At 38.8% G+C, this 144179-nt stretch overlaps 2 protein-coding genes and 1 long non-coding RNA gene across 3 annotated transcripts; all 3 read right to left on the reverse strand.

Annotated features, from left to right (window-relative positions):
- Positions 1-43039: 43039 nt before the first annotated feature.
- LOC311002234 lies at positions 43040-43775 on the reverse strand. The gene is made up of 3 exons (XR_014596231.1): positions 43663-43775; positions 43384-43419; positions 43040-43253 (listed from the first exon to the last, which is right to left on the reverse strand). It is a non-coding gene; the product is annotated as an uncharacterized lncRNA (long non-coding RNA).
- Positions 43776-46552: 2777 nt separating this feature from the next.
- On the reverse strand, positions 46553-106428 carry LOC311002227 (uncharacterized protein). The gene is made up of 11 exons (XM_083993515.1): positions 106314-106428; positions 105969-106082; positions 105820-105835; positions 105656-105732; positions 105261-105308; positions 105105-105167; positions 104937-104996; positions 104334-104390; positions 104116-104184; positions 103717-104018; positions 46553-46618 (listed from the first exon to the last, which is right to left on the reverse strand). Exons 3-10 carry the CDS (start codon positions 105822-105824, stop codon positions 104011-104013), a joined length of 387 nt encoding a protein of 128 aa, XP_083849641.1. The 5' UTR covers positions 105825-105835; positions 105969-106082; positions 106314-106428; the 3' UTR covers positions 46553-46618; positions 103717-104010.
- On the reverse strand, positions 46582-48864 carry LOC311002226 (uncharacterized protein). The gene is made up of 9 exons (XM_083993514.1): positions 48789-48864; positions 48640-48655; positions 48474-48550; positions 48058-48108; positions 47902-47964; positions 47726-47785; positions 47130-47186; positions 46830-46898; positions 46582-46732 (listed from the first exon to the last, which is right to left on the reverse strand). Exons 2-9 carry the CDS (start codon positions 48642-48644, stop codon positions 46725-46727), a joined length of 390 nt encoding a protein of 129 aa, XP_083849640.1. The 5' UTR covers positions 48645-48655; positions 48789-48864; the 3' UTR covers positions 46582-46724.
- Positions 106429-144179: the final 37751 nt, after the last annotated feature.

Here is a 144179-nt window from a genome sequence, read left to right on the forward strand (position 1 = left end):
ATGTTACAAATAATGAAAACCTTAAAGCAGATATCAGCTTCACGGCCGTTTCGGCTAATGCTGCGTTCAAGGCAGGCTTTTGAAACCGTAAGTTACAGCTTCAAGTCACAACTACGACTTGGTAGCGTTCCAGGTAACCCGTAGCTCGTGTTTTTACCATCCTGTTGTCTGTGAAAGTTCCCTATAACGGCCACTCGTAACTTCCGACCCGTGAACTCGTACCAGATCGAACTGGTATGACTTCACAGGAAGGAAAAACACAAAGTACGAGTTTCTTTGAACGCACCATGAGTTAGCAGCCCCCGCCCTTGTCAGGCATCAATTGGTCCTCGTGCTACGTCACCACATTCACGCGCATCCCTTGGCTGCACACACAGCCCTTCATGCCGTTCTCTCTCCTCATTGGATAACACTTGTATCCCACAAGGAAAATTTTCTCCTCGGGTTACAGCAGAGCAGAGTGACGGAGAGACTCGTGTTTAGGCTGAAATACTTCATGTAAGTGATTGCTGACGGAAAATAGGACTATTTAGGACTTATATTAACAAAAACATTCCACTGATATCTGCTTTAAATCATAACTGATAAAATAATTTCCTAAAAATGTAAGGCAGGTGGTAAAGAAAAAATATTCAGAAATGAATCAATATACTGTACAGCACAGGCATATAAAGGCACTGTACTATGTTGCCAGTCTTTCTTTATCAGTCAACAGCACAGTTCACAAAATAGAAAAATGTTAACACTACTCACCTCTGACTGACACCCAGCTCTGTGGAGACTTTTGTCCTGAGGACTCACACCTGTAGAAACCTTCATCAGACTTTGACACTGCAGAGATCTTCAGCTCCGTCCTGGTGTCACTTTGGATCAGTTTGTTATTCTGATAGAAAAACACACTGGAAGGATTTTCATTTGTCTTGAATTCACAGCTCAGAATAACAGACTCTCCCTCAGTCACAGGATGGACGGGGCTCGACAGGATCAAACCAGAACCTGTAAAACAGTCAGAACATGAAGCTTCAGTCAGAGATCAGCTGGTGCAGACCTTTAAAAACCAGCAGATAGACAAAACAGAATGTCCATGTCAAAATATGAGACCAAGATGATCATCAAAAAACACATGGATGCAGTGCTGCATGGTGAGAAAAGTCTCTTGGTCTCTACCTCTGGTGCTCTGCATTTGTAAAAGGTGGTTGCAGAAACTGAGGGACTCTCGAAGCGTAAACTGGCAGCACGATTGGCTGAACATGAACATGCTATTAGGACGGGGAATCGCCAATATCCCATGGCTCTGCATTATAAAGACACTAAACACTGCAGTTGCAATATAGGCATCAACCACATAGCAGGTTGTATAATGAGATGAGACAGGATAAAAAGCTCCTACAGAGAGAATCCTTCTGGATATATACAGTACCCAGGCCTGAACAGTTAATGTGACCTCTCCCCTTTTCTTTGGTCCCTCGGCCCAGGATATGTGTGATGATTTAGGCTATATGTATATTAAAGCGCTTGCATTGTTTGTTATGTTTGTATTGTGTGATATTTTGTATTGTTCTCCACTTACCCTGTGCTGAAATCTTGTTTATTGTAATTTACTGGCAAGCATTAATGTGTACTTTGGTTTAGCTGGTTTGAATGTGGCCCAGATCGATCATGTCATCTTTTCCTAGACGTGATGAACGCCTACTGTATGGCTGTAACGCAACGTCAAGTTTTAAAAATAAAAACCTAGGGACATGCTGAAATAAAGGTTTTTTATTTTTTCAACCTCGAGAGTGCCTTGGTTTCTGCAACCACCTTTTGAGACTGAGATGTTTGATGTTTATTTGCAGCCACAGATGACAGGGTTAGAGTTCATTAGCTCTAGAGAAGGGTGAAATATTTGATTTGTGTCCATCAATATAGAAGTTTGTTTTGTCTTTCTAATACAACTGCAAAGTGAAAACTGTAAAGAACAATCAAAACTAATGAGTCCAATTTGGTAAAGGTGCACAAGCTCTATATTCAGCTAACTAATTATTTACTTAACATGATTTCAGACAGAATGTTATACAGTATGATAATCTGAAAGAGAAACACTGACACTGACATTTTTTTAGCACTTTGTTAAAGAAAATAAATGTTGTGTTTTGTAAATTGAGACAAAGACTATTTTGATGTTCAGTTATGAAGAAGACAGACTGAACATTGACATTTAATCATCAGCTAAGAACCAATTCATGTAAAATCTACATATCACAGAGGAAGTGATTTAGTTTGTGTTGTGAAGCTAAAATTACTGAACAAACCATGAAGTCACAGACCAAACTCTCAGAAAGTCACTGTTGATGTAACAACTCAACTCCAAAATAAATTCAATCACATGAGACATTGAAAATTATTCAAATTCTACAAAAAGTGAAAAAGAGACAAAATATAATAAAATGTACCATGTGTAGTGATGTTGACTGTGTTGCTGAACTCTCCTGATCCAGACTCACACCAGTAAACTGCATCACTGGGCTGGTATGGGGACATTTTACATGAGGATCCGTTCCTTATTATCTGGTCAGAACAGGTCAAAGAGTAACTCTTAGGAAACCTCCTCAGTCTCCACTCAGTAGAGTTTCCCTCACATCTCAGTAAGATCTCCTGAGAGGTGAAGTGCTGCACTCTGTCAGGACTCACTGAGAGAGACGCTGATGGATCAACATCTGAACAACAACACACAAATATATTAACATTAAAATGTGTTCATTGTACATATTCCTTTGTTAATCTGTTGTTTGAAGAGTATCAGAAACATCAGCAGGAGCAAGATGAAGTGTTTGGAAGAAACAGAACAAACATGGAGCTGCAGTTCGGTGCCATCGTCATGTGTGTTTGTTGGCAACAGAACAGTTGTAGTGAGAGCATGAGGCTGAAGGAGAAAGATATTCTATATTCAGTACAATAATATTGTACTGAATATAGAATATATATATAGTATACATGTGCCACCTATACTTCATGTACAAATCAGGAATTTCTCTCCCTCTCTGCTGTTTTCTCTTCCCTGTCACTGACTGATAGTAGTACAAGCTTACAGGAGAGAAGGATCTTAGATCTTAACCTAAACCTGGTCAACAGTCAGTAATGTATGTTTCTTCCACAGGGACCATGAACTTAAAAATCTATTTGTTTGGCAGCATCAACATTGGTTTTGACCGAACATTTGATTCTTCACAGAAAACACACAAAGAAACAACCAACTGACCTCCAGACCAGACAAACGTTGGTTCACTAGTCTCAGTGTAAACCTCTGGGTCTCCTCTTCCAGCCCGACACACATATCCTGCTGTGTGTGTCTGACCATGGACCATGTAGGAATCCTGTTCAGTCCCACTGCTGCTACCAGGGAGCAGCTCAGAGTGGTAGGAGAGCTGTGATGGATCAGGAACAGCCTTAGACCAGAAGAACCTCCATCCTGCAGATTTAAGTCCAACCTCACACTTGAGAGTTACTGAGGCTCCAGGACTCAGCCATGATGGAGACACAGTGAGGACAGGCCTGGGTTTGACTGTTGGGAAGTTGGACACAATATGGACAAACTATATGATACAGTTTCAGTAGAAAGGAACAAAAACACTTTGTAATGACTTGTTGAGATTTTTAGTTGATACACAAATTGAACCAAAAATAACAATTACATGGCTGAATAGAAACCCAACAATTAAATGAGTGTATTAAAACATCTACTACCATCACATGAGAGTTACAAACAGCACATGATTCACTGGTTAATCATTAGGAAAGAAAGGGATCACCACATAACGAGAGACAGTTTAACTCACCTGATACTGTCAGTTTCTTGACTCCACTCCACTGTGTGAACAAATAGTCTCTTCTACCTCTACAGCTGTAGTCTCCACTGTCAGACTCAGTAACACTGTTGATAGTGAATTCTCTGAGTGATGGAGGTTTGTATGAGCTGGTTGTTCTCCACTCATACGTCCACTCAGTGTCTCCACCTCCCTGGATCTCACATCTGACAGTGATCTTCTCTCCTCTGTAGATCACAGACCAGCTGGGCAGCAGAGTCACAGTGACTCTACTGAAAACTGTTGACATCAGATGTTTACATTTCTGATTGTAATCAATTGTTTTTGTGAGAGTTTGGATTTTGGGTTAGGGTTAGGGATTTATTTGATTTTTAAAAAAAGCTTGATAAACAACACAAACATCATTCAACAAACAAAAACAGATAAATACATACAGTAAACATGAAAACATATCAAGTAATGACCTGAACAAACAAGTGTATGAATGTGTTATATATACAGTATAAAACATAATGATTATTATTACTTTTATGTTTACATATGAACAAACGTTGTTCACCATCATCAGCAGACAATGAGTATTTGTTCATTAAACTCACCAGTTTCCTGAATGAGGACCTCCTCACTGTTCTCTGTGTGAAACTCTGGCTCTCCTCTCCCTCCTCTGCAGTAGTACAGACCTCCCTCTGATACAACAGCTCTGTCTGATCTAACGTCTTTAACTTGATCAGCTCCAGAGTGTGAGACTCGTCTGAACCAGTCGTATTTCCAGTCATCAGGACCGTCCACAGAGCAGGTCAGTGTCACACTGCCTCCTGCTGGTATGATTGTTGTGTCTGCTCTCAGTCTGGCCTTGGGTTTATTAGCTGTTCAGATTGAACCACAAGCAAAAACAAATAAATGACTTTATTAAAACATCTACTACCATCACATGAGAGTTACAAACAGCACATGATTCACTGGTTAATCATTAGGAAAGAAAGGAGTCACCACATAACAAGACACAGTTTAATTCACCTGATACTGTCAGTTCCCTGACTCCACTCCACTGTGTTAACAAATAGTCTCCTCCACCTCTACACCAGTAGTCTCCACTGTCAGACTCAGTAACACTGTTGATAGTGAATTCTCTGAGTGATGGAGGTTTGTATGATCTGGTTGTTCTCCACTCATACGTCCACCCAGTGTCTCCACCTCCCTGGATCTCACATCTGACAGTGATCTTCTCTCCTCTGTAGATCACAGACCAGCTGGGCAGCAGAGTCACAGTGGCTCTATTGGAGACTGTTGATGTCAGAAACACACATTTACTCTAAGAGAAACAGATAGTCATACTGTAATGTCATGGCTGTTACATCTAATATGAATTGTCTGTAGTTAGGTTAACAAAAGAAGAACACATGAACAGCATCAGTTGAATTACATAAGAAAACATAAAATTACTGAACAACTTAAAGCAACAAAATGACGAGAAAGAAAAATAACACTTGTGCATCAGGAGCAAAACTTTCTCACTGGGACTTTGAGATCAAGTTTCTGTTTGTGACTGTTCACAAACTGACTCATCAACATCAATTAAACTAATATAAATACTCATTTGGGTTTTTCTGAGTTTTTTTTCTGAAAAACATTCATGTAACTCACCAATGTTATTGATACTGATTGAATCACTGTACTCTGAGTAGTAAACTGGGTTTCCTCTTCCTCCTCTGCACCTGTACAGTCCTCCCTGTGACACACTGATTCGTCCAGATGAGAGGAAAACAGCATCTTGTCTCATCAGAGTTGTATAAGACTGATCACCTCTGTACAAGTTGTAGGTCCAACCAGCTGATGGCTTCACAGAGCAGGTCAGTGTCATACTGCCCCCTGCTGGGATCTCTCGGCCACTAGCTGTCAGCTCAGCCTTTGGTTTAGCTGTCGAGTTTAGATAAAAGATCTTTAGTCATAAAATCTCAGTGCAAAGAATTTTTCATGTTAGCTCTAAGTTAATTCAGACTTTACAAGAAGCAAATGAGTGTCTTCCTAAATAAAATGATTTGTCAGAATCCAGAGGTGGGTAGTAACCAGAGACATGTATATAAAAACATTTACCCCGGTAAATTTACTTGAGTAACTGATTTGATAAATTGTTCTTGTACAGGTAGTTTTAATACAGTATACTTTTTACTTGAATATAATTGAGAAGAAAAAGCAGTATTTTCACTCCGTTACATTACTCTGTTACTTATTTTTACCAATCCAATCCGTGATCTCTTTGTTTTGACAAACAGAGGCTCTGCCACATGACTGCGTTTCACCAAATGAATGTAGCCACTAGTGACGTTTGACTTAGAGCACTGGAATAAGAGAGTAACGACATGCATTGGTCTAAAGTGCCCAAGAACTGACATCTCTGCATTGTTGGTGAAAGAGCAAGTGCGATATTTTCAATAATTTAAGGACATTTCTAGATCACCCACATTAATAGCATCATCGTGGACCCCTTACAGGTAAACCTTAACACTAGTTAACAGCTAGTTAAAAAATAAAAATAAAAAACTGGCTGTGAATATTCTACTCCTGTGAGGATGATGCCGACGAGGTGTTCACTGATCAGGGATTAATGGACGACATGGACCGTCCGGTACAAGCGACGCACACAGGCACAGTGTCACAGACAGTTTTTAATTATAGTTCATTTATGTATTTCATTTATTGTCTTAGTGGTAAGTGTTGTTCCTTGGCAATGTCTTTGTCCATTACTTTTTTGTGTGTTTTTTTTTGTATTTGATTACATTCATGCCCTCATTTTTAAATGGATAAGTAAAACCTACTCAGCATTTACTCAGTACTTGAGTAGATTTTTCGTCAAGTACTTTGTACTCTTACTCTGCAATAATGTGATTCAAGTAAAAGTAGAAAGTAGCCATCCAATTATTTACTTAAGTAAAATTAAAATAACAATTTGGCTACTCTACACTGTAAAAAGTAACCAGCCCATTAAGTTATCCTGACATGTTTTTATAATTTAAATCAACTCAACATAATGAATTGAGGAATTTAAACTTAATTTAATGAGTTATTGGTATCCCAACTTAAGAGCTTAAGCCAGTTTAATGAAATGGAAATTTCAATGAGTCAACCTAACTTGAGAACATGAGTTTTACCAACAGTAACTGAATCTCTCATGAACTGAGCGTGACCCTTGCTGAAGTAGCCATATTCATCCGCCGTAAAAAAAAAAAAAAAAAAAAAAAAAAAAAAAAAAAACAGTGCTTGAAATTTCGTCTTGATCTGATAACAGATTAATAATTATCATGTAAGATCTTTTTAAAATACTTCAGGAGCTCCACTCCGCTGCAGCTGACAATTAACAGAGGAAGAGGAACACTTGTTGTCAAGCAGATAGACGGTTAAAGAGAAGTGGCGGAGGACTACTTTTTATCAGCAAGATCAGGACGCCACCGGCTGCTCGGATCTCATTTCTCAACGGGCAGGAGAGGAGAGAAATCGGCGGGAGCAGCAGGCAAGCATTGACTGGATATGGTAAGTGGTTGCATTTATCTTTTATTTTAAAAAAAGAAATCAATATTAATGTAAATTGGCTGTGGATAGTATAATTTCAGCGTTCTAACATTTGCGGGAGACATGTTGGTTAAAACATTTTCATAGTCTTGTGACTAACACTTTTTAAACTTTAAGTAGTAGTTAGCAAGAGTTGTATGGCATTATTTAGAAGCATGTTCATGGTGCTCGGTAAAAGTTTTTTTGAAACTGGTGCTTTGTTTGCAACGTTTGTCGAGTTAACGGCTTCACAAGGCTAGCTGTGTCAGTAATTAGTCGTGGCCCGCAAGCGCGTGCGTCTGCCGTTAGCTTCTCTCTTTTTTTCTGCGCCATTAGCAGAGGTGTAGGCTGCTGTCACAAACGAGGGAAACCTGCTGATAACTGAATAGGTTGGGATTGGTGAATGTTTTTGAAGGCAGCAGTCACATTCAGTTAAGGTGGCGAAAACTCCCGAAAATAATACTTTTTAAATTTTCTGTAGTAGTTAGCAAAAGTTGTACGGCTTCCCAAGGCTAACGTTAGTTGTGTCAGTAATTAGTCGTGGCCTGTGAGCGCGTGCGTCTGCCATTAAAGTTTTTTTTTTTTTCTCTCTCTTGCCATAGAGCTCCCTGTGGTCTGTAATGTTGTTGAGGGGGGGGGTGTGAAGGTTTGTTACCGTGAGTATAAAAACTGTTAGCTTGTGTTGGATTAGTGATTGCAGTGCCTGTGGAAACGCCTTAACTCTTTCGCGACCACACTAATTCCTCAGCACATCCGCTCAGGACCACGTGTTTTTGGCTATTTGTTTACCTTTTTCTCACGTCGTACCGAACTCTGTACATCACCTAGAAACAAACGGTCTTCACGTGGTTGAAGAGTGACTTTACAACGTACTCCTCGAAAGAAACGGCGAGTTTTTCCGCCGTTTCGTTCGTGAGTAAGAAGTAGAAGAAGAGAGCTGGGTTTCTCCAAAAACGGAGCTCCCGCTCTAGTTTCAGAGAAAAACGCACTTTTGTGTCAAGTGGCAATCTGCTCATTTTACCGGTACTCTGCAGTGTGGCATGTCTCCCAAATCATTTATACGGCTAAACAAATATATTTGTAGGCAAATCTGGGGGGGGGGGTGGCAGCTTGGAGAGCAGCGGTGCAGCGGTGTGGGTCTCTGGCTGCAGCGCAGCAGCTCCGGGACACTGCTGTGTGACTGGCCGGCGGTGGGTGCTCTGTGGCGGGGGCGGCCGGTCACAGCCCCCGCTGCAGAGCGCCCGCTCCGCTGCACCGTGAAAACAGCTGTGATAACCGGCTTTCAGATCCGAGTCTCCAAACCAGAAACGTTTGTAACGGCGGCCGGAAATAGTCGCCACATTTGTCGTCAGTCGCTTTTGTCAAAAGAGGGTTTGGAAAGTCGCCAGATTCAGCGAGAAAGTGGCAACACTGTAGCCGACAGCCGCACAGCGCTGCACGCTGTCCCCAGAGCAGCATTCAAGGAGAACGATTACTCAAACAAAACCTAGATCACACAGTTTATTAAAAACATTATGTTTTGATTTTAGTTTAAAACAGTTTTACATATCAGAGGACTACCATATTCACACACAGGGTACCTCAGAGTGTCTATTATCGTAATCTGTAAAAAAACGGTTTTGACGAGTTTACTCGTCAATGGTCGTGAACGTTCGGCAGGCTGTGACGAGTTAACTCGTCAATGGTCGCGAAAGAGTTAACGGTCACGGTCATTACTGGTGAACGGTCCGTGGTGATGAAAAGGTTGGGATCCCTGGTCTAAAGTTGTGTGTGTGTGTGTTGTTTTGTGTTTTTTTTTTTAGGTGCTGCTATCCATAGAAGATAGGCAACAATTGGATGAAGTAGAGCTGTAAGTTTTGCAGTTTTGCCACACACAATCAAAAAAACTATCATAATTCATCACTCAACATGGATGTGGCCTGTCTGTGCCTGTCTCCTCAGATTAGGACAGAATTCCAGCGTACCAGAGGACCTCCTGGAGAAGCTTTTACAGGACTGGATGGACTTGTGCGGGCTATTGGCAGTTTACAGAGCAGCGACCAGGAGTGGCCTTGAAAAAAATGTAAGTTGAAGGGCAGATGACTAAAGAGACAATTTTTGTTAACATTTTCATCTTACTGCATGTTTATTTGTCTTGTAGGACACAAATGGGAGAAGGACGGCTGCTCTTCTTGGCCTGCCATACTTTATCTCGGGTGAAGATTCTTCCAATGTCATCAGGACGTGTAATGTAAGAATTTATGCATTTTTGTCTAACGCCTAATCTCCTTCTCTTCCTATCCTCATCTGCTTTCCTCTCTTCTTCCTCTTATTCTCTACCCTTTTCTCTCCCTCTTCTCCTTTTCCTCCTTTACTCACTGTCTCACTCTTTCCCCTCTCATCCTCTCATTCTCTACCTCCTCTCCCTTCTCTTCCTTTCTAATTCAGCTCTCTCTTTCTACATTTCCCCTTGTCTATCCCCCCTCCTAATCTCCTTTATTTCCTTTTACTATCCCTGCTTCCCACTTAATTTCCCCTCGTCTACTTCACCCTCCTTCTCTTCCTCCTTTACTTCCTGTCTCAGTCCTTCTCTCTTTTCTATATAGTGTGTTGAATTATGAAAATGGTCTTACTCTATTTCTTTTCTTTTCAAGGTGCATACTGACATGCTGGATGGCACGATGAAGGGTATACAGCTGAGCTGATCGCCTGTGAAGGGAGTGAACAAGGGCCCATTCCACACAACATTTTCGACATTGCCGTCGTGGTTGCAGAGACTGTTGTTCTCCACAGCCGGAAAGACATTGCACAAAGGAGAAATTAATCTCAGGCAAGATTTGTTTTTTTGATTGTTGTTCTATGGAACGGGACCCTGTACACACTGACTTTACACTCTCACACACTCTGTAACCTGCATTGATAAGATGAGTCTTTATTGTTTCTTGATTGTTGTATGCATTGGAGCCCCTCACTCACTTCAGTTGCCTCACACTCACTCTCCATCGCACACACATGCACACCACACTCACACTCTAATGTTTATTGATAAGATAACCCTTTATTGTGACTGGAGAAATTCATCAAGATTGTTGTTATTTCTGTTCAATAAATGTATTTGAACTGTAAGTCTATTCAGTGTGATCTTTAGTAAACTTGTTAACTTGCCATTGTGAGTCGAGACAAAATCAGTAATTTAAAGACATTAGTTTGTTCAATTTGCAACTTTAAGTTCAAAAGCTGCCTTAAAAACACGAGTTAAAGTCACTTAAAAACATTAGTTTGTTCAATTTGCGACTTTAAGTTCAAAAGCTGCCTTAAAAACACGAGTTAAAGTCACTTAAAATGCAATATAGTAAGTAGTTTGAACTAAAATCATCAAGTTTAAGTAGTACAAAATCATGAGTTAAATAACTAGTAGAACTGAACTTCATGAGTTGAAACAACATATAATCATAAGTTAAGTTAACAAGAGAAAGTAAGTTGTATTTAATGTACAATGTAACATTGTAAGTAATTTCAACTCAGAGTATCAAGTTCAAACAATAAATGGTCATTAATTAAGCAATTTATATAACTTACATTCCTTAGTTGAAATAAAGCTTTTGTCAAAGTTGAGTGAACTCATGTTTTTAAGGCAGCTTTTGAACTTAAATTTATAAGTTAAACCACCCTGAAATTTATTACAGTGTACCCACCTCTGTCAGAATCCTCTTTATATTTGTAGATGGCTATGTCTGAAAACGTAATTTATAGACTGTCTAAACATCAAAAGAAATTTTAACAACAAAACCCTGAAATCCCTTTAAAATAAATGATCCTGGCCAGTTGTAAAAATTCTCAATCAAAACCAAATTTGTTCTTTTAACTTCCCATAATTAACTTGATTGTTTTACCTCTGACCAACACAGAGCACTACAGTTAAAGATAAGTAGGACAAAACTTACTGATGATGGTATTATTGTTGAAATAAAATTTTAATAAACTTTCCTTAGAATATAATTTAATTTGGTACAGTATGACAGTGCAGTTGCATGTAAACTATTATGTTTCTATTCTTCCCTGCAGATACCAGTAGATAGAGAAGAGCTGAACAAATAAATGACTTACATGACACTGTCTTTGTGATGCCTTCACTCCACTGTGTTGAAGAGTACGAGTCTCTTCTGTTTCTACCTCGACACTTGTACTCCCCACTGCGAACAGCACTGGTTCTCCAGGAATTAACATCTGTCTCATGTGTGGTTGACCTGGGTGTTGTCCATTCATACGTCCACTCAGTGTCTCCACCTCCCTCGATATCACATGTGAGTGTGATCGTCTCACCACTGAACATCTGACTCCAGCTCGGTTGTGAAGTCAATGTGACTCTGTTGGAAACTGTTCACACCAGAAAAAGGAAAACATTAAAACTATCATCAAGAACACATTTCACTTTAGTCCAAACACAATCATCAAACTCACAAGTTATCTCAATGGTGACTTCATAACTTCCATCAGTGTAGACGACTGGATTTCCTCGACCTCCTCTGCACCAGTAGATTCCTCCTTGTGAGACACTGATCTCTCTGCTCTGATCACCATCTCTCCTGCTCAGATCTTCATCAGAGCCTGAGGTTCTTCTTCTGTACCAGTAATATCTCCATTCAGCAGGTTTGTCCACAGAGCAGGTCAGAGTGACGCTGCCACCTACTGGTATGGTTGTTTCACCTGGTAGCAGTGTGGCCATGGGTTTATCTACCATATAAGAAACAAAATCATGTTAATTATTAAATAAAAATGACAGCACATGACATCATCTGTCATTAAACCACTTCCACTTCAGCCCTGTCATCACGTCTCCATTTCTGTACTTCTCTCCTCTTTTTTATATTTTATTCACGATTATTTTACCCACTACAGTTGATATTTGGTAACAAATAAAGCAGTAATTCACTGGATGACACTGACTGCTGATCTTTAAAAAGCATATTCTCTATCATAAATGTGGTAGGAAAAAATACAGTAGCCCTGGTTGATGTTTCAAGTTTCATTGTACTCTAAAGGTGTTTACAGTATATGATTAAAAAAAAACTTCATTTATAATTTAAATGCTAATGATCATGGTAAACTGAGACAAGATAAAACAATATTGATGACTTACCTGATACAGTCAAAGAGACAATGTTACTCCTCTTTTCTTCACCTGTTTGCTTGTGGCGAGCAAAGCACTGGTATTCACCACTGTTGCCTGTCAGGAGAGGTTGTAATGTGTACTGTTTATAGGAATGAAACGGAAGAAATTGCCAATTATCCTTATTGATTTTGTATTCCCAGTCAGTTTCTTTTCCTTCCTTCATGTCACATATAAAGTTAACAGACTCTCCGGTGAAGAAGGTGGACCAGTTGGGCTCGAGGGTCAACACAACATCTAGAAAACAACACAAATATTCATAAAACAGCACACAGTTAGAAATACAACATATAGCACAGTTCTACTCACAATCTATTGATCCAGTGAGTGTGGATACATAGACTGAAACGATGAAGGGCAATAGAAAGTGCATAAATGATGCAGGTGAGAAATTACCTTCAGCATGTCCAGTGTAGGAGAGGGTCGTCAGCACTAAAATAATGGACATTTGTCAAAAAAAAAGCAGAAATAAGTTAACAATAACCAGAGCAAATAACTCAGATTTCATTCAGTTTGGAAATATTCAGTTTGAAATGTAGCAACTCGTGCTCAAAAACGTGATGATTTTGAAAGCCAGAGTACATTTCAGGAAACATACAGATCACGTGAAATAAAAAATGACTTTAACATTACATCAGAGACACAGAGCTACATTTTTGCTCTCCATGTAGCTCTGGTCAACTCTGCTACTGGAAACTCACATTAATCTGATTTTACCCAATTTAGTCTCTTTGTATCCACAGGTTTATCAAGTAAACACATAAAGCACAACACACTGACTCCAAACCACACATCTACTTAGACATTTTAATGGACTGAAATACTGTGAAATACTAAGTTAAAACACACATTTTCATACAGGATGTTAGGGCTGATTATCTATCACCATATCAATACCACATCAATGTGTATGTGAAGCATTTCTATTTTATTCTACTGATTTTGACAACTGAGCTCAAACCGACACTGTGTCAGTCAGCACAACAAGCCACACCTCATGGTGAGAAAATTCATGTGTAAAAATTAAACATAATAAATCTCCATGCAGGACTGTTTATCGTTATCCACTTGTTCATCAGGCTGCTCTGTTAATATAATCAAGTTCATGTATACAGCACCAGTAGAGCTGCACCCAAGTAAATCGCTTCTTGGTTCAGTCTGGTACAGTGGTCAGAGGAATTCATCTTGTACAAGCTCTGAGAATGTAGAAATTTAGATTGCAATCCAGACCCCCGGTCTGATTTATTTTTCTGTGTGCGAGTCCCTATTTGGTTCATGTGAATATAATCAAGTTAAAAATGGGCGGAATAACAGACTCTTTAGTAAATGCAGTTAGACTGCATTTGTTCTCCCTCCAGTAACATGTTTTCTGTACAAAACTGTTACGACTGTAAATTAGTTAATGTTCACCCATCTATACGGGGGACATTTGACAGTTTCTCACTTTGGCAAAGTGATAATAAAACAAGAGGCAGTAGTCTGTGGCAGCTAGGTGAGATCATCTGTGCTTCATGCAGGACTGCAGCATAACTATCTGTTGTTAAAGGGATAGTTCAACATTTTGGCAAATTGGCCCATTGCCATAATCGCTATAGTCATAGCAGGAGGTTCATTACCTTTAATTGTAGGTGTAAGCTATTTTCAGTACGGCGGAGCGCAGCAGCTGGCTGCTCAGAGCTACGCTATGGAGGCTAATGGAATTTCTTGGTTTCCCTCATTAAACTCATCAAATTCAACATCCCAAAACTCCACAGCGCTTTTGTAGACAAGTTGTGACCTGCACAACCACCACGCTATGAGATAATGACGGAACGATACGAAACGGAGCCGTTTTCGAGGTAAATACAGGGTAAATACGGAGACTGCTTGCTGAAAAACTGTCCCTGAACGCAACGCGCATCAGCGGTTTTGTATGAATTTACCTCGAAAACGGCTCCGTTTCGTATCGTTCCGTCATTATCTCATAGCGTGGTGGTTGTGCAGCTCACAACTTGTCTACAAAAGCGCTGTGGAGTTTTGGGATTTTGTATTTGATGAGTTTGATGAGGGAAACCAAGAAATTCCCTTAGCCTCCATAGCGTAGCTCTGAGCAGCCAGCTGCTGCGCTCCGCTGTACTAAAAATAGCTTACACCTACAATTAAAGGTAACGAACCTACTGCTATGACTATAGCAATTATGGCAATGGGCCAATTTGCCAAAATGTTGAACTATCCCTTTAACTCTCTCTCAGTGTCTCTGATGGGTCACTACCCGACCCTGTTAAGATGAGCAGACCAACACATGTAAAGAAAACTCATCAAGGTAACAGACTCTGCTCTGAGGGTCAGTACAACATCTGGTTTCCACACATAAACACAACACGGCCCAAAAACATGAAGACTAGCGGTGTAACGGTATATGTTTTCGTCCCATGCTGTCACCATACGGGGGTCACTGTTCGGTGCACCACACAGTCATATGACGAATACGTGAATTGAGTGAATATTTAAAAAAATAAAATAAAATAAAAAGTCGAGTCCTCACTCCAATCCAGGTGGCGGTAAGACTGATATGAATTCTTTTTAAAAAATGTATGATTTCACACTGATTTCCCTCATCATTTATTTGTATTGGTAGGTAAAAATAAATAGCATCCATGATCACATAGAAACACAAAGAGGAAGAGTGATGGTCGGTCATAGAATAGGAAATGAACATTAACTAGAAAAAGCATTTCCAAGAATGGAAATGGTGTGACTGCTGATAGCAACTGAACGCTGTTGCAGAATTAGCAAATAGTGCAAGCAGTAATCACCATACAAATGTTTGACCAAGGTCGGAATCGAACGCACAACCTCATTGTCATTAGACTTCCACTCTGCCTCTAGGCCACAGTGCACACACAGTTGCAGAGACTGTTGTCTGTTAATGATCTGCACACTGTCAACATCAAGAAAGCTTGAGAGTCAAGCTTGAATGACTTAGAATGAAAATTTCTGTGAATTTCAGGCTGAGAGCAGCAGTTTCAACATGAAGCAAGTTATCAGAAGTCAACAGATGACGACTGGGAAAATAATTCACTATAATTGTTGTTGAGGCAAGATTTGAACCAGCAACCTTCAGGTCTCCAGACCAGCAAGCTAACCACTAGGCTACAGACAGAGACAGTATGTGAGGGGTAAAGAAAACCTTTGATACAATGAGCTTTATACTATGAGGAATCAAAGACTGTCCAATGACAGCTGAATAATTGGAATCAAAAGTCAAGCAATGATGTGAAATGACTAAGGCAGGAATCGAACCCATGACCATACGATCACTAAACCTTTACTCTGCCACTCGGCTACAGAGAGCACACTGCTTTCAAGACTGTTGTCATTCATTGTAATGTGATGATGTGCTGCAAACTGGTATGAGTAATCAAGGAGATAACAAACACCTGTGACCAATTGAAGGCGGGGGAGGAGAGCAGAATTCAACATAACATAACAAGAGTTCTTCCCTTGGATTCGAACCAGTGACCTTAGGGTTGGGAAGCGGCCACCCTAACCCCTACACTACAGTGGAGTTGTCAAGAAGACTGTTGTCTGTTAATGATCTGCACACTGTCAACATCTAAAAAGTTAAATATTTGAAAAAGTATAAATAGTTAAAAAGAGAAAAGTAATGCCAATAAAGTCCAGAAAAAGCTGCACGTTTTGATATATGAATTGTTGAAATAGCACAAAGTATGAAGGACTAGAAGAAGACCGTAAAAAGGCGGAAGAAAATGGCCAAACAGAAGAACAATAGTGTGACTGCTCAGCAGTCACACTAATTATAATTATTATTATTATTGTTATTAGCATTAAAGAAACAACAACAAGTAAGATAACAGGAAAGAGAAAGAACTACAGTAGTTACCTTCTGTCTCTGCACACAACAGTGTATTCAGCACTAAAATAAAGATTGAAACCTGATCAGAAATGATCAGTCTGACAAACATCATCAAACTACAGCGTTTAAGAACCAGGTGGAGTTTCAGAGGCAGCTCTCACTTTTACAAAAATCTATGAAACAAGGGCTCACTGGGTTGAACAGTCACCCCATATGCAGAGGATACAGCCCTCGCTGCAGCTGGCCCCCATTCGATTCCCCCGGTGGCCCTTCGCTGCTTGTCATTCCCCCACTCTCTGCTTCCCCACTGCCTGTCTCTCTCAACTGTCCTATCGATTAAACGCATTAAAGCCCAAAAAATAAGAGACAATATTCTGTAAATTTCTGAAGAGGCAGGAAACATCCATTTCATATGAAATACAGCAAATAAATATATAGTTATTCACTAATGTATATTACACTAGTCTGCATGTCCTGAACAATGTGTCCAGGATAACCAATCTGGTTTTTCTTTTTAGTCCACCACTCTTAACAAAGAATAATCAGCAGCCATGGTCACGTCAACAAAACTACTAAGATGCTAAAATCATGAATCTGAAAGACACAGAATTGTAAAATGACTGATGTACTCACAGAGTGATGACAGCACACAGAGCAAAGTGTGGTCCATCTTCACATCCAGCACCGACACCCTCGCTCTGCTCTCTGCTTCTGGGAAACGTTTCCACTTTGTATAAATAATAAGGCAGCAAAAAGAGAAAGAGAGAAGGACGATAAAGAAGAAGTTACATTTCATACAAAATGAGATCAGAATACGTCTCAACTTCTCTTTCTGAGTTTAGCCTCTCTGTTCTTCCTTCCGTTTTACACACAGCTCAGACAACTTCATGGCTTTGACCACAGCACACGTTGTCATGTTTACACTTCCTGCCCATTGAAATACATATATCAACTTGTCTCTTGTGCAGAGGATTGTGTCTCTTGCATCCATAATGCCTTATATTGTCATCATCACATGTGTTGTGTGCAGTATGTGCAGTACTGTGCATACAGTAGTACTCTCCATAGTGCATAAAGTGTTGTCAAATCTTATTAACTGACACAACAAAACACATGGTGATGATATCAGTGGTTCAGTGACATTGAAATAGTAAACATGGCATACACAGTGTCATGTGGAGGTGAATCTACAGTAACTGAAACCAACTGCACAACTATCATGTGTTTATTGAACCAGCAAGTGATAATGAATTTCAACACACTCAAATCCAGTGGCCACAGAAAGATTTTTGAGGTACACTATTAGTCCAGCAGGAAATTACAAGGAGAGTCTGTAATTCAGAAATACCATCTGTGTGTCTCTGTACAGTGTGTGTGTAATGCTCAAATTAATTAGGGTTAGTTAATTTCATTCAAGAAGCGGTATTGTGTTAAAAAAGCCCATGAAATCACAGTGCAGTACTATGATGAAAATCAGCTCATAAGATCAGTTTAGTATCTGTGGATCTTCTCTGCCAAAGGTGGCAAGAAAATGACTGTAGGACTGAACTCATGAAAAACATATGTCTCAGAAAACAGAACTACATACAAGTCAAAAACAACTTTATAGTTTTTCTTTGCACTTCTTGGTGGTTTAGCATATACAGTAAAGATCAGTTAAATTCAACCCCATTTAGAAACTAGCTTGCTCTACAGTTAGTAGCTACTATAGTTTTTTCTGTACAGTGTAAAGCATCTGTTTAGAAGTGAAAGAATTTTACTGACATTCAACCACAGTTACCACGACCCCTGAATAGTCTGCTAAAACTCACAGGCCAACGCTTCCTGGTGGTCTTGTGGTTAAAAAAGTGTCCTGGGCTGCTTCATCTGGTGTGTCTGTGTGTAGGAGGAGGGCACAATAAAGATAGCAACAGACAGTTACTCCTTATATTAAGTATTTTTTGAGAGTTGCAGTGTGGATCCAGAACCAACTGACTGAATGCATCAAAATACTAATATTACCTAGAGCAAGATTATTCAATTCTGTCATATGGCCAATTAACATGTCCAGGTCTAATATTTGTGAAAACATCAATTAATCAATGTAGTTTTAATCAGTGCAGTGTGAAATATAATTGATTCTCTTCAAATAACTTTAAACCTTAGTAACTAGGGCCTGGGGAGAAACAAGCAGACTGACTGCTTCTTAGTGTGTGAGAAAGAATAAGTTCCTCTTCACACATTCAGATGTGTTGCTGTGATAGAGCTATGCAGTTTCATCACCATGTTCCCAGAGTTAAGAAGAAGTAGTCTCATTTACAAGTACAATAAAGGATGTATCATGTGGTAGAAGTGTAGTTGAATGCAAAATGATAATGTAGCAATTTGAATATTGTGTTTGAAATTGTTTAATGTTTTTAACAATGGATAGTAGTAGCTATAAAGAAGCTGGTGGTTCATATCTGAAATATCATGAAAAAACAACAGGCAAATATTGAGCATGAGAAAATTTGTCACAAACGTTTCCACTGTGTTCTTGAGCTCTACCCACTGCCCTCTGGTAAATGTGGTGGGCTAGGTGTGAAATATGTCACTTGATTGACATCTCACGCTGAACTTCTTCTTTGTTTGCCACCATTTTTTTCTTGGAGCTGCTGCACAACTTGTTTTCGGTAAAGAGATGGTACAGATAATCCTGTGGCTGAGTGAACAGTTCAGTTACTCTTGTATTATTGTTTATTTCTGCCCGTTGAGGATGAGAATGAGAGTTTGCACGAGGGTTAATTTAGTTAAAAGTCAATTAATTCATATCAGAATCTTTTTTTTTGGAATGTTAAATGGTCTGTATTTTATATAGCGCTTTTCCATCTGAAACGATACCCAAAGCGCTTTACAGTACACACACACACACTGAGGCAGAAGCTACCATGCAAGGCGCAAACCAAGACCGATCAGGAGCAAGGTGGGTAAGGTGTCTTGCCCAAGGACACTACGGCAGCAACCGGGAGACAGAGCAGGATTCAAACCGCCAACCCTCTGATCATCACTCTACCACCTGAGCCACTGCTGCTGTGAAAGAGTGACAGGAAGAGGGGGAGAGGCAGAGGGGCGGGGGTGTGATATTGACAGAGAATGCAGCAAAGGGCCATACCCACAGCCACTTAGATAAACACTGAGGTGATACATGATCTACCCAATGAGGCATTGATACCCCCCAGTTATTCAGAACAACTCATTTTTGAGATTGAGGAACTGAACTCCAAGAATAAAGCTAAATCTGAAAACGCAGATCTGAGCCTGAGATGAGGAAGTCATCTGCTTCATTTAGAATAGACTTTTTTTTTCTTTCCTCCTTTTAGCACAAGGCCAACATACAGTATTTAGCATATCTGTCATTTACACAAATCTACTGAGCCAGAATGATATTATCTGTCATCATAAGCCAGCGTCATTCTGCTTGATGGTGTTGGTCTGAATGGGCCTGATCAAACTGCTGTGCCTAAAAACAGTCTGAGGTGAACATTAGTCACAACATTGGACTATGAAAAAGACATATCTGTCATTACATGCAAACTGATAAACATCTTTTTAAAGATCAAAACTATGACAAAGTTTAAGGGTGAAGTCAGGTATAATTTAGAAGTGTTATCAATCTAAAATATTAACCATCAGACACCACTCCAGTGAACAAGGATATAGGACATAAGGAAGTTGACACTGTAACTCGGACACTAACATACCACCACCACATGCTTATCACATGCAAAGCTCTAGTTTAGTTTGGGGTAAAGGACTGTTCTGAAATCTGAGATCCCTGTTTTAATAAATATATTGTTATTACAACTATTATGAACTAGTTTTTGACATGGACTCGTTCGATTGTAATTCCACTATATAAAAATATAATCATATGGGATACAATATTCACAACATTGTGGGATAAAGCATTGTCCCCATTACGATCATCACCACCTGACAGCGGAGGAAGAGCCGAGACTTGGTCGACCTGAGGAGCAAACGCGAAGTATGAATCACAACACCATGTTTCAGTCACATCTAATAACTGCTTTATCCCTCAATTCTGTGAACATTGTGTCCCATATGTTTATATTTTTATATGGTGGAAAATAATCAAAGAGATCAACTTTAAAAAACCCAGAGCTGAATTTAGTTCCTAGTTCCGGTGGTCTTGCAAAGAACCAATCAGAAACTGAGAATTTACTTCCCTGGCAATCAAACTCTCTTGCACACTATACTCATACACACACTACTATACTCTCATGCACACTATTATACTCATACATACACACTATACTCCCTTACAAACACTATTATACTCATACACACTATATTCCCTTACAAACACTATTATACTCAGATACACACACATATTCATACACAGATACCACCACTATACACTCTCACATAGTGGTGTGTGTGTATGAATATAATAGTATGTGTAAGAGACTATAGTAGTGTGTGTCTGAGTAAATGTGAATTATTTCTTAAACGGCCTCATAAGTAATGACTCATTAAGGGTTAGGTTGTTGATGTTCACCTATTGTGACACCTGGTGGCAGTGCTGTGTATAACAACACCACATCAAGAGGAGGAGAGGACAAGAAGGAAGCAGCAACAGCACAATACGTCACTATACTACACTTCTCCCTCTGCTCCTGTCATCAATACTGCAGCCACTAGATGTGGCCTTGCAATTATAAAACACAACTATGGGTCGTAAACAAACGACCAATGGGCTTGATTTTTACTGGAGGACAGTCACCAACTTGCTCCATCTGTGGCCTCTCTCACCTGGACCCAGATGTGGACCAGTAAAGGTGCACTAGTCCAGTGGTTTTCAAAGTGGTGGCCAGGGCCCCTGGTGCTATAGGGGGTCCTCATCAAATTGGAGGGAACGTGAGGAAAAATTCAAACAACAGAATAAAATCTAATTATTATATTTTGAGCATTATTATTAAATAGAATTTACAATAACAATATAACATATTAAACCCTTATTTTCTATGCTAATCTTTCTAAAAAATTCATGACGTCATGACATCAAGCCTCAAAACTCGGTGGGTTTGCAAAGAAGCTAATGCTATTTGGAGGACCCTCGGCATGGAATAGTTTATGGGCCCCTGCAAGAGTCAATATTTTTAATCAAAAATCCAACTAAGGTTTCTGAATTTACTACAGTGTATTTATTCACAGATCCAAATGATTTAAGTTCAAACAATGAGAATACAATGCAAAATAAATATTTAAAATATACATATACAAATGAAAATTTACAGTAGGACAATTCCAGAAAAGGTTTTTCAAATGTTCCACATCTCTTATGTTTATCTTCCAAGATTTAAAAAAGTGCATCAATAATATTTACAAGCAAACCCAGACACAAATGTATAACAAGTATTTCCTCTATGTTATTTCAAGCAGCAGCACCATATGGTATGATGAACAAACTGAGCAACAGAGGAAAGACAAATTATGGTACAAACACTTCATGTATAAATATAATGTAATATATATATATATATATATATATATATATATATATATATATATATATATATATATATATATATATATATATATATATATATATATATATATATATATATATATATATATATGATGTGATATATTATATATATATAATGCATTCAATACTCTTTCATATGCAAAAGAAAAATAAACCCAATCAAACGTCTTGTTTCTCTTGTTTTGTTGACAATGTTCTTCTGTTCATGGACCTGGAATAAAATCACAATAAACTACTGTAAATGTAGTATTATATACATAAAATGATACATTTAGAAAATCACAATCTCTGTGTGGAGTCAGCAAAGTTCAATCAAAAATTATTACACCAATAAAGGTGTAATTTAGTGAAAGACATGTTGAACAGAAAATATAAACTCAAAATTCTCTTTAACGATATCTACCAAAGCACAAGGAGCATTAATATATCTCAAGGGGGTAAATTGAAGAAATAAAAAGTCACAATCAAGAGAAAAAAGTTTGTTTAATAAAAAAAAGGGTAAAAAAAAAAAAAAAAAAAAAAAAGCTAATTGAAGAGAATTGATTAAACAAGTTAAAGAGCTGATAATGTTTGTACCTGTGGCTGGATCTGAATTTACATAGTCAGAGCTCTGGTCTGCACCGTCACACTGACCTGTTGAGATGAACATTGCAGATATTTTATATCAGTTTCAACAGAAGAAGTGATAATAGTCTCATTGAGTTGAAAAAAATAATGTTTTTATTGTCTTAAACGTCTGTAAAGGTTTATATTGAACCTTGTCCAGTGTTTTCAGAGCCTCTGATTGATTCATAGACACAGGCGTCACCTATAGGCCAATCAAAATGAAACAAAGTTACATCAGTCACCTCATGTCTGTGATAGTGATTGGAACTTAACTTCTTCAGTAACGTGTTGGGTTTGCTTTCACTCCAGCAGCAGAGAGAATGAATCTGACAACTGGAAGCAAACTGATCAAAAATATTTCCAGGTGTCTCTTGTGAGTTACAAATAGATGTGAAAGTGTTGGAAGCGACATGAACAACTGACCGTGGAGGAGAGAGGAATAAACCTGCTGTTGATTTTCATCATGGTGGACTGAGTCCTGATTCTCTCTCTGAGTCTGAGTGAGTCTGAAACATCGAGTTTAAAAAACATCTATTAGCAGTGATGAGCAGGAACATTTCAAAGTAAAACATAATGAAGATGTGAAAAATAGAAGTGTTTTTAATTGGAGATGAGAGTTTGTTGTACAAACCTGTTGACACCTGTGAAAAGCAGAGTAGAATTCATATTAAAAACTGAGGCACTGCTCCATGATGTGACATCTGAAGTAATCTGTTATTAATCAATAGTCAATATCTCACCTGTCATTTTTCTGCAGACAAACAGCAGCAGGACAATAATCAATACTAGTCCAGAAAATAACCTAATGACTGGCCACACAGGAAGAGAAGAGTTCTCAGGTCTTGGGACAGCTGTAAACATTAATATAATAATGTTAATAAAAGTATCAAATGAAATTATTCATAATGAACTTTTATGAGCAGGTGAATTCAAGTTTGACAAAGCTAAAAATGTAATAGGCCTAAACCTTTTTCTACAGCTCATACGCATAAATGTACAAAATAGAAAAATAATCACACATTTTAACACTACTCACCTCTGACTGACACCCAGCTCTGTGGAGACTCTTGTCCTGAGGCCTCACACCTGTAGAAACCTTCATCAGACTTTGACACTGCAGAGATATTCAGCTCCGTCCTGGTGTCGTTTTGGATCAGTTTGTTATTCTGATAGAAAAACACACTGGAAGGTTTTTTGTTTGTCTTGAATTCACAGCTCAGAATAACAGACTCTCCCTCAGTCACAGGATGGACGGGGCTCAACAGGATCAAACCAGAACCTGTAAAACAGTCAGAACATGAAGCTTCAGTCAGAGATCAGCTGGTGCAGACCTTTAAAAACCAGCTGATAGACAATGATGGATATACATGACATGTATATGTTTTTATCCTCATTCAGTGACAATGTAGAATTTAAGACCTGATATTTTAATGTGTTTATTTACAACTAGCAACAATTCCACTTAAGACTGACTGGACAGTGACATTAAATTTTGATTGGATAAGAACTCGTCTATGTTACAGACCATGGATGACATGGTGCAATAAAACAAATGAATAATGTTCTAGAAGTCAAATGTAATAAAATGTACCGTGTGTAGTGATGTTGACTGTGTTGCTGAACTCTCCTGATCCAGACTCACACCAGTAAACTGCATCACTGGGCTGGGATGTGGAAATTATACATGAGGATCCGTTCTTTATTCTCTGGTCAGAACAGGTCCGGTAGTCACTCTTAGGAAACCTCCTCAGTCTCCACTCAGCAGAGTTTCCCTCACATCTCAGTGAGAACTCCTGATAGGTGAAGTGCTGCACTCTGTCAGGACTCACTGTGAGAGACGCTGATGGATCAACATCTGAACAACACACACAAAGATATTAAAACAAGCTCAGTACATATTCCTTTGTTAATCTGTTGTTTGTTGAGAAACATCAGCAGGAACAAGATGAAGAAACAGAACAATCAAGGAGCTGCTGTTCGGTTTGACAAGTTTTCATGGATGTGGAGACGAGGAGAGAAGGATCTTAGATCTTAATCTGGTCCACAGTCAGTACGTTTCTTCAACTGGGAACATGAACTTAAAAATCTTTGTTTTGCAGCATTAACATTGGTTTTAGGAAAAGTTCACCGACAAGAACATGGATGAATTCAGGTAATGACTGAACATTTGATTCTTCACAGAAAACACAAGAAACAACCAACTGACCTCCAGACCAGACAAACGTTGGTTCACTAGTCTCAGTGTAAACCACTGGGTCTCCTCTTCCAGCCCGACACACATATCCTGCTGTGTGTGTCTGACCATGGACCATGTAGGAATCCTGTTCAGTCCCACTGCTGCTACCAGGGAGCAGCTCAGAGCGGTAGGAGAGCTGTGATGGATCAGCAACAGCCTTAGACCAGAAGAACCTCCATCCTGCAGATTTAAGTCCAACCTCACACTTGAGAGTTACTGAGGCTCCAGGACTCAGCCATGATGGAGACACAGTGAGGACAGGCCTGGGTTTGTCTGTTGGGAAGTTGGACACAATATGGACAAACTATGTTACAGTTTCAGTAGAAAAGAACAAAAACACATTTAAATGACTTGTTGAGATTTTCAGTTTAAATGAAACATGATGTGATTTACCAACTAACACTGTCAGTCTGACTGAATCACTCCACTCTGTTGTATTATGTCGATCAATTTTCACTCTGCCCCTACAGCTGTAGTCTCCACTGTGGGATGATGAAGCAGGACTGATCCTGTATTCATGTTGATCTGGAGGTTTGAGTGAGGTTGGTGTTTTCCACTCATACGTCCACTCAGTGTCTCCTCCCTGGATCTCACATCTGACAGTGATCGTCTCTCCTCTGTAGATCTCAGGCCAGTTGGGTTGAAGAGTCACAACAGCTCTGTTTGGAGGTGTTCATGTTGAAAATGTAATAGAAAAAATAACAAAACGATTCAATAATCAGACATAATATTTGTCTGTCTCATTTCCATACCCACTAGCATTAACAATCCTGACTTCCTGACTGTCCTCTGTGTAGTAGACTGGGTCTCCTCTTCCTCCTCTGCATCTGTAGACTCCTTCCTGTGAGACTCTGATCTCTCCACTTGTCTTGAAAGCAGCATCATGTGGGTTCAGAGGTTCAGAGAGTTTATTGTCTCTGTACAAGTTGTATTTCCAACCAGATGATGGGTTCACAGAGCAGGTCAGTGTCACACTGCCCCCTGCTGGTAGGACTCTGTCACTGGCTGTCAGTGAGGCCCGGGGTTTGTTTACTGTTCAGTTCACAGAGAAAAATAAGACAAGTCAAAGGTTAAACAGGATTTGCTATTCTCTTTTGTGAAGTTGAATTTCATTTTACATATTTCAGCAAAAGCTCATTTTCAGTTTTAAACTAAACACAGTTTAGTGTCTGGAGCAACAATTAAGTAGAAAGTGCTTTTATTTTATTTATTATTTCATTGTTTTGTTCAGATAAAACTGATTTTTAAAGTCGTAAAACAACATTTTTATATGGATAAAAAACGTCACACTTACATGATACAGTCAATGTGTTTTATTAAGAAACAACATTTTCAGAATAAATGAGAGATAGTTCAACTCACCTGATACTGTCAGTTTCCTGACTCCACTCCACTGTGTTAACCAATAGTCCTTCTGACCCTGGCACCTGTAGTCTCCTCTGTCAGACTCAGTAACACTGTTGATAGTGAATTCTCTGAGTGATGGAGGTTTGTATGAGCTGGTTGTTCTCCACTCATACGTCCACTCAGTGTCTCCACCTCCCTGGATCTCACATCTGACAGTGATCTTCTCTCCTCTGTAGATCACAGACCAGCTGGGCAGCAGAGTCACAGTGGCTTTACTGGAGACTGTTGATGTAAAAAACACACATTTTACTCTAGGATAAACAGAAATACATCATATGATGTCATGGGTGTTTGAATTGTCTGTATAGGCAAATAAACACATGAACAACATCAATTGAAGTTAGAGACGAAAATTATTGAAACAACTTCAAGCAACAAAATCATGAGGAAAAAAAAAATTTGTGCATCAGGTCCCAAACTTCCTCTTTTGACTGTCAGAAACAAACAGCTGATACTCAGCACACGTAGGGCGACAGCAGTCACCAACACACTGGACTTAGTCTGACACTGAGGCATGCACCACCTGATCACAGGAAATACTGGAAAAGAGACTCAGTTAAAGATAAATAAGTGATGTTGTTTTTTGTTTTTTTCTTTGTTTTAGTTAACATCAGAATAACTGCAAAAAGGACACATGAATATTTACATATTTTAACTTTTTGCTTTTATTTTGAAAGCACCACCAGGAGCAGGTGTTGGGAAACAGCAGCTAATAAATTCCAGCTGTTTGTTCAGTGAACGTGATGTGTCACAGACCTGACACTGTTAGTTAGACTCAACATCAACATCCAAATTCTCAGCCTCATGTAAACAACTTATGTTTCTTAGAAACTTTGAAAATATTATTAATTATTTATATTCTACTGCATGAATCAATGTGATTATTTCAATATTTTCCTCACTTGGCTTTTCTTTCCTCACACCTCCATCATAACATTGTCAAGTTATTTTATTTCTTGTTTGCTGTTTATATCAAAATGTCTCTCTTACACTACTGATGAACAGAAGAACAGATTTACAGTGAATGTTTTCCAATGACTAAACTCACCAGTTTCCTTAATGGTGACTTTGTTGCTTCCGTGTGTGGTGAACTCTGGTTTTCCTCTCCTTCCTCTGCAGGTGTAGATGCCTCCCTGTGTTATGTCTCTGGTTGACCGGTCTGTTCCTCCTAAATACTGAGATGTAGAAGAGTCAGATGTTCGTCTGAACCAGTCGTATTTCCAGCTGTTGGACTGATCCACAGAGCAGTACAGAGTCACTCCGCCCCCTGCTGGTAAAACTGTGCTGTCTGCTGTCAGAGTGGCCGTGGGTTTATTTCCTGTTGAGTTGAAAGCAAAAAAAGAGAGTAAGAAAACTATTAGGATGTGATTCTGTTTTATTACATTCGAAAAAGTAAAGATTTGAAGTATTCCATAAAACCAGAGAATTTATCTGAACAATCAAACTGAACATCCACTTCTTATTTTAGCTTTTATTATAAAAATAAATAAATAAATAACTGTGTTCCAACAAAATGTAATAAGAGACAAATGCAGTTGTGCAAAAAGTATTTCTCAAACTCTAGGCTACTTTTTCACTTTGATAATTAATATTTCTAAAGTTACAAAGAACTGTCTCTTTTTTAATAATGATGTTACTTCACAAAAAATGGTTTATATTGATCTACTTGGACCATTGGTTGACAGATTAATATTTAAACGTCCTATTTAGATCGATAAAAAACATTAAGAAACCACATTTTCAGAATAAATGAGAGACAGTTTAACTCACCTGATACTGTCAGTTTCCTGACTCCACTCCACTGTGTTAACAAATAGTCTCCTCCACCTCTACAGCTGTAGTCTCCTCTGTGAGACTCAGTAACACTGTTGATAGTGAATTCTCTGAGTGATGGAGGTTTGTATGAGCTGGTTGTTCTCCACTCATACGTCCACCCAGTGTCTCCACCTCCCTGGATCTCACAGCTGACAGTGATCTTCTCTCCTCTGTAGATCACAGACCAGCTGGGCAGCAGAGTCACAGTGACTCTATTGACTGAAACTGAAAATTACACAGTTAGAAAACAAATAGAAGTTTAAAATCAGGGCAAAACTTTTCAGCACAAATTCAAATGAGTATCATTAATGTTCAGATCAGCTGATTTCTAAATAAACATAAAAACCAAAGATGTTGAATATCAAGTCCATAAATCCAGTATGAAGTCGTCACATTTTTATCCAATTGCAAATGTTTATAACCACGAGCAGTCAGTGTTAAAAAAGGACCCTCAACTTCTCTAATTAACCATTTATGTCCTGATTAATGGGTCTAAATCATTTATTAATCAGGACTCTAACTGACCTCCTCCACACTCCATGTATTGTTTTATGATTTAAAGAATCTATGTTGTTTTACTCAGAGAAAATCAGTTCACTCACCAGTTTCATAAATGGTGACTGGGTCACTGAGAGCTATGACATCATTTGTCACTGATCTCCATCCTCTGCAGCTGTAAACACCTCCCTGGGAAACACTGAACACTGGGTTTGATTCACCATTTCTATAGATCTGAGTGTTTCTGAGTATGTCATAGTTCCAACCATCAGGATCGTCCAGAGAACAGGTCAGTGTCACGCTGCCCCCTGCTGGTATCTCTGTCCTGTCTGCTGTCAGAGTGGCCTTCAGTTCACGCTCTGATCAAGTTAGAAAAACAAGAAGAGTTTTAATGAATGTTCCATCAAAATATATTTACATGTGTTTCATCACAGTTTGGAAACAAACATGTCTCATGTCATATTCTGCTTAAATTAATCTGATTTCATCCAATTTGGTCTCTTTGTATTCACAGGTTCATCAAGTAAACACATAAAGCACAACACACTGACTCCAAACCACACATCTATTTAGACATTTTTAAGGGACTGAAATACTGTGAAATGTTAAGTTGACAAACACACGTGTTTTCATTCAGGATGTTGGGGCCGAATATTTCCACCACATTAATGTATATTTCTATAGAAATATCCCTGCAGCATTTCTATTCTATTGATTTTGTTAACTTGACCAAACATACTGTATCAGTCAGTCACCAAGCCACACCTCAAAGTGAGAGAATTACTTCATGTGTAAAAACTGAAAATATGATTCTTTTTAAAAGCACATTTGGACTTTCTCCACCTTTCTTCAGGCATTGACATTAGGCTCAGCAGCATTTTTTTCTTCCCTCAGTAAATGAGATCATCTGTGCTGCATGCAGGACTGCAGCTAAGGGATCGTCAACAAGTTCAAATCCTTCACAATATAATTATTATCATCATATCGCCCACCCCTACACCTGGGTTAGGCATTTAAATAATCCGTATTGATATGTAAAACAAAGTACATAATCATATGCAAAAACAAATGGTTAAGAGTGATAGTCAGTAATAAATAGGAAATTAATATTAAAGACTATAAGTGAGAAAAACAGTAAAAAAAAATAACTGGTTACCTTCAGCCTCTCCGTATAAGAGTGTATTCAGCACTAAAATCAAGATTGAAACTTCATCAGACATGATCAATATGACAAACATCAACATAAACTATAGCGTTTAAGAACAAAGTGGAGATTCAGAAGAGGCAACTTTTGCTTATAGACACATTTATTAAACAATATTCTGTAAATCTATGAAGAGGCAGGGAACATCCATCTCAAATGAAATGCAGCTATTAAATGTAAAGTTATAAACTAATGTATAAACATTAGACTAGTGTGCACGTGTTGTACAAATGTGTCCCAATAACCAGTACAGTTATCCATTTAGTCCACCACTTTGAACAAAGAATAATCAGCAGCCATAGTCATGTTAACAAAAGTACCACATTTATAAAATCATGAATCTGCCTCTGAAAGACACAGAATTGTAAAATGACTGATGTACTCACAGAGTAATGACAGCACACACAGCAAAGTGTGGCCCATCTTCACATCCAGCACCAACACCGTCTCTCTGCTCTCCGCTTCTGGGAAACGTTTCCACTTTGGATAAATAATAAGGCAGCAAAGAGAAAGAGAGAAGGACGATAAAGAAGAAGTTACATTTCATACAAAAATGAGATCAGAATTCGTCTCAACTTCTCTTTCTGAGTTTAGCCTCTCTGTTCTTCCTTCCGTTTTACACACAGCTCAGACAACTTCATGGCTTTGACCACAGCACACGTCATGTTTACACTTCCTGCCCATTGAAATATATGTATATATATCATCTCGTCTCTTGTGTAAAGGATTGTATCTCTTGCATCCATAATGCCTTATATTGTCAAGTCTTATTAACTGACACAACAAAACGCATGGTGATGATATCAGTGTGTCAGTGACATTGAAATAGTAAACATGGCATACACAGTGTCATGTGGAGGTGAATCTAACCATAACCAACTGCACAATTATCATGTGTTCATTGAACCAGCAAGTGATGGTGAATTTCAACACACTCAAATCCAGTGGCCACAGAAAGATTTTGAGGTACACTATTATTCCAGCAGGCAATTACAAGGAGAGTCTGTAATTCAGAAATAACGTCTATGCGTCTCTGTACAGTATGTGTGTGTAATGCTCAAATTAATTAGGGTCAGAGTTAATTTCATTCAAGAAGCGGTATTGTGTTAAAAAGCCCATGAAATCACAGTGCAGTAGTATGATGAAAATCAGCTCATAACATCAGTTTAGTATCTGTGGATCTTCTCTGCCAAAGGTGGCAAGAAAATGACTGTAGGACTGAACTCATGAAAAACACAGTCTCAAAAAACAGAACTACATATAACTCAAAAACAACTTTATAGTTTTTTCTTTGCACTTCTTGGTGGTTTAGCATATACAGTAAAGATCAGTTCAATTCAACCCCATTTAGAAACTAGCTCGCTCTACAGTTAGTAGCTATTATAATTCAATAGTTTTTTTTCTGTGCAGTGTAAAGCATCTGTTTAGAAGTGAAAACATTTTTACTGACATTCAACCACAGTTACCACGACCCCTGAACCGTCTGCTAAAACTCACAGGCCAACGCTTCCTGGTGGTCTTGTGGTTAAAAAGCTTCCTAGGCTGCTTCATCTGGTGTGAGTGTATAGGAGGAGGGCACAATAAAGGCAGCAATACTTTCCCTTCAGCAAAGTAATACAGGCTTAAACTATGATTCATTTTAAAGTCAGATAAGACAGTTACTTCTTACATTAAGTATTTCTTGACAGCTGCAGTGTGGATCCATACAAGTCATGCAACTTTGAGAACCAGCTGACTGAATACATCAAAATACTGATATTACCTATAGCAAGATTATTCAATTCTGTAATATGGTCAATTAAAATGTGCAGGTCTAATATTTGTGAAAACACCAATTAATCAATGTAGTTTTAATAAATGCAGTGTGAAACATTAATATATTTGATTCTCTTCAAACAACTTTAAACCTCAATAACTAGGGCCTGAGGAGAAACAAGCAGACTGACTGCTTCTTAGTGTGTGAGAAAGAATAAGTTCCTCTTCACACATTCAGATGTGTTGCTGTGATAGAAAGAGCTATGCAGTTTCATCACCATGTTCCCAGAGTTAAGAAGAAGTAGTCTCATTTACAAGTACAATAAAGGATGTATCATGTGGTAGAGCTTTAGTTAAATGCAAAATGATAATGTAGCAATTTGAATACTGTGTTTGAAATTGTTTAATGTTTTTAACAATGGATGGTAGTAGCTATAAAGAAGCTGGTCCATATCTGAAATATCATGAAAAAACAACAAGCAAAGATTGAGCATGAGAAAATTTGTCACAAACGTTTCCACTGTGTTCTTGAACGCTACCCACTGCCCTCTGGTAAATGTGGTGGGCTAGGTGTGAAATATGTCACTTGATTCACATCTCACGCTGAATTGAAGGCCACTTCTTTGTTTGCCACCATTTTTTTTTGAAGCTGCTGCACAACTTGTTTTCGGTAAAGAGATGGTACAGATAATCCTGTGGTTGAGTGAACAGTTCAGTTACTCGTGTATTATTGTTTATTTCTGCCCGTTGAGGATGAGAATGAGAGTTTGCATGAGGGTTAATTTAGTTAAATGTCAATAAATAAATATCAGAATCTTTTTTTTTGGAATGGCAAATGGTCTGTATTTTATATAGCGCTTTTCCATCTGAAACAATACCCAAAGCGCTTTACAGTACACACACACTGAGGCAGAAGCTACCATGCACGACCAATCAGGAGCAAGGTGGTATAAGGTGTCTTTCCCAAGGACACTACGGCAGCAACCGGGAGACAGAGCGGGATTCGAACCACCATTCAAACTGATCATTGGACGACCCACTCTACCACCTGAGCCACTGCTGCTGTGAAAGAGTGGAAGACTGTGAAAGAGTGACAGGAAGAGGGGGAGAGGGAGAGGGGCGGGGGGGTGATGGTGTGGTCTGGGTTGTGATATTGACAGAGAATGATATGCAGCAAAGGGCCATGCATCAGACTTGAACCCACAGCCACTTAGATAAACACTGAGGTGATACATGATCTACCCAGCGAGGCATTGATACCCCCCAGTTATTCAGAACAACTCATTTTTGAGATTGAGGAACTGAACTTGAAGAATAAAGCTAAACCTGAAAACGCAGATCTGAGCCTGAGATGAGGAAGTCATCTGCTTCATTTAGAATAGACTTTTTTTTTCTTTCCTCCTTTTAGCACAAGGCCAACATACAGTATTTAGCATATCTGTCATTTACACAAATCTACTGAGCCAGAATGATATTATCTGTCATCATAAGCCAGCGTCATTCTGCTTGATGGTGTTGGTCTGAATGGGCCTGATCAAACTGCTGTGCCTAAAAACAGTCGGAGGTGAACATTAGTCACAACATTGGACTATGAAAAAGACATATCTGTCATTACATGCAAACTGATAAACATCTTTTTAAAGGTCAAAACTAATTTAGAAGTGTTATCGATCTAAAATATAAACCATCAGACACCACTCCAGTGAACAAGGATACAAGACATAAGGAAGTTGACACTGTAACTCGGACACTAACATACCACCACCACATGCTTAACACATGCAAATCTCTTGTTTAGTTTGGGATAAAGGACTGTTCTGAAATCTGAGATCTCTGTTTTAATAAATACATTAGGAACTTTTTTTTTTTTTTTTTACATGAAATCGTTTGATTGTATTCCACTATATAAAAATATAATTATATTCACAGCAGTGGGATAAAGCATTGTCCCCATTACGATCATCACCACCTGACGGCGGAGGAAGAGCTGAGACTTGGTCGACCTGAGGAGCAAACAGCTGAATCACAATACCATGTTTCAGTCACATCTAATATCTGCTTTATCCCTCAATTCATACACAGATACCACCACTATACACTCTCACATAGTGGTGCGTGTGTATGAATATAATAGTATGAGTAAACTACTATAGTAGTGTGTGTATGAGTAAATGTGAATTATTTCTTAAACAGCCTCATAAGTAATGACTCATTAAGGGTTAGGTTGTTGCTGTTCACCTATTGTGACACCTGGTGGCAGTGCTGTGTATAACAACACCACATCAAGAGGAGGAGAGGACAATAAGGAAGCAGCAACAGCACAATACGTCACTACACTACACTACACTACACTTCTCCCTCTGCTCCTGTCATAAATACTTCAGCCACTAGATGTCGCTCTACAATAAAACACAACTATGGGTCAAAAACCAACGACCAATGGGTTTGATTTTTACTGGAGGACAGTCTCCAACTTGCTCTATGATGAGCTCCATCTGTGGCCTCTCTCACCTGGATCCAGATGTGGACCAGTAAAGGTGCACTAGTCCAGTGGTTTTTAAAGTTGTGGCCAGGGCCCCTGGTGCTATAGGGGGTCCTCATCAAATTGGACGGAAGGTGAGGAAAAATTCAAATAACAGAATAAAATCTAATTATATTTTGAGCATTATTATGAAATGTGATTTACAATAATAATATAACATCTCAAAACCTCATTTGCCATGCTAATCTTTCTAATTTCCTGCCAGACAAAATATAATTCATGACGTCATGACATCAAGCCTCAAAACTCGGTGGGTTTGCAAAGAAGCTAATGCTATTTGGAGGACCCTCGGCATGGAATAGTTTGGGAGCCCCTGCAAGAGTCAATATTTTTAATCAAAAATCCAACTAAGGTTTTTGAATTTACTATAATGTATTTATTCACAGATCCAAATGATTTTAGTTCAAACAATGAGAATACAATGCAAAATAAATATTTAAAAAAATATATACAAATAAAATTTACAGTAGGACAATTCCAGAAAAGGTTTTTCAAATGTCCCACATCTCTTATGTTTATCTTCCAAGATTAAAAAAAAAGTGCATCAATAATATTTAGCAAACCCAGATACAAATGTATAACAACTGTTTCCTCTGGGATTATTTCAAGCAGCGGCACCATACAGTATGATGTACTACAAACTGAGCAACAGAGGAAAATAAAACCAAACCTGTACAAAATGTTTAATGATGAGAAACCTGCACTACAAATTATGGTACAAACACTTCACATAGAAATGTAATATATTAATACAGTATAAAATGCATTCGATACTCTTTCATATGCAAAAGAAAAATAAACCTAAACTTTTTCTTTTTTTTAAAAAATATAAGCTGTTGTTCACCTCTATAAAATGTCTTATTGTTTCTCTTGTTTTGTCGACGATGTTCTTCTGTTCATGGACCTGGAATAAAATCACAATAAACTACTGTAAATGTAGTATTAAATACATAAAATGATACATTTAAATAAAAAATCACAATCTCTACAGTATGTGGCGTCAGCAAAGTTCAAATAGTTCTATCAAAAGTTATTACACCAATAAAGGTGTAATTTAGATGTGAGAACAGAAAATATAAACTCAAAATTCTCTTTAACGATATGGAACATTTATATATTTCAAGGGGTTATATTGAAGAAATAAAAAGTCACAATCAAGACAAAAAAGTTTGTTTAAGAAAAAAGCTAATTGAAGAGAAATCGATTAAACAAGTTAAAGAGCTGATGTTAATGTTTTTACCTGTGGCTGGATCTAAATTCATATAGTCAGAGCTCTGCTCTGCACCGTCACACTGACCTGTTGAGATGAACATTGCAGATATTTTATATCAGTTTCAACAGAAGAAGTGATATTAGTAACATTGAGTTAAAAGGATTATGTTTTTATTGTCTTAAACGTTAGTAAAGGTTTATATTGAACCTTGTCCAGTGTTTTCAGAGCCTCTGATTGATTCATAGACACAGGCGTCACCTATAGGTCAATCAAAATGAAACAAAGTTACATCAGTCACCTCATGTCTGTGATAGTGATTTGAACTTAACTTCTTCAGTAACGTGTTTTATTACTGGCTTTACTTTCACTCCAGCAGCAAAGAGAATGAATACAGTCTGACAATTCAAAAATATTTCCAGATGTCTCTTGCGAGTTAGAAATAAATGTGAAAGTGTTGGAAGCTACATGAACAACTGACCGTGGAGGAGAGAGGAATAAACCTGTTGTTGGTTTTCATCATGGTGGACTGAGTCCTGATTCTCTCTCTGAGTCTGAGTGAGTCTGAAACATCGAGTTTAAAAATGTCTATTAGCAGTGATGAGCAGGAACATTTCAAAGTAAAACATGATGAAGATGTGAAAAATAGAAGTGCTTTTTGTACAAACCTGTTGACACATGGACCTGTGAAAAGCAGAGTAGAATTCATATTAAAAACTGAAGCACTGCTCCATGATGTGACATCAGAACTGATCAGTGATCAATAATTAATATCTCACATGTTGATCTTCTGCAGACAAAAAGCAGGGCGACAATAATCAATACTATTCCACAAATCAGACTAACGATCAGCCACACAGGAAGTGAAGAGCTTTCAGGTTTGGGCCCAGCTGTTGGAAATATTGAAAAATTAAATAATAAAAGTATCAAGATCTACAGCTCGGATAAATGTACAAAAAAGAAAAATAATCAGACACTTAAACACTATACTCACCTCTGACTGACACCCAGCTCTGTGGAGACTTCTTTCCTGAGGACTCACACCTGTAGAAACCTTCATCAGACTTTGACACTGCAGAGATATTCAGCTCCGTCCTGGTGTCGTTTTGGATCAGTTTGTTATTCTGATAGAAAAACACACTGGAAGGATTTTCATTTGTCCTGAATTCACAGCTCAGAATAACAGACTCTCCCTCAGTCACAGGATGGACGGGGCTCGACAGGATCATATCAGAATATTCACGACCTGTAAAACAGTCAGAACATGAAGCTTCAGTCAGAGATCAGCTGGTGCAGACCTTTAAAAACCAAACAATGATGCATATACATGACATGTATATGTTTTTATCCTCATTCAGTGACAATGTTGAATTTAAGACCTGATATTTCAATGTCTTTATTTACAACTAGCAGCAATTCCACTCAAGACTGACTGGACAGTGAAGTTAAAGTTTGATTAGATAAAAACTCGTCTATGTTACAGACCATGGATGACATGGTGCAATAAAATAAATGAATCCAGTTCTAGAAGTCAAATGTGATAAAAATGTACCATGTGTAGTGATGTTGACTGTGTTGCTGAACTCTCCTGATCCAGACTCACACCAGTAAACTGCATCACTGGGCTGGGATGTGGAAATTTTACATGTGGATCCGTTCTTTATTCTCTGGTCAGAACAGGTCAGGTCACTCTTAGGAAACCTCCTCAATCTCCACTCAGTAAAGTTTCCTTCACATCTCACTAAGATGTCCTGATAGGTGAAGTGCTGCACTCTGTCAGGACTCACTGTGAGAGACGCTGATGGATCAACCTCTGAACAACACATAAAGGTATTGACATTAAAACAAGCTCATTGCACATTTTCCTTTGTTGATCATTTTTTATCATCTCAACAAACTGACCTCCAGACCAGACAAACGTTGGTTCACTAGCCTCAGTGTAGCTCACTGGGTCTCCTCTTCCAGCCCGACACACATATCCTGCTGTGTGTGTCTGACCATGGACCATGTAGGAATCCTGTTCAGTCCCACTGCTGCTACCAGGGAGCAGCTCAGAGCGGTAGGAGAGCTGTGATGGATCAGGAACAGCCTTAGACCAGAAGAACCTCCATCCTGCAGATTTAAGTCCAACCTCACACTTGAGAGTTACTGAGGCTCCAGGACTCAGCCATGATGGAGACACAGTGAGGACAGGCCTGGGTTTGACTGTTGGGAAGTTGGACACAATATGGACAAACTATATGATACAGTTTCAGTAGAAAGGAACAAAAACACTTTTTAATGACTTGTTGAGATTTTCAGTTTCAATGAAACATGATGTGATTTACCATCATACACTGTCAGTCTGACTGAATCACTCCACTCTGTTGTATTAAGTCCATCACTTTTCACTCTGCCCCTACACCTGTAGTCTCCACTGTGGGATGATGAAGCAGGACTGATCCTGTATTCATGTTGATCGAGAGGTTTGAGTGAGGTTGGTGTTTCCCACTCATACGTCCACTCAGTGGGTCTCATTCATGAAACGTGAGTAAATCTGTGTGTAGATTTGCACATAAAAGCTCACTCTACTAAAACTCTACTCCGGATTCATGAACGGTGCGGGAAACTCAGATTTGATCGTAAACACGTGTGTAAGATGATGAATGCCAACCCATCGTAAACTAACAACACGCCCCCGGTGGTCAGCAATTAGCATAGATCTCCATTCATGAATAGCCATATAGGAGATCCTGACCACCATATTAGGAGGTAGGTGCAACCTGTTCACCTGCAGCCATGACACAATCAAGGAAAGAGGGAGAGAGAGAAAAAAAAGAGAAAGATTGCGGATCGAAGTCATTTTGGGTGAAGTGGAGTCCAGAAAAAATATTTAATTCTCTTCTGTTGGTAGTGATGTGACTGGGACAGGTAATCAAAGGCTGGAGGGAAGTAACAAATTTAGTGAATTAAGTATCATTGGTTTATTAAAGAACCGTTTAAGAAGTAAAGCCAGAATAGTTCGATATGAAACATAAAATTAAAAAAAAAAAAAAAAACACAACTACAGAGCTACAGCAGCAACGGGAGGAGGAGGCTCTTCACAGCCTCAGCTGTAGAGGAACATGGTTGTATCAACACATGAAGTTATATAGGCAGGTTATATTGTTACAGAAGCACCAGCCGTCTGTCACAGCTCCATCCAAACCGGTGTCGACTGCGCTGCTGCGCAGGGTGAAGTGTGCGTCCACCGTGTAGCAGCACAAAAAGTTTTTTCCGGTTTTATATCAGATTATTATCATCATAAAATTGAGCCTTGACGTGTTTGTGCGTGTCCGATCCCTAAAACGTCTCTCTCTCCAAATATTTCTAATTGTTTGTCATGTTTAAATTACGTGTTTCAAAGGCGTCGGCGTATTTTGAACATGAGAGAGAGTAATACGGATTAAAATTGTAATTTTCAACAGTGACAAGCAGTATTTATTTGCATTCCTACATTTACACAAGCGCTACACACAGTCCGGAGCAGGTGTAGATTTTCTGAGTAGCTACGAAAAAATCAGCACTACTAAAAGATTGATGAATGCGGAAATCCACGTAAATTTGCGCTGCTCAGGGTTTACACACAAATCCGTGCTGCTCACGTTTCATGAATGAGACCCATTACCTTTACAGTTATTGTCGGTGCAAGCTATTTTTAGAGCAGCAGAAGAGCCGCAAGCTGCTCAGAGCTACGCTATGGAGGCTCATGCATTTCTTGGTTTCCCTCATTAAACTCATCAAATACACAATCCAAGAACTCCAAAATGCTCTGGTGGACAAGTTGTGACCTGCACATTCACCACGCTATGAGATAATAACAGAACGTTACCAGACAGAGTTGTTTTCGAGGCAAATTCATGCAAAACCACTGATGCGCGTTCTTTTGGGGGCAGTTTTTCAGCAAGCAGTCTCTGTATTTGCCTCTAAAACAATTAAAGGTAACAAACCTACTGCTAAAACGATTATAGCAATCGGCCAATTTGCCAAAATGTTGAACTATCCCTTTAAGTCATACATCATGAACAACTTCAATTGTCTTAATGTTCTAAAGGAAGTGAGAAGAAACATGCAGTGATTCTTAACGATACAGACAGATCATGAACTGAACCTAAAGACTGAAAATACAGGACACAGAAAAAAATCACAAACTCACAGCGTGCAGTGATGTTGACTGCATTGCTGAACTCTCCTGATCCAGACTCGCACCAGTAAACTGCAGTGTCCTCTAGACGATTAATGTTACATATTGATCCAGTCATTGTGCCCCAGGAAGAGCAGGGAGACAGGTAGCTGTTGTCATCAATGAACCTCCTCACGCTCCACTCAGTAGAGTTTCCCTCACAGCTCAGTGAGACAGAGTCGGAGGTGAAGTGTTGTGCACTGTCAGGACTCACTGTGAGAGATGCTGATGGATCAACATCTGGAAAACAAGACACAATGAAGGGTCAGAAAAATAATATATTGTGCATTTATTCTTGTACTGAATTGGATTAAATGTTTCTAATACATGATAACCAGTGCAAAGAAGAATATGCATTATAATAGCACAGGGCTGACGTGCTATACATTTCTGCTACCTGCAGGGGGCATCCTAAGCTTTTGCCCCAACGAAAGAAGACAGGAAGAAAACCTGCAGCAGAGGATGCAGGGGAATAAATAGAGATTATTTGATTTTGCAAGTTACCACTATTGAAAGCTAGTTATATTTGTCAGAGATTTGATTAATACTCAATATGTTAAGAACTTATCATCCATCCATGTATACAGCCATAAGGAGTGTATATAATGTTCAGTGTCATCAGTTTGGATGTTACACTTCAAATCATTAGTGTGAATGCTGAAGGCATTCACAGTGGCAACATGCTTATGTCTGTGCTCTCTGTGGCGAAGCGGCAGAGTAAAGAATTAGTAATCATGAAGTTGTGGGTTCAATTCCTAGTTCAAATCTTGCCTCAACAACAATTATAGCGGATTATTTTCCCAGTCGTCCTCTGTTGACTTCTGATAACTTGCTTCATGTTGAAACTGCTGCTCTCAGCCTGAAATTCACAGAAAATTCCATTGTAAGTCATTCAAGCTTGACTCTCAAGCTTTCTTGGTGTTGACACAGTGTGTTTCCAACAGGTGCAGCTTTGGGCTCGTTAACTTCAGAGTGAGACAGAGTGCAGCTCATCAACAGACAACAGTCTCTGTAACTGTGTGTATACTGTGGCTCTGAGACAGAGTGAAAGTCTACTGACCATGAGGTTGTGGGTTCGATTCCTACCTCGGTCAAACATTTGTATGGTGATCACTATTTGCTGATTCTGCAACAGCATTCAGCTGCTTTCAGCATTCACACCATTTCCATTCTTGGAAATGCTTTTTCTAGTTCATCTTTCAATTAGTTCATAACCTGCTTTATCTCCTGAGAAACATCTGCTTCAGGTAAAAGGTCTTTAGTTTTTAAGATGTTTGTTCAAAACTGAAAAGACTCAAGTGAACAGAAAGAGCAGGAAACCAAACTGACCTCCAGACCAGACAAATGTTGGTTCACTAGTCTCGGTGTAAACCACTGGGTCTCCTCTTCCAGCCCGACACACATATCCTGCTGTGTGTGTCTGACCATGGACCATGTAGGAATCCTGTTCAGTCCCACTGCTGCTACCAGGGAGCAGCTCAGAGCGGTAGGAGAGCTGTGATGGATCAGGAACAGCCTTAGACCAGAAGAACCTCCATCCTGCAGATTTAAGTCCAACCTCACACTTGAGAGTTACTGAGGCTCCAGGACTCAGCCATGATGGAGACACAGTGAGGACAGGTTTGTCTGTTGGGAAGTTGGACACAATATGGACAAACTATATGATACAGTTTCAGTAGAAAGGAACAAAAACACTTTTTAATGACTTGTTGAGATATTCAGTTTAAATGAAACATGATGTGATTTACCATCATACACTGTCAGTCTGACTGAATCACTCCACTCTGTTGTATTATGTTGATCACTTTTCACTCTGCCCCTACAGCTGTAGTCTCCACTGTGGGATGATGAAGCAGGACTGATCCTGTATTCATGTTGATCTGGAGGTTTGAGTGAGGTTGGTGTTTCCCACTCATACGTCCACTCAGTGTCTCCTCCCTGGATCTCACAGCTGACAGTGATCGTCTCTCCTCTGTAGATCTCAGGCCAGTTGGGTTGAAGAGTCACAACAGCTCTGTTTGGAGCTGTTGAAGAATCCCAAACATCAATCAAACAAAGAACTCATTTGGGTTTTTCTGAATTTTATTTTCTGAAAAACATTCATGTAACTCACCAATGTTATTGATACTGATTGAATCACTGTACTCTGAGTAGTAAACTGGGTTTCCTCTTCCTCCTCTGCACCTGTACAGTCCTCCCTGTGACACACTGATTCCTCCAGATGAGAGGAAAACAGTGTCTTGTCTCGTCAGAGTTGTATAAGACTGATCACCTCTGTACCAGCTGTAGATCCAACCAGCTGATGGCTTCACAGAGCAGGTCAGTGTCACACTGCCCCCTGCTGGAATCCCTCGGCCACTGACTGTCAACTCAGCCTTTGGTTTAGCTGCTGTTGAGTAAAAATGTTTAGTCATAAAATCTCAATGCAAACAGTTTTCATGTTAGCTGTAAATTACTTGAGACTTTCCCAGAAGCAAATTAGTGTCTCCCATTATGGTAACGACACTTGAATTTTCACACGGACTCATTCGCCTTCATTCTCTTTGGTCTGTGTTTCTATTTTACCTGCAGACACCAGTAGATAAGACCAAAACAAATAAATGACTTACATGACACTGTCTTTGAGATGCCTTTACTCCACTGTGTTGAAGAGTACGAGTCTCTTCTGTTTCTACCTCTACACTTGTACTCCCCGCTGTAGAGATCACTGGTTCTCCAGTTGTTAACATCTGTCTCATGTGTGGTTGACCAGGATGTTGTCCTTTTCCATTCATACCGCCACTCAGTGTCTCCACCTCCCTCGATATCACATGTGAGTGTGATCGTCTCTCCACTGAACATCTGAGTCCAGCTCGGTTGTGAAGTCAAAGTGACTCTGTTGGAAACTGTTCACACCAGAAATAGAAAAACATTAAAACTATAATCAAGAACACATTTTAATTTAAGTCCAAACACAATCATCAAACTCACAAGTTATCTCAATGGTGACTTCACTTCCATGAGTGTAGACGACTGGATCTCCTCGACCTCCTCCGCACCAGTAGGTTCCTCCTTGTGAGACTCTGATCTCTCTGCTCTGATCACCATCTCTTATGGTTAGAACTTCAGAAGAGTCTGTGGTTCTTCTGAACCAGTAATATCTCCATTCAGCAGGTTTGTCCACAGAGCAGGTCAGAGTAACGCTGCCACCTACTGGTATGGTTGTTACACCTGGTAGTAGTGTGGCCCTGGGTTTATCTACCATAAAAGAAACAAAATCAAGTTAATTATCAAATGAATATCACAGCACATGCATCATCCGTAAATAAACCACTTCCACATCAGTCCTGTTATCATGTCTCCATATATTTTGTATTTCTTTCCCTTTTCTACATTTTATTTCTCATTATATTACCTGCAGTATCGGATATTTGATATACATTGACGGCTGACCTTTAAAAATACTGCAGCATATTTTCTGTCATGAAAGCAGCAGGGAAAAACACAGTAGCCCTGGTTGAGGTTTCAAGTTTACAGTATAAAATTATAGTATATGATTATCTCATTATCCTGTTTCTTTTTACAGTATATAGTGAGGAAAAGAGCTCAAATATAAACGCTAATGAAACTGACGCAAGATGAAACAATATTGATGACTTACCTGATACATTCAAAGAGACAATGTTACTCCTCTTATATTGCCTGTGGTAAGCAAAGCATTGGTATTCACCACTGTACCATGTCTGGAGAGGTAATATGAAACGTTTATTGGAACGGTACGGGAAAAATTCCCGATCGTCCTTATCGATTCTGTATTGCCAGTCAGTTTCTTTTCCTTCCTTCACATCACATATGAAGGTAACAGACTCTCCCGTGAAGAAGGTGGACCAGTTGGGCTCAAGTGTCAACACAACATCTAGAAAAACACAAACATTCATACAACAGCACACAGTTAGAAATACAGCATATACGACACATAATCTGTTGATCCAGTGTGTGTGGACTGAAACAATGAAGGGCCATAGAAAGTGCAGGTGAGAAATTACCTTCAGCATGTCCAGGGTAGAGGAGGCTCATCAGCACTGAAATGGTGGAGACTTGTCAGAAAAAACAGAAATAACCAGTGAACAATAATCAAAGTAAATAACTAAAGAGTTCATAAAGTTGGGTAATCTTGGGTAAGTTTGAAATGAAGCAAGTCGTGTTCAAAAACATGATGATCTTTAATGCTACGTCACATAAAACCAACAAACTGATTTCTTCAATTCAGTCTGTTTAAACTTTCAGAAAAAACACGAATAAACATCATGGACATTAATACTCACAGAACAACCCGAGCACACAGGGGGAAGTCTGTCCCATCCTCACATCCAGTCCTTTATATCAGAGAAGTTTCTTTGTTTTGTCAAGAGAAAGCTTCCAACCGCAGCACATGAACAGAAACCAAAGGACTGTGAAGAAACAGAAGTCGCATCTCATATAAATATTTCACTGGCTGCCCCCCCTCCAACTTCTTCTTCTTCTGAGTTAAACTTGTCTCTGCTTCCTTCCCTTTTACTCTAAGCCGACTGGATTTTTTTTTTTTGCAGCGTGTACTTTAACATTTTCACACTTCTTCTGTCGCTGCAGAAACAAGAGTTTGAATTTGAATTTTATGTGACGCTTTTGATTAATCACATTTCAACTGTAATGGCCGGAGAGGGCAATAAAGTTTACTGCGACTGTGTTTCAGCTTTTCCAAAGTCATCAACAAACAGACTGGCACTTTCTGCTGACTGGGCTTTCTCCTCATGCATGCATTAGGAAATACATCCAAATGTCACGTTATGATGAGAGTAGGCCCACCCACATAAACACACTGTTCTTTATCAAAAGCAATCACAACTCTACCTTTGAAACAACAAAGACAAACACTGAGTCTTCTTATCGTGGTTACGACAGTTGTAGCAGTCTCAATGAAACGTCACTAGGAGGCCAAAAACCATTTGTGAGGCCACATGTAGACAGGCGTTTCTGTTTCTGTCTGTTTCTGCATTTGCCTCACAAAGTATCGGTCATTCTACAATTACTGTAAAAGCAGCTTCATTTAAATTGATCGAGGAGCAAAATATAGAAACACTTCCTTGTAGAAATAAATCAACATCCCATTTACAGCACGGTTTTTGAAAGCAGATATGAAACCAAGTAATTCTCACCACTATCACTTGAGTACAGCAAATATTGGCAATCCACCGGCTTCTTCGTTCAATCTGAAAATACGTTCATTCTTCCGGTGAGTTTCTGTGCCGAGGAGAAGTGTTCAGCCCACCCACCACCGACCCTCTTCACTTCACAGCACAATACTTGTTTCAAGTTTGTTCATAATGCGTTTTGCTTTCTTCTCACAGGAAGTAAATGAGCTCACGCACAATAGGAACAGTGTCATGGACAGCAGAGTGTGTGAAAAGCCACACACCCCATCAGAGACTGACTCTGATTCATTAGTAGCTATGACTAGTGTGACATTTAATGGATACATTAACTGTCTATTTAAACTGTTCAAACTTGAACTGTATTTAAAATACAGAAACCACACAGGAAAACTTTTTGACTTTGGTAAAAATGTTCAATATTTAAAACAAGTGGGGCCACCCAGTTACTTCTATCTGCTGAATTTAAGGCGGTACCTTGCGTATTAGGGACAAATATGAGAATAAATATTGACACAAAAGTTCAGTCATCTTGTCATTTTATTGAGAACAGCTGGATTACATTTTAGGTTAAATACATAAAAATGTTGCATCTCTGATATCTGTACACACAGCAGCTGCCTAAATACTGCAAACACTCGATATACATTAATCTATTGATGATTCCTCTCTGTCGTCATAATTGAAAAGCTAAAAAATCCGAATCATAATCAATCAACGCCACTCAAGGTCAAAGCTGCAACACGTCTTGTGTTTTGGAACCTCACATGCTCCAACAGCTGGAAGAACAGCTGCACTGGACTTTACTGTATTAACCTGTCATTTTGCCTTGACCTTTGTTGTTGTGGCCAATCACAGGTCACATGACGTATCACTAGAAAACAGAATCCAAATGCCAGGACTCTTTGGTTTTTATTTTCACTACTTCATGTGGCCTGTGAGTTTCAAACAAAACCAACTCATGTGGTTTCCCCCTTTGGTTTCTTAAAATCCTATTCATATACACAACAGCAGGAATATAAGGATATAATATGTTTTGTATGTTTGCTTGCAGTTAAAATTTAACACTGAATAAATACACTGCAAAAACATTGATATACTGAAGCTGTAATATAATAATATAAATGTATCAAACTGTTATTTGTTTCTGCTTTTTGGAGCAGCCTGTAACATATCCTTCACTAAAACCTAAAAGGTACCACTCCACCATAAGACCTTTATGAAGGATTTATAGATATTAATAAATAGATTAATACAGTTGTAAACACTTTAAAAATCAGAATAAACAAGTAATAATACGGTTTTCCCGTATTGATGCAGGATCACAATTTGGTAAGATCAGGCAAATGCTTTAACATCTTGTACTGTTAACACCTTAAACTATTAATAAAGTAGATATAAACCTTTCATAAGTATTTTATAAGGGGAGTCTTATTACAAAATGGTACCAAGTTAATAAAGAAAAATTACGATATAAATAGATATATGATATGTATATATGAAAAAAACTACATAAAGCAATACAAATTCTAATGTAGGCACTTATAAATGTTAAATGTAAATACATGTCATAAGTTTTGTTCTTTGTGCTAAAACAATTTTAAAGCAGAAGTAAGTGATATATTTGTGTTAATATAAGTCTTAAATAGTTATATCTTCCGACAGCAATCACTTACATAGAGTGTTTGGACCGAAACACGGGTCTGTCAGTCACTCTGCTCTGCTCTGAGCCGAGGAGAAAACTTTTCTCGTATCCTACAGTTTTTATCCAGTGAGGAGAGAGAACGGCATGCAGGGCTGTGTGTGCAGCCAAGGGACGCCGTGAATGTGGCGACGTAGGGACGAGGACTGTTATGGTGCGTTCAAGGCAACTCGTAACTCGTGTTTTTCCGACCTGTGAAGTTGTACCAGTTCGATCTGGTACGAGTTCACGGGTCGGAAGTTACGAGTGGCCGTTATAGTGACTTTCACAGGTAACGCAGCATTAGCCAAAACGACCGGATCGCTTACTTCTGCTTTAAATCTATGTGTTTATAAGCTACTGGCAATAAAAAGTGAGCATGTAAGATAAAATAAGATAATATAAGAATTACTTTATTGATCCCTAAAGGGAAATTCGTGTGTGATATATGGACACACTTGTAAGTGGTTGCAGAAAGTTCAGTCGACCAGTTCTTTGGTTTTGTTGACGCAGCTCTTCACAGATCTGGGAGAAGAGGAAAACAAAGACACAAGTTTATCCAAGATACAATGCTGAGTTCATAAATCAGGGCAATATTCAAATAATTACACATGATTATTACCAGAAGCTGCTCCTGTGGTTTTCACTTCAGAATAAAGAGTTTCATCAGTCGCAGTAGGAGTTGATTTTCCTGTGAGCGAGAGATGATTAGATTGTGACGGTTAACAAGGATAAATTAGAGTTCAAGTCTCCACTAAGTCAACTAAAGGTGCTGTAATGATCCTTGTGCTGAAACTGGACATGAAGTAGAGTAATAATGCTTTTACAGAGTTTATTGAATCTTATTTGTCCAGCATAAATACAAAAAATAAACATGCATTACAAAAAAGACATATGATCAGCCATTACAAACTTTACCAACCTTTCTTTTTCTTGCCTTTTCCTTTGATGTTGACCTGGGCGTATGTGGGAGTGTTTTCTAAAACAGAAGCCAGATCTCTGTGATACACAGCTGATGGACTGATGGACACATTTACATTTAGCAGTAAGTGTAAGAAATTCAGGACGCGTTTGAGTGGCATCAGATATAGACATGAAAGTCAAAACACACACAAATTATACCACATCGTGTGTGTTTTGGTATTTCTAATTTTCTCACATCTCATTCAGTTTTAATCTGTACCATGAAGAACAAACTTGCAGAAAAACATTCATGACACAAACTGAAGGGTGAAAAAGTGATGGCAGTGAAAGACTGTTTTTACACTTAATTATCTATGATTGCACCAGCTCATTTATGAAAGACAGAAAGGAGAAGGAGGGTGGTGAACTTCCACATATAAGCTCCAGTATTTCATAATGTGAAACATGATGACTAGAAAATAAAAAACATAAGAGAAACTAATCAGTTTCATGTCATGTCTGCAAAATGGAAATGTACATGAAGGTAATGACATCAGACAAACAATCACAATCACATCATAGTGAATATGAAACAAATTATGAGCAAGACTGCACCTGTAGCTCCAATCTTCAAATCAGAGTAAAGAGAGTTCTCAGCTGGTTCGCGATGCTTGGCTGTTAAAAGGGGAATTTATAAAAGAAAGAAAATGTGTCATTGTTTTAGACACTGCAAATGTCTAAAAAAAATAAACCTTTTAATCTTCTACATTATATATATTTGGAGTACTCACGCTTCTTTCGAATATTTTTAAGTTCAACAGAAGAATATGTCACGTCCTGAGATGCACCTGCACCTGTAATAAAAACATGTTTAAGTTACTGAGTCTCATATCAAATAAAACAGTTGCATGATTTCAAGGGACTGGCTCCAAAGGTAGAAACTGTACCATTTGCAGCATCTTCAGAGGTTCTGATTGTATCATAGAGATGAGAACCATCTGTGGTAACAAAGAAAACCAAGGTCAGATTGATGTTTGACCTCCATTATACAAAATAAAGATATTATTGACAAAAATCCTCCATTGTTTTTTTTATTATTATTTGTTTGTTGTTGGACTATAAGATATTTTCATTACTCATATTATACCTATGATTGTGCCCTCTCGTATGTAACATTACCAAAAGAGACCAGTATAACAATCATAATAGCTCAGGTTCAGTTCAAGTGGATAGATACCCTAACCCTCATGGACTTCCACTTTAAAATAAAATTCACTCATCAGAAAGAGAGTGTAGGAAATGTTAATGAATAGATAAAGAAAAAAATGAAAATGACAATAATCAGCCTTGTTTGGATACCAACCATTTACAGGAGAGGCGTATTCACCATGTTGGCTTTGACTCTGGATATTTGTGGTGTTGCTCTCTGACTGGATCGACCTATAACATCATAAATACAGTAGATTTAACACAGAAACAGAGTGAACTGCTGTTATATTTAAGATCAGAGAGAAGAGTGTTGAACTGACCTCATGAAGCACAAATCTGTGGAAAAGACATTTGATGAATGTTAATTAATTGTCCTTCTGCTGCTTTACGTCATGATGACACGAGTTTATATTACATTAATATTTAAAGCAGAAATAAACTGTTTAATATCAGAGGATAGATGTCTCACCCTTGGACCATCTGTGACGACACAAGAGGAGCAGGACGACAATCAGTACGACTCCACAAAGCAGCAAAACAATCAGCCACACAAGTGAAGAGCTTTCAGATTTGGGCCCAGCTATAAATGTAAATGTTGTAAACTAAATGTTACAAATAATGAAAAACTTTAAATCATAACTGATAAAATCATTTCCTAAAAAATTAAGGCAGGTGGAAAAAAATATTCAGAAACTAATCAATATACAGCACAGGCATACAGTATATAGGTACTTTATGTTACCAGTGTAACAACACAGTTCACAAAATAGAAAAAGGAGGACAAACATTTTAACACTACTCACCTCTGACTGACACCCAGCTCTGTGGAGACTCTTGTCCTGAGGCCTCACACCTGTAGAAACCTTCATCAGACTTTGACACTGCAGAGATCTTCAGCTCCGTCCTGGTGTCGTTTTGGATCAGTTTGTTATTCTGATAGAAAAACACACTGGAAGGATGTTCGTTTGTCCTGAATTTACAGCTCAGAATAACAGACTCTCCCTCAGTCACAGGATGGACGGGGCTCAACAGGATCAGATCATCACGACCTGTAAAACAGTCAGAATATGAAGCTTCAGTCAGAGATCAGCTGGTGCAGACCTTTAAAAAACCAGCTGACAGACAAAGATGAGAGACAATGTAAATGTTTTTATTCTTATTCAGTGACAATTTATTATTTAAGACCTGATATTTGATTTTATTTGTTTACAGCCAAAATATGAGACCAAGATGATCATCATAAAACACATGCATGAAGTGCTGCATGGGTGTGAAAAGTATCTCGGTCTTTCTCTACCTCTGGTGCTCTTCAGTGTGGGGATCCCATTTGCAAAAGGTGGTTGCAGAAACTGAACGACACTCGAAGCATAAACTGGAAGCACGATTGGCTGAACATACTGTAAACATGCTATTAGGACAGGGAACAACCATTATGGCTCTACATTATAAAGACACTAAACGCTGCAGTTGCAATTACTTAAAGATCTTAGGCATCGACCACATAGCAGGTTGTATAATGGGAGGAGACGGGGTAAAAAGCTCCTACAGAGAGAATCCTTCTGGATATAGACACAGGCCTGAATGGTTCATTTGACCTCTCCCCCTTTATTTGGTCCCTCGGCCCAGGATATGTATTTGTCTTCGGTTTATGAGTGAGGACTTCATATGATCTATTGTGATGATTTATGTGTATATATTAAAGCACTTGCATTGTTTATGTTTGTATTGTGTGACATTTTGTATGGTTCTCCACTTACCCTCTGCTAAAACGTTGTTGTTTGTTGTAATTTACTGGCAAGCATTAATGTGTACTTTGTTTCAGCTGGTTTGACTGTGGCCCAGATCGATCATGTCATCTTTTCCTATAGGGGTTCACATGTGGGCGCCATTTCACACCAGTCCTGATGAAGGCCTGTGGCTGCAATGCAACGTCAAGTTTTTAAAATAAAAATCTGAAATAAAGGCTTTTTATATTTTCAACCTCGAGAGTGCCTCGGTTTCTGCCACCACCTTTTGAGACAGAGATGTTTGACGTTTATTTGCAGCCACAGATGACAGCGTTAGAGTTAGAGTTCATTAGCTCTAGAGAACGGGGAAATATCTGTTTTGTGTCCATTAATATAGAAGTTACAGCTTCAAAGTGAAAACTGTGAATAATAGTCAAAACCCAGTTGGTGCAGGTGCATTTCATTCAGATTCTACAAAAAGTGTAAAAAAGACTAAATGTAATCAAATGTACCGTGTATAGTGATGTTGACTGAGTTGCTGAACTCTCCTGATCCAGACTCACACCAGTAAACTGCATCACTGGGCTGGGATGTGGAAATTCTACATGAGGATCCATTATTTATTTTCTGGTCAGAACAGGTGAGATAGTCACCCTTAGGAAACCTCCTCAGTCTCCACTCAGTAAAGTTTCCCTCACATCTCAGTGAGATATCCTGAGAGGTGAAGTGCTGCACTCTGTCAGGACTCACTGTGAGAGACGCTGATGGAACAACATCTAAACAACAACAACAACAACACAAAAAGATTTTAACATTAAAACAAGCTCACTGTACATATTCCTTTGTTAATCTGTTGTTTGTCGAGTATCAGAAACATCAGCAGGAGCAAGATGAAGTGTTTGGAAGAAACAGAAAAAACATGGAGCTGCTGTGTGGTTTGAAAGTGAAAGAAGATAAATAACATCCATGAAAACATGTCAAACACAAACACACATATTTCACAATCTTTCTTCTTCTCTCTGTAAAAAAGTATTTTCCTCTTTTAGTCTTGTCTCAGCTTTGTATCTGTTTTTATCTCGTCTGTACCTGCTCTGTCACCTGCTGATGTCTCTTTTATCAACGTATTCATTTTCCAGGTTTGTGTGATTCAGTCTGAATACTGAGTAAAGTCTACACCTACAATTGTCCTGTCTGCAGCACAGACGGTGAGATGAAGCTCAAATATCCACAATAAAAGTTTCCACTGAGGAGAGTGGAGCTACACTCAGTGACAGGTGGAAACCTCCTATCTCTCTGTTGGTTGGTTGGAAAACTTTCAGATTAACTGAAGGAAGACAAAAGGAAAGAGAGAAGGAATTAAGAAGAGTACTGATGTCCTGATACCAACATTTTGGTATTAGTACTGGTACCAATATGTATTTTGTATTGTATTACTTAACCAAATATAAGGGAGCACAACAACACACTACCTACCACTGAGAATAATTAATTAACTGTTGCAACAAAGAAACTTTTTATTTATTTATCTATGTACATAATGTACATAGTAGAAACCCTGCTAATAGCTCTCTGATCCTCCCAGGACACATGACTGACTGTAAATGACTGACTGTAAACTATATGTGTTTGCATGTGATCCTAATTTTGATACAAATTGGTTTAAAGTTGTGAATATTAGGCCTGGATGATAGCGATAAGTAAACAGCTGGATAATTTGACATGTAATGTATGCACCAAATGCATAACACGCTCATTGAAACAGCCTCATATCATATCCCTGGACGCTACCAGTGACAGGCGAACAGCCAATCATTTGTGCTGTGTAGTTTGGTGCCATCGCCATGTTATGAGCACTGAAGGAGAGGAGATTATGAACACAAAGGATATGTTAGCTTGTGGTGTTAAATTTATGGGTTATAAATTATAACCTCAGTTGAGTTCTCAACTTGCCGGCCCAACTAATCTGACCGGTTGTGCTTGTTTGGTCCGGGTTTGGGCCAAAAATATATAGTCTACAGTACAATATAGTATACAGGCGACTGCTACTTCATGTAAATAGCGGGAACCCTTTTTCTCTCTCACTCTCTGCTGTTTTCTCTTCCATGTCACCACTGACAGTTATATGCTTCAGGTATTTGCAATATGAAGTACCGTTTTTTTCCAAGTAGTACCTTTTTTATTGCTTTGGTAGCGCAGTACCATTTTAGTACCAGTATACCTAACAAGCTTAAAGGGACAACGAGGAGTTTGTATTTGGTTATAAAAAAGTATTATATTAATGTGGCTGAATCTACGTTACCCACACTTGTTGATGGCTCCATTTTCGATCAATATATCGTTTTGTCTCTATCGTTATTTTGTTATTTTAATTAATGATGGAAATGCTGGGTGAGCCGACCAGTGTTTCCTTACTTTCGGTTTTGTGGATGCTGCCCGGCGGGTCATGATAATAACGGCGCTGAATCGCAGTTTATGGTCGGAACTACGGCGGTATCTGATCGTCTTCGAACCTCTGACTTTAATTCTTGATGAATGAAAAGGCTCATGGTAAATGTAGTACAGTATGAGAACACTTCGCTTTCCAAAACTCCTCGTTGTCCTTTTAAAGGGGAGAGGGATCTTGGATCTTAACCTGGTACACAGTCAGTATGTTTCTGCCACTGGGACCATGAACATTAAAATCTATTTGTTTGGCAGCATCAACGGTCATTTTTAGGAAATGTTGCTCACTGACAAGAGCATGGATGAATTCAGGTAATGACTGAACTTTTGTTTCTTCACAGAAAACACACAAGAAACAACCAACTGACCTCCAGACCAGACAAACGTTGGTTCACTAGTCTCAGTGTAAACCACTGGGTCTCCTCTTCCAGCCCGACACACATATCCTGCTGTGTGTGTCTGACCATGGACCATGTAGGAATCCTGTTCAGTCCCACTGCTGCTACCAGGGAGCAGCTCAGAGCGGTAGGAGAGCTGTGATGGATCAGGAACAGCCTTAGACCAGAAGAACCTCCATCCTGCAGATTTAAGTCCAACCTCACACTTGAGAGTTACTGAGGCTCCAGGACTCAGCCATGATGGAGACACAGTGAGGACAGGTTTGTCTGTTGGGAAGTTGGACACAATATGGACAAACTATATGATACAGTTTCAGTAGAAAGGAACAAAAACACATTTAAATGACTTGTTTAGATTTTCAGTTTCAATGAAACATGATGTGATTTACCATCATACACTGTGAGTGTGACTGAATCACTCCACTCTGTTGTTTTAAGTGGATCACTTTTCACTCTGCCCCTACAGCTGTAGTCTCCACTGTGGGATGATGAAGCAGGACTGATCCTGTATTCATGTTGATCTGGAGGTTTGAGTGAGGTTGGTGTTTTCCACTCATACGTCCACTCAGTGTCTCCTCCCTGGATCTCACAGCTGACAGTGATCGTCTCTCCTTTGTAGATCTCAGACCAGTTGGGTTGAAGAGTCACAACAGCTCTGTTTGGAGCTGTTGATGGTCAAGAATTTAACAGAAAAATTACAAAAAGTTCAATAATCAGAAATAATATGTGTCTGTCTCATTTCCATACCCACCAATGTTAACAATCCTGACTTCCTGACTGTCCTCTGTGTAGTAGACTGGGTCTCCTCTTCCTCCTCTGCACCTGTAGACTCCTTCCTGTGAGACTCTGATCTCTCCACTTGTCTTGAAAGCAGCATCATGTGGGTTCAGAGATTCAGAGAGTTTATTGTCTCTGTACAAGTTGTATTTCCAACCAGATGATGGGTTCACAGAGCAGGTCAGTGTCACACTGCCCCCTGCTGGTAGGACTCTGTCACTGGCTCTCAGTGAGGCCCGGGGTTTGTTCGCTGTTCAGTTCACAGAGAATAATAAGACAAGTCAAAAGTTAAACAGGATTTGCTGCTGAAAAAAATCTTCTCTTTTGTGACTGTGATGAAAAAGTTGAATTGCATTTTACATATTTCAGCAAAAGCTCATTTTCAGTTTTTTTGTTACAACACTAAACACAGTTTAGTGTCTGGAGCAACAATTAAGTAGAAAGTGCTTTTATTTTATTTATTATTTCATTGTTTTGTTCAGATAAAACAGATTTTTAAAGTCGTAAAACAACAATTTCATATGGATAAAAAACGTCACACTTACATGATACAGTCAATGTGTTTTTTCCCCACTGTGTTAACCAATAGTCCTTCTGACCCCAGCACCAGTAGTCTCCTCTGTGCGACTCAGTAACACTGTTGATAGTGAATTCTCTGAGTGATGGAGGTTTGTATGAGCTGGTTGTTCTCCACTCATACGTCCACTCAGTGTCTCCACCTCCCTGGATCTCACATCTGACAGTGATCTTCTCTCCTCTGTAGATCACAGACCAGCTGGGCAGCAGAGTCACAGTGACTCTTCTGTAAACTGTTGATGTCAAAAATACACATTTTACTCTAGGAGAAACAGAAATACATCATATGATGTCATGGGTGTTTGAATTGTCTGTAGATAGGCAAATAAACACATGAACAACATCAATTGAAGTTAGAGACTAAAATTATTGAAACAACTTCAAGCAACAAAATCATAAAGAAAAAAAACATTTGTGCATGAGGTCCCAAACTTCCTCCTTTGACTGTCAGACACAAACAGCTGATACTCAGCACACGTAGGGCGACAGCAGTCACCAACACACTGGACTTGAGTCTAACACTGAGCCTACTGCACCACCTGATCACAGGAAATACTGAAAAAGAGACTCAGTTAAAGATAAATAAGTGATGTTGTTGTCGTGGTGTTGTTGTTTTTTGTTTCTTTGTTTCTTTGTTTCTTTGTTTTAGTTAACATCAGAATAACTGCAAAAAGGACACATGAATATTTACATATTTTAACTTTTTGCTTTTATTTTGAAAGCACCACCAGGAGCAGGTGTTGGGAAACAGCAGCTTATAAATTCCAGCTGTTTGTTCAGTGAACCTGATGTGTCACAGACTTGACACTGTTTGTTAGACTCAACATCAACATCCAACTTCTCAGCCTCATGTAAAAAAAAAAAAAAAAAATCTTTGAAAATATTATTAATTATTTATATTCTACTGCATGAATCAATGTGATTATTTCAATAATTTCCTCACTTGGCTTTTCTTTCCTCACTCCTCCATCATACCATTGTCAAGTTCTTTTACTTATTGTTTGCTGTTGGTATCAAAATGTCTCTCTCACACTACTGATGAACAGAAGAACAGATTTACAAGACTAAAGACTAAACTCACCAGTTTGCCAAACGGTGACTTTGTTGCTTTCTTGTGTGGTGAACTCTGGTTCTCCTCTCCTTCCTCTGCAGGTGTAGATGCCTCCCTGCCCGACTGTTATGACTCTGGTTGACCAGTCTGTTTCTCCTAAATACTGAGATGTAGAAGAGTCAGAGATTCGTCTGAACCAGTCGTATTTCCAGCTGTTGGACCAATCCACAGAGCAGGTCAGAGTGACTCTGCCCCCTGCTGGTAAAACTGTCCTATCTGCTGTCAGAGTGGCCGTGGGTTTATTTCCTGTTGAGTTGAAAGAGAGTAAGAAAACTATTAGAATGTGATTCTGTTTTATTACATTTGGAAAAGTAAAGATTTGAAGTATTCCATAAAATCAGACAATTTATCTAAACAATCAAACTGAACATCCACTTCATATTTTAGCTTTTATCACAAAAATAAATAAATAAATAACTGTGTTCCAACAAAACTTAATGAGAGACAAATGCAGTTGTGCAAAAAGTATTTCTCAATACTACTTTGGCTACTTTGTACTTTTCACTTTGATAATTTCTAAAGTTACAAAAAACTGTACATTGTCTCTTTTTTAATAATGATGTTACTTCACTAAAAATGGTTTATATTGATCTACTTAGACCATTGATTTACAGATTAACATTTACAGCTCCTATTTAGATCAATAAAACACATTACGAAATCACATTTTCAGAATCAATGACAGTTTACCTCACCTGATACTGTCAGTTCCCTGACTCCACTCCACTGTGTTAACAAATAGTCTCTTCTACCTTTACAGCTGTAGTCTCCTCTGTGAGACTCAGTAACACTGTTGATAGTGAATTCTCTGAGTGATGGAGGTTTGAATGAGCTGGTTGTTCTCCACTCATACGTCCACTCAGTGTCTCCACCTCCCTGGATCTCACATCTGACAGTGATCTTCTCTCCTCTGTAGATCTCAGACCAGCTGGGAGTCACAGTGACTGTATTGGAAACTGTTGACATCAGAAGTTTAACATTTCTGATTGTAATCAGTTGTTTTTGTGAGAGTTTGGATTTTGAAGAAAAGCTTGATAAACAACACAAACATCATTCAACGGCTTTAACAACAAAAACAGATAAATGCACATACAGTAGGCTACAGTAAACATGAAAACATATAATGACCTGAACAAACAAGTGTGTATGAATGTATGTGTCTTATATTAAACATAATAATAATTATAATTTTTCATATTACATAACAAACTTTGTTCACCATCAGCAGTAGACACTGAGTATTACAGTTTATGATTAAACTCACCAGTTTCCTGAATGAGGACCTCCTGACTGTTCTCTGTGTGAAACTCTGTCTCTCCTCTCCCTCCTCTGCAGTAGTACAGACCTCCCTCTGATACAACAGCTCTGTCTGATCTAACGTCTTTAACTTGATCATCTCTAGAAGAGTGTGAGACTCGTCTGAACCAGTCGTATTTCCAGTCATCAGGACCGTCCACAGAGCAGGTCAGTAACACACTGCCTCCTGCTGGTATGATTGTTGTGTCTGCTCTCAGTCTGGCCTTGGGTCTATCAGCTATCAGAACCAACAACAATTAAATGAACTTATTAATATATTTTTACCATTGTAAACTTTGGTGATCCCCAAGCATATTCTCTATCATGAATGTAGTAGGAAAAAATACAGTAGCCCTGGTTAATGTTTCACGTTTCATCGTACTCTAAAGGTGTTTACAGTATATGATTAAAAATACAACTTCATTTATAATTTAAATGCTAATGATCATGGTAAACTGAGACAAGATAAAACAATATTGATGACTTACCTGATACAGTCAAAGAGACGATGTTACTACTCTTTTCTACAGATGTTCCGTTGTGGCGAGCAAAGCACTGGTATCTACCACTGTTGACTGTCTGGGGAGGTTGTAATGTGAACCGTTTATTGGAAGGGGTAACGAAATAACTATCATCCCTGTATATTCTGTATTTCCAGTCAGTTTCTTCTCCACCCTTCACGTCACATATAAAGGTAACAGACTCTCCGGTAAAGAAGGTGGACCATTTGGGCTCGAGGGTCAACACAACATCTAGAAAACAACACAAACATTCATACAACAGCACACAGTTAGAAATACAACATATCACACAGTTCTAGTCACAATCTATTGATCCAGTGAGTGTGGATACATAGACTGAAACAATGAAGGGCAATAGAAAGTGCATAAATGATGCAGGTGAGAAATTACCTTCAGCATGTCCAGTATAGGAGAGGGACGTCAGCACTAAAATAATGGACATTTGTCAAAAAAAACTGAAATAACCAGTTAAAGGTGTACAGAAAAGAAAATTGAATTTAAGCCCACTCTGGGTCATAAAATTAGTGTAATAACTCATCTATCAGACAATGTAGGCCAAACTTTGTGCAAAATTCTATTTTTGAGTAAATCTGGGATGAAAGTGTGTTTTTTTTTTTCGCATTGGATAATGCAGGCGCACGGATTATACGTCAGCCTGTACACGATTCACCAGCCACTGATATTGGATCCGTCATCCGTCATTCAAACGTCTGAGACACGCACACACACACGGAGCTCGGGCTCGCCCCAAGCTTTGAATATCCCGCCCGCTCGATAACGACCAATCAAATTCGTTTTCCTTACTCGGGTAAACTCGTGTTGCAGCTCGTTACAACTTGGCGCGACAAACAGGACAAACGGCCATTTCTGTACACCTTTAACAATAACCACAGCAAATGAAAACGCGATGATTTTGAAAGCTATGATCATGTGAAATAAAACAAATGACTTTAACATTACATCAGACTATATATAATGAGCTACATTGTAGCTCTCCTCTGGTCACATCAGCAAAACTGCCACTGGAAACTCACATTAATCTGATTTTACCCAATTTAGTCTCTTTGTATCCACAGGTTTATCAAGTAAACATAAAGCACAACACATTGACCCCAACATCTACTTAGACATTTTAATGGACTGAAATACTAAGTTAAAACACACATTTTCATACAGGATGTTAGGGCTAATTATATCTATCACCATAACAATACCATCAATGTGTATGTGAAGCATTTCTATTCTATTCTACTGGTTTTGACTGTCTGACTTGAGCTCAAACAGACACTGTGTCAGTCAGCACAACAAGCCACACCCTCAAGGTGAGAAAATTAAAATTAAACATAATGACTCTTTGTTTTTAAATCTCCATGCGGTACTGTTTATCGTTCTTCACTTGTTCATCAGGCTGCTCTGTTAATATAATCAAGTATACGGCACCGTAGAGCTGCACCCAAGTAAATCGCTGTGGTCAGAGGAATTAATCTTGTACAAGCTCTGAGAATGTAGAAATTCAGATTGCAATCCAGACCCCCAGTCTGATTTATTTTTTTGTGTGCGAGTCCCTTTTTGGTTCATGTGAATATAATTAAGTTAAAAATGGACGGAATAACAGACTCTTTAGTAAATGCAGTTTGACAGCATTTTTTTCTCCCTCCAGTAACATGTTTTGTGTACAAAACTGCTACGACTGCAAATTAGTTGTTGCATGTTGTTGCAACATATCACCCATCTATATGTGGAACATTTGACAGTTTCTTACTTTTGGCAAATCAAACAAGAGACAATGTGGCAGCTGGGTGAGATCGTCTGTGCTGCAAGCAGGACTGCAGCTGATAACTATCTGTTGTTAACTCTCTCTCTAATGTCTCTGGGTCACTACCCGACCCTGTTAAGATGAGCAGACCAACACATGTAAAGAAAACTCATCTGTATGAAGGCAACAGACTCTGATCTGAGGCTCAGTCAACATCTGGTTTCCACACATAAACACAACACGGTCCAGAAACATGAAGACTATGAATTATTTTGAAAGATATATGATTTTACAACCCTGAGTATTTCTCTCATCATGTATTGGTATGTAAAATAAATAGCATCCATGATCACACAAAGAGGACATGATTAAGAGTGATGGTCGGTCATAAAATAAGTAAGATAACAGGAAAGAAAAAGAACTATAGTAGTTACCTTCTGTCTCTGCGTACAACAGTATATTCAGCACTAAAATAAAGATTGAAACCTGATCAGAAATTATCATCATAAACTACAGCGTTTAAGAACCAGGTGGAGTTTCAGAGGCAGCTCTCACTTTTACACAAATTTATGAAACATATGCAGAGGATACAGCCCTCGCTGCCGGCCCCCGTTTGATTCCCCCGGTGGCCCTTCGCTGCATGCTGCTTCCCCATTGCCTGTCTCTCTCAACTGTCCTATCGATTAAATGCATTAAAGCCCAAAAAATAAGAAACAATATTCTGTACATTTCTGAAGAGGCAGGAAACATCCATTTCATATGATATACAGCAAATAAATACAGTATATAGTTATTAATTAATGAATATACATTACGCTATCTAGTCCGCATGTCCTGAACAAATGTGTCCAGAATAACCAGTCTAGTTATCTTTTTAGTCCACCACTCTGAACAAAGAATAATCAGCAGCCATGGTCACATCAACAAAACTACTAAGATGCTAAAATCATGAATCTGAAAAACACAGAATTGTAAAATGACTGATGTACTCACAGAGTGATGACAGCACACACAGCAAAGTGTGGTCCATCTTCACATCCAGCACCAACACCGTCCCTCTGCTCTCTGCTTCTTGGAAACGTTTCCACTTTGCATAAATAATAACGTAGCAAAGAGAAAGAGAGAAGGACGATAAAGAAGAAGTTACATTTCATACAAAAATGAGATCAGAATTCGTCTCAACTTCTCTTTCTGAGTTTAGCCTCTCTGTTCTTCCTTCCGTTTTACACACAGCTCAGACAACTTCATGGCTTTGACCACAGCACACGTTGTCATGTTTACACTTCCTGCCCATTGAAATACATATATCAACTTGTCTCTTGTGCAGAGGATTGTGTCTCTTGCATCCACAATGCCTTATATTGTCATCATCACATGTGTTGTGTGCAGTATGTGCAGTACTGTGCATACAGTAGTACTCTCCATAGTGCATAAAGTGTTGTCAAATCTTATTAACTGACACAACAAAACACTTGGTGATAATATCAGTGGGTTGAAATAGTATATAATATAGTATAGTAATACAATGAAATAGTGAACATGGCATACACAGTGTCATGTGGACGTGAATCTAACCGTAACCAACTGCACAACTATCATGTGTTCATTGAACCAGCAAGTGATGGTGAATTTTCACACACTCAAATCCAGTGGCCACAGAAAGATTTTTGAGGTACACTATTAGTCCAGCAGGAAATCACAAGGAGAGTCTGTAATTCAGAAATATAGTCTGTGTGTCTCTGTACAGTGTGTGTGTAATGCTCAAATTAATTAGGGTTAGTTAATTTCATTCAAGAAGCAGTACTGTGTTAAAAAGCCCATGAAATCACAGTACAGTACTATGATGAAAATCAGCTCATAACATCAGTTTAGTATCTGTGGATCTTCTCTGCCAAAGGTGGAAAGGAAATGACTGTACGACTGAACTCATGAAAAACATACAGTCTCAAAAAACAGAACTACATATAACTCAAAAACAACTTTATAGTTTTTCTTTGCACTTCTTGGTGGTTTAGCATATACAGTAGAGATCAGTTAAATTCAACCCCATTGAGAAACTAGCTTGCTCTACAGTTAGTAGCTATTATAGTTTTTCTGTACAGTGTAAAGCATCTGTTTAGAAGTGAAAACATTTTTACTGACATTCAACCACAGTTACCACGACCCCTGAACCGTCTGCTAAAACTCACAGGCCAACGCTTCCTGGTGGTCTTGTGGTTAAAACGTGTCCTGGGCTGTTTCATCTGGTGTGTGTCTGTGTGTAGGAGGAGGAGGGCACAATAAAGATAGCAACAGACAGTTACTCCTTATATTAAGTATTTTTTGACAGTTGCAGTGTGGATCCATACAGTTACACACAAGCCATGCAACTTTGAGAACCAGCTGTCTGAATACATCAAAATACTGATATTACCTATAGCAAGATTATTCAATTCTGTCATATGGCCAATTAAAATGTCCAGGTCTAATATTTGTGAAAACATCAATTAATCAATGTAGTTTTAATCAATGCAGTGTGAAATATAATTGATTCTCTTCAAACAACTTTACACCTTAGTAACTAGGGCCTGAGGAGAAACAAGCAGACTGACTGCTTCTTAGTGTGTGAGAAAGAATAAGTTCCTCTTCACACATTCAGATGTGTTGCTGTGATAGAAAGAGCTATGCAGTTTCATCACCATGTTCCCAGAGTTAAGAAGAAGTAGTCTCATTTACAGTACAATAAAGGATGTATCATGTGGTAGAGCTCTAGTTAAATGCAAAATGCAAAATGATAATGTAGCTATTTGAATACTGTGTTTGAAATTGTTAAATTATTTTAACAATGGGTAGTAGTATAAGGAAGCTGGTGGTTCATATCTGAGATATCATGAAAAGACAACAGGCAAAGATTGAGCATGAGAAAATTTGTCACAAACGTTTCCACTGTGTTCTTGAGCTCTACCCACTGCCCTCTGTCAAATGTGGTGGGCTAGGTGTGAAATATGTAACTTGATTGACATCTCACGCTGAACAGAAGGCCACTTCTTCTTTCAGATAATCCTGTGGCTGAGTGAACAGTTCAGTTACTCTTGTATTACTGTTTATTTCTGCCCGTTGAGGATGAGAATGAGAGTTTGCATGAGGGTTAATTTAGTTAAATGTCAATTAATTAATATCAGAATCTTTTTTTGGAATGGTAAATGGTCTGTATTTTATATAGCGCTTTTCCATCTGAACGATACCCAAAGCGCTTTACAGTACATACACACATTCACCCATTCACACACACATTCACACACTGATGGCAGAAGCTATAAAGGCGCGAACCACGACCCATCAGGAGCAAGGTGGGTAAGGTGTCTTGCCCAAGGACACTACGGCAGCAACCGGGAGACAGAGCAGGATTCGAACCGCCAACCCTCTGATCATTGGACGACCCGCTCTACCACCTGAGCCACTGCTGCTGTGAAAGAGTGACAGGAAGAGGGGGAGAGGGAGAGGGGCGTGGGGGGTGATGGTGTGGTCTGGGGTGTGATATTGACAGAGAATGATATGCAGCAAAGGGCCATGCGTCAGACTTGAACCCACAGCCACTTAGATAAACACTGAGGTGATACATGATCTACCCAGTGAGGCATTGAAACACCCCAGTTATTCAGAACAACTCATTTTTGAGATTGAGGAACTGAACTTGAAGAATAAAACTAAATCTGAAAACGCAGATCTGAGCCTGAGATGAGGAAGTCATCTGCTTCATTTAGAAAAAATGTTTTTTTTTCTTTCCTCCTTTTAGCACAAGGCCAACATACAGTATTTGGCATATCTGTCATTTACACAAATCTACTGAGCCAGAATGATATTATCTGTTATCATAAGCCAGCGTCATTCTGCTGGATGGTGTTGGTCTGAATGGGCCTGATCAAACTGCTGTGCCTAAAAACAGTCTGAGGTGAACATTAGTCACAACATTGGACTATGAAAAAGACATATCTGTCATTACATGCAAACTGATAACCATCTTTTTAAAGGTCAAAACTATGACAAAATTTAAGGGTGAAGTCAGGTATAATTTAGAAGTGTTATCGATCTAAAATATAAACCATCAGACACCACTCCAGTGAACAAGAATACAAGACATAAGGAAGCTGAGACTGTAACTCGGACACTAACATACGACCACCACCACATGCAAATCTCTTGTTTAGTTTGGGATAAAGGACTGTTCTGAAATCTGAGATCTCTGTTTTAATAAATACATTAGGAACTTTTTATTTATTTTTTTTAGATGAACTTGTTTGATTGTATTCCACTATATAAAAATATAATTATATTCACAGCAGTGGGATTGTCCTCATTACGATCATCACCACCTGACGGCGGAGGAAGAGCCGAGACTTGGTCGACCTGAGGAGCAAACAGGAAGAGGCTGAATAACAACATGTTTCAGTCACATCTAATAACTGCTTTATCCCTCAATTCTGTGAACATTGTGTCCAATATGTTTATATTTTTATATGGTGGAAAATAATCAAAGAGATCAACGTAAGAAACCCGAACTGAATTCAGTTCCTAGTTCCGGCGGTCTTGCAAAGAACCAATCAGAAACTGAGAATTTACTTCCCTTGCAATCAAACTCTCTTGCACAATATACTCATACACGCACACTACTATACTCTCATGCACACTGTTATACTCATACATACACACACACACACACACACACACAATATATACTCTCTTACAAACACTATTATACTCATACACACTATACTCTCTTACAAACACTATTATACTCAGATACACACACATATTCATACACAGATACCACCACTATACACTCTCACATAGTGGTGTGTGTGTATGAGTATAATAGTATGTGTAAGAGACTATAGTAGTGTGTGTATGAGTAAATGTGAATTATTTCTTAAACGGCCTCTCATAAGTAATGACTCATTAAGGGTTAGGTTGTTGCTGTTCACCTATTGTGACACCTGGTGGCAGTGCTGTGTATAACAACACCACATCAAGAGGTGGAGAGGACAATAAGGAAGCAGCAACAGCACAATACGTCACTACACTACACTACACTTCTCCCTCCACACTACACTTCTCCCTCTGCTCCTGTCATAAATACTGCAGCCACTAGATGTCACTCTGCAATAAAACACAACTATGGGTCGTAAACAAACGACCAATGGGTTTGATTTTTACTGGAGGACAGTCTCCAACTTGCTCCATGATGAGCTCCATCTGTGGCCTCTCTCACGTGGATCCAGATGTGGACCAGTAAAGGTGCACTAGTCCAGTGGTTTTCAAAGTGGTGGCCAGGGCCCACTGGTGCTATAGGGGGTCCTCATCAAATTGGAGGAAGGTGAGAAAAAATTCAAATAACAGAATGAAATCTAATTATATTTTGAGCATTATTATGAAATATGATTTACAATAATAACATAACATCTCAAAACCTTATTTGTCATGCTAATCTTTCTAATTTCCTGCCAGACAAAATATCATTCATGATGTCATGACATCAAGCCTCAAAACTCGGTGGGTTTGCAAAGAAGCTAATGTTATTTGGAGGACCATCGGCATGGAATAGTTTATGAGCGCCTGCACGAGTCAATATTTTTAATCAAAAATCCAATCAAGGTTTTTGAATTTACTACAATGTATTTATTCACTGATCCAAATGATTTTAGTTCAAACAATGAAAATAAATATTTAAAAATATATATACAAATAAAATTTACAGTAAGACAATTCCAGAAAAGGTTTTTCAAATGTTCCACATCTCTTATGTTTATCTTCCAAGATTTAAAAAAAAAGTGCATCAATAATATTTACAAGCAAACCCAGATACAAATGTATAACAAGTGTTTCCTCTAGGATTATTTCAAGCAGCTGCACCATACAGTATGATGTACTACAAGAGGAAAATAAAATCAAACCTGTACAAAATGTTTAATAATGAGAAACCTGCACTACAAATTATGGTATAAACACTTCACATAGAAATGTAATATATTAATACAGTATAAAATGCATTCGATACTCTTTAATATGCAAAAGAAAAATAAACCCAAACTTTTTCTTTTTTTATATATACTGTTATAACTGTTGTTCACCTCTATAAAATGTCTTGTCTCTCTTGTTTTGTCGACAATGTTCTTCTGTTCATGGACCTGGAATAAAATCACAATAAACTACTGTAAATATAGTATTATAGATAAAATTATACATTTAAATAAAAAATCACAATCTCTATGTGGAGTCAGCAAAGTTCAAATAGTTCAATCAAAAATTATTACACCAATAAAGGTGTAATTTAGATGTGAGAGACATTTTGAACAGAAAATATAAACTCAAAATTCTATTTAACGATATCTACCAAAGCACAAGGAGCATTAATATATCTCAAGGGGGTAAATTGAAGAAATAAAAAGTCACAATCAAGAGAAAAACGTTTGTTTAATAAAAAAAGAGAATTGAAGAGAAATCGATTAAACAAGTTAAAGAGCTGATGTTAATGTTTGTACCTGTGGCTGGATCTGAATTCACATAGTCAGAGCTCTGGTCTGCACCGTCACACTGACCTGTAGAGATGAACATTGCAGATATTCTATATCAGTTTCAACAGAGGAAGTGATAATAGTCTCATTGAGTTGAAAAAAATAATGTTTTTATTGTCTTAAATGTTCGTAAAGGTTTATATTGAACCTTGTCCAGTGTTTTCAGAGCCTCTGATTGATTCATAGACACAGGTGTCACCTATAGGCCAATCAAAATGAAACAAAGTTACATCAGTCACCTCATGTCTGTGATAATGATTTGTACTTAAAGCAGAAGTGAGTGATATATTTGTGTTAATATAAGTCTTAAATAGTTATATCTTCCGACAGCAATCACTTACATACTGTAGAGTGTTTGGACTGAAACACGGGTCTGTCAGTCCCTCTGCTCTGCTCTGAGCCGAAGAGAAAACATTTATCGTATCCTACAGTTTTTATCCAATGAGGAGAGAGAACGGCATGCAGGGCTGTGTGTGCAGCCAAGGAACGCCGTGAATGTGGTGACGTAGCGACGAGGACTGTTATGGTGCGTTCAAGGAAACTCGTATTTTTCCGACCGTGAAGTGGTACCAGTTCGATCTGGTGCGAGTTCACCGGTCGGAAGTTACGAGTGGCCGTTATAGTGACTTTCACCGGTAAAACAGGTCGGAAAAACACGAGTGGGTTGCCTGGAACGCTACAAAGTCGTAAGTTGTGACTTGAAGATGTAATTTACGATTTCAAAAGCCTGCCTGGAACGCAGCATTAGCGAAAACGACCGGATCACTCACTTCTGCTTTAACCTCCTCAGTAACGTGTTTTATTACTGGGGTTTGCTTTCGATGCAGCAGCAGAGGGAATGAGTACAGTCTGACAACTGGAAGCAAACTGATGAAAAATATTTCCAGGTGTCTCTTGTGAGTTAGAAATAAATATCAAAGTGTTGGAAGCTACATGAACAACTGACCGTGGAGGAGAGAGGAATAAACTTGCTGTTGGTTTTCATCATGGTGGACTGAGTCCTGATTCTCTCTCTGAGTCTGAGTGAGTCTGAAACATGGAGTTTAAAAAAATGTCTACTAGCAGTGATGAGCAGGAACATTTCAAAGTAAAACATGATAAAGATGTGAAATATAGAAGTGCTTGTAATTTGGAGATGAGAGTTTGTTGTACAAACCTGTTGACACTTGGACCTGTGAAAAGCAGAGTAGAATTCATATTAAAAACTGAGGCACTGCTCTATGAAGTGACATCAGAACTGATCAGTGATCAATAATTAATATCTCACATGTTGATCTTCTGCAGACAAAAAGCAGGGCGACAATAATCAATACTATTCCACACATCAGACTAACGATCAGCCACACAGGAAGTGAAGAGCTTTCAGGTTTGGGCCCAGCTGTTGGAAATATTCAAATGAAATAATAAAAGTATCAAGTCTAAGTAAAGATCTACAACTCGGATAAATGTACAAAACAGAAACATACTTTAACACAACTCACCTCTGACTGACACCCAGCTCTGTGGAGACTCTTGTCCTGAGGACTCACACCTGTAGAAACCTTCATCAGACTTTGACACTGCAGAGATATTCAGCTCCGTCCTGGTGTCACTTTGGATCAGATTGTTATTCTGATAGAAAAACACACTGGAAGGATTTTTGTTTGTCCTGAATTTACAGCTCAGAATAACAGACTCTCCCTCAGTCACAGGATGGACGGGGCTCAACAGGATCAGATCAGAATATTTACGACCTGTAAAACAGTCAGAACATGAAGCTTCAGTCAGAGATCAGTTGGTGCAGACCTTTAAAAAACAGCTGATAGACAATGATGAATATACATGACATGTATGTTTTTATTCTCATTCAGTGACAATGTAAATTTTAAGACCTGATATTTTAATGTCTTTATTTACAACTAGCAACAATTCCACTCAAGACTGACTGGACAGTGAAGTTACATTTTGATTAGATAAGAACTCGTCTATGTTACAGACCATGGATGACATGGTGCAATAAAATAAATGAATCACGTTCTAGAAGTAAAATGTAATAAAAATGTACCATGTGTAGTGATGTTGACTGTGTTGCTGAACTCTCCTGATCCAGACTCACACCAGTAAACTGCATCACTGGGCTGGGATGTGGAAATTTTACATGAGGATCTGTTCCTTATTCTCTGGTCAGAACAGGTCCAATAGTCACTCTTAGGAAACCTCCTCAGTCTCCACTCAGTAGAGTTTCCCTCACATCTCAGTGAGATCTCCTGAGAGGTGAAGTGCTGCACTCTGTCAGGACTCACTGTGAGAGACGCTGATGGATCAACATCTGAACAACAACAACAACATAAAGATATTAGCATTGAAAAAGCTAATACATATTCCTTTGTCGAGTATCAGAAACATCATCTTTGGAACAAACACGTATCATCTCAACCAACTGACCTCCAGACCAGACAAACGTTGGTTCACTAGTCTCAGTGTAAACCACTGGGTCTCCTCTTCCAGCCCGACACACATATCCTGCTGTGTGTGTCTGACCATGGACCATGTAGGAATCCTGTTCAGTCCCACTGCTGCTACCAGGGAGCAGCTCAGAGCGGTAGGAGAGCTGTGATGGATCAGGAACAGCCTGAGACCAGAAGAACCTCCATCCTGCAGATTTAAGTCCAACCTCACACTTGAGAGTTACTGAGGCTCCAGGACTCAGCCATGATGGAGACACAGTGAGGACAGGTTTGTCTGTTGGGAAGTTGGACACAATATGGACAAACTATATGACACTGTTTCAGTAGAAAGGAACAAAAACACCTTTTAATGACTTGTTTAGATTTTCAGTTTCAATGAAACATGATGTGATTTACCATCAAACACTGTCAGTCTGACGGAATCACTCCACTCTGTTGTATTAAGTTGATCACTTTTCATCGTGCCCCTACACCTGTAGTCTCCACTGTGGGATGATGAAGCAGGACTGATCCTGTATTCATGTTGATCTGGAGGTTTGAGTGAGGTTGGTGTTTTCCACTCATACGTCCACCCAGTGTCTCCACCTCCCTGGATCTCACAGCAGACAGTGATCGTCTCTCCTCTGTAGATCTCAGACCAGTTGGGTTGAAGAGTCACAGTGACTGTACTGGAAACTGTTGACATCAGAAGTTTACATTTATTACATACTGTAATAAATGTACATCTAATATGAATCGTCTGTAGTTAGGTTAACAAAGAACAACACATGATGAACAGCATCAGTTGAATTACATAAGAAAACATAAAATTACTGAACAACTTAAAGCAACAAAATGACAAGAAAAAAAGTAACATTTGTGCATCAGGAGCAAAACTTTATCACAGGGACTTTGAGATCAAGTTTCTGTTTGTGACTGTTGAAGATTCTCCAACATCAATTAAAGCAGAAGTAAGCGATCCGGTCGTTTTCGCTAATGCTGCGTTCCAGGCAGGCTTTTGAAATCGTAAATTACAGCTTCAAGTCACAACTTACGACTTTGTAGCGTTCCAGGCAACCCACTCGTGTTTTTCCGACCTGTTTTACCTGTGAAAAGTCACTATAACGGCCACTCGTAACTTCCGACCCGTGAACTCGTACCAGATTGAACTGGTATGACTTCACAGGTCGGAGAAACACGAGTTACGAGTTTCCTTGAACGCACCATAACAGTCCTCGTCCCTGCGTCGCCACATTCACGGCGTCCCTTGGCTGCACACACAGCCCTGCATGCCGTTCTCTCTCCTCATTGGATAAAAACTGTAGGATACGATAAATGTTTTCTCTTCGGCTCAGAGCAGAGCAGAGTGACTGACAGACCCGTGTTTCAGTCCAAACACTCTATGTAAGTGATTGCTGTTGGAAGATATAACTATTTAAGACTTATATTAACACAAATATATCACTTACTTCTGCTTTAAACTAATATAAATACTCATTTGGGTTTTATTTTCTGAAAAACATTCATGTAACTCACAAATGTCACTGATCCTGATTGTATCACTGTACTCTGAGTAGTAAACTGTGTTTCCTCTTCCTCCTCTGCAGCTGTACAGTCCTCCCTGTGACACACTGATTCGTCCAGATGAGAGGAAAACAGCATCTTGTGTTGTCAGAGTTGTATAAGACTGATCACCTCTGTACCAGCTGTAGATCCAACCAGCTAATGGCTTCACAGAGCAGGTCAGTGTCACACGGCCTCCTGCTGGGATCTCTCGGCCACTGGCTGTCAGCTCAGCCTTTGGTTTAGCTGTTGAGTTTAGAGAAAAGATGTTTAGTCATAAAATCTCAATGCAAAGATTTTTTTCATGTTAGCTCTAAGTTAATCTAGACTTTCCAAGAAGCAAATGAGTGTCTCCCTCAATAAAATGATTTGTCAGAATCCAGAGGTGGGTAGTAACCATAGACTGTATATAAAGAGTAGTAACGCACCCCAGTAAATTAACTTGAGTAACTGATACATTTTTCTTGGGTAGTTTTAATGCAGTAAACTTTTTAGGCTACTAGAGTATAATTGAGAAGAAGAAGAAGCTGTACATTTACTCCGTACATTACTTATTTTTACCGATCCAATCCTTGATCTGTTTGTTTTGACAAAGATACTACTACTACATAATATGTGTGTGTGTGTGTGTGTGTGTGTGTGTGTGTGTGTGTGTGTGTGTGTGTGTGTGTGTGTGTGTGTGTGTGTGTGTGTGTGTGTGTGTGTGTGTGTGTGTGTGTGTGTGTGTGTGTGTGTGTGTTTGATTACATTTATGCCCTCTTATTAAATGAATAAATCATAAGTTAGCCTATTCTGCATTTAATCAGTAGTTTAGTAGATTTTTCACCAAGTACTTTGTACTTTTACTCCACAATAATATGACTCAAGTAAAAAGTAGCCATCCAATTATTTACTCAAGTAAAATTAAAATTAAAATTTTGATTACTCTAACCGCCTCTGTCAGAATCTTCTTTGTATTTGTAGATGGTCAAGGCAATGTCTGAATTTTATTTATAGACTGTCTAAACATCAAGAGAAATTTAAACAAAACCCTGAAAGTCCTTTAAAATAAATGATCCTGACCACTTGTAAAAATTCTCAATCAAAACCAAATTTGTTCCTTTAACTTCCCATAATTCACTTGATTGTTTCACCTCTGACCAACACAGAGCACTACAGTTAAAAATAAGTAGGACAAAACTTACCGATGACGGTCTTATTGTTGAAATAAAATCTTAATAAACTTTCCTTATAATATAATTTAATTTGGTACAGTATGACAGTGCAGTTGCATTGAAACTACAATGTTTCTAATTTTCCCTGCAGACACCAGTAGATAGAGAAGAGCAGAACAAATAAATGACTTACGTGACACTGACTTTGTGATGACTTCACTCAACTGTGTCGAAGAGTACAGGTCTCTTCTGTTTCTACCTCTACACTTGTACTCTCCACTGCGAACAGCACTGGTTCTCCAGTAATTAACATCTGTCTCATGTGTGATTGACCTGGGTGTTGTCCATTCATACCGCCACTCAGTGTCTCCACCTCCCTCGATATCACATGTGAGTGTGATCGTCTCACCACTGAACATCTGACTCCAGTTCGGTTGTGAAGTCAATGTGACTCTGTTGGAAACTGTTCACACCAGAAATAGAAAAACATTAAAACTATAATCAAGAACACATTTCATTTTAGTCCAAACACAATCATCAAACTCACAAGTTATCTCAATGGTGACTTCATAACTTCCATGAGTGTAGACGACTGGATCTCCTCGACCTCCTCTGCACCAGTAGATTCCTCCTTGTGAGACTCTGATCTCTCTGCTCTGATCACCATCTCTCCTGCTCAGATCTTCATCAGAGCCTGAAGTTCTTCTTCTGTACCAGTAATATCTCCATTCAGCAGGTTTGTCCACAGAGCAGGTCAGAGTAACGCTGCCACCTACTGGTATGGTTGTTTTACCTGGTAGCAGTGTGGCTGTGGGTTTACCTACCGTATAAGAAACAAAATCATGTTTATTATTAAATGAATATGACAGCACATGACATCATCTGTAATTAAACCACTTCCACATCAGCCCTGTCATCACGTCTCCATATTTTCTGTACTTCTCTCCTCTTTTTTATATTTTATTTATGATTATTTTACCCACTATAGTTGATATTTGGTAACAAATAATGCAGTAATTCACTAGATGACACCGACTGATCTTTAAAAAGCATATTCTCAATCATGAATGTAGTAGGAAAAAATACAGTAGCCCTGGTTGATGTTTCAAGTTCCATTGTATTCTAAAGGTGTTTACAGTACATGATTAAAAATACAACTTCATTTATAATTTAAATGCTAATGATCATGGTAAACTGAGACAAGATAAAAACAATACTGATGACTTACCTGATACAGTCAAAGGGACGATGTTACTCCTCTTTTCTACATATGTTCCCTTGTGGCGAGCAAAGCACTGGTATCTACCACTGTTGCCTGTCTGGAGAGGTTGTAATGTGAATCGTTTATTGGAACGGTACGGAAAATATCCCTGATTGTCCTTATCAATTCTGTAGTTCCAGTCAGTTTCTTTTCCTTCCTTCACGTCACATATGAAGGTAACAGACTCTCCGGTGAAGAAGGTGGACCAGTTGGTCTCGAGGGTCAACAAAACTTCTAGAAAACAACACAAACATTCATACAACAGCACACAGTTAGAAATACAACATATTGCACAGTTCTAGTCACAATCTATTGATCCAGTGAGTGTGGATACAAAGACTGAAACGATGATGATGCAGGTGAGAAATTACCTTCAGCATGTCCAGTGTAAGAGAGGGTCGTCAGCACTAAAATGTAGACAAAAAAGCAGAAATAACCAGTTAACAATAACCAAACCAAATAACTCAGATGTAAAAACATGATGATTTCAAGAAACATAAAACTCAGATCACGTGAAATAAAACAAATGACTTTAACATTACATCAGACTATATAATGAGCTACATTTTTGCTCTCCATGTAGCTCTGGTCACGTCAGCAAAACTGCCACTGGAAACTCATATTAATCAGATTTTACCCAATTTAGTCTCTTTGTAGCCACAGGTTGATCAAGTAAACACACAAAGCACAACACACTGACTCCAAACCACACATCTACTGTACTTAGACCTTTTAATGGACTGAAATACTGTGAAATACTAAGTTAACAAAACCCACATTTTAATACAGGATGTTAGAGCTGATTATATCCATCACCATATCAATACAACATCAATGTATATGTGAAACATTTCTATTCTATTCTACTGATTTTGACAACTGAGCTCAAACAGTGTCAGTCAGCACAAAGGTGAGAAAATAACTTCATGTGTAAAAATTAAACATTGACTCTTTGTTTTTAAATCTCCATGGGACTGTTTAACGTTCTCCACTTGTTCATCAGCTGCTCTGTTAATATAATCAAGTTCATGTGAATATAATCAAGTTAAAATGGACAGAATAACAGACTCTTTAGTAAATGCAGTTTGACAGCATTTTTTCTCCCTCCAGTAACATGTTTTACAAAACTGCTCAGCCTGTAAATTTGTTCATATTGTTGCAACATATCACCCATCTATATGGGGAACATTTGACAGTTTCTAACGTTGGCAAGTTGATAATAAAACAAGAGACACTGTGTCAGCTGTACTGGGTGAGATCATCTGTGCTGCCTGCAGGACTGCAGCTAATAACTATCTGTTGTTAACTCTCTCATCAGTGTCTCTGATGGGTCACTACCCGACCCTGTTAAGATGAGCAGACCAACACATGTAAAGAAAACTGTATGAAAAAAATCTGTATGAAGGCAACAGACTCTGATCTGAGGGTCAGTACAACATCTGGTTTCCACACATAAACACAACACGGCCCAGAAACATGAAGACGAGGGGTGTAACGGTATATGTATTTGTCCCGTGCTGGCACAGAATGGGGGTCACAGTTTGGTGCACATAGTTACTGTATATGACAAATACGTGAATTGAGTGAATTTTTTTTTTTTTTCGAGTCCTCACTCCAATCCAGGTGGCGGTAAGACTAATATGAATTATTTTGAAAAATGTATAATTTCACACTCCTGAGTATTTCTCTCATCATTTATTTATATGTAAAATAAATAGCATGATCACATAGAAACACAAAAAGGATATGATTAAGAGTGATGGTCGGTCATAAAATAGGAAATGAACATTTAAGAAACTAAAGGTAAGATAACAGGAAAGAGAAAGAAATGATTACATTCAGTCTCTCCATAGAAAAGTATATTCAGCACTAAAATAAAGATTGAAACCTGATCAGAAATGATCAATCTGACAAATATCATCAAACTACAGCGTTTTAGAACAAGGTGGAGTTTCAGGGGCAGCTCTCACTTTTACACAAATCTAAGAAACAAGGGGTCACTGGGTTGAACAGTCACCCCATATTCAGAGGATACAGCCCTCGCTGCAGCTGGACCCCGTTCGATTCCCCCAGTGGCCCTTTGCTGCATGTCATTCCCCCACTCTCTACTTCCCCATTCCCTGTCTCTCTCAACTGTCCTATCGATTAAAGGCAAAAAGCCGAAAAAATAAGAAACAATATTCTGTAAATTTCTGAAGAGGCAGGAAACATCCATTTAAAATTAAATACAGAAAATAAATACAGTTGTTCACTAATGTATATTACACTAGTTATTACACTATATAGTCTGCATGTCCTGTACAAATGTGTGTCCAGGATAACCAGTCTAGTTATCTTTTTAGTTCACCACTCTGAACAAAGAATAATCAGCAGCCATGGTCACGTCAACAAAACTACTAAGATGCTAAAATCATGAATCTGAAAAACACAGAATTGTAAAATGACTGATGTACTCACAGAGTGATGACAGCACACAAAGCAAAGTGTGGTCCATCTTCACATCCAGCACCGACACCGTCCCTCTGCTCTCTGCTTCTGGGAAACGTTTCCACTTTGCATAAATAATAACGTAGCAAAGAGAAAGAGAGAAGGACGATAAAGAAGAAGTTACATTTCATACAAATATTAGATCAGAATTCGTCTCAACTTCTCTTTCTGAGTTTAGCCTCTCTGTTCTTCCTTCCGTTTTACACACAGCTCAGACAACTTCATGGCTTTGACCACAGCACACGTTGTCATGTTTACACTTCCGGCCCATTGAAATATATGTATATATATCATCTCGTCTCTTGTGTAAAGGATTGTGTCTCTTGCATCCATAATGCCTTATATTGTCAAGTCTTATTAACTGACACAACAAAACGCATGGTGATGATATTAGTGGTTCAGTGACATTGAAATACGTAGTAAACATGGCACACACAGTGTCACGTGGAGGTGAATCTAACTGTAACCAACTGCACAATTATCATGTGTTCATTGAACCAGCAAGTGATGGTGAATTTCAACACATTCAAATCCAGTGGCCACAGAAAGATTTTGAGGTACACTATTAGTCCAGCAGGAAATTACAAGGAGAGTCTGTAATTCAGAAATACCATCTGTGCGCCTCTGTACAGTGTGTGTGTAATGCTCAAATGAATTAGGGTTAGTTAATTTCATTCAAGAAGCGGTATTGTGTTAAAAAGCTCATGAAATCACAGTGCAGTAGTATGATGAAAATCAGCTCATAACATCAGTTTAGTATCTGTGGATCTTCTCTGCCAAAGGTGGAAAGAAAATGACTGTAGGACTGAACTCATGAAAAACATACAGTCTCAGAAAACAGAACTACATATAACTCAAAAACAACTTTATAGTTTTTCTTTGCACTTCTTGGTGGTTTAGCATACAGTATGCAGTAAAGATCAGTTCAATTCAACCCCATGTAGAAACTAGCTTGCTCTACAGTTAGTAGCTATTATAATTCAATAGTTTTTCTGTGCAGTGTAAAGCGTCTGTTTAGAAGTGAAAACATTTTTACTGACACTCAACCACAGTTACCACGACCCCTGAACAGTCTGCTAAAACTCACAGGCCAACGCTTCCTGGTGGTCTTGTGGTTAAAAAGCTTCCTAGGCTGCTTCATCTGGTGTGTGTCTGTGTGTAGGAGGAGGGGGGCACAATAAAGATAGCAACAGACAGTTACTCCTTATATTAAGTATTTTTTGACAGTTGCAGTGTGGATCCATACAGTTACACACAAGCCATGCAACTTTGAGAACCAGCTGACTGAATGCATCAAAATACTGATATTACCTATAGCAAGATACAATTCTGTTATATGGCCAATTAAAATGTCCAGGTCTAATATTTGTGAAAACATCAATTAATCAATGTAGTTTTAATCAATGCAGTGTGAAATATAATTGATTCTCTTCAAACAACTTTACACCTTAGTAACTAGAGCCTGAGGAGAAACAAGCAGACTGACTGCTTCTTAGTGTGTGAGAAAGAATAAGTTCCTCTTCACACATTCAGATGTGTTGCTGTGATAGAAAGAGCTATGCAGTTTCATCACCATGTTCCCAGAGTTAAGAAGAAGTAGTCTCATTTACAAGTACAATAAAGGATGTATCATGTGGTAGAGCTCTAGTTAAATGCAAAATGCAAAATGATAATGTAGCAATTTGAATACTGTGTTTGAAATTGTTAAATGATTTTAACAATGGGTAGTAGTATAAGGAAGCTGGTGGTTCATATCTGAGATATCATGAAAAAAACAACAAGCAAATATTGAGCATGAGAATATTTGTCACAAACGTTCCCACTGTGTTCTTGAACTCTACCCACTGCCCTCTGGTAAATGTGGTGGGCTAGGTGTGAAATATGTAACCTGATTGACATCTCACGCTGAACAGAAGGCCACTTCTTCTTTGTTTGCCACCATTTTTTCTTGGAGCTGCTGCACAACTTGTTTTCGGTAAAGAGATGGTAAAGATAATCCTGTGGCTGAGTGAAACAGTTCAGTTACTCTTGTATTATTGTTTATTTCTGCCCGTTGAGGATGAGAATGAGAGTTTGCATGAGGGTTAATTTAGTTAAAAGTCAATTAATTAATATCAGAATCTTTTTTTTTGGAATGGTAAATGGTCTGTATTTTATATAGCGCTTTTCCATCTGAAATGATACCCAAAGCGCTTTACAGTACATACACACATTCACCCATTCACACACTGATGGCAGAAGCTGCCAAACCAGCTGCAAACCACGACCGATCAGGAGCAAGGTGGGTAAGGTGTCTTGCCCAAGGACACTACGGCAGCAACCGGGACAGAGAGAGCGGGATTCGAACCTCTGATCATTGGACGACCCGCTCTACCACCTGAGCCACTGCTGCTGTGAAAGAGTGACAGGAAGAGGGGGAGAGGGAGAGGGGCGTGGGGGGTGAAGGTGTGGTCTGGGGTGTGATATTGACAGAGAATGATATGCAGCAAAGGGCCATGCATCAGACTTGAACCCACAGCCACTTAGATAAACACTGAGGTGATACATGATCTACCCAGTGAGGCATTGATACCCCCCAGTTATTCAGAACAACTCATTTTTGAGATTGAGGAACTGAACTCCAAGAATAAAGCTAAACCTGAAAACGCAGATCTGAGCCTGAGATGAGGAAGTCATCTGCTTCATTTAGAATAGATGTTTTTTTTTTCTTTCCTCCTTTTAGCACAAGGCCAACATACAGTTTTTGGCATATCTGTCATTTACACAAATCTACTGAGCCAGAATGATATTATCTGTCATCATAAGCCAGCGTCATTCTGCTGGATGGTGTTGGTCTGAATGGGCCTGATCAAACTGCTGTGCCTAAAAACAGTCTGAGGTGAACATTAGTCACAACATTGGACTATGAAAAAGACATATCTGTCATAACATCTTTTTAAAGGTCAAAACTATGACAAAATTTAAGGGTGAAGTCAGGTATAATATAGAAGTGTTATCGATCTAAAATATAAACCATCAGACACCACTCCAGTGAACAAGGATACAAGACATAAGGAAGTTGACACTGTAACTCGGACACTAACATACCACCACCACATGCTTATCACATGCAAATCTCTTGTTTAGTTTGGGATAAAGGACTGTTCTGAAATCTGAGATCCCTGGTTTAATAAATACATAAGGAACTTTTTTTTTTTTTTCTTTACATGAAATCGTTTGATTGTATTCCACTATATAAAAATATAATTATATTCACAGCAGTGGGATAAAGCATTGTCCCCATTACGATCATCACCACCTGACGGCGGAGGAAGAGCTGAGACTTGGTCGACCGGAAGAGCAAACACGAAGCAGCTGAATCACAACACCATGTTTCAGTCACATCTAATAACTGCTTTATCCCTCAATTCTGTGAACATTATGTCCCATATGTTTATATTTTTATATGGTGGAAAATAATCAAAGAGAACGTAAGAAACCCGGAACTGAATTTAGTTCCTAGTTCCGGCGGTCTTGCAAAGAACCAATCAGAAACTGAGAATTTACTTCCCTTGCAATCAAACTCTCTTGCACACTATACTCCCTTACAAACACTATTATACTCATACACACTATATTCCCTTACAAACACTATTATACTCAGATACACACACATACACAGATACCACCACTATACACTCTCACATAGTGGTGTGTGTGTATGAATATAATAGTATGTGTAAGAGACTATAGTAGTGTGTATGAGTAAATGTGAATTATTTCTTAAACGGCCTCATAAGTAATGACTCATTAAGGGTTAGGTTGTTGCTGTTCACCTATTGTGACACCTGGTGGCAGTGCTGTGTATAACAACACCACATCAAGAGGTGGAGAGGACAATATGGAAGCAGCAACAGCAAAATACGTCACTACACTACACTTCTCCCTCTGCTCCTGTCATAAATACTACAGCCACTAGATGTCACTCTACAATAAAACACAACTATGGGTCGTAAACAAACGACCAATGGGTTTGATTTTTACTGGAGGACAGTCTCCAACTTGCTCTTTGATGAGCTCCATCTATGGTTTCTCTCACCTGGATCCAGATGTGGACCAGTAAAGGTGCACTAGTCCAGTGGTTTTCAAAGTGGTGGCCAGGGCCCCTGGTGCTATAGGGGGTCCTCATCAAATTGGAGGGAAGGTGAGAAAAAATTCAAACAACAGAATAAAATCTAATTATTATATTTTGAGCATTATTATGAAATATAATTTACAATAATAAGACATCTCAAAACCTTATTTGCCATGCTAATAGTTTATGAGCCCCTGCACAAGTAAATATTTTTAATCAAAAATCCAACCAAGGCTTTTGAATTTACTACAATGTATTTATTCACAGATCCAAATGATTTTAGTTCGAACAATGAAAATAAATATTTTAAATATATATATATATATATATATATATACACAAATAAAATTTACAGTAGGACAACTCCAGAAAAGGTTTTTCAAATGTTCCACATCTCTTATGTTTATCTTCCAAGATTAAAAGAGTGCATCAATAATATTTACAAGCAAACCCAGATACAAATGTATAACAAGTGATTATTTCAGGCAGTGGCACCATACAATATGATGTACTACAAACTGAGCAACAGAGGAAAAGGAAACCAAACCTGTACAAAATGTTTACGTAATAACCACCAATTATGGTACACTTCACATATAAATATAATATACAGTAATACTAATATAAAATGCATTCAATACTCTTTCATATGCAAAAGAATAAACCTAAACTTTTTCTTTTTTTAATATAAACTGTTGTTCACCTCTATAAAACGTCTTGTCTCTCTTGTTTTGTCGACGATGTTCTTTGGTTCATGGACCTGGAATAAAATCACAATTTAAAATTATACATTAAAAAAAAAAAAAATCACAATCTTTATGTGGAGTCAGCAAAGTTCAAATCAAAAATTATTACACCAATAAAAGTGTAATTTAGATGTGAGAGACATGTTGAACAGAAAATATAAACTCAAAATTCTCTACAATATCTACCAAAGCACATGGAGCATTTATATATTTCAAGGGGGTAAATTGAAGAAATAAAAAGTCACAATCAAGAGAAAAATGTTTACTAAAAAAGCTAATTGAAGAGAAATCGATTTAACAAGTTAAAGAGCTGATGTTAATGTTTTTACCTGTGGCTGGATCTGAATTCACATAGTCAGAGCTCTGCTCTGCACCGTCACATTGACCTGTTGAGATGAACATTGCAGATATTAACAGAAGAAGTTACATTTGTGACAATGAGGTGAAAATAAAAGTTTTTATTGTCTTGAACATTAGTAAATGTTTATATTGAACCTTGTCCAGTGTTTTCAGAGCCTCTGATTGGTTCATAGACACAGGCGTCACCTATAGGCCAATCAAAATGAAACAAAGCTACATCAGTCACCTCATATCTGTGATAGTGATTTGAACTTAACTTCTTCAGTAACGTGTTTTATTATTACTGGGGTTTACTTTTGCAGAGGGAATGAGTACAGTCTGACCACTGGAAGCAAACTGATCAAAAATATTTCCAAGTGTCTCTTGTGAGTTACAAATAGATATTAAAGTGTTGGAAGCTACATGAACAACTGACCGTGGAGGAGAGAGGAATAAACCTGCTGTTGATTTTCATCATGGTGGACTGAGTCCTGATTCTCTCTCTGAGTCTGAGTGAGTCTGAAACATGGAGATTAAAAAGCGTCTATTAGCAGTGATGAGCAGGAACATTTCAAAGTAAAACATGATAAAGATGTGAAATATAAAAGCATTTTTAATTTGGAGATGAGAGTTTGTTGTATGAACCTGTTGACACATGGACCTGTGAAACACAAAGTAGGTTTTACTGTAGGCTACATTAAAAACTGAAGCACTGCTTCATTAAGTGACATCAGAAGTGATCTGTTATTAATCAATAGTCAATATCTCACCTGTCATTTTTCTGCAGACAAACAGCAGCAGGACAATAACCAATACTGGTCCAAAAAATAGCCTAATGACTGGCCACACAGGAAGAGAAGAGTTCTCAGGTCTTGGTACAGCTGTAAACATTACATTAATATAATAATGTTAATAAAAGTATCAAATGAAATTATTCATAATGAACTTTTATGAGCAGGTGAATTCAAGTTTGACAAAGCTAAAAATGTAATAGGCATAAATCTTTGTCTACATCTCATACACATAAATGTACAAAATAGAAAAATAATCACACATTGTAACACTACTCACCTCTGACTGACACCCAGCTCTGTGGAGACTTCATTCCTGAGGACTCACACCTGTAGAAACCTTCATCAGACTTTGACACTGCAGAGATATTCAGCTCCGTCCTGGTGTCGTTTTGGATCAGTTTGTTATTCTGATAGAAAAACACACTGGAAGGATTTTCTTTTGTCCTGAATTCACAGCTCAGAATAACAGACTCTCCCTCAGTCACAGGATGGACGGGGCTCAACAGGATCAAACCAGAACCTGTAAAACAGTCAGAACATGAAGCTTCAGTCAGAGATCAGCTGGTGCAGACCTTTAAAAACCAGACAATGATGCATATACATGACATGTAAATGTTTTTATCCTCATTCAGTGACAATGTTGAATTTAGGACCTGATATTTTAATGTGTTTATTTACAACTAGCAACAATTCCACTCAAGACTGACTGGACAGTGAAGTTAAATTTTGATTGGATAAGAACTCGTCTATGTTACGGACCATGGATTACATGGTGCAATAAAATAAATGAATCAAGTTCCAGAAGTCAAGTGTAATAAAATGTACCATGTGTAGTGATGTTGACTGTGTTGCTGAACTCTCCTGATCCAGACTCACACCAGTAAACTGCATCACTGGGCTGGGATGTTGAAATTTTACATGAGGATCCGTTCTTTATTCTCCGATCAGAACAGGTGAGATTATCACTCTTAGGAAACCTCCTCAGTCTCCACTCAGTAGAGTTTCCTTCACATCTCACTAAGATCTCCTGAGAGGTGAAGTGCTGCACTCTGTCAGGACTCACTGTGGGAGACGCTGATGGATCAACGTCTGAACAACAACATACACACAAAGATATTAGCATTGAAAAAGTTCATTGTACATATTCATTGTACACATAAAGATTTTAACATTAAAACAAGTTCATTGTACATATTCCTTTGTTAATCTGTTTTTTGTTGAGAAACATCAGCAGGAACAAGATGAAGAAACATAACAATCGAGGAGCTGCTGTTCGGTTTGACATGTTTTCATGGATGTGGAGACGAGGAGAGAAGGAACTTAGATCTTAACCTGGTCCACTGTCAGTACGTTTCTTCAACTGGGAACATGAACTTAAAAATCTATGTGTTTCGTAGCATTAACATTGGTTTAAGGAAATGTTCACTGACAAGAACATGGTTGAATTCAGGTAATGACTGAATATTTGATTCTTCACAGAAAACACAAGAAACAACCAACTGACCTCCAGACCAGACAAACGTTGGTTCACTAGCCTCAGTGTAAACCACTGGGTCTCCTCTTCCAGCCCGACACACATATCCTGCTGTGTGTGTCTGACCATGGACCATGTAGGAATCCTGTTCAGTCCCACTGCTGCTACCAGGGAGCAGCTCAGAGCGGTAGGAGAGCTGTGATGGATCAGGAACAGCCTTAGACCAGAAGAACCTCCATCCTGCAGATTTAAGTCCAACCTCACACTTGAGAGTTACTGAGGCTCCAGGACTCAGCCATGATGGAGACACAGTGAGGACAGGCCTGGGTTTGACTGTTGGGAAGTTGGACACAATGTGGACAAACTATATGATACAGTTTCAGTAGAAAGGAACAAAAACACTTTTTAATGACTTGTTGAGATTTTCAGTTGACACACAAATTGAACCAAAAATAACAATTACATGGCTGAATTGAAACCCAACAATTATCTACTACCATCACATGAGAGTTACAAACAGCACATGATTCACTGGTTAATCATTAGGAAAGAAAGGGGTCACCACATAATGAGAGACAGTTTAACTCACCTGATACTGTCAGTTTCCTGACTCCACTCCACTGTGTTAACAAATAGTCTCCTCTACCTCTACAGCTGTAGTCTCCTCTGTGAGACTCAGTAACACTGTTGATAGTGAATTCTCTGAGTGATGGAGGTTTGTATGAGCTGGTTGTTCTCCACTCATACGTCCACCCAGTGTCTCCACCTCCCTGGATCTCACATCTGACAGTGATCTTCTCTCCTCTGTAGATCACAGACCAGCTGGGCAGCATGGTGACTCTACTGGAAACTGTTGACATGAGATGTTCACATTTCTGATTGTAATCAATTGTTTTTGTGAGAGTTTGGATTTTGGGTTAGGGTTAGGGATTTATTTGATTTTGAAAACAAGCTTGATAAACAACACAAACATCATTCAACAAACAAAAACAGATAAATACATACAGTAAACATGAAAACATATCAAGTAATGACCTGAACAAACAGGTGTATATGAATGTATGTGTCTTATATTAAACATAATAATAATTATAATTTTCTTATTACATAACAAACTTTGTTCACCATCATCAGTAGACATTGAGTATTACAGTTTAAGATTAAACTCACCAGTTTTCTGAATGAGGACCTCCTCACTGTTCTCTGTGTGAAACTCTGGCTCTCCTCTCCCTCCTCTGCAGTAGTACAGACCTCCCTCTGATACAACAGCTCTGTCTGATCTAACGTATTTAACTTGATCAGCTCTAGAAGAGCGTGAGACTCGTCTGAACCAGTCGTATTTCCAGTCATCAGGACCGTCCACAGAGCAGGTCAGTGTCACACTGCCTCCTGCTGGTATGATTGTTGTGTCTGCTCTCAGTCTGGCCTTGGGTTTATCAGCTGTTCAGATTGAACCACAAGCAAAAACAAATAAATGACTTTATTAAAACAGCTACTACCATCACATGAGAGTTACAAACAGCACATCATTGACTGTCACCACATAACGAGAGACAGTTCAACTCACCTGATACTGTCAGTTCCCTGACTCCACTCCACTGTGTTAACAAATAGTCTCCTCCACCTCTACAGCTGTAGTCTCCACTGTCAGACTCAGTAACACTGTTGATAGTGAATTCTCTGAGTGATGGAGGTTTGTATGAGCTGGTTGTTCTCCACTCATACGTCCACCCAGTGTCTCCACCTCCCTGGATCTCACATCTGACAGTGATCGTCTCTCCTCTGTAGATCTCAGACCAGCTGGGCAGCAGAGTCACAGTGACTCTACTGGAAACTGTTGATGTCAGAAACACACATTTACTCTAAGAGAAACAGATAGTCATACTGTAATGTCATGGCTGTTACATCTAATATGAATTGTCTGTAGTTAGGTTAACAAAAGAAGAACACATGAACAGCATCAGTTGAATTACATAAGAAAACATAAAATTACTGAACAACTTAAAGCAACAAAATGACGAGAAAGAAAAATAACACTTGTGCATCAGGAGCAAAACTTTCTCACTGGGACTTTGAGATCAAGTTTCTGTTTGTGACTGTTCACAAACTGACTCATCAACATCAATTAAACTAATATAAATACTCATTTGGGTTTTTCTGAGTTTTTTTCTGAAAAACATTCATGTAACTCACCAATGTTATTGATACTGATTGCATCACTGTACTCTGAGTAGTAAACTGGGTTTCCTCTTCCTCCTCTGCACCTGTACAGTCCTCCCTGTGACACACTGATTCGTCCAGATGAGAGGAAAACAGCATCTTGTCTCGTCAGAGTTGTATAAGACTCATCACCTCTGTACCAGCTGTAGATCCAACCAGCTGATGGCTTCACAGAGCAGGTCAGTGTCACACTGCCCCCTGCTGGGATCCCTCGGCCACTGGCTCTCAGCTCAGCCTTTGGTTTAGCTGTCGAGTTTAGAGAAAAGATCTTTAGTCATAAAATCTCAGTGCAAAGAATTTGTCATGTTAGCTCTAAGTTAATTCAGACTTTACAAGAAGCAAATGAGTGTCTTCCTCAATAAAATGATTTGTCAGAATCCAGAGGTGGGTGGTAACCACAGACTGTATATAAAAACATTTACCCCGGTAAATTTACTTGAGTAACTGATTTGATAAATTGTTCTTGTATAGGTAGTTTTAATACAGTATACTTTTTACTTGAATATAATTGAGAAGAAAAAGCAGTACTTTCACTCCGTTACATTACTCTGTTACTTATTTTTACCAATCCAATCCGTGATCTCTTTGTTTTGACAAACAGAGGCTCTGCCACATGACTGCGTTTCACCAAATGAATGTAGCCACTAGTGACGTTTGACTTAGAGCACTGGAATAAGAGAGTAACGACATGCATTGGTCTAAAGTGCCCAAGAACTGACATCTCTGCATTGTTGGTGAAAGAGCAAGTGCGATATTTTCAATAATTTAAGGACATTTCTAGATCACCCATAGCATCATCGTGGACCCCTTACAGATAAACCTTAACACTAGTTAACAGCTAGTTAAAAAATAAAAATAAAAAACTGGCTGTGAATATTCTACTCCTGTGAGGATGATGCCGACGAGGTGTTCACTGATCAGGAATGAATGGATGACATGGACCGTCCGGTACAAGCGACGCACACAGGCACAGTGTCACAGACAGTTTTTAATTATAGTTCATTTATGTATTTCATTTATTGTCTTAGTGGTAAGTGTTAAGTGTTGTTCCTTGGCAATGTCTTTGTCCATTACTTTTTTTGTGTGTTTTTTTTTGTATTTGATTACATTCATGCCCTCATTTTTAAATGAATAAGTTAGCCTACTCAGCATTTACTCAGTACTTGAGTAGATTTTTCGTCAAGTACTTTGTACTCTTACTCTGCAATAATGTGACTCAAGTAGTAGTAGAAAGTAGCCATCCAATTATTTACTTAAGTAAAATTAAAATAACAATTTGGCTACTCTACCCACCTCTGTCAGAATCCTCTTTATATTTGTAGATGGCTATGTCTGAAAACGTAATTTATAGACTGTCTAAACATCAAAAGAAATTTTAACAACAAAACCCTGAAATCCCTTTAAAATAAATGATCCTGGCCAGTTGTAAAAATTCTCAATCAAAACCAAATTTGTTCTTTTAACTTCCCATAATTCACTTGATTGTTTCACCTCTAACCAACACAGAGCACTACAGTTAAAGATAAGTAGGACAAAACTTACTGATGATGGTATTATTGTTGAAATAAAATTTTAATAAACTTTCCTTAGAATATAATTTAATTTGGTACAGTATGACAGTGCAGTTGCATTGAAACTACAATGTTTCTATTCTTCCCTGCAGACACCAGTAGATAGAGAAGAGCAGAACAAATAAATGACTTACGTGACACTGTCTTTGTGATGACTTCACTCCACTGTGTTGAAGAGTACGAGTCTCTTCTGTTTCTACCTCTACACTTGTACTCTCCACTGCGAACAGCACTGGTACTCCAGCAATTAACATCTGTCTCATGTGTGGTTGACCTGGGTGTTGTCCATTCATACGTCCACTCAGTGTCTCCACCTCCCTGGATATCACATGTGAGTGTGATCGTCTCTCCACTGAACATCTGACTACCGCTCGGTTGTGAAGTCAATGTGACTCTGTTGGAAACTGTTCACACCAGAAATAGAAAAACATTAAAACTATAATCAAGAACACATTTCATTTTAGTCCAAACAAAATCATCAAACTCACAAGTTATCCTAATGGTAACTTCCCTTCCATCAGTGTAGAAGACTGGATTTCCTCGACCTCCTCTGCACCAGTAGGTTCCTCCTTGTGAGACTCTGATCTCTCTGCTCTGATCACCATCTCTCCTGCTCAGATCTTCATCAGAGCCTGAGGTTCTTCTTCTGTACCAGTAATATCTCCATTCAGCAGGTTTGTCCACAGAGCAGGTCAGAGTGACGCTGCCACCTACTGGTATGGTTGTTCTACCTGGTCGCAGTGTGGCCCTGGGTTTATCTACCATATGAAACAAAATCATGTTAATTATTAAATGAATGTGAAAGCACATGACATCATCTGTAATTAAACCACTTCCACTTCAGCCTTGTCATCACGTCTCAATTTTTTCTGTACTTCTCTCCTCTTTTTTATATTTTATTCACGATTATTTTACCCACTACAGTTGATATTTGGTAACAAATAATGCAGTAATTCACTAGATGACACCGACTGCTGATCTTTAAAAAGCATATTCTCTGTGATTAATGTAGTAGGAAAAAATACAGTAGCCCTGGTTGATGTTTCAAGTTTCATCGTACTCTAAAGGTTTTTACAGTATATGATTAAAAATACAACTTCATTTATAATTTAAATGCTAATGATCATGGTAAACTGAGACCAGATAAAACAACATTGATGACTTACCTGATACAGTCAAAGAGACGATGTTACTCCTCTTTTCTTCACCTGTTTGCTTGTGGCGAGCAGAGCACTGGTATTTATCACTGTAGCCTGTCAGGGGAGGTTGTAATGTGAACCGTTTATAGGAATGGCTAACGAAATGCCTATTATCCCTGTATATTCTGTATTCCCAGTCAGTTTCTTTTCCTTCCTTTGCGTCACATATGAAGGTAACAGACTCTTCGGTGACGAAGGTGGACCAGTTGGGCTCGAGGGTCAACACAACATCTGGAAACAACACAAATATTCATACAACAGCACACAGTTAGAAATACAACATCACAGTCACAATCTATTGATCCAGACTGAAACACTGAAGTCATGAGAGAAGAGAAGGGTCATAGAAAGTTCATAAACAATGCTAAATTATTTATTTATATTTATCTGAAGTGAGAAATTATCTTCAGCATGTCCAGATTAGGAGAGGGTTATCAGCATTAAAATAGTGGACATTTTTCATAATTCATAACTCTATTCAGTGTGAAATGTACTGTAGCAACTCATGCTCAAAAATGTGATGATTTTAAAACTGGAGTACATCTTAGAAAAATAAAACTCAAATCATGTGAACTAAAACAAACAACTTCAACATTATATCAGACTATATTCTGTAATGATCTTACATTGTAGCTCTTCGTCACATTAGCAAAACTGCTACTGGAAACTGACATAAAAATACAAGCAGGAAAACAAAACAAAAAAAAGGAATTGGCCTAAATAATTTATTCATCACCAGGACTCTAACTGACCTCCTCGGCACTCCATGTATTGTTTTATGATTTAAAGAATCCATGTTGTTTTACTCAGAGAAAATCAGTTCACTCACCAGTTTTATAAATGGTGACTGAGTCACTGAAAGCTGTGGAATCATTTGTCTCTGGTCTCCATCCTCTGCAGCTGTAAACACCTCCCTGGGAAACACTGAACACTGTGTTTGATTCACCAACTGTGTCGAACTGAGTGATTGGTGTGTTTCTGAATAACTCGTAGGTCCAACCATCAGGATCGTCCACAGAACAGGTCAGTGTCACGCTGCCCCCTGCTGGCATCTCTGTGCTATCTGCTGTCAGAGTGGCCTTCAGGTCATGCTCTGATCAAATTAGAAAAACAAGAAGAGTTTTAATGTGCCATAAAAATATTTTCATATGTGTTCCATCACAGTATAGAAACAAACATATTATGTCTCAATCATGCATAATATTCTGCTGAAATGTATGTGATTTCAGTTTAATCTCTTTAATCTCTAATCTGTGTATCCACAGATAAAGCAACACACTGACTCCAAACCACACATCTATTGTATTTAGGATTGAAATACTGTGAAATATAATAAAGTTAACAAACACACATGTTTTCATTCAGGACGTTAGTGCTGAATATATACAGCACATCTATGTGAAGCATTTCTATTCTATTCTATTGATTTGGACAACTCTGACCAAACAGACACTGTGTCAGTCAGCCACCAAGCCACACCTCAAAGTGAGAGAATTACTTCATGTGTAAAAACTGAAAATATGATTCTGTGTTTTTAAATCTTTAGGAAGAACTGTTGGACTTTCTCCATATTTTCATCAGACTGCTCTGTTAACATGATCAGATAAATTCAGGAAGTAACAGACTCTTGAGTAAATGAAGTTTGACATTAGGGTCAGCAGCATTTTTCTCCCTTTATTAACATGTGTACAAATTTGCTCAGACTGTAAATTAGTTCATATTGTTGCAACATATCATCCATCTACACTGGAACATTTGACAGTTTCTCACTTTGGCAAAGTGATAAGACAAAGAGAGACACTGTGTCAGTTGAGTGAGATCGTCTGTGTTGCATGCAGGACTGCAGCTAATAACTATCTGTTGTTAACTCTCTCTCATCAGTGTCTCTGATGGGTCACTACCCGACCCTGTTAAGATGAGCAGACCAACACATGTAAATAAAACTCATCAGTATGAAGGTAACCAGGGACGTGCACATGACTATAGAGGGGCAGGGGCTCAACATCAGAAAAGGGCAGTGTACAATTTTTTCAGGCCTTAATATCAAAATAAATTAAAATAAATTACAGTTACTATTTAGTCGGTAGAGAAAGCCTGCACGCCTTCAGGACTGCAGTCAACATGCTGGACCAATTTCCCAACTTCCCGAAACAGAGTCATGACTTCTGAACTGGTAGGCTAAGGCTAATATGGTATTGGGTGCACATTAACATAGCTTGCAGAAAAAAAAAAAAAGTAGGCTAAGCCTACAGGCTACACACACAAAACCAAGAAATGACTACTGTGACTGCTACTGTGCATATTTACCAACAGCAGCAATATTTACCACAGCAAAGTCACAATTACCAGTAACTCAATATCTGGAAACAAATTCAAATAGTCAGTGAAATCAAGCTGAGTGAGTGATTCCTCCTGTTGCTGCTGCTGTTCACTACATTCAGGTGATGTTTGACAGAGGACGGGGTGGGGCTTAACTCTTAACAAGCAGTCAGCTAAACAAACACAAATGGGCGCTTTTCTTAAATATGACTATTATTAAGCTCGTTGAATAAGTGGACGGCGACTTGTCAGAACCGACAAGGAAGTTATGTTGATGGATTTATAACTCACAAGATTCGACACAAGTCGCTCCACTGTCACGTCTCATATATGTGCGGGTTATCGATGAGGCAGCAGCTTATCTCTCGCTCTCTCTCTGGACGTGCTGGACGTGCATGTGAGGGAGCGCGCACCGCGGGGCAGCCCCCCGCCCCTCAGTGAGGGACAGAGCGGAGCAGCAGCGGACAACACACACACCAACGTACATACACAATACCGTGTGTATTACAAGGAAAAGCGTACGGTAGATAACCGTGGCATTTTTACAGCGCGGTTGTTTACATCCTCATGCACAACAGGAATGCATTTATTGAAAAAAAAAAAAAACATAAAAAAGGGCACTTTTTAATACGAGGCAAAAGGGGCAGGGGCTCCTGCACGTGCCTGAAGGTAACAGACTCTGATCTCAGTTCAGCATTTGGTTCACATACATCAACTTGAACACAACACGTCCCAGAAAACATAAATACTGATATGAAATGTTTGGGAAAATGTGCAATTCCACACTCCTGGGTGTGTTTAAATTATAAAACTAAACAGCATACATAAACACATGCAAACACAAAGAGGATACGATTAAGAGTGATAGTCACTGATAAATAGGAAATTAATAGTTAATGCACATAAAGTAGGAGAAAAAAACAAAAAAGAACTGGTTACCTTCAGTCTCTCCATAGAAGAGTGTATTCAGCACTAAAATAAAGATTGAAAACTCATCAGACAGGATCAATATAACACTCAATTTCAAAATAAACTACAGCGTTTAAGAACCAGGAGGAGTGAAGTCTGTGAATCTGTGAAATGAGATTTTGTAAATTTCTGAAGAGCTAGGAAACATAAAACCAAATGAAATGCATAAAATAAATAACATTTATATTTAGAAACGAAGGTATCAACATAACATTAGACTATATATATACGTATGTGCATGTGTGGTACAAATGTGTCCAGAATAACCAGTACATCTATGTATTTGGTCTGAACTCTGAACAACAAATAATCAGCAGCAATGGTCACGTTAAAAAAAGTACCATATTGATAAAATCATGAATCTGCCTCTGAAAGGCACAGAATTATAAAATGACTGATGTACTTACAGAGTAATGACAGCACACAGAGCAAACTGTGGCCCATCTTCACATCCAGCACCAACACCGTCACTCTGCTCTCTGCTTCTGGGAAACGTTTCCACTTTGCATAAATAATAAGGCAGCAAAAAGAGAAAGAGAGAAGGACGATAAAGAAGAAGTTACATCTCATACAAAATGAGATCAGAATTCGTCTCAACTTCTCTTTCTGAGTTCAGCCTCTCTGTTCTTCCTTCCGTTTTACACACAGCTCAGACAACTTCATGGCTTTGACCACAGCACACGTTGTCATGTTTACACTTCCTGCCCATTAAAATACATCAACTTGCCTCTTGTACAAAGGATTGTGTCTCTTGCATCCACAATGCCTCTAATGTTTTCAACATGTGTGTTGTGTGTATCTGCAGTATGAACAGTACATCTGTGCATAGTACTCCCTAATGCATCTTATATGAAGTGTTGTCAAATCTTATTAACTGACACAACAAAGCATGTGGTGATGATATCAGTGTGTCAGTGACATTGAAATAGTAAACATGGCACAGACACAGTGTCACGTGGAGGTGAATCTAACCGTAACCAACTGCACAACTATCATGTGTTCATTGAACCAGCAAGTGATGGTGAATTTCCACACACTCAAATCCAGTGGCCACAGAAAGATTTTGAGGTACACTATTAGTCCAGCAGGCAATTACAAGGAGAGTCTGTAATTCAGAAATACCATGTGTGCATCTCTGGAAGTGTGTGTAATGCTCAAATTAATTAGGGTTAGGGTCAGAGTTAATTTCATTCAAGAAGCCGTATTGTGTTAAAAAGCTCATGAAATCACAGTACAGCACTATGATGAAAATCAGCTCATAACATCAGTTTAGTATCTGTGGATCTTCTCTGCCAAAGGTGGCAGGAAAATGACTGTAGGACTGAACTCATGAAAAGCTTACAGTCTCAGAAAACAGAACTACATACAAGTCAAAAACAACTTTATACTTTTTCTTTGCATTTCTCAGTGGTTTAGCGTAGAGATCAGTTAAATCCAACCCCATTTAGAAACTAGCTTGCTCTACAGTTAGTAGCTATTATAGTTTAAGAGTTTTTCTGTAAGTTATGTTTACAGTGTAAAGCGTCTGTTTAAAAGTGAAAGAATTTTTACTGACACTCAACCACAGTTACCACGACCCCTGAACAGTCTGCTAAAACTCACAGGCCAACGCTTCCTGGTGGTCTTGTGGTTAAAAAAGTGTCCTGGGCTGCTTCATCAGGTGTGTGTCTGTGTAGGAGGAGGGGGGCACAATAAAGATAGCAACAGACAGTTACTCCTTATATTAAGTATGTTTTATCAGTTGCAGTGTGGATCCATACAGTTACACACAAGCCATGCAACTTTGAGAACCAGCTGACTGAATACATCAAAATACTATACAATACTAATATTACCTATAGCAAGATACAATTCTGTCATATAGCCAATTAACATGTCCAGGTCTAATATTTGTGAAAACACCAATTAATCAATGTAGTTTTAATCAATGCAGTGTGAAATATAATTGATTCTCTTCAAACAACTTTACACCTTAGTAACTAGGGCCTGAGGAGAAACAAGCAGACTGACTGCTTCTTAGTGTGTGAGAAAGAATAAGTTCCTCTTCACACATTCAGATGTGTTGCTGTGATAAAAAGAGCTATGCAGTTTCATCACCATGTTTCCAGAGTTAAGAAGAAGTAGTCTCATTTACAAGTGCAATAAAGGATGTATCATGTGGTAGAGGTCTAGTTGAATGCAAAATGCAAAATGATAATGTAGCAATTTGAATACTGTGTTTGAAATTGTTTAATGTTTTTGGTGGTTCATATCTGAAATATCATGAAAAAACAACAGGCAAAGATTGAGCATGAGAATATTTGTCACAAACGTTCCCACTGTGTTCTTGAGCTCTACCCACTGCCCTCTGGTAAATGTGGTGGGCTAGGTGTGAAATATGTCACTTGATTGACATCTCACGCTGAACTGAAGACCACTTCTTCTTTGTTTGCCACCATTTTTGCCACCAGCTGCTGCACAACTTGTTTTCGGTAAAGAGATGGTAAAGATAATCCTGTGGCTGAGTGAACAGTTCAGTTACTCTTGTATTATTGTTTATTTCTGCCCGTTGAGGATGAGAATGAGAGTTTGCACGAGGGTTAATTTAGTTAAATTAATAATAATTAATAACTTAATATCAGAATCTTTTTTTTTTGGAATGGTAAATGGTCTGTATTTTATATAGCGCTTTTTCATCTGAAACAATACCCAAAGCGCTTTACAGTACATACACACATCACCCATTCACAAACACATTCAAACACACATTCATACACTGAGGTAGAAGCTACCATGCAAGGCGCGAACCACGACCCATCAGGAGCAAGGTGGGTAAGGTGTCTTGCCCAAGGACACTACGGCAGCAACCGGGAGACAGAGCAGGATTCGAACCACCAACCCTCTGATCATTGGACGACCCGCTCTACCACCTGAGCCACTGCTGCTGTGAAAGAGTGGAAGACTGTGAAAGAGTGACAGGAAGAGGGAGAGGCAGAGGGGCTGGGGGGTGATGGTGTGGTCTGGGGTGTGATATTGACAGAGAATGATATGCAGCAAAGGGCCATGCATCAGACTTGAACCCACAGCCACTTAGATAAACACTGAGGTGATACATGATCTACCCAGCGAGGCATTGATACCCCCCAGTTATTCAGAACAACTCATTTTTGAGATTGAGGAACTGAACTTCAAGAATAAAGCTAAATCTGAAAACACAGATCTGAGCCTGAGATGAGGAAGTCATCTGCTTCATTTAGAATAGACGTTTTTTTTCTTTCCTCCTTTTAGCACAAGGCCAACATACAGTATTTGGCATATCTGTCATTTACACAAATCTACTGAGCCAGAATGATATTATCTGTCATCATAAGCCAGCGTCATTCTGCTTGATGGTGCTGGTCTGAATGGGCCTGATCAAACTGCTGTGCCTAAAAACAGTCGGAGGTGAACATTAGTCACAACAATGGACTATGAAAAAGACATAGTCAAAAAAAGACATAGTCAAAAACGCACACTTTGCGCATGCGTGGCGTCTGAGGTAGTCTACTGGAGTTCCGTCATTTTAACTCTCTTTAAAACTGCTTTTAAACAAATTCCTATGGGTTTTTAATTACCCGCATGCAGGAATCCTGTCTTTTAATCACTCCACTCCTTTATGGGTTGCCTCTTTTAGTAATCAGACGGGCTGATTGCTCGTTTTTTTAACAATTCAAGTCGTCGGTGCCACCGACCCGAGCCGCCATTGACAGATTGCCGGCTCTTAGCCTTTTTACCCTTTTTTCTCGGTTTCTCTCTGCACTAAATGGGCTGGGTTGCCCACCTCCTTATGGAGGAACCCCCCGTGGATATTTCGGCCCTCATCTGAAGTCATTCCAACACATTATTTGCTCTCTGGCCGACATTGAAGTGAGAGGCTCAGGCTGTTTTAACCCAGCAGCAAAAAGCGACTACTGGCAGGAAACCGCTGAAACCGACCCAGCTTACCGGACGCTTATTCACCGCAGCAGGTCCAGTCTCTGGACCTGTGTCGGTAAGTTTTGTTTTGTTTTGGTTCTGACAAACCTAACATCTACTGAGTGATTTCTACGCAGTGGCTCCCGTTGTGGAGCCCGGCGTGTAAGTTTCGCTTTGTGCTGTTACAATAACAACACCATCATCATCAACAACAACAACAACAATTCAAGTTCCCAAGACACCTTTACTGGCCACAGCTGTTTCTCTCCCCAGCTTTCATCACCGTACAGAAATGGCTCCACTTACCTCCCAGTCCGGTTGCTCCAGCTGTGTCCGCCTGACCGACAAGATAGCCGAGCTAGAGAAGAGGATATCCAATCTGTACCAGATCCAGGCGGCGGAGAACTTTATGGATACCATCACCTTCGGCCCTGCACAACCCGATTTCCAGATGTCCGAGTCCATCACCCGATCCCCTGCTATCAGCAGGGTCGGAGCTGCGTCGCTGGATGAGCCCGGTGACATCGCTCGCCATTCGGCTACTGTCGCCCCTCCGCCGGCCGCCGCTCCCGATGACACCTGGGCACCGCTCGGAGCGAAGCCAAAAGCCGCTGTGAGCTCCACACCTCTTCATCCGGAGCATTGGGTTCGTGTGGGTGCCAAAAAAGGGAGAAGCAGCCCCCCCTCCCATGCATCTGCACCCCCCCACTTTAACATCCAACTTAACAATAAATATGATGTTCTCAGCGTAACTGACTTCCCCCTCCTGGATGACGGGTCACAGGTCCCTTCACCATCTGCACTTGGGCGTTTTCCCCGCAGTAAGACTTGCAGGCAATCCCAGCCTGCGTTTACTCCTGCTCCTAAGTCCCGCGGCTCGTCACACCGCTCGTCCCTCACCGTCTCCCGGCCACCACAGCAGATAACATCACAAGGATCTCCACCATCGTATCCACATCCCCACAAGGCCCCGCGGAGGTCTTCTGTGCATCCCCACTCCCAGGTGCAGCAGCAGCGCTCCCCGTCTCTGCTGGTGATCGGCACATCGCTGGTCAGGCATGTGGCGGTGCGTAACGGCAGGACTTTCTGTCATCCAGGTGCCTCAATAAACAACATCGAAGCAGCTGCTTTGCACCTAAGTGCCCAGTACAGGTCCGCCTCTGCCCTGGTTCTTGAGGCAGGTGTGAATGACATTAAGACCCAGCAGTCAGAGGCCCTCAAAGAGGATTTCACACGCCTTGTGGATACGCTGCTGGACACCGGAAAGCAGCTTATTCTTTCCGGTCCGCTGCCCTCTCCCTGCTTCGGCGATGTGAAATACAGTCGTCTCCGTCAGCTCCACACATGGTTGAAGGGCTTCTGTATGAGTAAGAGCATCCCGTTCGTGGACAACTTCACAACATTTTCAAACAGACCACAATTTTTTCGAGGTGATGGCTTACACCCAAACCTACAAGGTTCCCGCCTCCTAGCTTCGAACATTGAACTGACCCTCCGCTCATGTGACCACAGTGACCCTTGACTAGCTGTAACCCCGTGTAGCTCCCCCTACCGGCGCGATAGTTACAGTGCACTCCCACTAGCTGTAACCCAGTCTAGCTCCCCCTACCTGTGCAATAGCCTCATTACACCCAAGAACATCCCAGTGAGGGTGACAACTAGACCATATCGATCACACGTTCTGTTTGCTAATTATAGTAATTCATTTAACTTAATTCCAATCAGTTCTTCTTCCTGTATTATAACTCACCCATCAACTACCATCCCTCCAGTTCCCAGCTCTGCTGAGCCATTAGATAGCAACTCAGTCCCTGAGCCTCCTATGGTCAACAATCTACAGCATCTTTCTACTCCTGAAGATTTTAGAAATAGACATGGACTTGGTTTCTTACACTTTAATGCCAGGAGCCTTGTTCCTAAAATGGATATATTCAAAATTTGGTTTTTGACTGCCAAACCTGATATAGTAATTGTCTCTGAATCCTGGCTTAAACCAGCTGTTCCTGACAATGTTATTTATATCACCGGTTACAATATTTTCCGAACTGACCGAAAAGGCAGGGCTGGTGGTGTTCTCATGTATGTTTCTGAGCATTTACAGGGATCTTTGCTACATTCCATATCGATCCCTAGACAGTTTGAATTTCTGGCAGTAGAAATATTAGTGGCTAAATCACCTATCACTGTAATTGGTTGTTACCGACCACCCTCAGCGTCCACTGATTGTATCTCCAACCTATCTGATCTCCTTTCCAAATATTTGTCCCATGAGTTGATCCTAATGGGTGATTTGAATTTAGACTGGCTGAGTGAGAAATCCTCAAATTTAAAGCAGTCCTGTGACTCACTAAATCTCACTCAGCTTATTGACACTCCCACTAGAATTAACCCAGTTAATCCCGATAAAGGCACTCTTATTGATATCATTCTGACTAATGTGCCCCATAAATATATGTCTAAAGGTGTTTTTCCAAATGACATCAGCGATCACTGCTGCATTGCATGTGTCAGAAATACCAAATTACCAAAAACAAAGAGTAAAATCATCATCAAGCGCTCTTTTAAGCACTTCTCTGAGCAAGCTTTCCTCCACGATTTAGCCTTGGTGAACTGGCAACAGTTATTATTAATTCCTTCAGTTGACGATGCTGTGACCTTTTTCCACCAAAATTTCATCTCAGTTATTAACAAACATGCCCCTCTCAAAAAACATAGAATAAAAGATAGGCATAATCCTTGGTTCACCAGAGAGTTGGCAGAACTGCTCCTTGAGCGAGATAAGCAATGGTCCCTAGCTAGAAAGAACAACTCTATACAAGATTGGCAACGATTTCGTGAAATTAGAAATAAATGCACTGCCCTTATTAGAAAATGTAAAGCCAGCTATTACCTGTCTTTAACCACAGACACCTTAAACGACCATTCTAAGTTTTGGAAAACCATCAAGGGGCTACAAAATAAGACAGCAGCTAGCTTCCCACAAAAATTAAAGCTAAACAATACTTTCACTAGCGATAAAAATGAAATGTCCAATCTATTTAATGATCACTTCAAAAATGCTGGCCATATCTTTGATTCTTCTCAGTTTATTCATAGTGCATTTGCTCCTTCTGAATCTGTAGAATCAGTGGATGTGCCCGTCTCAAACTCTGGCTTTCACCTTACCCCTTTCTCAGCATCTGAAGTCCTGCACGCTTTACAAACGTTAGATCTTAAGAAATCTGCAGGGCCAGATGGTCTTGATCCATCTCTTCTCAAATCAGCAGCCCCAATCATAGCAAAAACTGTAACTTATATTTTTAATTTATCCATCTCCACGCAGGCATTTCCAGTTTTATGGAAGCAAGCTTTTGTCATGCCCTTGCTGAAATCAGGTGATTCCTCAGATTTAAATAATTATAGACCCATTTCTAATCTCTCAACCCTTGCAAAATTATTCGAGTCCTTGGTGTCCACCCAACTCCATCAGCTACTGGAGTCCAATAACATACTCAACCCTTCACAGTCTGGGTTCAGACCAGGACATAGTACAATCACTGCCACTCTTAAAGTCCTGGATGAAGTACAATCAGCCCTTGATAGCAAGAAAGTCTGCTTAGCCTTGTTTATCGATCTTAGAAAGGCTTTTGATACTGTTGATCACGGTTATCTTCTGAAAATTATCCAAAATATCGGATTTAGTAATAACATGGTAATGTGGTTTAAAAGCTACCTAACAGAACGTGTCCAGTCTGTCCGTCTTGGTACAGTAATATCCGACCCCGTCACTCTGGATAAGGGGGTCCCGCAAGGGTCAGTTTTAGGGCCATTACTCTTTTTACTTTATATTAACAATATCTGCGATCAGTTGAAATTCTCTTCTTATCATATGTATGCTGATGACACTGTTCTTTACACCTCTGCCTCCTCTTTAGAAGCAGCATTTGCCAACCTGCAAGCTGATTTTACTTCCTTGCAGCATTCTCTCTATCATGCGAAGTTAGTCCTCAATGCCAGTAAAACCAAAATTATGTTCTTCCATCACAACTCCACAGTCACCCTGCCCCCATTTATGGCACTGGATGGTACCATCATAGAGGTAGTTGACACATATAAATATCTTGGCATCTGGCTAGACAAGGACTTAAATTTCAAGCATCATATCTCCTACTTGTCAAAAAAACTGAAATTTATTGTGAGTTTTCTGTACAGATTTAAATCTTGCTTTTCTGTCACTGCCCGCAAGCGTCTAGTTAATAGCTTATTTTTATCACAGCTTGACTATGGCGATACTATCTATAGGATTGCTTGTCCGACCACCCTAGCAAAACTGGATCCCATTTACCATGCTGCTCTGAGATACATAACAGGCTCAGCCTTCAGAACCCACCATTGCACTTTATACACACTTACAGGATTTTCTTCCCTTAATACTCGAAGGATATTGCACTGGTACACCTTAATTTACAAAGCTATTTTAGGCAAGCTGCCGCATTACATCTGCTCTAAGTTTATTGCTGTCCAGTTGACACACAATCTTAGAGCCAACAGTTGGCTGCGATTTAAGGTCCCCCATATGAGGACCGAGTTAGGGATGAAGACCCTCTCCCATTTTGGGCCATGGTCATGGAATGACCTACAAACCAGGCTGAGATTGGGCTCTCTCATCCCTCTTTCTTGCTTCAAATGCTCAATCTCAGAACTTTTAGTCACCAGCTGCACCTGTGACAATTAACTTAATTCTGTAATTGTGCTGCTTGTTTTTGATGTCTGATGTCTCTTGTTACCTTGATCTTGTTGTGTATGTTTGCTTGTACCTGTATTTCCTCAGGACATCCTCGAAAAAGAGATTTTAATCTCAATGGATCATTCCTGAATAAATAAAGGTTAAAAAAAAAAAAAAAAAAGACATATCTGTCATTACATGCAAACTGATAAACATCTTATTAAAGGTCAAAACTATGACAAAATTTAAGGGTGAAGTCAGGTATAATATAGAAGTGTTATCGATCTAAAATATAAACCATCAGACACCACTCCAGTGAACAAGGATACAAGACATAAGGAAGTTGACACTGTAACTCGGACACTAACATACCACCACCACATGCTTATCACATGCAAATCTCTTGTTTAGTTTGGGATAAAGGACTGTTGTGAAATCTGAGATCCCTGTTTTAATAAATACATTAGGAACTTTTTTTTTTTTTCACATGAACTCGTTTGATTGTATTCCACTATATAAAAATATAATTATATTCACAGCAGTGGGATTGTCCCCATTACGATCATCACCACCTGACGGCGGAGGAAGAGCTGAGACTTGGTCGACCTGAGCAGCAAACACGAAGCGGCTGAATCACAACACCATGTTTCGGTTACATCTAATAACTGCTTTATCCCTCAACTCTGTGAACAATGTGTCCCATATGTTTATATGGTGGAAAATAATCAAAAGAGATCAACGTAAGAAACCCAGAACTGAATTTAGTTCCTAGTTCCGGCGGTCTTGCAAAGAACCAATCAGAAACTGAGAATTTACTTCCCTTGCAATCAAACTCTCTTGCACACTATACTCATACACACACTATTATACTCTCATGCACACTATTATACTCATACACACTATACTCCCTTACAAACACTATTATACTCAGATACACACACATATTCATACACAGATACCACCACTATACACTCTCACATAGTGGTGTGTGTGTATGAATATAATAGTATGTGTAAGAGACTATAGTAGTGTGTATGAGTAAATGTGAATTATTTCCTAAACGGCCTCATAAGTAATGACTCATTAAGGGTTAGGTTGTTGCTGTTCACCTATTGTGACACCTGGTGGCAGTGCTGTGTATAACAACACCACATCAAGAGGTGGAGAGGACAATAAGGAAGCAGCAACAGCAAAATACGTCATTATACTACACTTCTCCCTCTGCTCCTGTCATAAATACTGCAGCCACTAGATGTCGCCTTACAATTATAAAACACAACTATGGGTCATAAACAAACGACCAATGGGTTTGATTTTTACTGGAGGACAGTCTCCAACTTGCTCTATGATGAGCTCCATCTGTGGCCTCTCTCACTTGGATCCAGATGTGGACCAGTAAAGGTGCACTAGTCCAGTGGTTTTCAAAGTGGTGGCCAGGGCCCCCCGAGTACTCATCAAATTGGAGGGAAGGTGAGGAATAAAATAACAGAATTAAATCTAATTATCATATTTTGAACATTATTATGAAATATAATTTACAATAATAATATAACATCTCAAAACCTTATTTGCCATGCTAATCTTGCCTGTCAGACAAAATATCATTCATGACGTCATGACATCAAGCCTCAAAACTTGGAGGGTTTGCAAAGAAGCTAATGCTATTTGGAGGACCCTCGGCATGGAATATTTTATGAGCGCCTGCACGAGTCAATATTTTTAATCAAAAATCCAACCAAGGTTTCTGAATTTACTACAATGTATTTATTCACAGATCCAAATGATTTTAGTTCAAACAATGAGAATACAATGCAAAATAAATATTTAGAAAAATATATACGAATAAAATTTACAGAAGGACAACTCCAGAATGTTCCACATCTCTTATGTTTATCTTCCAAGTTTTAAAAAGTGCATCAATAATATTTACAAGCAAACCCAGATACAAATGTATAACAAGTGTTTCCTATTTCGAGCAGCGGCACCATACAGTATGATGAACAAACTGAGCAACTGAGGAAAATAAAACCAAACCTGTACAAAATGTTTAATAATGAGAAACCTGCACTACAAATGATGGTACAAACACATCACATAGAAATATAATGTAATAATATATCAATATAAAATGCATTCGATACCCTTTCATATGCAAAAGAAAAACAAACCCAAACGTTTTCTTTTAAAAAAAAATATAAACTGTTGTTCACCTCTATAAAATGTATTTTTGTCTCTCTGGTTTTGTCGACGATGTTCTTCTGTTCATGGACCTGGAATAAAATCACAATAAACTACTGTAAATATAGCATTATAAACATAAAATGATACATTTAAATAAAAAACCACAATCTCTATGTTGAGTCAGCAAAGTTCAAATGGTTCAATCAAAAATTATTACACCAGTAAAAGTGTAATTTAGATGTGAGAGACATGTTGAACAAAAAATATAAATTCGAAATTCTCTTTAAAGGGATAGTTCAACATTTTGACAAATTAGCTTTGCCTTTGCCATAATCGCTATAGTCATAGCAGTAGGTCCATTACCTTTAATTGTCGGTGCAAGCTATTTTTAGAACGGCGGAGCAGAGCCATCAGCTGCTCAGAGCTACGGAGGCTAAAGGAATTTCTTGGTTTCCCTCATCAAAAACATCAAATACAACAACTCAAAAACGCTTTCGTGGACAAGTTGGACACTGAGTCTTCTTATCGTTGGCAGTCAGACGGTTACGACAGTTGAAGCAGTCTCAATGAAACATCACTAATGTCAAAAGCCATTTGTGAGGCCACATGTACAGGCGTTTCTGTTTCTGTCTGTTTCTGCATTTGCCTCACAAAGTACTGTAAAAGCAGCTTCATTTAAATTGATCGAGGAGCAAAATATAGAAACACTTCCTTGTAGAAATAAATCAACCTCCCATTTACAGCACGGTTTTTGAAAGCAGATATTAAATCAAGTCATTCTCACCACTATCACTTGAGTACAGCAAATACTGGCAATCCACTGGCTTCTTCGTTCAATCTGAAAATACGTTCATTCTTCCGGTGAGTTTCTGTGCCGAGGAGAAGTGTTCAGCCCACCCACCACCGACCCTCTTCACTTCACAGTACAATACTTGTTTCAAGTTTGTTCATAATGCGTTTTGTTTTCTTCTCACAGGAAGTAAATGAGCTCGCGCACAATAGGAACAGTGTCATAAACAGAGTGTGTGAAAAGCCACACACCCCATCAGAGACTGACTCTGATTCATTAGTAACTATGACTAGTGTGACATTTAATGGATACATTAAAGCAGAAGTAAGTGATATATTTGTGTTAATATAAGTCTTAAATAGTTATATCTTCCGACAGCAATCACTTACATAGAGTGTTTGGACTGAAACACGGGTCTGTCAGTCACTCTGCTCTGCTCTGAGCCGAGGAGAAAACATTTCTCGTATCCTACAGTTTTTATCCAATGAGGAGAGAGAACGGCATGCAGGGCTGTGTGTGCAGCCAAGGGACGCCGTGAATGTGGCGACGTAGGGACGAGGACTGTTATGGTGCGTTCAAGGAAACTCGTAACTCGTGTTTTTCCGACCTGTGAAGTCGTACCAGTTCAATCTGGTACGAGTTCACAGGTCAGAAGTTACGAGTGGCCGTTATAGTGACTTTCACAGGTAAAACAGGTCGGAAAAACACGAGTGGGTTGCCTGAAACGCTACAAAGTCGTAAGTTGTGACTTGAAGCTGTAATTTACGGTTTCAAAAGCCTGCCTGGAACGCAGCATTAGCCAAAACGACCGGATCGCTTACTTCTGCTTTAACTGTCTATTTAAACGGTTCAAACTTAAACTGTATTTAAAATACAGAAACCACACAGGAAAACGTTTTGACTTTGGTAAAAATGTTTGATATTTAAAACAGGTGGGGCCACCCAGTTACTTCTGTCTGCTGAATTTAAGGCGGTACCTTGCGTATTAGGGACAAATATGAGAATAAATATTGACACAAAAGTTCAGTCACCTTGGTGTCATTTTATTGAGAACAGCTGGATTACACTTGAGGTTAAATACATAAAAATGTTGCATCTCTGATATCTGTACACACAGCAGCTGCCTAAATACTGCAAACACTCGATATACATTAATCTATTGATGATTCCTCTCTGTCGTCATAATGTGTATTGAAAAGCTAAAAAATCCGAATCATAATCAATCAACGCCACTCAAGGTCAAAGCTGCAACACTTCTTGTGTTTTGGAACCTCACATGTTCCAACAGCTGGATTTTGTACAAGAACAGCTGCAGTGGACTTTATTAACCTGTCATTTTGCCTTGACCTTTGTTGTTGTGGCCAATCACAGGTCACATGACCTATCACTAGAAAACAGAATCCAAATGCCAGGACGCTTTGGTTTTTATTTTCACTACTTTATGTGGCCTGTGAGTTTCAAACGGCTAAACAAAACCAACTCATCCCCCTTTGCTTTCTTAAAATCCTATTCATATATGTATACACTAGCAGGAATATAAGGATATAATATAATGTTTGCTTGCAGTTAAAATTTAACACTGAATAAATACACTGCACAAATATTAATATACTTAAGCTGTAATATACTGTAATGTATAAAACTGTTAATTGTTTCTGCTTTTTGGAGCAGCCTGTACTTTACCCTACACTAAAACCTAAAAGGTACCACTTTACTATAAGACCTTTATGAAGGATTTATAGATATTAATAAATAGATTAATACAGTTGTAAACACTTTGAAAATCATAATAAACAAGTAATAACCGTTTTCCTGTATTGATGCAGGATCACAATTTGGTAAGATCAGGCAAATGCTTTTTATGACTGTTTTAAGAACAACATCTTGTAACACATTAATAAAGTAGATATAAACCTTTCATAAATATTTTATAAGGAGAGTTTTATTACAAAGTGGTACCAAGTTAACAAAGAAAAATTACGATATAAATATATAACAATATGATAATAAAGAAAAACTATATAAAGCAATACAAATTCTGATGTAGGCACTTATAAATGTTAAATGTAAATACATGTCATAAGTTTTGTTCTTTGTGCTAAAACAATATTAAATCTATGTGTTTACATAAGCTACTGGCAATAAAAAGTGAGCACGTAAGATAAAATAAGATAATATAAGAATTACTTATTAATCCCTAAAGGGAAATTCATGTGTGATATATGGACACACTTGTAAGTGGTTGCAGAAAGTTCAGTCGACCAGTTCTTTGGTTTTGTTGACGCAGCTCTTCACAGATCTGGGAGAAGAGGAAAACAAAGACACAGGTTTATCCAAGATACAATGCTGAGTTCATAAATCAGGACAATATTCAAATAATTACACATGATTATTACCAGAAGCTGCTCCTGTGGTTTTCACTTCAGAATAAAGAGTTTCATCAGTCGCAGTAGGAGTTGATTTTCCTGTGAGCGAGAGATGATTAGATTGAGACGGTTAACAAGGATAAATTAGAGTTCAAGTCTCCACTAAGTCAACTAAAGGTGCTGTAATGATCCTTGTGCTGAAACTGGACATGAAGTAGAGTACTGTAATAAGGCAAAACTTTACCAACCTTTCTTTTTCTTGCCTTTTCCTTTGATGTTGACCTGGGCATACGTGGGACCGTTTTCTAAAACAGAAGCCAGATCTCTGTGATACACAGCTGATGGACTGATGGACACATTCACATGCAGCAATACGTGTAAGAAATTCAGGACGCATTTGAGTGGCATCAGATATAGACATGAAAGTCAAAACACACACAAATTATACCACATTGTGTGCGTTTTGGTATTTCTAATTTTCTTACATCTCATTCAGTTTTAACCTGTGCCATGAAGAACAAACCTTCAAAAAAAAACATTCATAACACGGATTGAAGGGTGAAAAAGTGATGGCAGTGAAAGACTATTTTTACACTTAATTACCTATGATTGCACCAGCTCATTTATGAAAGACAGAAAGGAGAAGGAGGGTGGTGAACTTCCACATATAAGCTCCAGTATTTCATAATGTGAAACATGATGACTAGAAAATAAAAAACATAAGAGAAACTAATCAGTTTCATGTCATGTCTGCAAAATGGAAATGTAGAGGAAGGTAATGGCATCAGACAAACAATCACAATCACATCATAGTGAATATGAAACAAGACAAATTATGAGCAAGACTGCACCTGTAGCTCCAATCTTCAAATCAGAGTAAAGAGAGGTCTCGGCTGGTTCACGACGCTTGGCTGTTAAAGGGGGAATTTATAAAAGAAAGAAAATGTGTCATTGTTTTAGACATTGCAAGTCAAATATACTTTTTAATCTTCTACATTACACATATCTGGAGTACTCACGCTTTTTTCCAATATTTTTAAGTTCAATAGAAGAATATGTCACGTCCTGAGATGCACCTGCACCTGTAATAAAGACATGTTTAAGTTACTGAGTCTCATATCAAATAAAACAGTTGCATCATTTCAAGCGACTGGCTCCAAAGGTAGAAACTGTACCATTTGCAGCATCTGCAGTTCTGACTGTATCATAGAGATGAGATTCATCTGTGGCAACAAAGAAAACCAAGGTCAGATTAATGTTTGACCTCCATTATATAGAATAAAGATCATAATGTTGACAAAACTCCTCTGTTGTTTTATTTTTTATTTGTTATATTATTATATTTTAATTACTCATTGTGCCCTCTAGTATGTAACATTATCAAAAGAGACCAGTGTAATGATAATATTTTAGGACTGTTTGTGTCTTGTACTGTATAGCTCAGGTTCAGTTCAAGCAGAATCAGTAAGATACCCTCATCCTCATGGACTTCCACTTCCATCTAAGAAATATTAATGAATAGATAATATTGTATGAAAACGACAAAAATCAGCATTGTTTGGATACCAACCATTTAGAGGAGAGGCGTATTCACTATGTTGTCTTTGACTCTGGTTATTTGTGGTGTTGCTCTCTGACTGGATCGACCTATAACATCATAAATACAGTAGATTTAACACAGAAACAGAGTGAACTGCTGTTATTTAGGACCAGAGAGAAGAGTGTTGAACTGACCTCATGAAGCACAAATCTGTGAAAAAGACATTTGATGAATGTTAATTAATTGTCCTTCTGCTATTTCACGAGTCAATGACATGAGTTTATATTACATTAATATTTACAGCAGAAATAAGCTGTTTAATATCAGAGGATAGATGTCTCACCCTTGGACCGTCTGTGACGACACAAGAGGAACAGGACGACAATCAGTACGACTCCACAAAGCAGTGAAACAATCAGCCACACAGGAAATGAAGAGCTTTCAGGTTTGGGCCCAGCTATAAAGGTAAATGTTGTAAATTAAATGTTACAAATAATGAAAAACTTAAAATCATAACTGATAGAATTATTTCCTAAATATTTAAGGCAGGTGGTAAAGAAAAAATATTCAGAAATGAATCAATATACTGTACAGCACAGGCATATAAAGGCACTGTACTATGTTGCCAGTCTTTCTTTATCAGTCAACAGCACAGTTCACAAAATAGAAAAATGTTAACACTACTCACCTCTGACTGACACCCAGCTCTGTGCAGACTCTTGTCCTGAGGACTCACACCTGTAGAAACCTTCATCAGACTTTGACACTGCAGAGATCTTCAGCTCCGTCCTGGTGTCGTTTTGGATCAGTTTGTTATTCTGATAGAAAAACACACTGGAAGGATGTTCATTTGTCTTGAATTTACAGCTCAGAGTAACAGACTCTCCCTCAGTCACAGGATGGACGGGGCTCAACAGGATCAAACCAGAACCTGTAAAACAGTCAGAACATGAAGCTTCAGTCAGAGATCAGCTGGTGCAGACCTTTAAAAACCAGCAGATAGACAAAACAGAATGTAAATGTTTTATTTATTATTTTAGTGACAAATTATTATTTAAGACCCAATATTTGATTTTATTTGTTTACAGACAAAATATGAGACCAAGATGATCATCAAAAAACCCATGGATGCAGTGCTGCATGGTGAGAAAAGTCTCTTAGTCTCTACCTCTGGTGCTCTGCATTTGTAAAAGGTGGTTGCAGAAACTGAGCGACTCTCGAAGCGTAAACTGGCAGCACGATTGGCTGAACATAAACATGCTATTAGGACGGGGAATCGCCAATATCCCATGGCTCTGCATTATAAAGACACTAAACACTGCAGTTGCAATATAGGCATCAACCACATAGCAGGTTGTATAATTAGAGGAGACAGGATAAAAAGCTCCTACAGAGAGAATCCTTCTGGATATATACAGTACCCAGGCCTGAACAGTTAATGTGACCTCTCCCCTTTTCTTTGGTCCCTCGGCCCAGGATATGTGTGATGATTTAGGCTATGGGCCCTAGTTTGCTGGCGCAGCGCAGGTGGCGCAAGGTAGCGCAGCCGGTCTAATGCAAGTTTCGACCAGCGCAGCCGAGCGCAAAGTCAGATTGGGAGATTTGTAGATCGCGCTGCGCTGAGATAGGCGTGGCCGCGCAGCAGGGGGAGGCGTCACAGATTCAGCTTGGTGCAGTGGAAGTTTTGTGCGAAAATGTCTCGCCGAGGTTGCGCTGAAAGCTCGCCACCTCCAACCTGGTCTAGTCTCAGCGCAGGGCGGAGCGCAGCAGGTGCAGTGGAAGTTTGGCTGACTGACCTGCAGTGCACACACGTCACCAAGACCTCACAGGCAGATCTCCACAGTTCCAGACACATTTCAATGCAATAAATATCCACAATAACCACTATTTAATGCAACTAATGGAATCAACACGTGAATTTATATCTATATAGATTGTCCCGTCACATCTGACGTCAGATCAAAGCAGAGATCAAAGGCTGTCGGCGCGTAAAGGAAACTCCACCTGAATTAACACAGCAGGGACGAACTGGCACTGAAAAGCAGCTGTGGATGTCCCAAGCAGGACTGAGGGTGGATGACTGCATGTCGCTGCCGTGTTGAGATACCACTCTGCCCTTGTGATGATCGCTTTATTTATTTATTTACTTATTAATTCATTAGCGCATCAGGCAGCCGTACAGTAATGAAAAACAAAACACAAATCTTCATCTCTCTTAGTCCACCACAGCCTCGGTATCAGATAGTCAGTATATAGCCGTATACTCAGCATCTCTATCACAGAAAAAAAAAGAGAAAAAAAGAGACGGACAGAGAGAGAGAGAGAGAGAGAGAGAGAGAGAGAGAGAGAGAGAGGAGGACAGAGAGAGAGAGAGAGCGTCCTTTACGCTGATTTTATCCGTTACGCATGGTGTTTGTTTATGTTGTATTATACCTCTCATCTTGCTTACAGGGTTTGAATAAATGTGAGTTTCTTTATTAGTTTATTAGTTGTTGTTTCTTTCATTGGGCAGGGGTTCTCAGTGTATCAGATCAAACCTGATTAAGGATATTTGTATTATTATTAGTAAACTCATTATTGGTCACTCTGAGCTCGGACCTCCGGGGAAACAGCTGTTTCCTCCGGGGAGAGGTTCGGCCTCTGGCGTCGCTGTCTCCTCCGTCCAGTCCAAGTATAAAATGACAAACTTGCAGCGCGCATCGCCCTCCGCGCAGTTAAAGGTGAGGAGAGGAGCTCATTTGATTGGTGAAGATCTGACTCGGCTGTGTCAAACCCACTCCACGCCTTTCTCTCCTCCTTCTGTCTCCCTCCCGCCCTCTCTCCTCCCTCTTCGCCGTTTGCGCCGGTGGGAGGGACGAGGGGAGGGTTTACGCTGGTCTAAGTCTGACTGCGCGGCCCACGAATCTTGCGAAATGGACCTGGTCCAGCCCCGTTGGCGTGGCGAAGCTGCGCTGCACTTAGACTTCGCTCGGTCAACGAAACTAGGGCCCAAGATGTATATTAAAGCGCTTGCATTGTTTGTTATGTTTGTGTTGTGTGATATTTTGTATTGTTCTCCACTTACCCTGTGCTGAAATGTTGTTTATTTTAATTTACTGGCAAGCATTAATGTGTACTTTGGTTTAGCAGGTTTGACTGTGGCCCAGATCGATCATGTCATCTTTTCCTAGACCTGATGAATGCCTACTGTATGGCTGTAACGCAACGTCAAGTTTTAAAAATAAAAACCTAGGGACATGCTGAAATAAAGGTTTTTTTCAACCTCGAGAGTGCCTTGGTTTCTGCAACCACCTTTTGAGACTGAGATGTTTGATGTTTATTTGCAGCCACAGATGACCAGGTTAGAGTTCATTAGCTCTAGAGAACAGTGAAATATTTGATTTGTGTCCATCAATATAGAAGTTTGTTTTGTCTTTCTAATACAACTGCAAAGTGAAAACTGTAAAGAACAATCAAAACTAATGAGTCCAATTTGGTAAAGGTGCACAAGCTCTATATTCAGCTAACTAATTATTTACTTAACATGATTTCAGACAGAATGTTATACAGTATGATAATCTGAAGGAGAAACAGAAAACACTGACACTGACATTTTTTTAGCACTTTGTTAAAGAAAATAAATGTTGTGTTTTGTAAATTGAGACAAAGACTATTTTGATGTTCAGTTATGAAGAAGACAGACTGAACATTGACATTTAATCATCAGCTAAGAACCAATTCATGTAAAATCTACATATCACAGAGGAAGCGATTTTGTTTGGGTTGTGAAGCTACAATTACTGAACAAACCATGAAGTCACAGACCAAACTCTCAGAAAGTCACTGTTGATGTAACAACTCAACTCCAAAATAAATTCAATCACATGAGACATTGAAAATTATTCAAATTCTACAAAAAGTGAAAAAGAGACAAAATGTAATAAAATGTACCATGTGTAGTGATGTTGACTGAGTTGCTGAACTCTCCTGATCCAGACTCACACCAGTAAACTGCATCACTGGGCTGGGATGTGGAAATGTTACATGGGGATCCGTTCTTTATCCGGTCAGGACAGGTTCGAGAGTCACCCTTAGTAAACCTCCTCAGTCTCCACTCAGTAGAGTTTCCCTCACATGTCACTAAGATCTCCTGAGAGGTGAAGTGCTGCACTCTGTCAGGACTCACTGTGAGAGACGCTGATGGATCAACATCTGAACAACAACACACAAATATATTAACATTAAAATGTGTTCATTGTACATATTCCTTTGTTAATCTGTTGTTTGAAGAGTATCAGAAACATCAGCAGGAGCAAGATGAAGTGTTTGGAAGAAACAGAACAAACATGGAGCTGCAGTTCGGTGCCATCGTCATGTGTGTTTGTTGGCAACAGAACAGTTGTAGTGAGAGCATGAGGCTGAAGGAGAGAAGATATTCTATATTCAGTACAATAATATTGTACTGACTAACCTAAACCTGGTCAACAGTCAGTATGTTTCTTCCACAGGGACCATGAACTTAAAAATCTATTTGTTTGGCAGCATCAACATTGGTTTTGACCGAACATTTGATTCTTCACAGAAAACACACAAAGAAACAACCAACTGACCTCCAGACCAGACAAACGTTGGTTCACTAGTCTCAGTGTAAACCACTGGGTCTCCTCTTCCAGCCCAACACACATATCCTGCTGTGTGTGTCTGACCATGGACCATGTAGGAATCCTGTTCAGTCCCACTGCTGTTACCAGGGAGCAGCTCAGAGCGGTAGGAGAGCTGTGATGGATCAGGAACAGCCTTAGACCAGAAGAACCTCCATCCTGCAGATTTAAGTCCAACCTCACACTTGAGAGTTACTGAGGCTCCAGGACTCAGCCATGATGGAGACACAGTGAGGACAGGCCTGGGTTTGTCTGTTGGGAAGTTGGACACAATATGGACAAACTATATGATACAGTTTCAGTAGAAAGGAACAAAAACACTTTTTAATGACTTGTTGAGATTTTTAGTTGATACACAAATTGAACCAAAAATAACAATTACATGGCTGAATTGAAACCCATCAATTAAATTAGTGTATTAAAACATTTACTACCATTACATGAGAGTTACAAACAGCACATGATTCACTGGTTAATCATTAGGAAAGAAAGGAGTCACCACATAACGAGACACAGTTTAACTCACCTGATACTGTCAGTTTCCTGACTCCACTCCACTGTGTTAACAAATAGTCTCTTCTACCTCTACAGCTGTAGTTTCCACTGTGAGACTCAGTAACACTGTTGATAGTGAATTCACTGAGTGATGGAGGTTTGTATGAGCTGGTTGTTCTCCACTCATACGTCCACTCAGTGTCTCCACCTCCCTGGATCTCACATCTGACAGTGATCTTCTCTCCTCTGTAGATCACAGACCAGTTGGGCAGCAGAGTCACAGTGACTCTACTGGAAACTGTTGACATCAGATGTTTACATTTCTGATTGTAATCAATTGTTTTTGTGAGAATTTGGATTTCGGGTTAGGGTAAGGGATTTATTTGATTTTGAAAAAAAGTTTGATAAACAACACAAACATCATTCAACAGCTTTAACAACAAAAACAGATAAATACACACAGTAAACATAAAAACATATCAAGTAATGACCTGAACAAACAAGTGTGTATGAATGTGTTATATACAGTATACAACATAATAATAATTATTATTTTTATGTTTACATATCAACAAACTTTGTTCACCATCATCAGCAGACACATGAGTATTTGATCATTAAACTCACCAGTTTTCTGAATGAGGACCTCCTCACTGTTCTCTGTGTGAAACTCTGGCTCTCCTCTCCCTCCTCTGCAGTAGTACAGACCTCCCTCTGATACAACAGCTCTGTCTGATCTAACGTATTTAACTTGATCAGCTCTAGAAGAGCGTGAGACTCGTCTGAACCAGTCGTATTTCCAGTCATCAGGACCGTCCACAGAGCAGGTCAGTAACACACTGCCTCCTGCTGGTATGATTGTTGTGTCTGCTCTCAGTCTGGCCTTGGGTTTATCAGCTGTTCAGATTGAACCACAAGCAAAAACAAATAAATGACTTTATTAAAACAGCTACTACCATCACATGAGAGTTACAAACAGCACATCATTGACTGTCACCACATAACGAGAGACAGTTCAACTCACCTGATACTGTCAGTTTCCTGTCTCCACTCCACCGTGTTAACAAATAGTCTCCTCCACCTCTACAGCTGTAGTCTCCTCTGTCAGACTCAGTAACACTGTTGATAGTGAATTCTCTGAGTGATGGAGGTTTGTATGAGCTGGGTGTTCTCCACTCATACGTCCACCCAGTGTCTCCACCTCCCTGGATCTCACATCTGACAGTGATCGTCTCTCCTCTGTAGATCTCAGACCAGCTGGGCAGCAGAGTCACAGTGGCTCTATTGGAGACTGTTGATGTCAGAAACACACATTTACTCTAAGAGAAACAGATAGTCATACTGTAATGTCATGGCTGTTACATCTAATATGAATTGTCTGTAGTTAGGTTAACAAAAGAAGAACACATGAACAGCATCAGTTGAATTACATAAGAAAACATAAAATTACTGAACAACTTAAAGCAACAAAATGACGAGAAAGAAAAATAACACTTGTGCATCAGGAGCAAAACTTTCTCACTGGGACTTTGAGATCAAGTTTCTGTTTGTGACTGTTCACAAACTGACTCATCAACATCAATTAAACTAATATAAATACTCATTTGGGTTTTTCTGAGTTTTTTTCTGAAAAACATTCATGTAACTCACCAATGTTATTGATACTGATTGCATCACTGTACTCTGAGTAGTAAACTGGGTTTCCTCTTCCTCCTCTGCACCTGTACAGTCCTCCCTGTGATACACTGACTCGTCCAGATGAGAGGAAAACAGCATCTTGTCTCGTCAGAGTTGTATAAGACTCATCACCTCTGTACCAGCTGTAGATCCAACCAGCTGATGGCTTCACAGAGCAGGTCAGTGTCACACTGCCCCCTGCTGGGATCCCTCGGCCACTGGCTCTCAGCTCAGCCTTTGGTTTAGCTGTCGAGTTTAGAGAAAAGATCTTTAGTCATAAAATCTCAGTGCAAAGAATTTGTCATGTTAGCTCTAAGTTAATTCAGACTTTACAAGAAGCAAATGAGTGTCTTCCTCAATAAAATGATTTGTCAGAATCCAGAGGTGGGTGGTAACCACAGACTGTATATAAAAACATTTACCCCGGTAAATTTACTTGAGTAACTGATTTGATAAATTGTTCTTGTATAGGTAGTTTTAATACAGTATACTTTTTACTTGAATATAATTGAGAAGAAAAAGCAGTACTTTCACTCCGTTACATTACTCTGTTACTTATTTTTACCAATCCAATCCGTGATCTCTTTGTTTTGACAAACAGAGGCTCTGCCACATGACTGCGTTTCACCAAATGAATGTAGCCACTAGTGACGTTTGACTTAGAGCACTGGAATAAGAGAGTAACGACATGCATTGGTCTAAAGTGCCCAAGAACTGACATCTCTGCATTGTTGGTGAAAGAGCAAGTGCGATATTTTCAATAATTTAAGGACATTTCTAGATCACCCATAGCATCATCGTGGACCCCTTACAGATAAACCTTAACACTAGTTAACAGCTAGTTAAAAAATAAAAATAAAAAACTGGCTGTGAATATTCTACTCCTGTGAGGATGATGCCGACGAGGTGTTCACTGATCAGGAATGAATGGATGACATGGACCGTCCGGTACAAGCGACGCACACAGGCACAGTGTCACAGACAGTTTTTAATTATAGTTCATTTATGTATTTCATTTATTGTCTTAGTGGTAAGTGTTAAGTGTTGTTCCTTGGCAATGTCTTTGTCCATTACTTTTTTTGTGTGTTTTTTTTTGTATTTGATTACATTCATGCCCTCATTTTTAAATGAATAAGTTAGCCTACTCAGCATTTACTCAGTACTTGAGTAGATTTTTCGTCAAGTACTTTGTACTCTTACTCTGCAATAATGTGACTCAAGTAGTAGTAGAAAGTAGCCATCCAATTATTTACTTAAGTAAAATTAAAATAACAATTTGGCTACTCTACCCACCTCTGTCAGAATCCTCTTTATATTTGTAGATGGCTATGTCTGAAAACGTAATTTATAGACTGTCTAAACATCAAAAGAAATTTTAACAACAAAACCCTGAAATCCCTTTAAAATAAATGATCCTGGCCAGTTGTAAAAATTCTCAATCAAAACCAAATTTGTTCTTTTAACTTCCCATAATTCACTTGATTGTTTCACCTCTAACCAACACAGAGCACTACAGTTAAAGATAAGTAGGACAAAACTTACTGATGATGGTATTATTGTTGAAATAAAATTTTAATAAACTTTCCTTAGAATATAATTTAATTTGGTACAGTATGACAGTGCAGTTGCATTGAAACTACAATGTTTCTATTCTTCCCTGCAGACACCAGTAGATAGAGAAGAGCAGAACAAATAAATGACTTACGTGACACTGTCTTTGTGATGACTTCACTCCACTGTGTTGAAGAGTACGAGTCTCTTCTGTTTCTACCTCTACACTTGTACTCTCCACTGCGAACAGCACTGGTACTCCAGCAATTAACATCTGTCTCATGTGTGGTTGACCTGGGTGTTGTCCATTCATACGTCCACTCAGTGTCTCCACCTCCCTGGATATCACATGTGAGTGTGATCGTCTCTCCACTGAACATCTGACTACCGCTCGGTTGTGAAGTCAATGTGACTCTGTTGGAAACTGTTCACACCAGAAATAGAAAAACATTAAAACTATCATCAAGAACACATTTCATTTTAGTCCAAACAAAATCATCAAACTCACAAGTTATCCTAATGGTAACTTCCCTTCCATCAGTGTAGAAGACTGGATTTCCTCGACCTCCTCTGCACCAGTAGGTTCCTCCTTGTGAGACTCTGATCTCTCTGCTCTGATCACCATCTCTCCTGCTCAGATCTTCATCAGAGCCTGAGGTTCTTCTTCTGTACCAGTAATATCTCCATTCAGCAGGTTTGTCCACAGAGCAGGTCAGAGTGACGCTGCCACCTACTGGTATGGTTGTTCTACCTGGTCGCAGTGTGGCCCTGGGTTTATCTACCATATGAAACAAAATCATGTTAATTATTAAATGAATGTGAAAGCACATGACATCATCTGTAATTAAACCACTTCCACTTCAGCCTTGTCATCACGTCTCAATTTTTTCTGTACTTCTCTCCTCTTTTTTATATTTTATTCACGATTATTTTACCCACTACAGTTGATATTTGGTAACAAATAATGCAGTAATTCACTAGATGACACCGACTGCTGATCTTTAAAAAGCATATTCTCTGTGATTAATGTAGTAGGAAAAAATACAGTAGCCCTGGTTGATGTTTCAAGTTTCATCGTACTCTAAAGGTTTTTACAGTATATGATTAAAAATACAACTTCATTTATAATTTAAATGCTAATGATCATGGTAAACTGAGACCAGATAAAACAACATTGATGACTTACCTGATACAGTCAAAGAGACGATGTTACTCCTCTTTTCTTCACCTGTTTGCTTGTGGCGAGCAGAGCACTGGTATTTATCACTGTAGCCTGTCAGGGGAGGTTGTAATGTGAACCGTTTATAGGAATGGCTAACGAAATGCCTATTATCCCTGTATATTCTGTATTCCCAGTCAGTTTCTTTTCCTTCCTTTGCGTCACATATGAAGGTAACAGACTCTTCGGTGACGAAGGTGGACCAGTTGGGCTCGAGGGTCAACACAACATCTGGAAACAACACAAATATTCATACAACAGCACACAGTTAGAAATACAACATCACAGTCACAATCTATTGATCCAGACTGAAACACTGAAGTCATGAGAGAAGAGAAGGGTCATAGAAAGTTCATAAACAATGCTAAATTATTTATTTATATTTATCTGAAGTGAGAAATTATCTTCAGCATGTCCAGATTAGGAGAGGGTTATCAGCATTAAAATAGTGGACATTTTTCATAATTCATAACTCTATTCAGTGTGAAATGTACTGTAGCAACTCATGCTCAAAAATGTGATGATTTTAAAACTGGAGTACATCTTAGAAAAATAAAACTCAAATCATGTGAACTAAAACAAACAACTTCAACATTATATCAGACTATATTCTGTAATGATCTTACATTGTAGCTCTTCGTCACATTAGCAAAACTGCTACTGGAAACTGACATAAAAATACAAGCAGGAAAACAAAACAAAAAAAAGGAATTGGCCTAAATAATTTATTCATCACCAGGACTCTAACTGACCTCCTCGGCACTCCATGTATTGTTTTATGATTTAAAGAATCCATGTTGTTTTACTCAGAGAAAATCAGTTCACTCACCAGTTTTATAAATGGTGACTGAGTCACTGAAAGCTGTGGAATCATTTGTCTCTGGTCTCCATCCTCTGCAGCTGTAAACACCTCCCTGGGAAACACTGAACACTGTGTTTGATTCACCAACTGTGTCGAACTGAGTGATTGGTGTGTTTCTGAATAACTCGTAGGTCCAACCATCAGGATCGTCCACAGAACAGGTCAGTGTCACGCTGCCCCCTGCTGGCATCTCTGTGCTATCTGCTGTCAGAGTGGCCTTCAGGTCATGCTCTGATCAAATTAGAAAAACAAGAAGAGTTTTAATGTGCCATACAAATATTTTCATATGTGTTCCATCACAGTATAGAAACAAACATATTATGTCTCAATCATGCATAATATTCTGCTGAAATGTATGTGATTTCAGTTTAATCTCTTTAATCTCTAATCTGTGTATCCACAGATAAAGCAACACACTGACTCCAAACCACACATCTATTGTATTTAGGATTGAAATACTGTGAAATATAATAAAGTTAACAAACACACATGTTTTCATTCAGGACGTTAGTGCTGAATATATACAGCACATCTATGTGAAGCATTTCTATTCTATTCTATTGATTTGGACAACTCTGACCAAACAGACACTGTGTCAGTCAGCCACCAAGCCACACCTCAAAGTGAGAGAATTACTTCATGTGTAAAAACTGAAAATATGATTCTGTGTTTTTAAATCTTTAGGAAGAACTGTTGGACTTTCTCCATATTTTCATCAGACTGCTCTGTTAACATGATCAGATAAATTCAGGAAGTAACAGACTCTTGAGTAAATGAAGTTTGACATTAGGGTCAGCAGCATTTTTCTCCCTTTATTAACATGTGTACAAATTTGCTCAGACTGTAAATTAGTTCATATTGTTGCAACATATCATCCATCTACACTGGAACATTTGACAGTTTCTCACTTTGGCAAAGTGATAAGACAAAGAGAGACACTGTGTCAGTTGAGTGAGATCGTCTGTGTTGCATGCAGGACTGCAGCTAATAACTATCTGTTGTTAACTCTCTCTCATCAGTGTCTCTGATGGGTCACTACCCGACCCTGTTAAGATGAGCAGACCAACACATGTAAATAAAACTCATCAGTATGAAGGTAACCAGGGACGTGCACATGACTATAGAGGGGCAGGGGCTCAACATCAGAAAAGGGCAGTGTACAATTTTTTCAGGCCTTAATATCAAAATAAATTAAAATAAATTACAGTTACTATTTAGTCGGTAGAGAAAGCCTGCACGCCTTCAGGACTGCAGTCAACATGCTGGACCAATTTCCCAACTTCCCGAAACAGAGTCATGACTTCTGAACTGGTAGGCTAAGGCTAATATGGTATTGGGTGCACATTAACATAGCTTGCAGAAAAGAAAAAAAAGTAGGCTAAGCCTACAGGCTACACACACAAAACCAAGAAATGACTACTGTGACTGCTACTGTGCATTTACCAACAGCAGCAATATTTACCACAGCAAAGTCACAATTACCAGTAACTCAATATCTGGAAACAAATTCAAATAGTCAGTGAAATCAAGCTGAGTGAGTGATTCCTCCTGTTGCTGCTGCTGTTCACTACATTCAGGTGATGTTTGACAGAGGACGGGGTGGGGCTTAACTCTTAACAAGCAGTCAGCTAAACAAACACAAATGGGCGCTTTTCTTAAATATGACTATTATTAAGCTCGTTGAATAAGTGGACGGCGACTTGTCAGAACCGACAAGGAAGTTATGTTGATGGATTTATAACTCACAAGATTCGACACAAGTCGCTCCACTGTCACGTCTCATATATGTGCGGGTTATCGATGAGGCAGCAGCTTATCTCTCGCTCTCTCTCTGGACGTGCTGGACGTGCATGTGAGGGAGCGCGCACCGCGGGGCAGCCCCCCGCCCCTCAGTGAGGGACAGAGCGGAGCAGCAGCGGACAACACACACACCAACGTACATACACAATACCGTGTGTATTACAAGGAAAAGCGTACGGTAGATAACCGTGGCATTTTTACAGCGCGGTTGTTTACATCCTCATGCACAACAGGAATGCATTTATTGAAAAAAAAAAAAAACATAAAAAAGGGCACTTTTTAATACGAGGCAAAAGGGGCAGGGGCTCCTGCACGTGCCTGAAGGTAACAGACTCTGATCTCAGTTCAGCATTTGGTTCACATACATCAACTTGAACACAACACGTCCCAGAAAACATAAATACTGATATGAAATGTTTGGGAAAATGTGCAATTCCACACTCCTGGGTGTGTTTAAATTATAAAACTAAACAGCATACATAAACACATGCAAACACAAAGAGGATACGATTAAGAGTGATAGTCACTGATAAATAGGAAATTAATAGTTAATGCACATAAAGTAGGAGAAAAAAACAAAAAAGAACTGGTTACCTTCAGTCTCTCCATAGAAGAGTGTATTCAGCACTAAAATAAAGATTGAAAACTCATCAGACAGGATCAATATAACACTCAATTTCAAAATAAACTACAGCGTTTAAGAACCAGGAGGAGTGAAGTCTGTGAATCTGTGAAATGAGATTTTGTAAATTTCTGAAGAGCTAGGAAACATAAAACCAAATGAAATGCATAAAATAAATAACATTTATATTTAGAAACGAAGGTATCAACATAACATTAGACTATATATATACGTATGTGCATGTGTGGTACAAATGTGTCCAGAATAACCAGTACATCTATGTATTTGGTCTGAACTCTGAACAACAAATAATCAGCAGCAATGGTCACGTTAAATAAAGTACCATATTGATAAAATCATGAATCTGCCTCTGAAAGGCACAGAATTATAAAATGACTGATGTACTTACAGAGTAATGACAGCACACAGAGCAAACTGTGGCCCATCTTCACATCCAGCACCAACACCGTCACTCTGCTCTCTGCTTCTGGGAAACGTTTCCACTTTGCATAAATAATAAGGCAGCAAAAAGAGAAAGAGAGAAGGACGATAAAGAAGAAGTTACATCTCATACAAAATGAGATCAGAATTCGTCTCAACTTCTCTTTCTGAGTTCAGCCTCTCTGTTCTTCCTTCCGTTTTACACACAGCTCAGACAACTTCATGGCTTTGACCACAGCACACGTTGTCATGTTTACACTTCCTGCCCATTAAAATACATCAACTTGCCTCTTGTACAAAGGATTGTGTCTCTTGCATCCACAATGCCTCTAATGTTTTCAACATGTGTGTTGTGTGTATCTGCAGTATGAACAGTACATCTGTGCATAGTACTCCCTAATGCATCTTATATGAAGTGTTGTCAAATCTTATTAACTGACACAACAAAGCATGTGGTGATGATATCAGTGTGTCAGTGACATTGAAATAGTAAACATGGCACAGACACAGTGTCATGTGGAGGTGAATCTAACCGTAACCAACTGCACAACTATCATGTGTTCATTGAACCAGCAAGTGATGGTGAATTTCAACACACTCAAATCCAGTGGCCACAGAAAGATTTTGAGGTACACTATTAGTCCAGCAGGCAATTACAAGGAGAGTCTGTAATTCAGAAATACCATGTGTGCATCTCTGGAAGTGTGTGTAATGCTCAAATTAATTAGGGTTAGGGTCAGAGTTAATTTCATTCAAGAAGCCGTATTGTGTTAAAAAGCTCATGAAATCACAGTACAGCACTATGATGAAAATCAGCTCATAACATCAGTTTAGTATCTGTGGATCTTCTCTGCCAAAGGTGGCAGGAAAATGACTGTAGGACTGAACTCATGAAAAACTTACAGTCTCAGAAAACAGAACTACATACAAGTCAAAAACAACTTTATACTTTTTCTTTGCATTTCTCAGTGGTTTAGCGTAGAGATCAGTTAAATCCAACCCCATTTAGAAACTAGCTTGCTCTACAGTTAGTAGCTATTATAGTTTAAGAGTTTTTCTGTAAGTTATGTTTACAGTGTAAAGCGTCTGTTTAAAAGTGAAAGAATTTTTACTGACACTCAACCACAGTTACCACGACCCCTGAACCGTCTGCTAAAACTCACAGGCCAACGCTTCCTGGTGGTCTTGTGGTTAAAAAGCTTCCTAGGCTGCTTCATCTGGTGTGTGTCTGTGTGTAGGAGGAGGGGGCACAATAAAGATAGCAACAGCAGTTACTCCTTATATTAAGTATTTTCTGACAGCTGCAGTGTGGATCCATACAGTTCACACAAGCCATGCAACTTTGAGAACCAGCTGACTGAATATATCACTATACTATACAATACTAATATTACCTATAGCAAGATACAATTCTGTAATATGGTCAATTAAAATGTCCAGGTCTAATATTTGTGAAAACATCAATTAATCAATGTAGTTTTAATCAATGCAGTGTGAAATATAATTGATTCTCTTCAAACAACTTTACACCTTAGTAACTAGGGCCTGAGGAGAAACAAGCAGACTGACTGCTTCTTAGTGTGTGAGAAAGATTAAGTTCCTCTTCACACATTCAGATGTGTTGCTGTGATAGAAAGAGCTATGCAGTTTCATCACCATGTTTCCAGAGTTAAGAAGAAGTAGTCTCATTTACAAGTACAATAAAGGATGTATCATGTGGTATAGCTCTAGTTGAATGCAAAATGCAAAATGATAATGTAGCAATTTGAATACTGTGTTTGAAATTGTTTAATGTTTTTAACAATGGATAGTAGTAGCTATAAAGAAGCTGGTGGTTCATATCTGAAATATCATGAAAAAACAACAGGCAAAGATTGAGCATGAGAATATTTGTCACAAACGTTCCCACTGTGTTCTTGAGCTCTACCCACTGCCCTCTGGTAAATGTGGTGGGCTAGGTGTGAAATATGTCACTTGATTGACATCTCACGCTGAACAGAAGGCCACTTCTTCTTTGTTTGCCACCATTTTTTTCTTGGAGATGCTGCACAACTTGTTTTCGGTAAAGAGATGGTAAAGATAATCCTGTGGCTGAGTGAACAGTTCAGTTACTCTTGTATTATTGTTTATTTCTGCCCGTTGAGGATGAGAATGAGAGTTTGCACGAGGGTTAATTTAGTTAAATGTCAATAAATTCATATCAGAATCTTTTTTTTTTGGAATGGTAAATGGTCTGTATTTTATATAGCGCTTTTCCATCTGAAACGATACCCAAAGCGCTTTACAGTACACACACACTGAGGTAGAAGCTACCATGCAAGGCGCGAACCACAACCCATCAGGAGCAAGGTGGGTAAGGTGTCTTGCCCAAGGACACTACGGCAGCAACCGGGAGACAGAGCAGGATTCGAACCGCCAACCCTCTGATCATTGGACGACCCGCACAACCACCTGAGCCACTGCTGCTGTGAAAGAGTGACAGGAAGAGGGGGAGAGGGAGAGGGGGGGATGATGGTGTGGTCTGGGGTGTGATATTGACAGAGAATGATATGCAGCAAAGGGCCATGCATCAGACTTGAACCCACAGCCACTTAGATAAACACTGAGGTGATACATGATCTACCCAGTGAGGCATTGATACCCCCCAGTTATTCAGAACAACTCATTTTTGAGATTGAGGAACTGAACTCCAAGAATAAAGCTAAATCTGAAAACACAGATCTGAGCCTGAGATGAGGAAGTCATCTGCTTCATTTAGAATAGATGTTTTTTTTTTCTTTCCTCCTTTTAGCACAAGGCCAACATACAGTATTTGGCATATCTGTCATTTACACAAATCTACTGAGCCAGAATGATATTATCTGTCATCATAAGCCAGCGTCATTCTGCTGGATGGTGTTGGTCTGAATGGGCCTGATCAAACTGCTGTGCCTAAAAACAGTCGGAGTTGAACATTAGTCACAACATTGGACTATGAAAAAGACATATCTGTCATTACATGCAAACTGATAAACATATTTTTAAAGGTCAAAACTATGACAACATTTAAGGGTGAAGTCAGGTATAATTTAGAAGTGTTATCGATCTAAAATATAAACCATCAGACACCACTCCAGTGAACAAGGATACAAGACATAAGGAAGTTGACCTGTAAGCAGACACTCTAACATACCACCACATGCTTATCACATGCAAATCTCTTGTTTAGTTTGGGATAAAGGACTGTTCTGAAATCTGAGATCTCTGTTTTAATAAATACATTAGGAACTTTTAATTTATTTTTTTTACATCAACTCGTTTGATTGTATTCCACTACATAAAAATATAGTTATATTCACAGCAGTGGGATAAAGCATTGTCCCCATTACGATCATCACCACCTGACGGCGGAGGAAGAGCCGAGACTTGGTCGACCTGAGCAGCAAACACGAAGCGGCTGCACAACACCATGTTTCAGTCACATCTAATAACTGCTTTATCCCTCAATTCTGTGAACATTGTGTCCCATATGTTTATATGTTTATATGGTGGAAAATAATCAAAAGAGATCAATGTAAGAAACCCGGAACTGAATTTAGTTCCTAGTTCCGGCGGTCTTGCAAAGAACCAATCAGAAACTGAGAATTTACTTAGCTTGCAAACAAACTCTCTTGCACACTATACTCATACACACACTACTATACTCTCATGCACACTATTATACTCATACACACTATACTCCCCTTACAAACACTATTATACTCAGATACACACACATATTCATACACAGATACCACCACTATACACTCTCACATAGTGGTGTGTGTGTATGAATATAATAGTATGTGTAAGAGACTATAGTAGTGTGTATGAGTAAATGTGTATTATTTCTTAAACGGCCTCATAAGTAATGACTCATTAAGGGTTAGGTTGTTGCTGTTCACCTATTGTGACACCTGGTGGCAGAGCTGTGTATAACAACACCACATCAAGAGGTGGAGAGGACAATAAGGAAGCAGCAACAGCACAATACGTCACTACACTACACTACACTACACTACACTTCTCCCTCTGCTCCTGTCATAAATACTGCAGCCACTAGATGTCGCCTTACAATTATAAAACACAACTATGGGTCGTAAACAAACAACCAATGGGTTTGATTTTTACTGGAGGACAGTCTCCAACTTGCTCTATGATGAGCTCCATCTGTGGCCTCTCTCACCTGGATCCAGATGTGGACCAGTAAAGGTGCACTAGTTCAGTGGTTTTCAAAGTGGTGGCCAGGGCCCCTGGTGCTATAGGGGGTCCTCATCAAATTGGAGGGAAGGTGAGAAAAAATTCAAATAACAGAATAAAATCTAATTATTAAATTTGGAGCATTATTATTAAATAGAATTTACAATAACAATATAACATATTAAAACCTTATTTTCTATGCTAATCTTTCTAAAACAAAACAAAATATCATTCATGACGTCATGACATCAAGCCTCAAAACTTGGTGGGTTTGCAAAGAAGCTAATGCTATTTGGAGGACCCTCGGCATGGAATAGTTTATGGGCCCCTGCAAGAGTCAATATTTTTAATCAAAAATCCAACTAAGGTTTCTGAATTTACTACAATGTATTTATTCACAGATCCAAAGGTTTTTAGTTCAAACAATGAAAATAAATATTTAAAAAAATATATACAAATAAAATTTACAGTAGGACAACTCCAGAAAAGGTTTTTCAAATGTTCCACATCTCTTATGTTTATCTTCCAAGATTAAAAAAGTGCATCAATAATATTTACAAGCAAAGCCAGATACAAATGTATAACAAGTGTTTCCTCTAGGATTATTTTAAGCAGCGGCACCATAGTATGATGAACAAACTGAGCAACTGAGGAAAATAAAACCAAACCTGTACAAAATGTTTAATAATGAGAAACCTGCACTACAAATAATGGTACAAACACTTCACATAAAAAAATAATATAATATATTAACATAAAATGCATTCGATACCCTTTCATATGCAAAAGAAAAATAAACCCAAACTTTTTCTTCTTTTTTTTTGATACAAACTGTTGTTCACCTCTATAAAAACGTCTTGTCTCTCTTGTTTTGTCAACAATATTCTTCTGTTCATGGACCTGGAATAAAATCACAATAAACTACTGTAAATATAGTGTTATAAACATAAAATGATTCATTTAAATAAATAAAAAAATGTGGAGTCAGCAAAGTTCAAATAGTTTGATTAAAAATTATTACACCAATAAAGGTGTAATTTAGATGTGAGGGACATGTTGAACAGAAAATATAAACTCAAAATTCTCTTTAACGATATCTACCAAAGCACATGGAGCATTTATATATTTCGAGGGGGTAAATTGAAGAAATAAAAAGTCACAATCAAGAAAAAAAAGTTTGTTTAATAAAAAAGCTAATTGAAGAGAAATCGATTTAAGTGAAAGATCTGAAGGTTAATGTTTTTACCTGTGGCTGGATCTGAATTCACATAGTCAGAGCTCTGGTCTGCATCGTCACATTGACCTGTTGAGATGAACATTACAGATATTTTATATCAGTTTCAACAGAAGAAGTGATATTAGTGACATTCAGTTGAAAAAAATAATGTTTTTATTGTCTTAAACGTCAGTAAAGGTTTATATTGAACCTTGTCCAGAGCCTCCGATTGATTCATAGACACAGGCGTCACCTATAGGCCAATCAAAATGAAACAAAGTCCCATCAGTCACCTCATATCTGTGATAGTGATTTGAACTTAACTTCTTCAGTAACGTGTTGGGTTTGCTTTCACTCCAGCAGCAGAGAGAATGAATCTGACAACTGGAAGCAAACTGATCAAAAATATTTCCAGGTGTCTCTTGTGAGTTACAAATAGATGTGAAAGTGTTGGAAGCTACATGAACAACTGACCGTGGAGGAGAGAGGAATAAACCTGCTGTTGGTTTTCATCATGGTGGACTGAGTCCTGATTCTCTCTCTGAGTCTGAGTGAGTCTGAAACATGGAGTTTAAAAACGTCTATTAGCAGTGATGAGCAGGAGCATTTCAAAGGAAAACATGATAAAGATGTGAAATATAGAAGTGCTTTTAATTGGAGATGAGAGTTTGTTGTTCAAACCTGTTGACACATGGACCTGTGAAATGCAGAGTAGAATTCATATTAAAAACTGAAGCACTGCTCCATGATGTGACATCAGAACTGATCAGTGATCAATAATTAATATCTCACATGTTGATCTTCTGCAGACAAAAAGCAGGGCGACAATAATCAATACTATTCCACAAATCAGACTAACAATCAGCCACACAGGAAGTGAAGAGCTTTCAGGTTTGGGCCCAGCTGTTGAAAATATTCAAAAATTAAATAATAAAAGTATCGAGATCTACAACTCGGATAAATGTACAAAATAGAAAAATAATCAGACATTTTACACTACGCACCTCTGACTGACACCCAGCTCTGTGCAGACTCTTGTCCTGAGGACTCACACCTGTAGAAACCTTCATCAGACTTTGACACTGCAGAGATCTTCAGCTCCGTCCTGGTGTCGTTTTGGATCAATTTCTTATTCTGATAGAAAAACACACTGGAAGGATTTTCGTTTGTCCAGAATTTACAGCTCAGAATAACAGACTCTCCCTCAGTCACAGGATGGACGGGGCTCAACAGGATCAGATCATAATATTCACGACCTGTAAAACAGTCAGAACATGAAGCTTCAGTCAGAGATCAGCTGGTGCAGACATTTAAAAACCAGACAATGATGCATATACATGGCATGTATGTTTTTATCCTCATTCAGTGACAATGTTGAATTTAAGACCTGATATTTCAATGTCTTTATTTACAACTAGCAACAATTCCACTCAAGACTGACTGGACAGTGAAGTTACATTTTGATTAGATAAGAACTCGTCTATGTTACAGACCATGGATGATGGTGCAATAAAATAAATGAATCAAGTTCTAGAAGTCAATGTAATAAAATGTACCATGTGTAGTGATGTTGATTGTGTTGCTGAACTCTCCTGATCCAGACTCACACCAGTAAACTGCATCACTGGGCTGGGATGTGGAAATTTTACATGAGGATCCGTTCTTTATTCTCTGGTCAGAACAGGTCCGATAGTCACCCTTAGGAAACCTCCTCAATCTCCACTCAGTAGAGTTTCCCTCACATCTCAGTAAGATCTCCTGAGAGGTGAAGTGCTGCACTCTGTCAGGACTCACTGTGAGAGACGCTGATGGATCAACATCTGAACAACAACAACATAAAGATATTAGCATTGAAAAAGCTAATACATATTCCTTTGTCGAGTATCAGAAACATAATCTTTGGAACAAACACGTGTCATCTCAACCAACTGACCTCCAGACCGGACAAACGTTGGTTCACTAGTCTCAGTGTAAACCACTGGGTCTCCTCTTCCAGCCTGACACACATATCCTGCTGTGTGTGTCTGACCATGGACCATGTAGGAATCCTGTTCAGTCCCACCACTGCTACCAGGGAGCAGCTCAGAGCGGTAGGAGAGCTGTGATGGATCAGGAACAGCCTTAGACCAGAAGAACCTCCATCCTGCAGATTCAAGTCCAACCTCACACTTGAGAGTTACTGAGGCTCCAGGACTCAGCCATGATGGAGACACAGTGAGGACAGGCCTGGGTTTGACTGTTGGGAAGTTGGACACAATATGGACAAACTATATGATACAGTTTCAGTAGAAAGGAACAAAAACACTTTTTAATGACTTGTTTAGATTTTCAGTTTCAATGAAACATGATGTTATTTACCATCAAACACTGTCAGTCTGACTGAATCACTCCACTCTGTTGTATTAAGTCGATCACTTTTCACTCTGCCCCTACACCTGTAGTCTCCACTGTGGGATGATGAAGCAGGACTGATCCTGTATTCATGTTGATCTGGAGGTTTGAGTGAGGTTGGTGTTTCCCACTCATACGTCCACCCAGTGTCTCCACCTCCCTGGATCTCACAGCTGACAGTGATCGTCTCTCCTCTGTAGATCTCAGACCAGTTGGGTTGAAGAGTCACAACAGCTCTGTTTGGAGCTGACCATAGTCAAGAATTTAACAGAAAAATGACAAAAAGATTCAATAATCAGACATAATAGCACACACAATATTTGTCAGTCTCAGATTATCTGTTTATTTACTTCCATACTCACCAGCGTTAACAATCCTGACTTCTTGACTGTCCTCTGTGTAGTAGACTGGGTCTCCTCTTCCTCCTCTGCACCTGTAGACTCCTTCCTGTGAGACACTGATCTCTCCACTTGTCTTGAAAGCAGCATCATGTGGGTTCAGAGGTTCAGAGAGTTTATTGTCTCTGTACAAGTTGTATTTCCAACCAGATGATGGGTTCACAGAGCAGGTCAGTGTCACACTGCCCCCTGCTGGTAGGACTGTGTCATTTGCTCTTAGTGAGGCCCGGGGTTTGTTTGCTGTTCAGTTCACAGAGAATAAGACAAGTCAAAGGTTTTGCTGATGAAAAAAAATCTTCTCTTTTGTGACTGTGATGAAAAAGTTGAATTTCATTTTACATATTCCAGCAAAAGCTCATTTTCAGTTCTTTTGTTACAACACTAAACACAGTTTAGCGTCTGGAGCAACAATTAAGTAGAAAGTGCTTTTATTTTATTTATTATTTCATTGTTTCGTTCAGATAAAACAGATTTTTAAATTCGTAAAACAACATTTTCATATGGATAAAAAAACGTCACACTTACATGATACAGTCAATGTGATTTTTTCCCACTGTGTTAATAAATAGTCCTTCTGACCCTGGCACCTGTAGTCTCCACTGTGAGACCCAGTAACACTGTTGATAGTGAATTCTCTGAGTGATGGAGGTTTGTATGAGCTGGTTGTTCTCCACTCATACGTCCACTCAGTGTCTCCACCTCCCTGGATCTCACATCTGACAGTGATCTTCTCTCCTCTGTAGATCACAGACCAGCTGGGCAGCAGAGTCACAGTGACTCTACTGGAAACTGTTGACATCATAAGTTTATATTTCTGATTGTAATCAATTGTTTTTGTGAGAGTTTAGAGTTTGGATTTTGGGTTAGGGTTAGGGATTTATTTGATTTTGAAAAAAAGTTTGATAAACAGCACAAACATCATTCAACAGCTTTAACGACAAAAACAGACAAATACATACAGTAGCCTAAACATGAAAACATATTAAGTAATGACCTGAACAAACAAGTGTGTATGAATGTGTGTAAAAATAAAAACAATTATTATGTTTTTTATATATATATAAAAAACATAAATAATATATATATATATATATATATATATATATATATATATATATATATATATATATATATATATATTCAAGGTTCATTCAATATATTCAGAGTTTCCTATATATATATATATATATTCAAGGTTCACTTAATATATTCAGAGTTTCATTCCATATATTCAAGGTTCACTCAATATATTCAGAGTTTCATATATATATTCAAGGTTCATTCAATATATTCAGAGTTTCATATATATATTCAAGGTTCATTCAATATATTCAGAGTTTCCTATATATATATATATTCAAGGTTCACTTATTCAGAGTTTCGTTCAATATACTCAAGGTTCATTCAATATATTCAGAGTTTTATATATATATATACACAAGGTTCATTCAATATATTCAGAGTTTCATATATATATATATATATATATATATATATATATATATATATATATATATATATATATATATATATATATATATTCAAGGTTCACTCAATATATTCAGAGTTTCGTTCAATATATTCAAAGGTTCATTCCATATATTCAGAGTTTCACTCTATATATTCAGAGTTTCGTTCAATATATTCAAGGTTCATTCAATATATTCAAATATAAATTTCCTGAACGGCATGTCATTATATATATATATATATATATATATATATATATATATATATATATATATATATATATATATATATATATATATATATATATATATATAAAACATAATAATTGTTTTTATTTTTATGTTTACATATATGTTATATATGTTATATGTTATGTTTACATATAAACTTTGTTCACCATCATCAGCAGACAATGAGTATTAAATGATTAAACTCACCAGTTTTCTGAATGAGGACCTCCTCACTGTTCTCTGTGTGAAACTCTGGTTCTCCTCTCCCTCCTCTGCAGTAGTACAGACCTCCCTCTGATACAACAACTCTGGCTGATCTAACGTCTTTAACTTGATCAGCTCTAGAAGAGTGTGAGACTCGTCTGAACCAGTCGTATTTCCAGTCATCAGGACCGTCCACAGAGCAGGTCAGTAACACACTGCCTCCTGCTGGTATGATTGTTGTGTCTGCTCTCAGTCTGGCCTTGGGTCTATCAGCTGTTCAGATTGAACCAAAAAAAAAAAATACATGAGTTTATTAAAACCGCTACTACTGTCACATAACAGTAACAAACAGCACATGATTCATTGGTTGATTGGTCACATGACTGCGTTTTACCAATCGAATGCAGCCATCCAGGGTTCCTTGGCAATGTCTTTGTCCATTACTTTTTAATTTTTTGGTGTGTATCTTTGATTACATTTTTGCCCTCATTATTAAATGAATAAATTAGTTACTCAGCAGTCACTCAGGCTATTTGAGTAGATTATTTACCAAGTACGTACTATGTACTCTTACTAAATATTTGGATGGCTACATTTTACTTTTACTTGAGTCATATTATTCTTAAGTAAAACTAAAATGAAATGTTTAAGAGTTTTTACAAGTAGCCAATCAAAACCAAATTTGTTCCTTTAACTTCCCATAATTCACTTGATTGTTTTACCTCTGACCAACACAGAGCACTACAGTTAAAGCAGAAGTGATATATATTGTGTTAATACAAGTCTTAAATAGTTATATCTTCCGACAGCAATCACTTCTATAGAGTGTTTGGTCTGAAACACGGGTCTGTCAGTCACTCTGCTCTGCTCTGAGCTGAGGAGAAAACATTTATCGTATCCTACAGTTTTTATCCAATGAGGAGAGAGAACGGCATGCAGGGCTGTGTGTGCAGCCAAGGAACGCCGTGAATGTGGTGACGTAGGGACGAGGACTGTTATGCGTTCAAGGCAACTCGTAACTCGTATTTTTCCGACCTGTGAAGTCGTAGGACCAGTTTGATCTGGTACGAGTTCATGGGTTAGAAGTTACGAGTGGCCGTTATAGTGACTTTCACAGGTAAAACAGGTCGGAAAGACACGAGTGGGTTGCCTGGAACGCTACAAAGTCGTAAGTTGTGACTTGAAGCTCTAATTTACGGTTTCAAAAGCCTGCCTGGAACGCAGCATTAGCCAAAACGACCGGATCGCTTACTTCTGCTTTAAAATAAGTAGGACAAAACTTCACTTATGATGGTATTATTGTTTAAATCAGTGGTTCCCAACCTGGGGGGCGGGACCCCCCAAGGGGCGCGCCAAAGATCCAGGGGGGGTCGCGAAGCCCTCTTGATTTTAAGGGGTTTAATAATTTTAATGTAATGAAAATGTTAAATAAATGAGTAGGCTAAGAATTTAATTCATGTGACAAAATCAACTAGATTCAAGGGCCACATTAAACATTTATTTGAGTATTTAAATAGATAAACAAATAAATTATAAGCCTATATCAATAGATTGATATCAACAGTTTTAAAACATTAAATACATAATATACATCAGGGCAATATCAGTCACAATGAATTTGAAAAACAGCATGGAACAATGAGAAAAAACCTGTGTTAAGTTACAACATATTCTTCAGAACTTGTACTTTTAAAAACACAATTATGTTTTTAAAAGTACAAGTTCTGATTGGTAAAAATATGGGTCCCTTAAGAAAAAGGTTGGGAACCACTGGTTTAAATAGAATATTAATGAACTTTACTTAGAATATAATTTAATTTGGTACAGTATGACAGTGCAGTTGCATGGAAACTACAATGTTTCTATTCTTCCCTGCAGAGACCATTAGATAAGAGCAGAACAAACAAATAACTTACGTGACACAGTCTTTCTGATGACTTCACTCCACTGTGTTGAAGAGTACAAGTCTCTTCTGTTTCTACCTCTACACTTGTACTCCCCACTGTAGAGAGCACTGGTTCTCCAGGAATCAACATATGTCTGATGTGTGGTTGACCAGGGTGTTGTCCATTCATACCACCACTCAGTGTCTCCTCCTCCCTCGATATCACATGTGAGTGTCATCGTCTCACCACTGAACATCTGAGTCCAGTTCGGTTGTGAAGTCAATGTGACTCTGTTGGAAACTGTTCACACCAGAAATAGAAAAACATTAAAACTATTGTCAAGAACACATTTCATTTTAGTCCAAACACAATCATCAAACTCACAAGTTATCTCAATGGTGACTTCATAACTTCTATCAGTGTAGAAGACTGGATCTCCTCGACCTCCTCTGCACCAGTAGGTTCCTCCTTGTGAGACTCTGATCTCTCTGCTCTGATCACCATCTCTCCTGCTCAGATCTTTAGTAGAGCCTCTTGTTCTTCTGTACCAGTAATATCTCCATTCAGCAGGTTTGTCCACAGAGCAGGTCAGAGTAACGCTGCCACCTACTGGTATGATTGTTACACCTGGTAGCAGTGTGGCCCTGGGTTTATCTACCATATAAGAAACAAAATCATGTTAATTAAATTAATATGATAGCACATGACATCATCTGTAATTAACCCACTCCCACATCAGCCCTGTCATCACGTCTCCATATTTTCTGTACTTCTCTCCACTTTTTTATATTATATATTTACACAGCATATTCTCTATCATGAATGTAGTATGAGAAAATACAGTAGCCCTGGTTGATGTTTCAAGTTTTATTGTACTCTAAAGGTGTTTACAGTATGTGATGAAAAATACAACTTTATAACTTAAACACAAATGAATGATCACTTAGTAAAAAACTGAGACAAGATAAAACAATATTAATGACTTACCTGATACAGTCAAAGAGACGATGTTACTCATCTTTTCTTCATATGTTCGCCTGTGGTGAGCAAAGCACTGGTATTTACCACTGTGCCATGTCAGGAGAGGTTGTAATGGGAACCGTTTATTGAAATAGTACTGAAGAAAATGACTATTATCCTTATTGATTCTGTATTCCCAGTCAGTTTCTTCTCCTTCCTTCATGTCACATAGGAAGGTAACAGACTCTCCGGTGAAGAAGGTGGACCAGTTGGGCTCAAGAGTCAACACAGCATCTAGAAATAACACAAATATTCATCCAACAGCACACAGTTAGAAACACAACATATTTCACATTTCTAGTCACAGTCTATTGATCCAGTGAGTGTGGATACATAGACTGAAACGATGAAGGGCAATAGAAAGTGCATAAATGATGCAGGTGAGAAATTACCTTCAGCATGTCCAGTGTATGAGAGGGTCGTCAGCACTAAAATAGTGGACATTAGTCAAAAAATCAGAAATAACCAGTTAACAATGCAGAGTAAATAACTCAGATTTCATTCAGTTTGGTAATATTCAGTTTGAAATCGACTCATGCTCAAAAACGTGATGATTTTGAAAGCCAGAGTACATTTCAGGAAACAAAACTCAGATCATGTGAAATAAAACAAATAACTTTAATATTACATCAGACTATGAGCTACATTTTTGCTCTCCATGTAGCTCTGGTCGCGTCAGCAAAACTGCCACTGGAAACTCACATTAATCTGATTTTACCCAATTTAGTCTCTTTGTATCCACAGGTAAACACACAAAGCACAACACACTGACTCCAAACCACACATCTATTTAGACATTTTAATGGACTGAAATACTGTGAAATACTAAACACACATTTTCATACAGGATGTTAGGGCTGATTATCTATCACCATATCAATACGTATGTGAAGCATTTATATTCTATTCTATGATTTTGACAACTGAGCTCAAAACAGACACTGTGTCAGTCAGCACAACAAGCCACACCTCAAGGTGAGAAAATTACTTCATGTGTGTAAACTTAATGACTCTTTGTTTTTAAATCTCCATGCAGGACTGTTTATCTTTGTCCACTTGTTCATCAGGCTGCTCTGTTAATATAAAAGTGTTTCCCATACATTGATTTATTTGTGACGGCCGCCACAAATAGTTTTTCAGCTTTTGGCTCGAACAACGCAATATCTTTCCATACATTCATCTCCACATAGCGCTCTTTCTCCATTACTGGTGTTCACACACAATTATATTATAAAATAGGAGGAATTAAAGGAATTATAAAATGACTGATGTACTCACAGAGTAATGACAGCACACAGAACAAAGTGTGGCCCATCTTCACATCCAGCACCGACACCGTCGCTCTGCTCTCTGTGTCTGGAAAACGCTTCCACTTTGCATAAATAATAAGGCAGCAAAAAGAGAAAGAGAGAAGGACGATAAAGAAGAAGTTACATTTCATACAAAGTGAGATCAGAATTCGTCTCAACTTCTCTTTCTTTAGCCTCTCTTTTCTTCCTTCCGTTTTACACACAGCTCAGACAACTTCATGGCTTTGACCACAGCACACATAGTCATGTTGAATCTACCTGTAACCACTGCACAAATTAGCATGTGTTTTTTGAACCCACAATTGATGGTGCATCTCCACATTCAAATCCAATTTGAGGTAAAATGCTATTCCAACAAGCTATCACTAAGTGTGTCTATGTGTCAGTGTAATGCTCAAATAAACATGATATTGCATTCACTAAGCAGGATTGTGTCAAAAAAAACACGTAATCACAGTACAGCATGATAATGAAAACCAGCTTATATCATCAGATAAGTATTTGTGGATCTTCTCTGCTAAAGGTGGTATGAAAATGGACACTGACTGTACAACTGAACTCATAAAAAACATGCAGTCTCATAAAACATAACTACATGTAAACAAAACTTATCATACCGGTATACAGCAAAGATAAGTTCAATTCAACCCCACTAAGAAACTAGCTTGCTCTATAATTAGTAAATATAATAATTCAATTGTTTTTTCTGTACAATGTAAAGCGTCTGTTTAGGAGTGAAAATTTTTTTACTGACATTCAACCACACTTACCACGACCCCTGAACAGTCTGCTAAAACTCACAGGCCAACGCTTCCTGGTGGTCTTGTGGTTAAAAAGCTTCCTAGGCTGCTTCATCTGGTGTGTGTCTGTGTGTAGGAAGAGGAGGGCACAATAAAGGCAGCAATACCTTCCCTTCAGCATAGTAATACAGACTTAAACTATGATTCATTTTAAAGTCAGATAAGACAGTGTTACTCCTTATATTAAGGATGTTTTATCAGTTGCAGTGTGGATCCATACAGTTACACACAAGCCATGCAACTTTGAGAACCAGCTGACTGAATACATCAAAATACTAATATCACCTATAGCAAGATTATTCAATTCTGTCATATGGTCAATTAAAATGTGCAGGTCTAATATTTGTGTAGAAAACACCCATGACTCCATGTAGTTTTAATGAATGCAGTTTGAAACATTAATATATTTGATTCTCTTCAAACAACTTTAAACCTCAATAACTAGGGCCTGAGGAGAAACAAGCAGACTGACTGCTTCTTAGTATGTGAGAAAGAATAAGTTCCTCTTCACACATTCAGATGTGTTGCTGTGATAGAAAGAGCTATGCAGTTTCATCACCACACTGCCCACTGGTAAATGTGGTGAGCTAGGTGAAATATGTAATTTCATTGACATCCCACACTGAACTTAAGACCAATTCCTCATTTGTTGTGCAACAGCTCCAAATTAAAATGGTTGCAAATTATTTTCAGTAAAGAGATGGTACAGATAAGCCTGTGGCTGAGTGAACAGTACATGATACTCTTCACTAAAACAGTCACAGAAAAATGTTGTATTAATGTCACGTTTCTGCTTTTGAAGACCTTGTCAAGGTTGTTGACTGAAGAATAAGAGTTTGCACAAGAGTTAATTTAGTTAAATGTCAATAAATTAATATCACAATCTTTTTTTGGAAGACTGTCTTTACTTGACAGGGACAATGAAAGAGTGACAGGACAGGAAGAGGGAGAGAGTGAGGGCTGTGGGTGTGATGCAGGCACGCGCACAACATACTGTAGGCCCCAAAGGGTGCTTGAGCCCTTGCCCTTTTTTGCCTCTTATTAAAGTGCCCGTTTTGTTTTTGTTTTTTTAATAAATAAATACATTCCTGTTGTGCATGGGGATGTAAACAAAATGCCACGGTAATCTACCGTACACATTTCCTTGTAATATACACGGTATTGTGTATGTACATTGGTGTGTGTGTTGTTTGCTGCTGCTCCGCTCTGTCTCTCACTGAGGGGCGGGGCTGCCCCGCGGTGCGCACTCCCACACATGCACGTCCAGAGAGAGAGAGAGATAAATCCATCAACATAACTTCCTTGTCGGTTCTGACAAGTCGCCTTCCACTTATTCAACGAGCTTAATATGAGTCATATTTCAGAAAAGCGCCCATTTGTGTTTGTTTAGCTCACTGCTTGTTAAGAGTTAAGCCACACCCCCGTCTTCTGTCAAACATCACCTGAATGTAGTTCCACCTCAACTCCTTCTATCCCTCCTCCTTCCCCTCACATCACTAGAGGTCGGAGCACAGAGGTAGCTCACCTGTGGCAGGCCCTTTCTGCTCTGGAGAACAAAGGAGCTGGCTGCCTGAGCTGCCTAGTTGATGTAAGTTACTCATTTAAGGTCCACACACTCCTTGTTTATTTCATAGTTAATTGAAGAATATTGTTGCTGCCTTCTACTCTTTACTAAATTGAGTTCTGTTTACCAAGATTAAGTACACTTTGAATAGTTGTTAACTTATCTGAATATTTGAGTTGTGTGGACTAATCTTTGCTGTTCTTTCGTTTTCCTTTTCATCAGAATTAACCAGCGAAACAATAAATAAGATGAACTGGACCCTCTGTGTTTGTGGCATGTTTCAAACAACTCATTGCGTTAATCTACCATAATCCAGAACCAGTCTATTCCCACACCCAGTCATATTTTACAGTAGTGAACAACAACAGCAACAGGAGGAATCACTCACTCAGCTTGATTTCACTGACTATTTGAATTTGTTTCCAGATTGTGACGTTGCTGTTGTAAATATTGCTGCTGTTCTACATGCACAGTAGCAGTCAGTAGACATTTCTTGGTTTTGTCAGTGTAGTCTGTACTTCTATTTTGCACTTGCACTCACATGATTTTTTTTTTCCCGCAAGCCATGATAATGTGCACCCAATACCATATTTGCCTTAGCATAGCAGTTCAGACGTCATGTCTGTTTCGGGAAGTTGGGAAATTGGTCCAGCATGTTGACTGCAGTCCTTGAAGGCGTGCAGGCTTTCTCTACTGACTAAATAGTAACTGTAATTTAATTGCATTTATTTATTTTGATATTAAGGCCTGAAAATTGTACATACTGCCCTTTTATGATGTTGAGCCCCTGCCCCTCTATAGTCATGTGCACGTCCCTGGTGTGATGGTGTGGTCGAGGGTGTGATATTAACAGAGAATGATATGCAGCAAAGGGCCATGCATCAGACTTGAACCCACAGCCACTTAGATAAACACTGAGACTAGGTGATACATGATTTACCCAGTGAGGCATTGATACACCCCAGTTATTCAGAACAAGTAATTTTTGAGATTGAGGAACTGAACTTCAAGAATAAAGCTAAATCTGAAAACGCAGATCTGAGCCTGAGATGTCAACGTCCGACCTGAGGAAGTCATCTGCTTCATTTAAAATAGATGTTTTCTTTTTCCTCCTTTTAGCACAATACTAAGGCCAAAACATTTAGCATACCTGTCATTTACACAAAATAAACCAAAGGAAGGTGCTCAGTTTTATGGAACCAGCAGCAAGCATGATATTATCTGTCATCATAAGCCAGCGTCATTCTGCTTGAAGTTGCTGGTCTGAATGGGCCTGATCAAACTGCTGTGCCTAAAAACAGTCTGAGGTGAACATTAGTCACAACATTGGACTATGAAAAAGACATATCTGTCATTACATGCAAACTGATAAACATATATTTAAAGATCAAAACTATTACAAAGTTTAAGGGTGAAGTCAGGTATAATTTTTAAGTGTTATCGATCTAAAATATAAACAGGAAACACCTCACCCGCAGACTTTTTAGCAGAGCGGTCTAATTATGATGAAAAACCATCAGACACCACTGCAGTGAACAAGGACACAAGACATAAGGAAGTTGACACTGTAAGCAGACACTCTAACATACCACCACATGCTTATTACATGCAAATCTCTTGTTTAGTTTGGGGTAAAGGACTGTTCTGAAATCTGAGATCCCTGTTTTAATAAACATATTGTTATTACAACTATTATGAACTATTTTTTAACATGACTCGTTCGATTGTAATTCCACTATATAAAAATATAATCATATGGGATACAATATTCACAGCAGTGGGATAAAGCATTGTCCCCATTACGATCATCAGCACCTGATGGCGAAGGAAGAGCCGAGACTTGGTCGACCTGAGGAGGAACACAAAGCAGCTGAATCACAACACGATGTTTCGGTCACATCTAATAACTGCTTTATCCCTCAATTATGTGAACATTGTGTCCAATATGTTTACAGTATATTTTTATATGGTGGAAAACAATCAAACAGATCAACGTAAAAAAAAAAAAAACGAACTCAATTTAGTTCCTGGTTCCGGTGGTCTTGCAAAGAACCAATCAGAATCTGAGAATTTACTTCCCTTGCAATCAAACTCTCTTGCACACAGTAAACTCATACACGCACACTACTATACTCTCATGCACACTATTATACTCATACACACACATACCACTATACTCTCTCACATAGTGGTGTGTGTGTGTATGAATACAATAGTGTGTGTAAGAGACTATAGTAGTGTGTATATGAGTATAGTGGTGTGCGCGTGTGAGTAAATGTGAAACGGCCTCAGGTTGTTGCTGTTCACCTATTGTGACACCTGGTGGCAGTGCTGTGTAGAACAACACCACATCAAGAGGAGGAGAGGACAATAAGGAAGCAGCAACAGCAAAATACGTCACTATACTACACTTCTCCCTCTGCTCCTGTCATAAATACTGCAGCCACTAGATGTCGCCTTACAATTATAAAACACAACTATGGGTCATAAACAAACGACCAATGGGTTTGATTTTTACTGGAGGACAGTCTCCAACTTGCTCTATGATGAGCTCCATCTGTGGCCTCTCTCACCTGGATCCAGATGTGGACCAGTAAAGGTGCACTAGTCCAGTGGTTTTCAAAGTGGTGGCCAGGGCCCCTGGTGCTATAGGGGGTCCTCATCAAATTGGAGGGAAGGTGAGAAAAAATTCAAATAACAGGATAAAATCTAATTATTATATTTGGAGCATTATTATTAAAGCAGATATCAGCTTCACGGCCGTTTCGGCTAATGCTGCGTTCAAGGCAGGCTTTTGAAACCGTAAGTTACAGCTTCAAGTCACAACTACGACTTGGTAGCGTTCCAGGTAACCCGTAGCTCGTGTTTTTACCATCCTGTTGTCTGTGAAAGTTCCCTATAACGGCCACTCGTAACTTCCGACCCGTGAACTCGTACCAGATCGAACTGGTATGACTTCACAGGAAGGAAAAACACAAAGTACGAGTTTCTTTGAACGCACCATGAGTTAGCAGCCCCCGCCCTTGTCAGGCATCAATTGGTCCTCGTGCTACGTCACCACATTCACGCGCATCCCTTGGCTGCACACACAGCCCTTCATGCCGTTCTCTCTCCTCATTGGATAACACTTGTATCCCACAAGGAAAAATTTCTCCTCGGGTTACAGCAGAGCAGAGTGACGGAGAGACTCGTGTTTAGGCTGAAATACTTCATGTAAGTGATTGCTGACGGAAAATAGGACTATTTAGGACTATTTAGGACATTATTAACAAAAACATTCCACTGATATCTGCTTTAAATAGAATTTACAATAACAATATAACATATTAAAACCTTATTTTCTATGCTAATCTTTCTAAAAACAAAACAAAATATCATTCATGATGTCATGACATCAAGCCTCAAAACTTGGTGGGTTTGCAAAGAAGCTAATGCTATTTGGAGGACCCTCGGCATGGAATAGTTTATGGGCCCCTGCAAGAGTCAATATTTTTAATCAAAAATCCAACTAAGGTTTCTGAATTTACTACAATGTATTTATTCACAGATCCAAAGGTTTTTAGTTCAAACAATGAAAATACAATGTAAAATAAATATTTAAAAAAATATATACAAATAAAATTTACAGTAGGACAACTCCAGAAAAGGTTTTTCAAATGTTCCACATCTCTTATGTTTATCTTCCAAGATTAAAAAAAAGTGCATCAATAATATTTACAAGCAAACCCAGATACAAATGTATAACAAGTGTTTCCTCTAGGATTATTTCGAGCAGCGGCATCATACAGTATGATGAACAAACTGAGCAACTGAGGAAAATAAAACCAAACCTGTACAAAATGTTTAATGATGAGAAACCTGCACTACAAATTATGGTACAAACACTTCACATATAAATATAATATAATATATTAATATAAAATGCATTTGATACTCTTTCATATGCAAAAGAAAAATAAACCTAAACTTTTTCTTTTTTTTTTTAAATATAAACTGTTGTTCACCTCTATAAAATGTCTTGTTGCTCTTGTTTTGTCGACGATGTTCTTCTGTTCATGGACCTGGAATAAAATCACAATAAACTACTGTAAATGTAGTAATAAATACATAAAATGATACATTTAAATAAAAAATCACAATCTCTATGTGGAGTCAGCAAAGTTCAAATAGTTCGATCAAAAGTTATTACACCAATAAAGGTGTAACTTAGATGTGAGAGACATGTTGAACAGAAAATATAAACTCAAAATTCTCTTAAACGATATGGAACATTTATATATTTCGAGGGGGTAAATTGAAGAAATAAAAAGTCACAATCAAGACAAAAAAGTTTGTTTAAGAAAAAAGCTAATTGAAGAGAAATCGATTAAACAATTTAAAGAGCTGATGTTAATGTTTGTACCTGTGGCTGGATCTATATTCACATAGTCAGAGCTCTGCTCTGCACCGTCACATTGACCTGTTGAGATGAACATTGCAGATATTTTTCATCAGTTTCAACAGAGGAAGTGATAATAGTCTCATTGAGTTGAAAAAAATAATGTTTTTATTGTCTTAAATGTTAGTAAAGGTTTATAATGAACCTTGTCCAGTGTTTTCAGAGCCTCTGATTGATTCATAGACACTGGCGTCACCTATAGGCCAATCAAAATGAAACAAAGTTAGTATCAGTCACCTCATATCTGTGATAGTGATTGGAACTTAACTTCTTCAGTAAGTAATGCGTTCATTACTGGGTTTGCTTTCACTCAAGCAGAGGGAATGAGTACAGTCTGACAACTAAGCTACTGTAACTGATCGAAAATATTTCCAAGTGTCTCTTGTGAGTTAAAAATAGGTACATAATGTGTTGGAAGCTACATGAACAACTGACCGTGGAGGAGAGAGGAATAAACCTGCTGTTGGTTTTCATCATGGTGGACTGAGTCCTGATTCTCTCTCTGAGTCTGAGTGAGTCTGAAACATCGAGTTTAAAAATGTCTATTAGCAGTGATGAGCAGGAACATTTAAAAATAAAACATGATAAAGATGTGAAATATAGAAGTGCTTTTAATTGGAGATGAGAGTTTGTTATACGAACCTGTTGACACTTGGACCTGTGAAAAGCAGAGAAGAATTCATATTAAAAACTGAAGCACTGCTCCATGTGACATCAGAACTGATCAGTGATCAATAATTAATATCTCACATGTTGATCTTCTGCAGACAAAAAGCAGGGTGACAACAATAATGAATATTATTCCACAAATCAGTCTAACGATCAGCCACACAGGAAGTGAAGAGCTTGCAGGTTTGGGCCCAGCTGTTGGAAATATTGAAAAATTAAATAATAAAAGTATCAAGATCTACAACTCGGATAAATGTACAAAAGAGAAAAATAATCAGACACTTTAACACTACTCACCTCTGACTGACACCCAGCTCTGTGGAGACTTCTTTCGTGAGAACTCACACCTGTAGAAACCTTCATCAGACTTTGACACTGCAGAGATCCTCAGCTCCGTCCTGGTGTCACTTTGGATCAGTTTGTTATTCTGATAGAAAAACACACTGGAAGGATTTTCGTTTGTCCTGAATTCACAGCTCAGAATAACAGACTCTCCCTCAGTCACAGGATGGATGGGGCTCAACAGGATCAAACCAGAACCTGTAAAACAGTCAGAACATGAAGCTTCAGTCAGAGATCAGCTGGTGCAGACCTTTAAAAACCAGACAATGATGCATATACATGACATTAGGGCTGGGCGATATATCGATATAAAAAATATATCGATATATTTTTTAATGGGATATGGAATTTGACCATATCGCATATATCGATATAGTTCAAATTTGCGCTGTGATCCTTGCTCCATTCAGGCTGCTGATCTGGAGCTCCCTGCACTGCTCGCCGCGCTCCACGCCGCCGCCCCTCCTCTAACTATTTTATTCATGCTTATCAGACCGCTGCTTCACCAGCTGACCGAGAGGAACGCACCGAGTCCACGTCGACCTCGTTGCCGTTAACGAGCCGAGCCGCGGCTCTAGAGGCTCAGTCAGCTGCTGTAGCACGGCTGTTAGCCGTTAGCTGTTATTAGCCGTTAGCCGTTAGCAGGTCGTCCCCTGCAGCAGCGTCAGAGCTCCAGACCTCTGTGAGCCGCGGTGCTTTCACCAGATTCAGCTCGTAAGGTTCGCGTTTACCCCATGGATCTATGATAATATAATACATGCATGGTTTACACACGTTTGTTTTCACTCTGGTCCAAACCGTGGATCCGTGAGTGTCACGTGACGTTTCCATGACGACTGACCGGAAAAGACGTGGGGCACGTCACGTGACTCCAGGTTAAAAAAAAAAATCTCTGAGAAATAACTCTGACACAAGGCAGTTGTTGTTTTTTAGTTTTTAGTGCAGACAATTGATAGTTTTTTTTTATTTCAAGAGTGCCTTTCTATAAGACTCTGCTATAGCTGGTGTTTATGTTACAGAAATGTCTTATAATAAATTATACATGATAATGACAATATTTTCAAATTTCCAGCCAACTTTTAACATTGATCTTAGAAGAGGCCTTATGGAATCACGCCTTCTAAAATCCATTACTCCATTACTTTGATTTCAAGAAAGGTACTCTTGTCAGGCAGTATTTATGTTTATATTTTGTTATTTGAGCAACTGAACATTTGTTCACATTGTTCAGTGAAATAGCCGGTTTCAATAAAACTACCTGTGACTTGTCATATTTGGCTTTAACTTTGACTGAACATTTGCTCTCACTTTGCGGAAAAATATCGGGATATATATCGTATATCGATATTCAGACAAAATATATCGGGATATGACTTTTGGTCCATATCGCCCAGCCCTACATGACATGTATATGTTTTTATCCTCATTCAGTGACAATGTTGAATTTAAGACCTGATATTTTAATGTCTTTATGTACAACTAGCAACAATTCCACTCAAGACTGACTGGACAGTGAAGTTACATTTTGATTAGATAAGAACTCTTATTACTATATGTAATAAAATGTACCGTGTGTAGTGATGTTGACTGTGTTGCTGAACTCTCCTGATCCAGACTCACACCAGTAAACTGCATCACTGGGCTGGGATGTGGAAATTTTACATGAGGATCCGTTCCTTATTGTCTGGTCAGAACAGTAATAGTCACTCTTAGGAAACCTCCTCAGTCTCCACTCAGTAAAGTTTCCCTCACATCTCACTAAGATGTCCTGAGAGGTGAAGTGCTGCACTCTGTCAGGACTCACTGTGAGAGACGCTGATGGATCAACATCTGAACAACAACACACATATAAAGATATATTAACAGTTAATACAACAGTGTTAATGGGGTTTTTTTGGTCAGGTATCAGAAACATCAGCAGCAACAAACACGTATCATCTCAACCAACTGACCTCCAGACCAGACAAACGTTGGTTCACTAGTCTCAGTGTAAACCACTGGGTCTCCTCTTCCAGCCCGACACACATATCCTGCTGTGTGTGTCTGACCATGGACCATGTAGGAATCCTGTTCAGTCCCATTGCTGCTACCAGGGAGCAGCTCAGAGCGGTAGGAGAGCTGTGATGGATCGGGAACAGCCTTAGACCAGAAGAACCTCCATCCTGCAGATTTAAGTCCAACCTCACACTTGAGAGTTACTGAGGCTCCAGGACTCAGCCATGATGGAGACACTGTGAGGACAGGTTTGTCTGTTGGGAAGTTGGACACAATATGGACAAACTATATGATACAGTTTCAGTAGAAAGGAACAAAAACACTCTTTTATGACTTGTTTAGATTTTCAGTTGAAACATGATGTGATTTACCATCATACACTGTCAGTCTGACTGAATCACTCCACTCTGTTGTATTAAGTCCATCACTTTTCATCGTGCCCCTACAGCTGTAGTCTCCACTGTGGGATGATGAAGCAGGACTGATCCTGTATTCATGTTGATCTGGAGGTTTGAGTAAGGTTGGTGTTTCCCACTCATACGTCCACTCAGTGTCTCCTCCCTGGATCTCACAGCTGACAGTGATCGTCTCTCCTCTGTAGATCTCAGACCAGTTGGGTTCAAGAGTCACAACAGCTCTGTTTGGAGCTGTTGGAGATTCACCAACATCAATTAAACATAATTCTAATTCTAATCTGTGTTTTTCTGTGTTTTATATTATGAAAAACATTTATTTAACTCACCAACGTCACTGATACTGATTGAATCACTGTCCTCTGAGTAGTAAACTGGGTTTCCTCTTCCTCCTCTGCACCTGTACAGTCCTCCCTGTGACACACTGATTCGTCCAGATGAGAGGAAAACAGCATCTTGTCTCGTCAGAGTTGTATAAGACTGATCACCTCTGTACCAGCTATAGATCCAACCAGCTGATGGCTTCACAGAGCAGGTCAGTGTCACACTGCCCCCTGCTGGAATCCCTCGGCCACTGGCTCTCAGCTCAGCCTTTGGTTTAGCTGTTGTTGAGTTTAGAGAAAAGATCTTCAGTCATAAAGCTCAGTGCAAAGAATTTAGCTCCAAGTTGATCCAGACTTTCC

This window comes from Trachurus trachurus (genome assembly GCF_905171665.1).
Source record: "Trachurus trachurus genome assembly, chromosome: 18".
In the NCBI taxonomy this organism is placed as follows: domain Eukaryota; kingdom Metazoa; phylum Chordata; class Actinopteri; order Carangiformes; family Carangidae; genus Trachurus; species Trachurus trachurus.

What these genes read in the sequence shown, in the direction of transcription:
- LOC311002227 (XM_083993515.1), bottom strand. An exon ending in ATACGCCTCTCCTCTAAATG is followed by an intron (nt 105,309 to 105,655) that starts GTTGGTATCCAA and finishes TTGTTGCCACAG; the next exon opens with ATGAATCTCATCTCTATGAT. An exon ending in AACTGCAGATGCTGCAAATG is followed by an intron (nt 105,168 to 105,260) that starts GTACAGTTTCTA and finishes TCTTTATTACAG; the next exon opens with GTGCAGGTGCATCTCAGGAC.
- LOC311002226 (XM_083993514.1), bottom strand. An exon ending in TTTGAAGATTGGAGCTACAG is followed by an intron (nt 47,187 to 47,725) that starts GTGCAGTCTTGC and finishes CTTCTGTTTTAG; the next exon opens with AAAACACTCCCACATACGCC. An exon ending in AAAAGGCAAGAAAAAGAAAG is followed by an intron (nt 46,899 to 47,129) that starts GTTGGTAAAGTT and finishes TCTCGCTCACAG; the next exon opens with GAAAATCAACTCCTACTGCG.